At 54.9% G+C, this 144,179-nt stretch overlaps 6 protein-coding genes across 8 annotated transcripts in view; 5 read left to right on the forward strand and 1 right to left on the reverse strand.

Annotated features, from left to right (window-relative positions):
• Positions 1-14,943: 14,943 nt before the first annotated feature.
• Positions 14,944-22,194, forward strand: LOC133341478 (free fatty acid receptor 3-like). The gene is made up of 2 exons (XM_061550149.1): positions 14,944-15,106; positions 19,926-22,194. The coding sequence occupies exon 2, from the start codon at positions 19,932-19,934 to the stop codon at positions 20,877-20,879; it is 948 nt and encodes a 315-aa protein (XP_061406133.1). The 5' UTR covers positions 14,944-15,106; positions 19,926-19,931; the 3' UTR covers positions 20,880-22,194.
• Positions 22,195-22,262: 68 nt separating this feature from the next.
• LOC133341482 (protein FAM177A1-like) lies at positions 22,263-44,010 on the forward strand. 3 transcript variants are annotated; one of them, XM_061550155.1, is made up of 5 exons: positions 22,263-23,077; positions 40,050-40,235; positions 40,637-40,703; positions 42,272-42,369; positions 42,673-44,010. In XM_061550155.1, exons 1-5 carry the CDS (start codon positions 23,072-23,074, stop codon positions 42,838-42,840), a joined length of 525 nt encoding a protein of 174 aa, XP_061406139.1. In that variant the 5' UTR covers positions 22,263-23,071; the 3' UTR covers positions 42,841-44,010. The 3 variants fall into 3 exon arrangements, with proteins under 3 accessions (XP_061406139.1, XP_061406138.1, XP_061406137.1); XM_061550154.1 differs by lacking the exon at positions 22,263-23,077 and adding an exon at positions 38,582-38,812 and having other exon boundaries at positions 42,676-44,010; XM_061550153.1 differs by lacking the exon at positions 22,263-23,077 and adding an exon at positions 38,592-38,812.
• On the reverse strand, positions 43,078-55,301 carry LOC133341467 (dynein regulatory complex subunit 5-like). Its single transcript, XM_061550127.1, is given in 5 exon segments — positions 43,078-44,563; positions 45,081-46,096; positions 49,459-49,652; positions 55,253-55,278; positions 55,281-55,301. Coding segments are annotated over 5 exon segments (1,428 nt in total). The 3' UTR covers positions 43,078-44,392.
• A 19,987-nt stretch (positions 55,302-75,288) lies between these two features.
• RGS22 (regulator of G protein signaling 22) lies at positions 75,289-96,942 on the forward strand. The gene is made up of 18 exons (XM_061549649.1): positions 75,289-75,333; positions 77,133-77,219; positions 77,935-78,134; positions 79,581-79,867; positions 81,824-81,941; positions 82,864-83,056; positions 83,464-83,666; positions 83,961-84,006; positions 84,192-84,334; positions 84,644-84,743; positions 85,987-86,144; positions 87,129-87,292; positions 87,679-87,853; positions 88,733-88,798; positions 92,382-93,345; positions 93,860-94,046; positions 94,735-94,898; positions 96,318-96,942. Exons 1-18 carry the CDS (start codon positions 75,289-75,291, stop codon positions 96,357-96,359), a joined length of 3,342 nt encoding a protein of 1,113 aa, XP_061405633.1. The 3' UTR covers positions 96,360-96,942.
• A 1,233-nt stretch (positions 96,943-98,175) lies between these two features.
• On the forward strand, positions 98,176-103,806 carry LOC133341475 (insulin-like growth factor-binding protein complex acid labile subunit). Its single transcript, XM_061550145.1, has 3 exons — positions 98,176-98,904; positions 100,558-101,259; positions 102,442-103,806. The coding sequence occupies exons 1-3, from the start codon at positions 98,691-98,693 to the stop codon at positions 102,621-102,623; spliced, it is 1,098 nt and encodes a 365-aa protein (XP_061406129.1). The 5' UTR covers positions 98,176-98,690; the 3' UTR covers positions 102,624-103,806.
• A 13,550-nt stretch (positions 103,807-117,356) lies between these two features.
• The window catches only part of LOC133341465 (WD repeat-containing protein 26-like), a 33,425-nt gene continuing 6,602 nt past the window's right edge, over positions 117,357-144,179 (forward strand). Inside the window, exons 1-8 of the mRNA XM_061550125.1 lie at positions 117,357-118,202; positions 119,601-119,700; positions 120,519-120,575; positions 121,315-121,451; positions 121,738-121,835; positions 123,276-123,432; positions 140,426-140,564; positions 141,948-142,088. Coding sequence (XP_061406109.1) covers positions 118,030-118,202; positions 119,601-119,700; positions 120,519-120,575; positions 121,315-121,451; positions 121,738-121,835; positions 123,276-123,432; positions 140,426-140,564; positions 141,948-142,088 — 1,002 coding nt within the window. The 5' untranslated portion in view covers positions 117,357-118,029. The remainder of the gene's footprint in view (positions 118,203-119,600; positions 119,701-120,518; positions 120,576-121,314; positions 121,452-121,737; positions 121,836-123,275; positions 123,433-140,425; positions 140,565-141,947; positions 142,089-144,179) is intronic.

Raw genomic sequence — 144,179 nt, forward strand, 5'->3', positions numbered from 1 at the left:
TCCTCCACTGGCTTCCCTCCATCACCAGCAGGGTCAGCTACAACATCTCCTCCCTCCACTCCCTCCCCCACTGACTAACCACCATCACCAACAGGGTCAGCTACAACATCTCCTCCCTCCACTCCCTCCCCCACTGGCTTCCCTCCATCACCAGCAGGGTCAGCTACATCATCTCCTGCCTCCACTCCTTCCCCCACTGGCTTCCCACCATCACCAGCAGGATCAGCTACATCATCTCCTGCCTCCACTCCCTCCTCCACTCGCTTCCCACCATCACCAGCAGGGTCAGCTACATCATCTCCTGCCTCCACTCCCTCCCCCACTGGCTTCCCACCATCACCAGCAGGATCAGCTACATCATCTCCTGCCTCCACTCCCTCCTCCACTCGCTTCCCACCATCACCAGCAGGGTCAGCTACATCATCTCCTGCCTCCACTCCCTCCCCCACTCGCTTCCCACTATCACCAGCAGGATCAGCTACAACATCTCCTGCCTCCACTCCCTCCTCCACTCGCTTCCCACCATCACCAGCAGGGTCAGCTACATCATCTCCTGCCTCCACTCCCTCCCCCACTGGCTTCCCACCATCACCAGCAGGGTCAGCTATATCATCTCCTGCCTCCACTCCCTCCTCCACTCGCTTCCCATCATCACCAGCAGGATCAGCTACAACATCTCCTGCCTCCACTCCCTCCTCCACTCGCTTCCCACCATCACCAGCAGGGTCAGCTACATCATCTCCTGCCTCCACTCCCTCCCCCACTGGCTTCCCACCATCACCAGCAGGGTCAGCTATATCATCTCCTGCCTCCACTCCCTCCTCCACTCGCTTCCCTCCATCACCAGCAGAGCCAGCTACAACATCTCCTGCCTCCACTCCCTCCCCCACTCGCTTCCCTCCATCACCAGCAGGGCCAGCTACATCATCTCCTGCCTCCACTCCCTCCCCCACTGGCTTCCCACCATCACCAACAGGGCCAGCTACAACATCTCCTGCCTCCACTCCCTCCCCCACTCGCTTCCCTCCATCACCAGCAGAGCCAGCTATAACATCTCCTGCCTCCACTCCCTCCCCCACTCGCTTCCCACCATCTCCAGCAGGGCCAGCTACATCATCTCCTGCCTCCACTCCCTCCCCCACTCGCTTCCCTCCATCACCAGCAGGGTCAGCTACAACATCTCCTGCCTCCACTCCCTCCTCCACTCGCTTCCCACCATCACCAGCAGGGTCAGCTACATCATCTCCTGCCTCCACTCCCTCCCCCACTGGCTTCCCACCATCACCAGCAGGATCAGCTACATCATCTCCTGCCTCCACTCCCTCCTCCACTCGCTTTCCACCATCACCAGCAGGGTCAGCTACAACATTTCCTGCCTCCACTTCCTCCTCCACTGGCTTCCCACCATCACCAGCAGGGTCAGCTACATCATCTCCTGCCTCCACTCCCTCCCCCACTGGCTTCCCACCATCACCAGCAGGATCAGCTACATCATCTCCTGCCTCCACTCCCTCCTCCACTCGCTTCCCACCATCACCAGCAGGGTCAGCTACAACATCTCCTGCCTCCACTTCCTCCTCCACTGGCTTCCCTCCATCACCAGCAGGGTCAGCTACAACATCTCCTGCCTCCACTCCCTCCCCCACTGACTAACCACCATCACCAACAGGGTCAGCTACAACATCTCCTCCCTCCACTCCCTCCCCCACTGGCTTCCCTCCATCACCAGCAGGGTCAGCTACATCATCTCCTGCCTCCACTCCCTCCCCCACTGGCTTCCCACCATCACCAGCAGGATCAGCTACATCATCTCCTGCCTCCACTCCCTCCTCCACTCGCTTCCCACCATCACCAGCAGGGTCAGCTACATCATCTCCTGCCTCCACTCCCTCCCCCACTGGCTTCCCACCATCACCAGCAGGATCAGCTACATCATCTCCTGCCTCCACTCCCTCCTCCACTCGCTTCCCACCATCACCAGCAGGGTCAGCTACATCATCTCCTGCCTCCACTCCCTCCCCCACTGGCTTCCCACCATCACCAGCAGGGTCAGCTATATCATCTCCTGCCTCCACTCCCTCCCCCACTCGCTTCCCATCATCACCAGCAGGGTCAGCTACATCATCTCCTGCCTCCACTCCCTCCCCCACTCGCTTCCCTCCATCACCAGCAGGGCCAGCTACATCATATCCTGCCTCCACTCCCTCCCCCACTGGCTTCCCACCATCACCAACAGGGCCAGCTACAACATCTCCTGCCTCCACTCCCTCCCCCACTCGCTTCCCTCCATCACCAGCAGAGCCAGCTACAACATCTCCTGCCTCCACTCCCTCCCCCACTGGCTTCCCACCATCTCCAGCAGGGCCAGCTACATCATCTCCTGCCTCCACTCCCTCCTCCACTCGCTTCCCACCATCACCAGCAGGGTCAGCTACAACATCTCCTGCCTCCACTTCCTCCTCCACTGGCTTCCCTCCATCACCAGCAGGGTCAGCTACAACATCTCCTGCCTCCACTCCCTCCCCCACTGACTAACCACCATCACCAACAGGGTCAGCTACAACATCTCCTCCCTCCACTCCCTCCCCCACTGGCTTCCCTCCATCACCAGCAGGGTCAGCTACATCATCTCCTGCCTCCACTCCCTCCCCCACTGGCTTCCCACCATCACCAGCAGGATCAGCTACATCATCTCCTGCCTCCACTCCCTCCTCCACTCGCTTCCCACCATCACCAGCAGGGTCAGCTACATCATCTCCTGCCTCCACTCCCTCCCCCACTGGCTTCCCACCATCACCAGCAGGATCAGCTACATCATCTCCTGCCTCCACTCCCTCCTCCACTCGCTTCCCACCATCACCAGCAGGGTCAGCTACATCATCTCCTGCCTCCACTCCCTCCCCCACTCGCTTCCCACTATCACCAGCAGGATCAGCTACAACATCTCCTGCCTCCACTCCCTCCTCCACTCGCTTCCCACCATCACCAGCAGGGTCAGCTACATCATCTCCTGCCTCCACTCCCTCCCCCACTGGCTTCCCACCATCACCAGCAGGGTCAGCTATATCATCTCCTGCCTCCACTCCCTCCTCCACTCGCTTCCCATCATCACCAGCAGGATCAGCTACAACATCTCCTGCCTCCACTCCCTCCTCCACTCGCTTCCCACCATCACCAGCAGGGTCAGCTACATCATCTCCTGCCTCCACTCCCTCCCCCACTGGCTTCCTACCATCACCAGCAGGGTCAGCTATATCATCTCCTGCCTCCACTCCCTCCTCCACTCGCTTCCCTCCATCACCAGCAGAGCCAGCTACAACATCTCCTGCCTCCACTCCCTCCCCCACTCGCTTCCCTCCATCACCAGCAGGGCCAGCTACATCATCTCCTGCCTCCACTCCCTCCCCCACTGGCTTCCCACCATCACCAACAGGGCCAGCTACAACATCTCCTGCCTCCACTCCCTCCCCCACTCGCTTCCCTCCATCACCAGCAGAGCCAGCTATAACATCTCCTGCCTCCACTCCCTCCCCCACTCGCTTCCCACCATCTCCAGCAGGGCCAGCTACATCATCTCCTGCCTCCACTCCCTCCTCCACTCGCTTCCCACCATCACCAGCAGGGCCAGCTACATCATCCCCTGTCTCCACTCCCTCCTCCACTGGCTTCCCACCATCACCAGCACGGTCAGCTACATCATCCCCTGTCTCCACTCCCTCCTCCACTCGCTTCCCACCATCACCAGCAGGGTCAGCTACAACATATCCTGCCTCCACTCCCTCCTCCACTGGCTTCCCTCCATCACCAGCAGGGCCAGCTACAACATCTCCTGCCTCCACTCTCTCCCCCACTCGCTTCCCTCCATCACCAGCAGGGCCAGCTACAACATCTCCTGCCTCCACTCCCTCCCCCACTCGCTTCCCACCATCACCAGCAGGGTCAGCTACAAGATCTCCTGCCTCCATTCCCTCCTCCACTCGCTTCGCACCATCACCAGCAGGGTCAACTACATCATCTCCTGCCTCCACTCCCTCCCCCACTCGCTTCCCTCCATCACCAGCAGGGTCAGCTACAACATCTCCTGCCTCCACTCCCTCCTCCACTCGCTTCTCACCATCACCAGCAGGGTCAGCTACAACATCTCCTCCCTCCACTCCCTCCCCCACTGGCTTCCCTCCATCACCAGCAGGGTCAGCTACATCATCTCCTGCCTCCACTCCCTCCCCCACTGGCTTCCCACCATCACCAGCAGGATCAGCTACATCATCTCCTGCCTCCACTCCCTCCTCCACTCGCTTTCCACCATCACCAGCAGGGTCAGCTACAACATCTCCTGCCTCCACTTCCTCCTCCACTGGCTTCCCACCATCACCAGCAGGGTCAGCTACATCATCTCCTGCCTCCACTCCCTCCCCCACTCGCTTCCCACCATCACCAGCAGGGTCAGCTATAACATCTCCTGCCTCCACTCCCTCCCCCACTCGCTTCCCTCCATCACCAGCAGGGCCAGCTACATCATCTCCTGCCTCCACTCCCTCCCCCACTGGCTTCCCACCATCACCAACAGGGCCAGCTACAACATCTCCTGCCTCCACTCCCTCCCCCACTCGCTTCCCTCCATCACCAGCAGAGCCAGCTACAACATCTCCTGCCTCCACTCCCTCCCCCACTCGCTTCCCACCATCTCCAGCAGGGCCAGCTACATCATCTCCTGCCTCCACTCCCTCCTCCACTCGCTTCCCACCATCACCAGCAGGGTCAGCTACAACATCTCCTGCCTCCACTTCCTCCTCCACTGGCTTCCCTCCATCACCAGCAGGGTCAGCTACAACATCTCCTCCCTCCACTCCCTCCCCCACTGACTAACCACCATCACCAACAGGGTCAGCTACAACATCTCCTCCCTCCACTCCCTCCCCCACTGGCTTCCCTCCATCACCAGCAGGGTCAGCTACATCATCTCCTGCCTCCACTCCCTCCCCCACTGGCTTCCCACCATCACCAGCAGGATCAGCTACATCATCTCCTGCCTCCACTCCCTCCTCCACTCGCTTCCCACCATCACCAGCAGGGTCAGCTACATCATCTCCTGCCTCCACTCCCTCCCCCACTGGCTTCCCACCATCACCAGCAGGATCAGCTACATCATCTCCTGCCTCCACTCCCTCCTCCACTCGCTTCCCACCATCACCAGCAGGGTCAGCTACATCATCTCCTGCCTCCACTCCCTCCCCCACTCGCTTCCCACTATCACCAGCAGGATCAGCTACAACATCTCCTGCCTCCACTCCCTCCTCCACTCGCTTCCCACCATCACCAGCAGGGTCAGCTACATCATCTCCTGCCTCCACTCCCTCCCCCACTGGCTTCCCACCATCACCAGCAGGGTCAGCTATATCATCTCCTGCCTCCACTCCCTCCTCCACTCGCTTCCCATCATCACCAGCAGGATCAGCTACAACATCTCCTGCCTCCACTCCCTCCTCCACTCGCTTCCCACCATCACCAGCAGGGTCAGCTACATCATCTCCTGCCTCCACTCCCTCCCCCACTGGCTTCCCACCATCACCAGCAGGGTCAGCTATATCATCTCCTGCCTCCACTCCCTCCTCCACTCGCTTCCCTCCATCACCAGCAGAGCCAGCTACAACATCTCCTGCCTCCACTCCCTCCCCCACTCGCTTCCCTCCATCACCAGCAGGGCCAGCTACATCATCTCCTGCCTCCACTCCCTCCCCCACTGGCTTCCCACCATCACCAACAGGGCCAGCTACAACATCTCCTGCCTCCACTCCCTCCCCCACTCGCTTCCCTCCATCACCAGCAGAGCCAGCTATAACATCTCCTGCCTCCACTCCCTCCCCCACTCGCTTCCCACCATCTCCAGCAGGGCCAGCTACATCATCTCCTGCCTCCACTCCCTCCCCCACTCGCTTCCCTCCATCACCAGCAGGGTCAGCTACAACATCTCCTGCCTCCACTCCCTCCTCCACTCGCTTCCCACCATCACCAGCAGGGTCAGCTACATCATCTCCTGCCTCCACTCCCTCCCCCACTGGCTTCCCACCATCACCAGCAGGATCAGCTACATCATCTCCTGCCTCCACTCCCTCCTCCACTCGCTTTCCACCATCACCAGCAGGGTCAGCTACAACATTTCCTGCCTCCACTTCCTCCTCCACTGGCTTCCCACCATCACCAGCAGGGTCAGCTACATCATCTCCTGCCTCCACTCCCTCCCCCACTGGCTTCCCACCATCACCAGCAGGATCAGCTACATCATCTCCTGCCTCCACTCCCTCCTCCACTCGCTTCCCACCATCACCAGCAGGGTCAGCTACAACATCTCCTGCCTCCACTTCCTCCTCCACTGGCTTCCCTCCATCACCAGCAGGGTCAGCTACAACATCTCCTGCCTCCACTCCCTCCCCCACTGACTAACCACCATCACCAACAGGGTCAGCTACAACATCTCCTCCCTCCACTCCCTCCCCCACTGGCTTCCCTCCATCACCAGCAGGGTCAGCTACATCATCTCCTGCCTCCACTCCCTCCCCCACTGGCTTCCCACCATCACCAGCAGGATCAGCTACATCATCTCCTGCCTCCACTCCCTCCTCCACTCGCTTCCCACCATCACCAGCAGGGTCAGCTACATCATCTCCTGCCTCCACTCCCTCCCCCACTGGCTTCCCACCATCACCAGCAGGATCAGCTACATCATCTCCTGCCTCCACTCCCTCCTCCACTCGCTTCCCACCATCATCAGCAGGGTCAGCTACATCATCTCCTGCCTCCACTCCCTCCCCCACTGGCTTCCCACCATCACCAGCAGGGTCAGCTATATCATCTCCTGCCTCCACTCCCTCCCCCACTCGCTTCCCATCATCACCAGCAGGGTCAGCTACATCATCTCCTGCCTCCACTCCCTCCCCCACTCGCTTCCCTCCATCACCAGCAGGGCCAGCTACATCATATCCTGCCTCCACTCCCTCCCCCACTGGCTTCCCACCATCACCAACAGGGCCAGCTACAACATCTCCTGCCTCCACTCCCTCCCCCACTCGCTTCCCTCCATCACCAGCAGAGCCAGCTACAACATCTCCTGCCTCCACTCCCTCCCCCACTCGCTTCCCACCATCTCCAGCAGGGCCAGCTACATCATCTCCTGCCTCCACTCCCTCCTCCACTCGCTTCCCACCATCACCAGCAGGGTCAGCTACAACATCTCCTGCCTCCACTTCCTCCTCCACTGGCTTCCCTCCATCACCAGCAGGGTCAGCTACAACATCTCCTGCCTCCACTCCCTCCCCCACTGACTAACCACCATCACCAACAGGGTCAGCTACAACATCTCCTCCCTCCACTCCCTCCCCCACTGGCTTCCCTCCATCACCAGCAGGGTCAGCTACATCATCTCCTGCCTCCACTCCCTCCCCCACTGGCTTCCCACCATCACCAGCAGGATCAGCTACATCATCTCCTGCCTCCACTCCCTCCTCCACTCGCTTCCCACCATCACCAGCAGGGTCAGCTACATCATCTCCTGCCTCCACTCCCTCCCCCACTGGCTTCCCACCATCACCAGCAGGATCAGCTACATCATCTCCTGCCTCCACTCCCTCCTCCACTCGCTTCCCACCATCACCAGCAGGGTCAGCTACATCATCTCCTGCCTCCACTCCCTCCCCCACTCGCTTCCCACTATCACCAGCAGGATCAGCTACAACATCTCCTGCCTCCACTCCCTCCTCCACTCGCTTCCCACCATCACCAGCAGGGTCAGCTACATCATCTCCTGCCTCCACTCCCTCCCCCACTGGCTTCCCACCATCACCAGCAGGGTCAGCTATATCATCTCCTGCCTCCACTCCCTCCTCCACTCGCTTCCCATCATCACCAGCAGGATCAGCTACAACATCTCCTGCCTCCACTCCCTCCTCCACTCGCTTCCCACCATCACCAGCAGGGTCAGCTACATCATCTCCTGCCTCCACTCCCTCCCCCACTGGCTTCCCACCATCACCAGCAGGGTCAGCTATATCATCTCCTGCCTCCACTCCCTCCTCCACTCGCTTCCCTCCATCACCAGCAGAGCCAGCTACAACATCTCCTGCCTCCACTCCCTCCCCCACTCGCTTCCCTCCATCACCAGCAGGGCCAGCTACATCATCTCCTGCCTCCACTCCCTCCCCCACTGGCTTCCCACCATCACCAACAGGGCCAGCTACAACATCTCCTGCCTCCACTCCCTCCCCCACTCGCTTCCCTCCATCACCAGCAGAGCCAGCTATAACATCTCCTGCCTCCACTCCCTCCCCCACTCGCTTCCCACCATCTCCAGCAGGGCCAGCTACATCATCTCCTGCCTCCACTCCCTCCTCCACTCGCTTCCCACCATCACCAGCAGGGCCAGCTACATCATCCCATGTCTCCACTCCCTCCTCCACTGGCTTCCCACCATCACCAGCACGGTCAGCTACATCATCCCCTGTCTCCACTCCCTCCTCCACTCGCTTCCCACCATCACCAGCAGGGTCAGCTACAACATATCCTGCCTCCACTCCCTCCTCCACTGGCTTCCCTCCATCACCAGCAGGGCCAGCTACAACATCTCCTGCCTCCACTCTCTCCCCCACTCGCTTCCCTCCATCACCAGCAGGGCCAGCTACAACATCTCCTGCCTCCACTCCCTCCCCCACTCGCTTCCCACCATCACCAGCAGGGTCAGCTACAAGATCTCCTGCCTCCATTCCCTCCTCCACTGGCTTCCCTCCATCACCAGCAGGGCCAGCTACATCATCTCCTGCCTCCACTCCCTCCCCCACTCGCTTCCCACCATCACCAGCAGGATCAGCTACAACATCTCCTGCCTCCACTCCCTCCCCCACTGGCTTCCCACCATCACCAGCAGGGCCAGCTACAACATCTCCTGCCTCCACTCCCTCCTCCACTCGCTTCCCACCATCACCAGCAGGGCCAGCTACAACATCTCCTGCCTCCACTCCCTCCTCCACTCGCTTCCCACCATCACCAGCAGGGCCAGCTACAACATCTCCTGCCTCCACTCCCTCCCCCACTCGCTTCCCACCATCACCAGCAGGGCCAGCTACAACATCTCCTGCCTCCACTCCCTCCCCCACTCGCTTCCCACCATCACCAGCAGGGCCAGCTACAACATCTCCTGCTACTTGTGCCACCACTGCGCCTTTCCTCTCGGTCGTCCCCCGTATCTCTCAGCTCTCCTGTCGCTCTGCACGACGGCTCACGGTGGAAGTCTCCACAGCAGAAGCAGCGAGATTCACAACCTCCTCCTCCTGCTGCTCTCGACAGCGAGCAGCAGGCCCTGGACACTGCCGGGCATCGTCTCTCCGTGGCAGCCCCCGCCGTGTGATTACGCGGCCATCATCATCATCACCCCGCCACTGCTGCTGCTGCACATTCACAGCAGCAGCAGCAGAAGCGGCGTTTAACCGGCTCCGACTTTCGAGCTACCTTGAGCTGAGCTCCACACCTCGGAGTCAAGGGCATTTATGTCGTGGATATGTTGAGCGTTACGGATTGGATTATTATGATGATTACAATGACCTGTATAGGGTGCCTCGTGGCACGCACGCTTCATAATGACCCCGTCAGAGTCGCGAATGCAACGCTTCCGCATTCGCTGCGTTGAACCGTGGGGGTCAAGGCCAGGGGATAAAGGCACGTGTTGGGATGAGGGTCGTGGCCGGTGGGAGGGGTTCGGGTTAGAGTCCAGGGTTATGGTCAAGGTTACGGGTGGATGGAGGGGTTAAGGTGATAGATGGAGGGGGATGATCTGGATATCAGGATATGGCTGGGGAGAAGGGGTCTGTTTATTGGAGAGAGGAGGGGGTTGGGGCTATGGCTGGGGGGGGGGGGAGGAAGCTGTGGTCAGAATGATCGCTATGGGGGCGGGGACGTGGATCAGGGTCTGGGATTTGTCCTTCGAGATAAAAATGTCACGTGGCATGGACGCGGCGTGAAGTGTAAATGAGCGCGATAAGAGCGATGTTTGTGTCCACAGTGTGTCCGTGCGCGCGCGAATGTGCAGTGTGTTTTGTCTTCGCGTGTACAGCCGCGTGCATCTGTACGTGACAGAGCGGTGGTGTTCGTGGTCGCAAAGAACCCGGCGACCCGCATCCAATTCCCGCTCACGACCAATGACAGTGGCGAATATTTGCGCCGATCATTAGGCCACGCCTGGGTCGACTCAGCCTTAAATGAGTAACCTGGTGCGGTGTGTAGACGTGGTGTTGGCCAGCCCCTCGTGTGCCGGGCCGCACTCGTCCCCCAGCAGCCCCGGCGAGGCGACACGAGGGATCGAGCGCAGTGCGCGCGCACGATTTCCCAAACGACCACTCCATCACGAGTTTCTCTCCCACTCTCCCCCACACTCTCTACCGCACTCTCTCATACTCCCACTCTTTGCTATTTTCTCATACTCGCCCACTCTCTCACTATCCCCGACTTTCTCTCCAAAATATTCTACCCTCCCCTACTTCCTCCCCTCCTCTTCAACTCTCCCCTACTTTCTCCAGCTCTCCCGAACTCTCCCCAACTCGCACTTTCCTCTACTGCCTCCACTCTGCCACCCACAGTCTCAGTTTCTCAACTCCCTCACTGACTCCCCCACAACTCCGCACCCCTCCCCCCACGCACCCCTCCCCCCACGCTCCCCTCCCCCCACGCCCCCCTCCCCCCACGCTCCCCTCCCCCCACGCTCCCCTCCCCCCACGCTCCCCACCCCCACGCTCCCCTCCCCCCACGCTCCCCCCCCACGCTCCCCACCCCCACGCCCCCCTCCCCCCACGCTCCCCACCCCCACGCTCCCCACCCCCCACGCTCCCCTCCCCCCACGCTCCCCTCCCCCCACGCTCCCCTCCCCCCACGCTCCCCACCCCCCACGCTCCCCTCCCCCCACGCTCCCCTCCCCCCACGCTCCCCTCCCCCCACGCTCCCCTCCCCCACCCTCCCCTCCCCCCACGCCCCCCCACCCTCCCCTCCCCCCACGCTCCCCTCCCCCCACCCTCCCCTCCCCCCACGCTCCCCTCCCCCCACTCTCCCCTCCCCCCACGCTCCCCTCCCCCCACGCTCCCCACCCCCCACGCTCCCCACCCCCCACGCTCCCCTCCACTCACGCTCCCCTCCCCCCACGCTCCCCTCCCCCCACGCTCCCCTCCCCCCACGCTCCCCTCCCACCACGCTCCCCTCCCCCCACGCTCCCCACCCCCCACGCCCCCCTCCACCCACGCCCCCCACCCCCCACGCCGCCCACCCCCACGCTCCCCTCCCCCCACGCTCCCCTCCCCCCACGCTCCCCTCCCCCCACGCTCCCCTCCCCCCACGCTCCCCTCCCCCCACGCTCCCCTCCCCCCACGCTCCCCTCCCCCCACGCTCCCCACCCCCCACGCTCCCCTCCCCCCACGCTCCCCTCCCCCCACGCTCCCCACCCCCCACGCTCCCCACCCCCCACGCTCCCCTCCACCCACGCTCCCCACCCCCCACGCTCCCCTCCCCCCCACGCTCCCCTCCCCCCACGCTCCCCACCCCCCACGCTCCCCACCCCCCACGCTCCCCACCCCCCACGCTCCCCTCCACTCACGCTCCCCTCCCCCCACGCTCCCCTCCCCCCACGCTCCCCTCCCCCCACGCTCCCCTCCCACCACGCTCCCCTCCCCCCACGCCCCCCTCCACCCACGCTCCCCACCCCCCACGCTGCCCACCCCCACGCTCCCCACCCCCACGCTCCCCTCCCCCCACGCTCCCCTCCCCCCACGCTCCCCTCCCCCCACGCTCCCCTTCCCCCACGCTCCCCTCCCCCCACGCTCCCCTCCCCCCACGCCCCCCTCCACCCACGCTCCCCACCCCCCACGCTCCCCTCCCCCCACGCTCCCCTCCACCCACGCTCCCCTCCACCCACGCTCCCCCTCCCCCCACGCTCCCCTCCCCCCACGCTCCCCTCCACCCACGCTCCCCCTCCACCCACGCTCCCCTCCCCCCACGCTCCCCTCCCCCCACGCTCCCCTCCCCCCACGCTCCCCACCCCCCACGCTCCCCACCCCCCACGCTCCCCTCCCCCCACGCTCCCCACCCCCCACGCTCCCCACCCCCCACGCTCCCCTCCCCCCACGCTCCCCACCCCCCACGCTCCCCACCCCCCACGCTCCCCTCCCCCCACGCTCCCCACCCCCCACGCTCCCCACCCCCCACGCTCCCCACCCCCCACGCTCCCCACCCCCCACGCTCCCATCCATCCACACTCCCACAGCCCCTGGGGGGGGGGGGCGTGTGTCCGTGTGTCCGGTGAGGCCAGCGCGAGTCAGCGTCGTGTTTCCGGGCGCCGCTCTCACGAAGGCGCGGGCATTGTCACGTGTAAACACAGTCATTAATAATGATCATCGAGACACAAAGGCGGCCGGGCGTGGTAAATATATATTTGTGGCGCAGTACTGAACAAAATTAGCGTACAATGAATGCACTCGCATATACACGCTAAGATCGCATAAGACAAAAATCCCCCGTATAGCCTTAACGGACTTTTTGGGGCAAATGCTGTTCGAGAGCACCTCTGAATGTCGTCACGGCACACGAGGGGTGGGTGGTCAGAACCACGCTCGGCCGCCTTTGTCTTCCAAGTGGTGATTTTTTACATATCACTCTCGGTACTTATTTCAGGCTGAGTAAACATTTGGGAGGCCCGGGACTGGTTCATATAATCGTCATTGGTGTTGGCCGTGAGCGGGAATCTAACTCATATTTTCCGGGTTCATAGCCCACGCGCTCACCGCTGCACTACCGCGTTGCGCACGAGAACAACAGCTGACATTCGCTACGAAGTGGCGGTAAGACCAACGCAGCGCTTTGCAGGCTAAGTGCACCTTGAGGCCACGCCAAGTGTCGAATGCCCGCTGACTGGTCACAGGACAGACCCAGATGCCATGGGTTGACTGAGATGACTGGCCGATGCACTACCTGTCCATAATAGAGGGGGGATTGGGTGGATTTGGATCGTGTAAGTATAAATGTGTCGTTAACCCTGCCACCACCCGACACAGCCAGTAAGTCAGGTTGGTCACGTTCATGAAACACGCCAGTCGGTGACTAGTTCAGCACACCGGTGTGTTGGAGAGTAGACCACGGGTGCTCCCCACTTTGCCAACTTGCTGCGTTCTAATCCGCCCGGCGCTCTGCTCGTTGCTGTGAGCGTTGCTCCTCTGCCCTCCGCTGTTGTTGGAGTGCGGCCGTCTCCCAACCACTGCCCCCAGTAGCAGCGTCCTTCACGAGCCTCCTCCACCGAGGTCGATCTCGACACGTGGCGGCGAGTGGCAAGCGACCACGGAGCTCCACGTCCTTCCGTGGCAGCAGGAGCCCCGTCTCTGCGCACACAGCGCGCAGGGCGGAGCTGAGCCAAGGGCCGTGGACTTCCCTGCTGGGGTGAGGGGGTCGGGGTTGCGATCCGGCTTAGGGGGTGCACAAACTCGGGGCAGGATTCAAGGGATTAGGGCACGGGGATTGTGGAGGCAATGCTGCTCGTTGCCCGCAGATGCCCTTTCGCTGCCCGCGGAGAAGGGCAGGACACCCAGCCCCCTGTTCCGACTCCACCCCCCCACCCTTCCTACCGTGCCCCTCCCTCCCCGCCCATATCTGGTGTCATTGAAAGTGAATGATCCCCACCCTCCATGATTTATTAATCGCAAATATTTTGACGCCTCCGCACTGAAACAAGGCGATCGAGCCGCGCACACGGAGGGGTCACTGCGTTCCCGCCCCCCCCCCCGTTGAAGACGTTACCCTCCACCCACTACCGTGTACCCCCCCCCCCCGCCCCCCAATTCAGAGGCAGCTCCTCGAGGTGGTGGCTAGGGGGGGGGGCACTCACAGTGCATGTTAGGGAGTTCATCGCTGGCAGTGAAGTCGTTACATATCGCCATCGCTCCCTTACTTCTGCCAAATCGTGTCGCACATTCCGTGCGTGACTCCCAAAATCTGATTTTAGTCTCATCCCACTCATGGCTTGCAGGGGTGGGGGGGGGGAGAGGTGGGGGCGGGGGGCACACGAGGGGTGGGACTCGACTCCATGACGCCACTTTGACAAATCGACTAATTGAGCCATCACCAGTATCACCACCATCGGTGTAATCGCACCCGAGCCCCGGCGGGTGACCCATTGCTGGAGGAATAACCACGGCACCGGGGACCTCACGGCACCAGGGACCCCACGGCACCGGGGATCCCACGGCACCGGGGACCCCACGGCACACGGGTCCTAGGGGAGTTGGTGGGAGCTGGGATTGCAGGTGAGTGACGCGTCCCGGGCCTGGCTCAGCCGCTCCGCGTGAGCCACAAGTGCCTGCCTGCTGTGCGTCGCCCTTCGCCACCCCGTGCGTGTGTCCACCACGGGGGCTCTCTGTGTCCGCCCGTGCAGCGCGTGGAAGCGAGGCTTGCAAACTGGGACAGCAGCAGCTGGGCTCGCATTAGCAGCGGCAGCAGGGCGGTGTCAGTCGTGCGTGAGAGGTGAGACTGTCGCGACTGTAACGACTGCACGGACTGGAGTGACTGCAGAACGCGTATCGATCCCATACATTCGCAGTGGCAGCTGAGTTCTGAATGAACAAGATTGGGGGGCATCCCCCTCGCCCCCACTACTATGACCCCGCAAACTCTGAACCACCTCCCACCGCTGTGGCCCCCTCTCCCCCCTAGCCCCCACCTCCTCCCAGAGGCTTCGCCTCCACTCTGGAGGTCGCACGCATTGAATGACCCCGCCCCTCAACCCCCCTACCCCCTCCCCTCGGTACCCCCACGCACAGCAGAGACATTGCAGAATCAACAACAGCAGCGGAGGCGGCGGTCACAGCGATATATCTGTAATAGTTGTGGCAGTGGTATAGGTTTGGCACTTGTGGTTGGGCCAGTAGTAGTTGTGGGAGTGGTGGAGTTGTGGGAGTGGTGGAGTTGTGGAAGTGGTGGAGTTGTGGGAGTGGTGGAGTTATGGCAGCAGTAGCGTTGGCTGGAGTAACATCAGTACTACCACCGAATCACACTCTATGCATCTGATCTTGGAAGCTAAGCAGCGTTGAGCCTGGTTCGTACTGTGTGTGAATGGTGCCTGGTTCGTGTTGTGTGTGAATGGAGCCTGGTTCGTGTTGTGTGTGAATGGAACCTGGTTCGTGTTGGGTGTGAATGGAACCTGGTTCGTGTTGTGTGTGATGGAGCCTGGTTCGTGTTGTGTGTGAATGGAGCCTGGTTCGTGTTGTGTGTGAATGGAACCTGGTTCGTGTTGGGTGTGAAGGAGCCTGGTTCGTGCTGTGTGTGAATGGAGCCTGGTTCGTGTTGTGTGTGATGGAGCCTGGTTCGTGTTGTGTGAATGGAGCCTGGTTCGTGTTGTGTGTGAATGGAACCTGGTTCGTGTTGGGTGTGAAGGAGCCTGGTTCGTGCTGTGTGTGAATGGTGCCTGGTTCGTGTTGTGTGTGAATGGAGCCTGGTTCGTGTTGTGTGTGAATGGAACCTGGTTCGTGTTGGGTGTGAAGGAGCCTGGTTCGTGTTGTGTGTGATGGAGCCTGGTTCGTGCTGTGTGTGATGGAGCCTGGTTCGTGCTGTGTGTGATTGAGCCTGGTTCGTGTTGTGTGTGAAGGAGCCTGGTTCGTGCTGTGTATGATGGAGCCTGGTTCGTGTTGTGTGTGATTGAGCCTGGTTCGTGTTGTGTGTGAAGGAGCCTGGTTCGTGCTGTGTGTGATGGAGCCTGGTTCGTGCTGTGTGTGAAGGAGCCTGGTTCGTGCTGTGAGTGAAGGAGCCTGGTTCGTGTTGTGTGTGAAGGAGCCTGGTTCGTGCTGTGTGTGAAGGAGCCTGGTTCGTGTTGTGTGTGATGGAGCCTGGTTCGTGCTGTGTGTGAAGGAGCCTGGTTCGTGCTGTGTGTGAAGGAGCCTGGTTCGTGCTGTGTGTGATTGAGCCTGGTTCGTGCTGTGAGTGAAGGAGCCTGGTTCGTGTTGTGTGTGAAGGAGCCTGGTTCGTGCTGTGTGTGAAGGAGCCTGGTTCGTGTTGTGTGTGATGGAGCCTGGTTCGTGCTGTGTGTGAAGGAGCCTGGTTCGTGCTGTGTGTGAAGGAGCCTGGTTCGTGTTGTGTGTGATGGAGCCTGGTTCGTGTTGTGTGTGAAGGAGCCTGGTTCGTGCTGTGTGTGAAGGAGCCTGGTTCGTGTTGTGTGTGAAGGAGCCTGGTTCGTGTTGTGTGTGATTGAGCCTGGTTCGTGTTGTGTGTGAAGGAGCCTGGTTCGTGTTGTGTGTGAAGGAGCCTGGTTCGTGCTGTGTGTGATGGAGCCTGGTTCGTGTTGTGTGTGAAGGAGCCTGGTTCGTGCTGTGTGTGATGGAGCCTGGTTCGTGTTGTGTGTGAATGGAGCCTGGTTCGTGTTGTGTGTGATGGAGCCTGGTTCGTGTTGTGTGTGATGGAGCCTGGTTCGTGTTGTGTGTGATGGAGCCTGGTTCGTGTTGTGTGTGAAGGAGCCTGGTTCGTGTTGTGTGTGATGGAGCCTGGTTCGTATTGTGTGTGAAGGAGCCTGGTTCGTGTTGTGTGTGAAGGAGCCTGGTTCGTATTGTGTGTGAAGGAGCCTGGTTCGTGTTGTGTGTGAAGGAGCCTGGTTCGTGCTGTGTGTGAAGGAGCCTGGTTCGTGTTGTGTGTGAAGGAGCCTGGTTAGTGCTGTGTGTGAAGGAGCCTGGTTCGTGTTGTGTGTGATGGAGCCTGGTTCGTGTTGTGTGTGAAGGAGCCTGGTTCGTGTTGTGTGTGAAGGAGCCTGGTTCGTGTTGTGTGTGATGGAGCCTGGTTCGTGTTGTGTGTGATGGAGCCTGGTTCGTGTTGTGTGTGAAGGAGCCTGGTTCGTGCTGTGTGTGAAGGAGCCTGGTTCGTGCTGTGTGTGAAGGAGCCTGGTTCGTGCTGTGTGTGAAGGAGCCTGGTTCGTGTTGTGTGTGAAGGAGCCTGGTTCGTGTTGTGTGTGATGGAGCCTGGTTCGTGCTGTGTGTGAAGGAGCCTGGTTCGTGCTGTGTGTGAAGGAGCCTGGTTCGTGCTGTGTGTGAAGGAGCCTGGTTCGTGTTGTGTGTGAAGGAGCCTGGTTCGTGTTGTGTGTGATGGAGCCTGGTTCGTGTTGTGTGTGATGGAGCCTGGTTCGTGTTGTGTGTGAAGGAGCCTGGTTCGTGTTGTGTGTGATGGAGCCTGGTTCGTGCTGTGTGTGAAGGAGCCTGGTTCGTGTTGTGTGTGAAGGAGCCTGGTTCGTGTTGTGTGTGATGGAGCCTGGTTCGTGCTGTGTGTAAATGGAGCCTGGTTCGTGTTGTGTGTGATGGAGCCTGGTTCGTGCTGTGTGTGAATGGAGCCTGGTTAGTGCTGTGTGTGATGGAGCCTGGTTCGTGTTGTGTGTGATGGAGCCTGGTTCGTGCTGTGTGTGATTGAGCCTGGTTAGTGCTGTGTGTGATGGAGCCTGGTTCGTGTTGTGTGTGAAGGAGCCTGGTTCGTGTTGTGTGTGATGGAGCCTGGTCCGTGTTGTGTGTGATGGAGCCTGGTTCGTGTTGTGTGTGAAGGAGCCTGGTTCGTGTTGTGTGTGATGGAGCCTGGTTCGTGCTGTGTGTGAATGGAGCCTGGTTCGTGTTGTGTGTGATGGAGCCTGGTTCGTGTTGTGTGTGAAGGAGCCTGGTTCGTGTTGTGTGTGATTGAGCCTGGTTCGTGTTGTGTGTGATGGAGCCTGGTTCGTGTTGTGTGTGAAGGAGCCTGGTTCGTGTTGTGTGTGAAGGAGCCTGGTTCGTGCTGTGTGTGAAGGAGCCTGGTTCGTGCTGTGTGTGAAGGAGCCTGGTTCGTGTTGTGTGTGAAGGAGCCTGGTTCGTGCTGTGTGTGAAGGAGCCTGGTTCGTGTTGTGTGTGATGGAGCCTGGTTCGTGCTGTGTGTGATGGAGCCTGGTTCGTGTTGTGTGTGAAGGAGCCTGGTTCGTGCTGTGTGTGATGGAGCCTGGTTCGTGTTGTGTGTGATGGAGCCTGGTTCGTGCTGTGTGTGAATGGAGTCTGGTTCGTGCTGTGTGTGAAGGAGCCTGGTTCGTGTTGTGTGTGATGGAGCCTGGTTAGTGCTGTGTGTGAAGGAGCCTGGTTCGTGTTGTGTGTGATGGAGCCTGGTTCGTGCTGTGTGTGAATGGAGCCTGGTTCGTGTTTTGTGTGATGGAGCCTGGTTAGTGTTGTGTGTGATGGAGCCTGGTTCGTGTTGTGTGTGATGGAGCCTGGTTCGTGTTGTGTGTGATTGAGCCTGGTTTGTGTTGTGTGTGATGGAGCCTGGTTCGTGCAGTGTGTGAAGGAGCCTGGTTCGTGTTGTGTGTGATGGAGCCTGGTTCGTGCTGTGTGTGAAGGAGCCTGGTTCGTGCTGTGTGTGAAGGAGCCTGGTTCGTGTTGTGTGTGATGGAGCCTGGTTCGTGTTGTGTGTGATTGAGCCTGGTTCGTGTTGTGTGTGATGGAGCCTGGTTCGTGCTGTGTGTGAATGAGCCTGGTTCGTGCTGTGTGTGAATGAGCCTGGTTCGTGCTGTGTGTGAAGGAGCCTGGTTCGTGTTGTGTGTGATGGAGCCTGGTTCGTGTTGTGTGTGATTGAGCCTGGTTCGTGTTGTGTGTGATGGAGCCTGGTTCGTGCTGTGTGTGAATGAGCCTGGTTCGTGTTGTGTGTGAATGAGCCTGGTTCGTGCTGTGTGTGAAGGAGCCTGGTTCGTGCTGTGTGTGAAGGAGCCTGGTTCGTGCTGCGTGTCAGTGAGACACTGCACTGCAAGATTACTCAAAGATGGAACCATAGCAATGGATTATTTAATCCATATATGCGGAACTTTGAGGGTATGACCACGTCGCAGTAGAATTAGCAGCAGGAGTTTATGCTGAGTATTATCCGAAGTAGTATCATCACAAGGAGCTAATGCGGAGTCGTATATGTGTAGTATATCCGCAGTAGTTTCAGCAGTAGTATATGTGCAGCAGGATTCAGAGTAGTAGCATCAGCAGGAGTATATGTGTGCTGTCGTAGTATCAGCGGTACTATATGTGCAGTAGTATCAGCAGTAGTATCAGCAGGGGTGTAGTGTGTGTAGTAGTATTAGGAGCAGCAGTAATTAGAGCAGGCAGGCGGGGTCTCGGTGTCACGGGAGGTGCCGCACCCTGTGGTTCCCATGCGTTTCCTTTCCGACAAAAACAATTTAAGAGTCATCATCATTATCGTGTTCCCGTCATCACCATCATCATCATCTTCGTGGGTTCTTGCTCATTTTAGCATCATCTTGGCAAACTCGCGCAGGTGAGTTGCGAAGGCGTGAAGGTGACGTGTGGGCAAAGGGGTAGAAATGAAGGTGTAGGGGAGGTGTGCAGGTAGGTGTGCAGGTAGGTGAGCGGTTGTTGATGGAGTTATGGAGATGTGAGGTGTGGTAAATGTCTGCCCGTGAATGTGTTTGGCTGAAGGTGGAGTGACTGTGTCCATGTGATTGATTGAAGGTGTACAGGTGAACGTGTGCAGGCAAAGGTGTTGTAGGTGACGTGAAGGTTGGTGAATGATTTATCAAGGTGTGTAGGTGACAGTGTCGTGCAGCAGTGTACAATACGCATGGTGATGAAAATATCCAGGTGAGTGCGCAATGAAGGTGTGCAGGTGAGAAGGTGAATCATTGATGTGGTGTGAAGGTGGACACGTGAGTTCACGACCAAGGTGTACAAGTGAATACGCAGCGAATGTGTAAAGGTGTGCGGGTGAATGTGGTGCACGCAAGCAGGTCAGCGCGCGTTGAAGACGCGGCGCAGATGAACGTGCTATGAAGGCGAGCGCTTGCAGGTGCATGCGGGTGCGCGACCTGAAGTGGTGCGGGCGTTGTCGGCGCGCAGCTGAGACCGCGTGCGCGCCGTGCCGCCCCGCAGGGGGCCATGTCCCGCGCGGATCTGAGCGCGGTCCCCGCCTTCTTCTCCATCTCCATCCTGACGCTCGCCGTTCCGCTCAACCTCGCGTCGCTCGGGCTGCTGTGCGCACACGGCCGCCGGCGCCGCTCCCCCACGGCGCTCTTCATGATCAACCTCGCGACCTCTGACCTCCTCTTCCTGCTCAGCCTCGCCTTCCTCGTGCCCTACTACCTGAGCGGCCACACCTGGTGCCTCGGCCGCGTCATGTGCCACGTGGTGACCACGGCGCTCTTCACCACCACCTACACGAGCACGCTGCTCCTCACGGCCATCGCCGCCGACCGCTACGTGGCCATCGTCCACCCGTTCCAGGCCAAGGCGTGGCGCAGGGAAGGCTACGCGGGCTTGGCCTGCGCGGCCATCTGGGTGGCCACCTCCAGTCACCTGGGGGTCCTCAACGTCGTGGACTTCCTGGACGTCGGCGGCGGCGGCCGCAACGACACCAACGGCACGGCGGGGGCGACCTGCTACGAGTCGTTCAGCGACAGGGACTTGCGCTTCGTGTCCTCCTACCGCCTCTACGTGGCGATCGTCTTCTTCTTCCTCCCGCTGCTCGTCACCGCGTTCTGCTACGCGAGTGTCATCAGGAGCCTCTCGAAGCAGGCAGCCGAGCGACGCGGCTCCGCACAACGGTCGCGCTCCGTGCGGCTCGTTGCTGCCACCATGGCGGTCTTCTTGCTCTGCTTCGCGCCCTTCAACGTGAGCCACGTCATCGGCTTTGCCAGGACCGAGAACATCTGGTGGCGCCACGTCTCCCTCATCCTCAACTCCCTCAACTGCTGCCTCGACCCCCTCATCTACTATTTCGGCGCGTCCAGGGGATCCGGAAGCTCGGGCGGTGGTACCAGGAAGGGGGCGAACAAGGGGGTGAACGGCCCCCCCAGGATTCGTGAGGAGTCCCAGAGTGCCGTGTGAGGAGCAAGGACCCCCGTGGGGTAGGGTGGTGTGGGGACCTCAACGATGAGGCCATGCCAGGACCCAATGGGGTCCGAGTCACTGCGACCTCCGCCCCCCCCCTCCCTCTGCGAGAATGCATCGGAGCCATGGCTCCTCCGATTAGCACGGTTGGCTACGTACGGTGTGAAAGAAGTCCAACATACATACATGGCTGGGAGATGTGAAAACCTCTGCACTGATGAGTAGCGCTGCAGACAGGAGCCCCAAGCCTAAACCTCTAACCCGAACTACAAGCCCAACCTAAAACTTTTAGACCTAACTACAACAACGCTAACCATATTGCTCTGACATTAACTAGAATCTCATTACTATTAACCTCTAACCCTGAATTAACCTTATCTTTTAATCCCATAATACTAACCCAAAACTAATGCTGACTCGAAGCCACTATCCCTAATCTCAATCTCAACTCTAACACTAATCTTTTCTTAACTCGAACCCCCGAACCCCAACCCTCTCATTATCTCTAACTCTATTACAATTTATTCATGAATTTAACCTATATTCTTGGCTAGCGCATACACGCAGACTTTGAATGAGTGTAAGGAGCCTCCTGCTGGTGCCAGGGACCTCGAGTGTAGTACTTGAAGTCCAGCTGATCGTGCAATGGGCCTAGTTGGCCAGAGGTCATGGGATTGGCTGAAAAGTTTGAAAAGGGGCACCCGTGAGGAGGGGGGAGGGGAAATTAATGGGTCAGAGAAGGTTCGAGGACACGGTGGGGATGGAAGCGGGTAGAAGGGGCAGAGAGGGGGTCACCAGAGGGCCGTTGGTGTTCGCCCGAGAAGTCTCCGCAAAGCGCGTTGGACTCTTCTACATCTGGTAGCAGCGGTGGGATGTCGCCTTCACTCCGCCAAGCGTGAACATTCCGTTGGGAGACTGGGAGGAGGACGGAGCCGCGGTTACGTCGGGCGGCTCGGGACGAGCCACGACAGGAGACGGGGAGCCAATCTGTCCTCTGCGGACCAGTGCCGCCGTTGTCGGGAAGTTCGCCACCAGTCCGCCGAAGCAGCTGTGCCAAGCGCTACGCCCGCGATGAACAGACCGAGGTGCGAGGCTCCGCCTCGAGTAGGAGAGGAACTTGACAGTTACGGAGCTGCTCGCTACGCTGCTGCAGTAGCAGCGGTCGGTAACAGAGCCCGCACCACCCGCAACACACTGAGTTACAGCAGCTGCCACTGGTAAAAAGTGCCATCAAGGTGGGGCAATCGACGTTGGCCACCCTGTCGCCTAGACGAGCCGACCCCGCCACTGCAGTTGTCTCACCGGCCGCCAACCACAGGGGGAGGGGGGGAGGTGCGGTGTGGGGGGGAATGTCACAACCGACCGGCGGCAACCAGGAGCCAAACCAGAGCAGGGCCAAACCGACCTGCGGGAACCACCCAAGTGGGCCAGGGGCGGTGGGAGATGACGCTGAGGCCACCGGGTCGCTTTGGCCCTGCAGATAGGTTCCCAGCTACGGGTGGTGATTGGAAGTACCTCTTGAAGCGGCGTACACCGTTCTGGACTGGACTGGAGGAAGCACTAAAAACTCTGGAGATGCACAACCCCCGTCTGGCATGGTTCAAGGACTCCAGGACTGCCAGCCCCACGGAATGACTCCGAGTCAGCCTTGGCGTACTGCAGGACACTGTTGGTGTTGGGTGGAGGCGCCGTTCCACGCTTGGCCCAGGTGGCGCGAGGTTCATTGGTGGTGGAGCGGCGCTTTATCTTCGCCCGACGGGCGAGCGTTGTGCTGCCGGTAACGTAAAAAGCTCTACGCGCCTCCACGTGGGATCCTAGGAATATTCAAGCACACGCAGAGGTGAGTAATGGGGCCGGCCTTGGTGCTGGCGCAGGTAATGGAGGGTGCCGACGGGCTGGCGGAAGCAACAACGGTGACAGGGACAAGGGCGGCGCCAAACGGCGACATCGCTGCAAGATGTCGTAGCGTCGATCCATGTGCTGCCAATAGCACACAAGTTTTTTAGCGGGCAACAACCACGCCATTGGACTGACCGAGACCCTGCTGCAACAACTCGCCCTCACACCATCACGACCTGCCACCGCCATGGCCAGTAGGGCCGCATTGCAAGAGAGTGCCGCATTGCAAGAGAGTGCCGGAGCGAACAAGCTGCGACCCCCGACGTGCTCCTCACCTTGACGCCGACACGATGCAGGCGAGTGGCGGCGTCCTGGACCTCCCGGGCAAACTTCTCACCCACGTCATCACCGCCCCAATTCACCTCGCACACTGTGACATCCGTTGGCGTCGCTATTACCCCTCGGGCGTTATAAAATAAACTCCCTTCGACCTCTTTGCCACTCCGTTCTACCTCGGAGCCTGTCCCACGGCCTGACTCGGCAGTGGCGTCAACCGGCGAGACGAGTGGTTGGGCTGCAACATCGGGGATGTCGGTTTCGCTCGGGTCGGTGGCGGCCGTAGAAGTGCGCGTTTTGATTGGCACGGGTGCTCCAGCCGCCATCATGTTCACTCGTAAGTTTCACATGTTGCCCGAGGAATTTCGCCAGTTGTACCCGATAGGGGTACATTTGATAGCGGCAAGTGGGGGTAGCATGGGGATATTGGGACAGGTGAGAGCTCCGGTGTGTATTGGTGAATTGTCGATCATTCTAGTGTCCAACATGCTTCCCGTTCCTGGATTGTTGGGTACAGATCTCTGGTGTGGTATGCCCATAAAAAATACCACAGAGTACGTGTGGAGACCCCTTTGGGGAAACACCTCTACTTAAGAGCAGAAGGTGCCGATGCCCCTCTATGCGGACTCTGGTCAGCGACTCCGTGACCATTCCTCCCGCAGCCCAGATGTCGGTCCTACTACGTGACCGCAACCCCCTTGTTAGCACTCGAGCGGATGCCTATCCCGGTCTCGCCAACATCTCTGGTCACAGAGTGGCGCTCGTTGGCAGGGGCGGACACAGTTTTGTTGAACAGCAGTTTGTTGCACAAGTTCTGAACACGTCAGACAGAGCTACGAGCATGCCGGTGGGGGCCTACGTAGGACTCCTGCCCACCCTGGAATGCCAGGGCGACTTTGCGCCGATAGGATCAGGAGAACGTCCCTCAGGAGATATTGACGACTCATGGGTGAACGCTGTCTCAATGGAACATTTAAATGTGTCAGCCGATCAGGCTAAGAAACTCCGAACGTTACTAGAGAAATGTGCCAATGTCTTTAGTAAAAACAAAGGAGGTGCGGCACCTCTTCATCAGAATTCTTACAGGACGAGCCCAGTTGATAGAGATAAATGTGTTGCAACCGGTGCAGGAAATGCGGCAAAAGTTATTTCACCGTCAAACACGATGCAGTCATTCTGGTCAAGACGTCAGACGGCTCGCTGCTTTCCTGCGTGGATTTCCACCGCATTGACAAGGCCGCCTTACCACCCCCGCATGTAGACGACTCCTTGGATGATTTAGCGGGAGCTAATTCTTTAAGCACCGCCAATATTTTGTTGGGTTTTTCACAAGTGCCCCTTGACACCGAGTCCCGCCATAAAACTGAATTGCAAACTGCATTGAGGACTCCATAAGGGATGACAAAGTTTAACTGCTTTCAGATGGTTCTTCGGACGGTGCCGGCAGCTTTCTATCTTATGGAATGGAGTTCGTGGGCCTTCATTGGGACACATGCCTCACGATGGCGAGATGTTAACGACCTCACCTTGTTTACAGGAGACCGTGGGTTTGATCCCCACCCTGTATATTTGGAGTTTGCAAGTTCTCTCCGTGGTTGCGTGGATTTTTTTTCCAGGTCCTCCGGTTTTTCTCTCCACATTTAGATTCAAATATGCGTTTAGAGTATTTGGCTGCTATCAATTTCCACGTGATAAGTCACTTCGTTGAGCTATCATTTGTGGCCAGGTTGCTTCTGAAAAAGAGCTATATCGCTCAGTGGGCCTTGCCTGGAGGAAAAAACAGGGGGAAACATTCAAATTGCAAACATACAGGCTTCAGGGTCGGGATCGAACCCACGACCTCCTGTATGCCAGGTGAAGTAGTTAACATCTCGCCACAGCGGCACGATGCTAACTACCTCGCCTGGAAAAGTAACAAGGTTTCAACGGTCCGTGTCTAATTATCGCCGGTTTGTGGCGAACTTCGCTACAAACCTTTTCATGCCCTGACATGTTAAATATGAGGGTGCTTTTGGAGGTCTAACTGAAGAGACAGCCTTACCTACAGCGATGCTCGTTGTTGATGATGGCACCTCCCTTTTCACGTTATCTTGACTTTGCCCTCCCATTCAGCCTGGACACGGACGTCGGTGATGTTGGGATTGTAGCCGTGCATTCACAGACGCAGCAGGACCAGGAGATGGGCATCACGTATGGCAGCAGGCACCGGTTATTGCCAGCAGAACAGCGCTGTGCTGTATTACCGCTGCGAGCTGCTGGCTGTTGTTCACTTCGTTTAACAGTTACGACCCTACCTGCAGGGCCATACATTCACAATGCGCACTGACCACACTGCACCACAATGCTCATTATGAATTGATCAACCATCAGGCCATCTGGCCAAATGGTTTGAACACCTGCAAGAAGATGCTTTTATGGTCGTACACAGGAAAGGTGCACGGCACGCTCATGCTGATGCTCTGCACCTCCGATTAGCACGGTTGGCTATGTACGGTGTGAAAGAAGTGCAACATACATACGGACCGTCTATCCCCACCTGTGCCTTGTACATGCATCACGGGTGCACACACAATGCAAAGACAATCTCCCAAAACGAGGCTGCAGCGGTCGTTCCCGTTTACGCGCTGCCAGGTGACGTGATTGCGACTTCAGGCTAATTCGGGCGGCAGACTGGTAGCGGCTGCATGTAGAGGAAAACTCCTTGCAGCCGCAACGCAGCTCAGTCCGCTAGTGCCGATTCGGGGTCATCGGAAAGCCAGCCATATGTTTTGTGGAATGACCTCTACTGATTCGTTGGGATGTGTCCACCCAGCGTCGCTGCTTAGTGGGAACCGACTCCACTACGCCAGAAGCTATCCGTCGACATACATGCTCACCAGCGTATGCACCTCGGAGGACGTAAGATGACATCTGCCTTGCAGGGTCGTTATTTTTGACCGCGTTTGACTGCGGATGTACATCGATGGGGTCGACCCGTGTGCCAGGATTGTACCTGCCACAAACAAGCAAACGGCAGCCACACGACCACCACGACGATCCATCGCAGTGTCAGGAAGGGTGAACAGTTTCGTAGCTACGGGCTTGTTGGGGCCTTTTGCCAAGACACAAAGTGGAAATCGATTCTTGCTCGTGGGGGTCGAATGCTGCATTGACTGGCCGATGGCTTGGCCTCTTGCGGGACCCGACTGCTCAGTCCAACGGGCACGTCAGAGACGAGGGCCCTCCGCAAAGGCTGTGAATGAACCCGGCGCAAGCACGCGGTCTGTTCTCCTGTCACGCGTGTTTCTATAATGCGGATGCGAATTGGATGAAACGCGATTGAGTGAACAGAACTACGTCACGCAAGTCGGAATAAGCGGTTGTGCGGCTGCCTCAGCGTAGCTACACACAAGACGGGATGCTGCTGGATGCTTCTAGAAGCTACCCACGCGCCTCGGTGTTTGTTCAGCCTGCTTATGCATCTCGCGTGTTATCGCGGACTGTGTTTTACCTTCATATTATATATTATAACGCGATTTTCCATAACGCGGTGTTCTTCAGGAACACAACCACCGTGTCACAGGAGAACAGATTGTGTGTTCCTCGCAATTACTCTAAGATGCTTGTGAGATGCTAAGGACTTAAAAGGTGCATGCGAAGAACGCAGACTGAAACCTTAACACTTTCCGGCAGTTTTGACGGCATACAGACTAACCCCTCCACAATGACTCTGTTCGGATTTTTCACCCTTATTCTGAGTGCATGGCCACAACTTTATCCCACCTATTGAAGCACAGCTGGCAGACATCCCGGCCTGAGCCGATACACGGTGGACGTCCTTTCGTCACTCTCGAGCATACTCACCCATGGCTCGTGAGGCTGGCCTGGCCACCTCTCGTGGATGCACTGGTGGCTCACGAACAAATTCGATTTGAGTGGTGAGACACTCTATACCTTCGAAATTTGGCGAACCTGGCGTGGATCCACTGGCCACAGGTCCCATTGAGCACATCGGCTAAGCAAGGCCCAGTGACATTCGTTGCAATTGGGATGCAATTGGGACGACTTGGGTTTGTTTAGCCTTCTCAAGCCAGTCACGAATGCATCACCACGTCTCATACCATCCACACCAATTAATCCCGCCTCACAGTATCTGCCAGCGTCTTGGGTGCTACCCACTCTACAAGTGGTGTCCACAGGTCCGCCTGCCTCGTGCACCGGTATACCCTCGCCAGGCTCGATGCACCAGTATACCCTCGGCAGGCTCCATGCACCGGTATACCCTCGGCAGGCTCGCCGGCGGCAACTTTCGTGGCGACTTCGGAACAAGCCACTGGCATCTCGCCGTGCCCGCTGTGCTTGTCCTGTGAGTGGGCATGAGACTAACTCAGGCAACTGCCACTAAGCCTTCGACAATTGTGGTGGTCGTGAGAATGCGATTGTGCACTCGTGGTTCGATGCATTGGCATTTTCTGCTGTCTATAAATTGCAATATTAAAGTCGGCAAGATGTTTTGGTTAGTTGAACGTGGCAATTGCACCATATATAGTAAATATTTTGTTAAGAATGTGAAAACTGTAAATTTTGATTCCACGCTTATATTTGACAGGGTGCACGGGGTTAATGGTTTGCACGCTGTGTCGTTCTCGTTGCGTTCTTGTTAAGATTGGCACATTTTAATAACTTTAGCCAAGGATATGGGGAGGCAATCCTCATTATTAATGAATGTAACCAAGGTTTTTTGGCTCGCGTATACTGAACATGCAGCTATTGAATAAGCAGAAGGAGCCTCCCGTATGTTTGCCTTTCCGTGGTGCCAGGTTCGAGAACACGGGGGGTGGGGGCGGAGGCGGATAACAGAGACGGGTCGTTGGTGTCCTCTCTATGCGTGACCTCTCTATGCGTGACCTCTCTATGCGTGACCTCTCTATGCGTGACCTCTCTATGCGTGACCTCTCTATGCGTGACCTCTCTATGCGTGACCTCTCTATGCGTGACCTCTCTATGCGTGACCTCTCTATGCGTGACCTCTCTATGCGTGACCTCTCTATGCGTGACCTCTCTATGCGTGACCTCTCTATGCGTGACCTCTCTATGCGTGACCTCTCTATGCGTGACCTCTCTATGCGTGACCTCTCTATGCGTGACCTCTCTATGCGTGACCTCTCTATGCGTGACCTCTCTATGCGTGACCTCTCTATGCGTGACCTCTCTATGCGTGACCTCTCTATGCGTGACCTCTCTATGCGTGACCTCTCTATGCGTGACCTACGTCGTTTCGTGTAAATAAATAAAGGTCCACCCGAGAAGTCTCCCACAAACACCCTGGACTCGTCTACGCTTGCGCTAACCCTAAGGTCACCCCTAACCCCTAACCCCTCACCCCTCACATTATCGCGAATGCTCCCCTTGTGGGGGAGACACCTGATCCCCTTGTCGACTTGTCCCACCCCCCACAACTTCACCACTTAGCCCCCACGTGGCCGTGTGTGAGCTGTGCATGTGTGGCGTGTTGGTTGTGTGCTCCATTCATTGGAGGCTTTTGTAAATCCACCGCTGGATGATGTCCTCCATACGCCAGGGCGGCCGTGGGGGATTTTTCGACAATTCTTCACTACGCTGGTCAATTAGGGTTGTTAAAATCAAGGTGGGGAGGAGGGGGGTTGGCGGTCTACATTCACCACGAATGTTAGCGGTCTTCCGGCATTGTAGTCAGGTCGCCGGGTTAATAGCGCGACCGGGCGACCACTGCCCCCTCTCTTATGTCTATAGTGTGTCAATATTGTGCGTGCGCTGTGCGTGTCTGTGCTATGTGTGTTTAGCGTGTGGGTGTGCATAGTGCGTGCGTGCGCCATGTAAGTGCTGCGTGTGTCTGCTAAGCGCGAGTTTCTTATTTACCGTGTGACCAGCTGAGAGCCCAGCGAGACTAAACACACATCTGCCTCTCTTGCAGGAGACACTGGGGTTTCAAGAGCAAACACAGGGGCAGGGGCAACATGAGATACGATATGGAATAACGTATAACGGGCGCGGCGAGTGCTTGTGCAACCACCGCAAATGCAGCAGCGGCGACATCAACAAATCATTCGAGGTCGATTTTTCTTGGGGCGACACCGGCAGCACAGCAACATGTCTAGAGCCACGTGGCTGGAGAAGTTTTGCATGTACATGCCAATCACGGTGGGCAGCGGTGGGCAGCAGAGGGCAGGACAAGCAAAGCCATTGAGCTATAAATGCACCGATGCTTGCATTGGATATGTACCGTTCGGGGTACAAATCTCTGGTCCCGACACTGGTGAGACAAGGCCATATAGAGAAGGCTGTCTGGTGTAGGTCAATGTTGGCATGTTTTGCCACAAGTACGCGTGGTTAATGCAGACTTGATTATTTGCTAAAAGGTGTCCATTTGGTGTTTGAACATCTTAACACCTGTTGTATGTGTCAGGAAGGGCAAAACCGGTTCTTATTTTTTCATATTTAGATTTTGTTACACGGATGGTCCCGTTCAGCCAGTTGCCCGGTGATGTTACAAGGGAGTTGAAGTGGTGTGTGAGCAACAGCAGCAGCAACGAAAATAAGAACACAAACACTCTCATTGCAGAGGACAGGGGCCTGAAGGAATATCACACAACCGACAAACGAGACGTGTTTAACGGTCGCAAACGAAACACGCGAATTTAAAGAAAAAAAAGTGCAAAAATAATTGACAAGAAGGACTATAAAAAAATGTTAGGTGCAAGGAAGCTCTTTGTGTGCTGGTCTAACAGCTCTTTGTGTGCTGGTCTAACAGCTCTTTGTGTGCTGGTCTAACAGCTCTTTGTGTGCTGGTCTAACAGCTCTTTGTGTGTTGGTCTAACAGCTCTTTGTGTGTTGGTCTAACAGCTCTTTGTGTGCTGGTCTAACAGCTCTTTGTGTGTTGGTCTAACAGCTCTTTGTGTGCTGGTCTAACAGCTCTTTGTGTGCTGGTCTAACAGCTCTTTGTGTGCTGGTCTAACAGCTCTTTGTGTGCTGGTCTAACAGCTCTTTGTGTGCTGGTCTAACAGCTCTTTGTGTGTTGGTCTAACAGCTCAGCTCTTTGTGTGTTGGTCTAACAGCTCTTTGTGTGTTGGTCTAACAGCTCTTTGTGTGTTGGTCTAACAGCTCTTTGTGTGCTGGTCTAACAGCTCTTTGTGTGTTGGTCTAACAGCTCAGCTCTTTGTGTGTTGGTCTAACAGCTCTTTGTGTGTTGGTCTAACAGCTCTTTGTGTGTTGGTCTAACAGCTCTTTGTGTGCTGGTCTAGCAGCTCTTTGTGTGTTGGTCTAACAGCTCTTTGTGTGCTGGTCTAACAGCTCTTTGTGTGTTGGTCTAACAGCTCTTTGTGTGCTGGTCTAACAGCTCTTTGTGTGCTGGTCTAACAGCTCTTTGTGTGCTGGTCTAACAGCTCTTTGTGTGCTGGTCTAGCAGCTCTTTGTGTGCTGGTCTAACAGCTCTTTGTGTGCTGGTCTAACAGCTCTTTGTGTGTTGGTCTAACAGCTCTTTGTGTGTTGGTCTAACAGCTCTTTGTGTGCTGGTCTAACAGCTCTTTGTGTGCTGGTCTAACAGCTCTTTGTGTGCTGGTCTAACAGCTCTTTGTGTGTTGGTCTAACAGCTCTTTGTGTGCTGGTCTAACAGCTCTTTGTGTGCTGGTCTAACAGCTCTTTGTGTGCTGGTCTAGCAGCTCTTTGTGTGCTGGTCTAACAGCTCTTTGTGTGCTGGTCTAACAGCTCTTTGTGTGTTGGTCTAACAGCTCTTTGTGTGCTGGTCTAGCAGCTCTTTGTGTGTTGGTCTAACAGCTCTTTGTGTGCTGGTCTAGCAGCTCTTTGTGTGTTGGTCTAACAGCTCTTTGTGTGTTGGTCTAACAGCTCTTTGTGTGTTGGTCTAACAGCTCTTTGTGTGCTGGTCTAGCAGCTCTTTGTGTGTTGGTCTAACAGCTCAGCTCTTTGTGTGCTGGTCTAACAGCTCTTTGTGTGTTGGTCTAACAGCTCTTTGTGTGTTGGTCTAACAGCTCTTTGTGTGTTGGTCTAACAGCTCTTTGTGTGCTGGTCTAACAGCTCTTTGTGTGTTGGTCTAACAGCTCAGCTCTTTGTGTGTTGGTCTAACAGCTCTTTGTGTGCTGGTCTAACAACTCTTTGTGTGCTGGTCTAGCAGCTCTTTGTGTGCTGGTCTAACAGCTCTTTGTGTGCTGGTCTAACAGCTCTTTGTGTGCTGGTCTAACAGCTCTTTGTGTGCTGGTCTAACAGCTCTTTGTGTGCTGGTCTAACAGCTCTTCGTGTGCTGGTCTAACAGCGACATGAACACACGTGGATCGTAGAAAAGCCTGCAAGCACGTGGGAGCAAGGGGCGCCAGCAACATGTAGGCACGGGTTGCAAGTATGCTATGTTTTGGGGGGTCTAATTAAGAGATAAAGAGGGGGAGTGAAGGGAGGGAACCAAGCTGTAGATGGAAGACACGTGGAGTTCAGAAACGTGGAGCAGCAACGTGAAACTATGTTTTAACGAAGTTTTAATGAATTGTTTTTTTTATTAGGAAGAATGAGGCACTTCTGGGACTATGGGAAGGAGTTGGACTAAGTGGTCCGTGAGGTGATTGGCGGATTAAAGAGCACCTTGAGGATGACGGTCTGGACAGGTTGCATTGATGAGTTCTGTAGGGGACGTCAGGGGCATAACGGAGTGGAGCAGAGTGGTATAACGGAGTGGAGCAGAGTGGTATAACGGAGTGGAGCAGAGTGGTATAACGGAACGAGACGTTTTAAAGTACATTTAGAAGCGAGGCGGGAGCTGGTGTCACTATGTTCGTTGAACTTATTTCGCACAGCACGTAGCCAACCATGACAATCGGATTGTGCGGGGAAAGGACAACAAACTAAACACAAAAAACAGCTTTAAAGAAATTAGTTTTTGATCTAGATTTAAAAGTGCATAGCTCCAGTGGCTTCATAATAACGGAAGAGAGTTCCAGACAGCCGCAGAAGCAGTAATAGAATGTGGGCAGGAGCAATCAATTAATCAAGTCTGTTTTCTACGGCACTATTTCGTGCAAAGGATGCAATTCAAAGTGCTGTACAGGTAAAATAAAACATTGTTAAAAGACTAAATCACAAGAACAATAAAAGCAATTTCCAGACAAAAAAAATTGCATGATAATAAATTGCTAGCGAAGGCATAATTAAAAAAGTAACACTATAAATTATGTTTAAAAAAAATACGTTTTTAGATTTTACTTAAACTTGCTTAATGATTGCGAAGCCCTCAGGTCCCGTGGCAGGCTGCTGCACAGGCGAGGCCCATGCGCACTGAAGGCCGCTTCTCGTGAGTTGTGGTCCTGGCCCTTGGGACGACTAAAATACCGGACCCAGAGGATCTGCGGGATCTTGTTGGTTAATATATTAAAAGCATAGAAAACATGTATGCTGGTGCCAACGATTAAAAAACTAATAAAATAATGTTATAAATAAATTCTATGACTAACTGGCAGCCAGTGCAAGGACCGTAGAATGGGTGTCACGTGGTGGGTGCTCTTTCTGGTTTTCGTCAGCACAGGTGCTTCTGCATTCTGAATAAGTTGTAGGTTACATGTTTAATTTTTTGGAAGACCGGAAAAGAGAGCATTGCAGTAGTCAAGTCTGGTAATAAAAGCATGCATCAGTCTCAGTAGTAAACCGAGAGAGAAAACGCCGTACCTTAGCTATATTTCTTAGATGATAAAATGCCATTTTGGTGATATATCTGATGTGGGCTTCAAAGTTCAAATCCGGATCAAACCAAACGCCTACGTTTTTAATCTGCAGTTTAGCTTTTCAGTCAGCGAGCAAACTTTTGTGAGCAGTTCATCTCTTTGGGATTATGCTCCAATTGCCAAGATCTCTGTTTCGTCTTTGTTAAGTGCCAGTAAATTCAGTGACATCCACATTTTAATATCATCAATGCTCTTCATCAGGTTCTCTATGGGGCTTACATCATTCGGAGATACTGAAATGTATAGCTGTGTATCATCAGCATAGCAATGGCAATCAATCTCATGTTTCCTGAAGATATCGCCCAGTGGTAGCATATAGAGACTGAATGTAACAGGTCCCAGAATGGAGCCTTGTGGAACACTGCATGTAATTTATGTCTTGAAGGACGACAGATCACCTATGGATACAATTGCTCTCTGCCGGTCAAATAGCTCTTAAACCAATTTGCAACTGTACCGGAGAGGCCGGCCCATCTCTGTAGTCTATCAAAAAGAATATCGTGATCAACCGTGTCAAACGCTACGCTGAGTTCCAAAAGCACAAGGACAGAACATTTTTCGTCATCCGTGTTCAATCTTAGGTCATTAACAACCTCAAAAAGTGTTGTTTCAGTGCTATCTTGAGCACGAAAACAGGACTGAAATTTTTCAAATATACTGTTTGCATTTAAGAAATCAAAGTTATTTGAGGCCTAAGTTTTTCAGAATTTTACTAAAAAACGGAAGGTTGGAAATAGGCCTGAAATGATTGCGTATCAGTGGATGCATATTACTTTTCTTAGGAATGGGTTTTACCATGGTGGTCTTACGTATTTTGGGAAAGATACCTGTTGCTAGGGATTGAATTATAATTGCAAGCAATTCCTCAGCCACGCAACTGTAAACCATTTGGAAAAAGGTCAGAATCGTATCGAGTGAGCAGGTTGAAGACTTGCGGTTCATTACTTCTTGCCTTAGCATCTCCGAGTTAGACAAAGTAAAGGAACTCATTGTTTTTTCATGTAGTGCGTGGGGGCACTGGAGCAATGACTGAACATAACATGTTTAACTCGGCTTATACCATTTCTAAGTGAAGTTATCTTTTCTCTGAAGAATGCCACCAACTCTTCACATTTGGCAACGGTGATGTGATCAGAGTAGTGTTTAGGGGCCAGATTAATCAGGCAATCAATTGTTGCCAAAAGTACTTGTGGGTTGTTTTGATAGTGTTCAACCAACTTTTAAACAATGAGACCGTCGACCATTGCTAATTGCATTATTAAATTTGGTGAGATGACCCCTCCGAATATGGTAGTCGACAAGTAATTTGTTTTTTTCCATTTACTTCCCGCCTTTCTAGAGATCCTCTTAAGTATAAGAATGTCCTCATTGCTCCCCGGTGTGTTTTTTTTGCTTAATATTTCTTCATTTAGCTCGTACTAGCATATCAATGGTAGCTGTTAATTTAGTATAGAGATTATCAAGTAGATAAACAGCGGATGGGGGTAGTGTGTAAGTATTGGTATAATGTTGATGTATGACATTTTCAGTGACTTCAGATGTAAGATAATGCTTCTTAACCACACGCTCCAAATTACAGTTTTATGGACACCAATGCTGAGAAAAAGACACAATAATGATCTGAAAGAGCTACATGGGAAACAAAGGTTACATTAATTGTAGGGCCTCGAGTGATGACCAGGTCCAAAATATGCCCAAGTTTGTGAGTGGGACAACCGACATGTCGTGTAAAGTCCATTGAACTTAAAAGCTCCATAAAATATTGTGCTTTTGAATCAGTAATATTGTCCACGTGCAGATTGAAGTCACAGATTATATTATAGTTTGTAGTGATAATAGAAAGCAATTCTGAAAATTCGTCAAAGAATGCAGGGCATTGTTTCGGAGGCCTATATATGGTAATAGCAAGTAGAGGGGTATCACATTTTAATTAAAGTATGGTGCTCAAACGAGCTGAAATCGCCAAAACAAATTTTCCTGTAACTTAGTGTTACTAATAATCGCAGCCGTACCCCCACCCTTTTTTTCCTTTCTTGAATGAATTTGCAAAACTGTAGTAAGGAGGTGAAGCTTCAATCAACACAGCGGGTTGGTTACTATTTAGCCAGGTTTCTGTTAAAACATGCAATAGAGTTGTTATCGGTGATTATTTCATTTATAACAAACTAGCGGGAAGTAACCGGCATTGCTCGGGTCTTAAAATATTTCAAAACTACTCTTAAAAATCTAACAGCAGTGCGTACTGACTGTGGTGGTACCTGCTATCACTACAGCAGTGCATACCGACTGTGGCGGTACATGCTATCACTACAGTAGTACATGCTGACTCTATAGCAGTATTTATCGACTCTATAACACAAAGTAATCACTTGACAGAGTGGCGTGGTGAGGCCTAATCCCATGCAGAGCCTCCGGCCTCGCCTAGATTGTCCAGCCGGCCGAGGTGAAACCTTGGCAGGCTGGGGCTGGGCTGCTACCCCTGACTCCCCCCCCCCAGGCACGATATCCCCGGCCGCTCTGCAGTAATATCTACGGCCTATAGTGGTAGCATGTACCGACTGTATAATAGTAATAACTGCACGCATTGGGGTGGAGGGGACATGAGACAGTGAAGAATTTACCTGAGCGTTTAGTGTATTTTAAGGGATTTTTTACGCGAAAGAAAATGTCCCCCTCACTCCTACCGAAGGCGTGCAACTTGGCATGGGCCGTCCTCCCCACCAAAGGCACGTGAGTTGGTATGGTCGTGCACACATCATAAATACATAAATGGAAGCACACACAAATAGCACTAAATTGAATTAAACTAATTTAAAGTTGACGGATGTGAAAAAGGAATAGCGCTTGCTCACCGCAGGGCTTACGGCGTGGTACCTGGCTATTTTTTTTTACGTCAACCCCACCGTTGGAGAGCCAAGCGCGTGACCACACACAAACCCTGCCACAAACAAACCCCACCACAAACCCACACACACAACCTGCCACAAACCCACACACAACTTTCGACTTTTATATAGATAGATGATTTATTGTTAAGTGAACAAAAATTTTAGTGTTAAGTGGCTCTTAAGGCTCTTTGGTGGGTCAACTATTAGTGGAATGTAGGCTAAATTGCTGAAATTGACACCACCAGAGGATAGTTAAAAATGTCTGTCTTCTATAACTTGATGTGGGTTTTACCTGATAGATTAGTATTGGGACCTCAAATAAACCATATGTGAATTAAGAGAATGTGAGGCTTGGCATAGACAAGTTGAGAGAAACCTGTCGCCTTTGCAACCACGTTGGCGGCGACGATGGTGGGGAAAGTCGCGTGCAATAACTACTTCAACGATAGTATAGTAGGTCGCACCATGAATTTGACGCGATAGTGGACAGCTGCGCAGCGCCATCAAGAAAGCTCTAGTGACAATCCGGATCACACGGGGACCCGGATTAGGGTGAACGCTGATAAGGCGCGAATATCTCCCGTGCAGTCCTTTTGTTGGCAGTCAAAGCGTATCGTAAATGCGTGGCATTTGGAAGGTGGTGGTGACCTGGCAGGATGGACGTCGTGCAAGAAGACCACAGCCTGAACCTCTACTAACTGGCAGGAGACCCATACCAGCAGCGTTGTATTGAACTCCATGTGCTGAACTCGGCAGCCCAGTAGGCCCCCCCCCACCAAGCCAAACTCGAAGCCTGCAGGAAAAGCATTGCTAGCGATTAGATGCTCATGGTTGAAGGCCCCAACGCGCGGCATTGCCCAGGGCGGAACCCGCCGGCCAGGCAGGCCCCCCGCCGAGCCAGCCCTGATGCCCGCAGGAACTGTAGAGTGAATGATTAGACGCCCTTGGCAAAAGGCGCCGATGGGAGGCACCATAGGCAATCCCTCCCGTCAAGGTCGCCTTAATGACGCAAGCGAGTAGCAGGCGGCACGACCGCAGCACGGCGCCCATCGTCGATAGATCGTTGAGAGGCTCTTGGTAGAAGGCCTCACTTGGCGGCACCGTAAGCAGCTCCCTCGTATCCATTCCGCATCGCAGAGCGGCATGACTGAGGAGCTGGCGGTGCGAACTAAGATCGTTGAGAAGCCTTTGTTAGAAGGCCTCACCTGGCAGCACCATAAGCAGCTCCCTCGTATGGAATCCCCATCGCAGAGCGGCGCGATCGAGGAGCCGGCGGTGCAACTGAAGCAGGAGCGGGGAGCAGCGAGGCCGACGGCTTCAATGGGCCGGCGGATGAGAGCGGCAGGCGGCTAATTGCAGGGGCCGTCGCCGGAGTCGAGGTGGAACACTGTTTTTGTATAGGAATCTAATTTAGTTTTTTTTATTCTTGGCCATGAGGTCAATGTGGGTCTTGAAAGGCAGATTCAAGTCCAGGATAATGCCAGGATATATGAAGTTGTTCAGAGCCACAATGTGGGAGGGGGGCGTGGCCCGTGTCCCCCCAATGATCTGATCGAAATCCCTAATTTCGATCGGATCATTGGGGTTTAGTAATAAATCGACATTTTGCGACCCCCACTGCCACTGTGTACCCCCACTGCCACTGTGTAGCATATTATTACGTGCCAGGGTCTCTATGAGATGATAGGACAATAGGCTGAGTCCATAATTGGCAATAAGTAACGGCAAAGCAGTTATAAGTAACTCACAGAATTGTGCGCCATCACACAACGCGGTTCAAATTCGACCTTCGATCCTTACTTACTAACAACTCCTATCATTTTTCATTGCTGGAGGGGTTACCCTCTACCTGAAAATCCTGGCTCCGCCTTTGACAATGTGCATAAGTGACGAGACGGGTGCGAAGCAGCTAGAGACTAACATGGATTGGGTATATTTTTTTGCGTTGAGGACCAGTTTGACAGCATTAAGTTGAAGTTGATTAAAGTCCTGTTGTAGGTGCTGTAGCAACTCATCCACGTTGTACAATACTGGACTGTACTTCTGCGCTCCCCGCCTTGCACCCATGCTGACAAGGCGCGGTGAAGTGTGCTCATAGAGGCCCCCAACAGTAGATTGACGGGCTGCCACTTGGCACGCAGGTAAGGTAGACTAACTTGACGTCGTCGTATTGATTTAAATGTAAGCCATTGTATGTGTCCCTGCGTACTAATGGTGGAAGGTAGCCAATGCGGTACGGGACGATGTGGTAGCTGAGTGGACTTGCCGATGACCGGTACCAGCGGTGTCAAGATCGGTGACTGGCGGAGGAGGTTCGTGAAGGACGCTGCTGGGCAGTTGGAGGCAGTGGCCCATCGAACGGAGGAGCGACGCTCACAACAACGAGCGGAGTGCCGCCGGGCGGATAAAACACGGCAAGTTGGCACAGTCGGTGCATCGGTAACAACCCATGGCCTCAAGGTGCATCTAGCCTGGCACAAGTGCCGTGAGTTACACGGCAGACCCAGCTACGACTGCAGGTCGCGTGGGAGGGCTCGTGTACAAAGACCGCCCCCCGTAGCCTAAACAGACTGCAGGGGCAAGTGCTGTTCGCGAGCACCTATGAAGGCCGGCACGGCACACGAGGGGGTGGGTGGCCAGCACCATGCACGACCGCCTTTGTCTCCCACAGTGGCGATGCTTACACACCGTAACAAGTACTCATTTGAGGCTGAGTCGACCCAGGGTAGACCGGGACCGATTCAAATAATGTTGTGACAAACCTTACTAACGACACATTCATATATTTACGCGATCTAACCCCCTCAAAAAAACCTATATGATGAATGATAGTGGTCGCAAAAGCCTACACGTGTTCAGCTCAAGTAATTATCATCACCGGGGTTGGTGGCCGTGAGCGGGAATGGAACTCGGGCCGCCGGGTTCGTAGCGCAGCGCCCTGACCGTTGCGCCACCGCTCCCCCTCGCCCGCCCTCACGTGACCACGCACGTGACCACCACGCGAACCTCGCCAGCCAGGCCGTGGGCAGCCGCAGCTCGCCTTCCTTTCCGCCTTCCGTGACCCCCCTTCCCTGCGCCCATGGCGGCGTTAGCGGTGGAGATGGCGGCCCCGGGGCTCACGCAGAGCCAGGTAATAGCGAGGCCGCGAGAGCGACATGATTCACCCGGGGAGATTGTGCGACGAGTCGAGGCGGGGGGGGGGGGACCGATCTTGGCCTAGAGGCTCTGCCAGGGGGAGGCGCGCAAACCTCGGCGTGGGAGCAGGCGAGCGGCGCGCCTCGGCGGGTTCCGGGTGTGGTCGCCGCGGCTTTCGGGAGGTTGTGGCGGTAGCGGTGGGGTTGACGGTGGTGGTGGTGGTGGTGACAGGTGGTGGTGGTGGTTGTGACAGGTGGTGGTGGTGGTTGTGACAGGTGGTGGTGGTGATGATCCCGTTTCACTGTTGTGGATGATGCCGATGGTGTGTTTACCGTGATAGTGGTAATGACGCTGCTTTGTATTGACTCTGACGTGATGCTGCATGCAGTGTAGTGCGAGTGATGGTGTGTTCGCTGTGGTTGCTGGTCTGTTTACTTTAGTCATTAAGTAATGTCAACTTGTAACGCGCTGCACAGTGTTCGCTCTCGAAGCGAGAACGACGAATCGGCGCGAGGAACCACACATCGGGAAGGGAGCCACGTGTTGAATCCGGCCCCAACAATTGTCCACGTTCTGCGGTCCTCTATTAAAGTGTTATCGGCCAATTAACGAGTGATTGTTCATGTAGAAGGAACCTGGAGCACCTGCAGAAAGACCCATGGATGCGAGGGGGCAACGCTCTATCCCGTACGGATGGAGCAGGTGGAGTCCACATTTCCTGTACCGCCTTCTCTCAAGCCAGGGGCTATGACACCTCGGCGCCCACGGGAAGCGAGTTTAACAGCGTTTGTGTGATCCGTCAACCCTCCCCTCCTCCACAGTGCTGGATTACAGGCGTGTGCCACTACCACCTGGTACTGCGATGGTGTGTTAATTGTGGTGCGAATGATGGAGATGATTGTGTGTTCATTGTGGTGTGCTGATTTTTATTCACTGTCATTACCGATTCTCGTGTGTTATCACTGTTGGTGTGAAGGAGAAGACAGTGGTATGTTCAGCTGTGTTGTGGTTGAAACGCTTCTGTTTTTTTGCCCTGTATTGTATTTAATTGATGTCTGGATTGCATGTTTTCATTATTAATTTATTGTAAATTATTGTCAGTTTTATCGCTTATTTAGTACACCTTTGTTGTATTTGATAAGTACGTGCAATACCAAATGAAGATTGATTTATTGTGGCTGATTTTGAGTTGTGGCTGACGATGTGATCTGCGTGGACTTCCGCTGGCACAGCCAAAACTGCACATGGAGGCCGTGGACCTGGGCGAGTCTGGGGCCAGCGACGAGAAGAAGAAGCGGCGTGAGCGTGTGCCACGGCGCATCATCCACTTTGCGAGCGGAGAGACGATGGAGGAGTACAGCACGGACGACGAGGAGGAGGAGGAGATCTCCAAACAGCTCGCCGCCCCCACCGATCCCGTAAGCCACAGCAGCAGGGGAAACCACCGCCGGCTTTGAGCAACAATTGGTTTGGGGACTCAAGGGGCTCCGTAATAGGTCGGGCATAACAAGGATAGGGGTAAGGGGGGGACAAAATAGGGTTGGGTTATAGAAAGGATTATGGCTATTTCCTTCTGCATTTTAATAGCGGTGGTATTTTGCACTACGGGGCATTCAGGGCACCTATAAGGTATTAATTGGTGTAGAGTAATGCTTGCAGTAACTGGATGACAGGTGGTGACTGATTAGTGATGTGTGGTGGACCAATCGTCTGATTGACACTGCCTGCCAATACTCATAGACATCATTGAGTGTTATTGTGCAAAGGGATCTTGACGGATGTGTCTGTTTCTGCACTCCCTTCCACGGTGCTGCTGAAGGCAAAGTTGACGTGGGGCCCCTACCTCTGGTTTTATCTTTTCAAAACTGGAACAGGAACACTCGCTGGTAAGGCTCCTCTTATTGTAAGACACAACCCAAAACAAATATGATGCCCTTTTTGTTGCCATAAAAGCCTCAAGGAACCTAAAGCTTCTACATCATGACTTAAAGCTTTCGTGACTGCAGGAATTCATACTATTTGGGTCTTTCGGTTAAGTCACATAGATAGAAAAATTAAAATAAATCACGACGTTTCGATCGCAACACAAGCAATCGTCTTCAGGTGAAAAAATACAGCAGGCGAACTGCTGAGGCAGGAGAAATATATATTTCTCAGAGTATGTTTTTTGTTTGCATTCTGACCACAACATTGTGGTTAATGCAGACATGATTCCTTGTAAAAGGTTTCAGTTTGGTGTTTTAACATCTTAACACCTGTTTTGTTGCCAGAAAAAAGGGGAAAAACCTATTATCGAACGTAAAGCTGTTTCTTAGAGGATCTTATGCTCGGATGTTTAGCTAGCTATATTAATGCGTATTTTGTATGTGAAGAGAATACAAAATACCTCGGGATAACTCGTACACGTGTGGGAGCATAAATGTACAGTTCAACAATGTATTTTGCTACACAGCAAAAGGAGTAACAGCAAAATTTAACAACATATACATAAGCAAGCAAATTAGCCACAAAACCAAGCTGATCATCTTAAAAACATACGTTTTCGGCACAGCTTTGTATGCCTGCGAAACTTTGACACTAAAAAAGATTGAGAGGGACAAAATACCGGCATTTTAAATGTACTCCGGGGCATTCAGGAGGATACGACATCTTAGTTGGGCACAAAGAGTGACGAACGTACATGTAGGATAAAGGTTGAGTATAACAGAAAAGTTGATGCAAGTGGTAATGAGAATGAAACCGAGCTTGTTTGGCACATATGCAGGATGGAGAACGATGGGAAAATAAAAACTTTAATGATGGGAATGATGGAGGGAACAGGAAGAAGAGGAAGACCTTGTAGGGAATTGCTGGATGACATAAGAGATTGGTGCCGGAGAGGTGTGGCATAGCCTCAGCGTGTTGCCACAGGATAGAGGGAAGTGGAAACAAGTGACACACATTGCTTTCTGCCCATGGAGTTTGATGATGATGATGATGACAGAGCCCTAATTCTATGCTGCCCACTGTTGCCCATCAGCTTATAATGCCTTTTATGCGTGGTGATTGCCCACCCATCCCTGCTTTACTTCATAGATCAGGCACTTTCTAAGGAATTTAATCAAAAGATAATATGAACAGCTTTTGTCGATACTGAGTTTATCCCAGGCTGTCTTTGCACATTGAGAGAAAAACACAAAATAAAATGTACAGTCAACAACATAGTACTCCACTGACATCATTGTAACCTCATTGTGTAATTATTAGAGGAGTCTACTTGTCCATAACATTGAAATATATTTTTTCTCATTCACAAAGTTTCTACAATAACCTAGATCATACACCCCAAGTTTACATTCACAACATTATACCTTTTAGTATTTTGAGTTCCAATAGAATAAATGTACGCATAATGTCACTTGCAGTGATAGCCGACTTCTAAATAACAATATGAAAATCTTGTAACCGTCTGCAGTGTGCGACTTTGTCGGGGAGAAACTCGCTGACCTTTTCGGGATCACCACCGCAAAGTACCAGTACGCCATCGACGAATACAACAGGAGCAAGGAGGAGGTGCCTTCACGTGCACATGCACACAACACAACTTCACGAATAATCTGTAGAGGACTGTGTGGCTCAACATGGAGGAGAAAAAGCTTGCCATATTTTATACATCTGCTACTGAGAAGTTGCTTTTGGCAGGACACGTTGTTAGAATGGATGTTGGCCACGATAAATGGAACCATGAATGAGCTCGTGTGCAGGAGCTCGGTGGATTGGTGCAGTGCAGGACTGGGACGGATGGGAATGGCTTGGGGAGGCCTTCACCCAGTAGTGGATTAATCACCGCTGATGATGATGATGACTGCCCCCCAGGAGGAGGAGGAGGAGATGGAGGACCGCCTCTCTGAGGAGGCCCAGCGTCGCCTCGACGAGCGGAGCCAGCACACCGAGACGCAGCAGCCTTCCCCATCCGTGGGCGGCCAGGCCTCCCCCTGTGCGGATAACGGGGGGCCCGAGCCGACGTGCGTGGCCATGGTGTGAGAAGCCCCTCACGCCCCGCGTATCACAATTACACCGTGACCACTGCTGTACCTGTTGGGGTGGGTCCCGTGCCTTATTTCTATACATTTGTACATTGAGCTATTTATTTTGATTTTAATTGGAGGCTAGAGTGCAATGGCAGGAATACAGTAAAGACTATGACACCACACACTCCAACATACATCGTAGACGGTGGCACGACAGCTTCAGTTTGACAAGCATGAGGTGAGCAGAGTCTTACGAATAGTGGGGCCGCCTCACGTTGAATAGCTTTCTTTAAATTGCCTTTTTTTTTTACACATCCAATCTGTTGCACAGTGTTTATTAGACATGTAACGATTCACCAATGTTGATTAAAACTGATCCCAATGGTCACAAGACGACTAAATAATATGTAAATGTTACCTTTGGACTCCCTACTCAGGTCCACTCAAGAACTTACTTTTTTACTCTGCCTGTAACTGACCGCATATTTCTCTCTCCGCAATAGGCCCACTGTCACTGTATGGGCGTCGTAAGGTGTGGTTGCATTTAGACACAATATGAAGCAATGTTTTATTGCATAATTGGTTGGCACAAATGAGACTGAACAAACGAGAGAGTAAAATAAGAGTACAAACAGGACAAAAACATTCTAAATTCTTTAATCAAATTATGACCGCCAAATCTTGCCAATTGCTCTTAACTGCGGCGAGTGAGAAGGTGAATCGTTACTTGCCGTAGTTAATCTTTTATTCTCGAGGTGATTATCTGAGTTGGTGCGTGGTAATTAATGTCTGCATGTGCGTCTTTCTGGTGAGGCGTTGGAGGCCTGTACTTTACTGCTCCGTAAACAGCTAGGCATACATTTATTCAGCAATGCAGGTGGTGGATCGCTATAGGAAGGCCCGCGATATGGCTACGCGCCACTCGGTTTGCCCACGATGGCACCGCATCTAGCATTTGTAAGTGAATGGCAGCAAACTTGTTGGTGGTAAATTGGCACGGCTGGATGTACGATGGTGAAACCTGGACTTCTCCACGCAAGGCATGATTGTGTACTGGTTGCACATATTCGGGCGGAATGCGAGTGGTCGTAAAATGTGTAGGCGACGTAGATATAAGTGATAAATGCAGAATGGGGTTTTGTTTACTCTGATCCAGTATTTATGAATAAATGTATCGTATATATCACAGCGTCGTTGTGGAAATTTACACGTGGTTCGCTCACTTGGGCGCTACAAGCCTGGGGAATCAATTCCATTCCCAGCCACGGATCACATCAGAGGCGAGCTCACCTTTTCTGGTTCCCCTCACCTACCCGCACTCACTACTATGAGGAAGTATGGTCAAACAACCTTGATGACAGACACAGCTTGGGGTGGCCATCATCCAGCAATTAATTGAGAAGCAGGTGTAATTTATTATGGAAATTCGAAACGACATGAAACGAAAATGCACCCTACGAAAATCTGGCAGAGCAATTAGCGCGACGAAGACGTCTTACTATCGGAGTGCCCTTGAGGCGGTGGGTGCCAGCGGTGGTGCTGGTGCCTGAGGCCAGCTCGCGTGCTTAGGCGCCAGCGCGCTCCGTCGTGCCGTGGCGGTGCGCGTGCTCTCGGTTCTGCTTGAGGATCTTGCTGATGTGGTACTCGCTGTCATGCCCGGCTTCCGCCAGCCGCAGGTCGAGCTCTGTCAGCGTGCGGTTGTGGCTCATCCCCTCCTGCAGCTGCTTTCCTCCGTCCTGTGGCAAGAGAGCGATCATCACCAGAGGCCATGCGTGTGGTTGCCAATGAAGAAGGTTTAGCATGCTCCAGGAAGAATTAGGTGCAAATCCACACACTGGGTGTCCAGGAATAAGTCGGAAACAACGTGAACTTTTTATAAGTTGTCACTTTTTTACATTTCTCAAAACTGAATTGTTTCTCTTTTACAGCCACTACTGGCATCTTGTCCTGTGACATGCACTCTGTTCTACACTCGCGTCTTGTTTATGAGTACATCATTGGATGGAAGTTGACGCCCGTAGATTATTTCGACTTAAAATTAATTGTTCTAAAATCATTTATTTCAGAATATAAAGGACAAGCACACGTTCATCCTTTATTGTGAGAAGAATAAGTTTCCGTGGAAGGAGATGCATATGTGTTCGATTGATTTTTACAAAGTTTTTTTTATCGATGGCACTTGACCAAATTTTTTTTTTAATCGGACACCCAGCATGAGTAGTCGAGTCATGAGCAATGAGTATCGGGACTCACGTTCCCCAAGCGATTGCAGGAGAGGTCGATGGTGTGCAGGCTCGTGTTTAGCGCTACGGCGTGAGCGAGCGCCGTTGCCGTGGGCTCCGACATCTCATTTCCCCCCAGGTACAGCTCCACGACCGAGGAATTGCACTGTAGCGCACGGCCCAACGCCTGCCCAGCCTCGTCCCCGAGGCGGTTGAGGCGGAGGTTGAGCACTCGCAGCGTCGCGTTCCGGGAAATGGCATGCGCCAGCGCCTGCCCACCGTGCCCGCCGACCCTGTTGTCGCACAGGTTGAGCGCCGTCAGCCGGCTGCGGTTGAGCAGCTTGCCCAGCGCCCTGGCGCCGCGGTCCCCGACGAGGTTGTGCGACAGGTCGAGCACCAGCAGCGAGGGGTGGTCGAGCAGCTGCCGCACGAGCGCGCGCACCGCCTCGTCGCCCACGCGGCTGCGGTGCAGCCTCAGCACCCGCAGCGTGCGGCAGCTCTTGACGGCGCGCGCCAGCGACTCGCAGTCGCGCCCCGTGAACTCGAACAGGCTCCACTCGAAGTTCATGCCGCAGCTCCTCACGCCGTAGGCGACGTGCAGCTCCTCGAGGTGCGGCAGCTGCCCCGCGATGGAGCCGAAGTCGAAGTGGTCGACGCTGGGGCCCTCGGCACCGTCGTCGCTGCCCGCGTCGGACGAGTCGTCGGCTGCCGGCGCCGCTTCCCTGATGGGTGGGAGGAGCTGTCCCACGTCGAGGCAGCGCACGAAGGGGCCGCAGGCCGCCGCGGCCTCCCGCACGACGCTGGGATCTGTCGTGTCCGGGACGTAGAGCTCGATGAGGGCCTGCAGGTGCCGCTCCAGGAACATGCGCTTCCAGCTGTTACCGTGGCTCAGGACGTCGCCCACGACCCTGTTGGCCTGGCAGCGGCGGCGCCAGTAGCCCTCGTCGCCGACGAGGGCGGCCGCGAGGGTGAGGGGCAGCTGCGTGGAGATCCGCGCCAGCACAGCGGTACGATGCTTGGGCAGCAGCGCATCCAGCACCGGGTGGTCTGTGGGTGACAGGGAGACGACCAGGATCGTGGGAGAGGTAATGAGCGAAAGGACATGAGAGAGGGGTAGTCGGAGATTAAGAATGGGAGAATGAAAGATCGAGTGAGTAAGCAGGAAACGTGGTGTGGTGTATTGATCTGCACCCCGGTCACCATTTTAAAATCCACGTCTGTTCTCAATAGGTTCTTAGTAATCACAGTATTTTTCAGCCTTTGCACTGCTAGATGCAGGCCGACCCATGCTGAACGGGTAATTGGGCTTATTGGACCAAGCTTGTCAGTCCATGTTAGTGAAGATGGAGGTCAAACATGGGAGCATTGAAAGTACAGAACATGTATTTTTCTGTAATTCCCTCTGATTTCAAAAGCATAGCAATGCGGGTTACCCAGTTATAATAAATAGCTGTTGAGCATGAGAGGGAGACACCTTAGAGACTCAGGAATCGAGACGTGTTCACAAAATGTGCAACCATTGACCTCCGTGCCACGTTTTATACCATTGGCCATGAGGTCCTTGAGAGATTATAACACCAGATGGGATTTCTGGTGCTACCGTGCAGTGGTTTTGCTCTTGGAGAAATGCATGCACTTTGTCATAATGGATTACTTTAAATCTCAATCGCACCTGTTCATTAGGGTGTTCCACAAGGATCTGTACTTGGTCCCTCACGTTTCAATGCCCCACATGGCTCCTTTGGGCATTCTGCTACAACATGTGGGCTTATCTTAACACTGGTATGCTGATGAAGTGCACATTTACGTCCAGTACGGCTCTTGACTCTGCGATGGCAGTTTCTGTACTGTCTGCGGCATTAAAATTCGTCACAACTTATTTGACCAAATGCCGACAAAATCGAGGCCATATTCGTTGGCTCCCCTCCGCAGTTATATATAATTGGTTTGCAACATTTGTCACCGGATGGTCACGATGTCTGCCCATTATAGGTCAGAAATCTTGGTGGTCAGTTTGACCAGTCCCTGTCCTTTAATTCCTGCCACCTAATGACTTTGAGAGGCTGGTCCAGGAGTGCATGTTCCCCTGACTTGATTGCTGCCACGCATTACTGTTTGGGATTCCGAGTAAGGTACTGGGTAGGACTCCAGCTTGTTCAGAATGCAGCTGCTGGAGCGCGTGTGCGCACGCCGTTTTGTGAGCACATCGCACACCCGCTCTCCTGTCCTTTGCACTGGCTGGCTACCAGTTAAGTACTGGGTGGACTATCACCTGCAAGCCTCACAATACTTGCAGCAACTGATCCATGTTTATACTCCAACCAGCTTTGCTACCCGGCTTCGCCCGGGACTTGGATTCACCACGCCCGGCCGCCTTTGTCCCCCCAGTGGCGATATTCACACCACAGCAGTTACTCGTTTGAGGCTGAGTCGACCTAGGGGAGGCCCAGGACCGGTTCAAATAATCGTCACCGGTGGTGGCCGTGAGCGGGAATCGAACTCGGGTTGCCGGGTTCGTAGCGCGGCGCGCTACCCACGACACTACAATGCGTGACGCTTCCACATGCGCGGGTCACGTGACAGATGTGACGTCCCCCCCCCCCCCCCCCAAAAAAAAACACAAAAGTGTATTTTTATAATTTTTGCATGGTGTACAGTCTGGAAAGTACCCACATGGCACATTTCAAGTTTGTTGCATGTCGGGAAGTAGCTAAACATGTTGAACAGACACACATACTCACAACTTGGCCTTGTATATAGATGGAGATGGAGACAAGGCCCCTTCGGATCACCTTCTAAGTACTCCACTGTCAAGGCTCATTTCCTGGGGTGCAACTTTCAGTATATGGAACAATTTGCCTTTGGTAACGAGACAGTCGTTAGAACTATTTAAGTCTGTCTTGAAAACTCACCTCTTTAAATTGCCCTTTACCTCGTAGCTCTAGCCGTTTACTCTGGTTCTGTTTCTTTCCTGCTTTCCATACACGGTGCATTAGGAGCTATGGATGAAATTCGCGTTACAAATGTAAATATTCCCACACCCGGCACACCACTTTCAGTATACCGATCGCTATGGTTGTGGTGACGAGTGACATGCCGTCTACTACTGAAAAATTAAGCATCGGGTAGAAAGACAAAGATCCACCTTGCAGATGGAACAGATTGTTTGGGCAAGCGCTGTTAGCGAGCACCGAGGGGGCGGGTGGCCAGCGCCAGGCCCGGCCGCCTTTGTCTCCCCACGGCGATGTTTACACATCACAGCAGGTACTCATTTGAGGCTGAGTCGACCAGGGGGAGGCCCAGGACCAGTTCAGATAATTGTCACTATTGATGGCTGTGAACAGGAATCGAACTCGGGTGGCCGGGTTCGTAGGGCAGCACGCTAAATACCACTCCGCTACCTCCCCACACTACTACCTCGGCCACCATTACCACGAACGCCACCATTAACAACGGCGCATGGTAACACCTCCATTTACACAAAGTCCATCACTATCAGCTCCCTCCACAACCACGACCACTGCTACCAAAAACAAATACCTCCGTGTAGCCCGAGACCGTTGGAGCAAGTGATGTTAGCCATCACTACCACCAACACGACAACCTGCACTACCACCACAACCATCACTATTACCGCCATCTCTGCTACCTCAATAACCTCGATCACTACATCTACCACTATTACCGCTGATCCCACTTCCATAACCACCGCCGCCACTACCTCCACTTCCATGACCACCACCACCATCATCATCTTCTGTTGCGTGTAGTCGCTTGAAGATGTTTCTTGTTCATGTTTTTGTTGCAGTTGCACCCGAGTCAAGAGCCGCATGGCTCACAGGGTTATCATCTTCTCCACATATATATAAAAGGCAAAGTTGTGATTATGTGTGTCTGTTAAAAATGTTTAGCTACTTCCCGACATGCAACAAACTGCAAATTTGCCATGTCGGTACTTTCCAGACTGTACACCATGCTAAAATTATTAAAATACACTTTTGTGGGTTTTTTGGGGGGGGGGAGCTCAATAATGCAGATTTTTTTTGCACGGCAAATGAGCTGTGACGTCACATCTGTCACGTGACCCGCACACGTGGAAGCGTAACGCGTTGTAGTGTCGTTGGGTAGCGCGCTGCGCTACGAACCCGGCGACCCGAGTTCGATTCCCGCTCGCGGCCACCACCGGTGACGATTTCAACCGCTCTTGGGCCCTCTCCTAGGTCGACTCAGCCTCAAACGAGTAACTGCTGTGGTGTGTGAACATCGCCACCGGGGAGACAAAGGCGGCCGGGCGTGGTGGATCCAAGTCCCGGGCGAAGCCGGGTAGTACAGCTCGTACCTAATCAATGCAACTGAAATCACGACGAGCCGAGCGGCAACCCCCCCCCCCCCCCCACAACGGCACGCACGCTCGAAGTTGCTGACGATGGCGTCGAGGCTGAGGTGGGCGAGTCGCGGCACCGTAGCCAGGTTCCACTCGGGGTCCTCGGCCACGATGCGGCGCGTGGCGCGGGGGTGGGACGCGGCGGGGTTCGCTCCACGCCCGGGGGCTGCCGGGGGGACCCTGGGCTCCGTCACCCCTGCGGACGTCGTCATCGTCTCCCTGTGCGGCGGGGTAGAGGGGAGGGGGGGGGGGCACGTGAGTCATCGAGTGTGTTCATACCTGGGGTGCCGCGTTGTGTTTCACGCACTGCGCTATGCACCTGCCGTGCAGAGTTCGATTCTTGGCCGTGGCTCGCATGAGTGGCGAGTTGTCACCTGGGATCAGTCCTGGCCACTGCCTTCACCAAGCCGAATATGACCAGCGCGGTGTAGTATGGCTAAATAATAATTAGCCATACTTCACCACGCTGGTCAGTGCACGTTTCAAGGCGAGGAGCACAGGACGGCAGCACTATTGCTCTCTGCTCCCCACAACTCTGTACTGTTTGTCTATGCCGAGATCAATAATCTCGCTCAGCGACGGGCCTCCATAGAACCCAATGTGTAGTGTATAGTGTAGTGTATAGTAGTGTATAGTAGTGTAGTGTATAGTGTAGTGTATAGTAGTGTATAGTAGTGTAGTGTATAGTAGTGTAGTGCATAGTAGTGTATAGTGTAGTGTATAGTAGTGTATAGTGTAGTGTATAGTAGTGTAGTGCATAGTAGTGTATAGTGTAGTGTATAGTAGTGTAGTGTATTGTATAGTAGTGTAGTGTATAGTAGTGTAGTGTATAGTGTATTGTAGTGCCTCCATAGAGCCCAATGTGTTTTCGCTTACCGACCATTCCCCTGTTAACGACGGGCTGTTATAGGTACAGCAAATATTAACGCATCGATTAACCACGTTTCTTTTAATATTACGTATTTAGGTGGTATCTTCGTGAATTGTATAGCCATTAAATTTCGATTTAAAGCTTTCGTGACTGCAGGGATTTCATATTCTTGGTCGTATGAATTGTATTGTTTTATTTTTATTATTTTATTATTTCTCTTCTACGTGACTTTACCGAAAGAACCAAGAATATGTATATCTATTGTTTAAACGTAAACAAGTACGTTTTTCGGGTGAAACGGGGTCAACTTTCGATGCTTTCGGATCGAGTTGAGTCTTTAACGTGCATTTCCTATTCCTCGCTTAACAACCGCTTTCGTGGAACACATTCCCGTCGTTAAGAGGGGCTCTCTATACACGGCGGTGAGTGATGGTGAGTGATGTACACGGTGATGGTGAGTGGTGAGTGGTGGTGAGTGATGTATACGGTGATGGTGAGTGGTGGTGAGTGATGGTGAGTGATGTACACGGTGATGGTGAGTGGTGGTGAGTGATGTACACGGTGATGGTGAGTGGTGGTGAGTGATGGTGAGTGATGTACACGGTGATGGTGAGTGGTGGTGAGTGGTGGTGAGTGATGGTGAGTGATGATGAGTGATGTACACGGTGGTGGTGAGTGATGGTGAGTGGTGGTGAATTGGTGTGAGTGGTGGTGAGTGGTGGTGAGTGGTGGTGAGTGGTGGTGAGTTGTGTTGAGTGGTGGTGAGTGATGGTGAGTGGTGGTGAGTTGGTGTGAGTGGTGGTGAGTGGTGGTGAGTGGTGGTGAGTTGTGTTGAGTGGTGGTGAGTTGTGTTGAGTGGTGGTGAGTGATGGTGAGTGGTGGTGAGTTGGTGTGAGTGGTGGTGAGTGGTGGTGAGTGGTGGTGAGTTGGTGTGAGTGATGGTGAGTTGGTGTGAGTGGTGGTGAGTGATGGTGAGTGGTGGTGAGTGTTGGTGAGTGGTGGTATGTGGTGGTGAGTGATGGTGAGTGGTGGTGTGTGGTGGTGAGTGGTGGTGAGTGATGGTGTGTGATGGTGAGTGGTGGTGAGTGGTGGTCTGTGATGGTGAGTGATGGTGTGTGATGGTGAGTGATGGTGAGTGATGGTGAGTGGTGGTGAGTGATGGTATGTGATGGTGAGTGGTGGTGATTGGCGGTGAGTGGTGGTGAGTGGTGGTGAGTGGTGAGTGGTGGTGAGTGATGTACACGATGGTGAGTGGTGGTGAGTGGTGGTGAGTGGTGAGCGGTGGTGAGCGGTGGTGAGTGATGGTAAGTGGTGGTGAGTGATGGTAAGTGGTGGTGAGTGATGGTGAGTGGTGGTGAGTGATGGTGAGTGGTGGTGAGTTGGTGTGAGTGGTGGTGAGTGGTGGTGAGTGATGGTGAGTGGTGGTGAGTTGGTGTGAGTGGTGGTGAGTGGTGTTGAGTGATGGTGACTGGTGGTGAGTGATGGTGAGTGGTGGTGAGTTGGTGTGAGTGGTGGTGAGTGGTGGTGAGTGGTGGTAAGTGATGGTGAGTTGGTGTGAGTGGTGGTGGTGAGTGGTGGTGAGTGGTGGTGGTGAGTGGTGGTGAGTGGTGGTGAATGGTGAGTGGTAGGGAGTGGTGGTGAGTGGTGAGTGGTGGTGAGTGATGGTGAGTTGGTGTGAGTGGTGGTGGTGAGTGGTGGTGAGTGGTGGTGGTGAGTGGTGGTGAGTGGTGGTGAATGGTGAGTGGTAGTGAGTGGTGGTGAGTGGTGGTAAGTGATGGTGAGTTGGTGTGAGTGGTGTTGGTGAGTGGTGGTGAGTGGTGGTGGTGAGTGGTGGTGAATGGTGAGTGGTAGTGAGTGGTGGTGAGTGGTGAGTGGTGGTGAGTGGTGAGTGGTGGTGAGTGGTGGTGAGTGGTGAGTGGTGGTGAGTGGTGGTGAGTGGTGGTGAGTGATGATGGTGAGTGGTGAGTGGTGGTGAGTGATGGTGGTGAGTGGTGAGTGGTGGTGAGTGGTGGTGAGTGGTGAGTGGTGGTGAGTGGTGAGTGGTGGTGAGTGGTGGTGGTGAGTGGTGGTGAGTGGTGAGTGATGGTGAGTGGTGGTGAGTGGTGGTGAGTGGTGAGTGGTGGTGAGTGGTGGTGAGTGATGGTGGTGAGTGGTGAGTGGTGGTGAGTGGTGAGTGGTGGTGAGTGGTGAGTGGTGATGAGTGGTGGTGAGTGATGGTGAGTGGTGGTGGTGAGTGGTGAGTGGTGGTGAGTGGTGATGAGTGGTGGTGAGTGATGGTGAGTGATGGTGAGTGGTGGTGAGTGGTGGTGGTGATGGTGAGTGATGGTGAGTGATGGTGGTGAGTGGTGGTGAGTGGTGGTGGTGAGTGATGGTGAGTGATGGTGGTGAGTGGTGGTGAGTGGTGGTGAGTGGTGAGTGATGGTGGTGAGTGGTGGTGAGTGATGGTGAGTGGTGGTGAGTGGTGGTGGTGAGTGGTGGTGAGTGGTGGTGAGTGGTGAGTGATGGTGAGTGATGGTGAGTGGTGGTGAGTGATGGTGAGTGGTGGTGTGTAATGGTGTGTGATGGTGAGTGGTGAGTGGTGGTGAGTGATGGTGAGTGATGGTGGTGAGTGGTGGTGAGTGGTGGTGAGTGATGGTGAGTGATGGTGGTGAGTGGTGGTGAGTGATGGTGAGTGGTGGTGGTGAGTGGTGGTGAGTGGTGGTGAGTGGTGGTGAGTGATGGTGAGTGATGGTGAGTGGTGGTGAGTGATGGTGAGTGGTGGTGAGTGATGGTGAGTGATGGTGAGTGGTGGTGAGTGGTGGTGAGTGATGGTGAGTGGTGGTGAGTGATGGTGAGTGGTGGTGTGTGATGGTGTGTGATGGTGAGTGGTGAGTGGTGGTGAGTGATGGTGAGTGATGGTGGTGAGTGGTGGTGAGTGGTGGTGAGTGATGGTGGTGAGTGGTGGTGAGTGGTTAGTGGTGGTGAGTGATGGTGTGTGATGGTGAGTGGTGAGTGGTGGTGAGTGGTGGTGAGTGATGATGGTGAGTGGTGGTGGTGAGTGGTGAGTGGTGGTGAGTGATGGTGAGTGATGGTGGTGAGTGGTGGTGAGTGGTGGTGGTGAGTGGTGAGTGGTGGTGAGTGATGGTGAGTGGTGGTGGTGAGTGGTGAGTGGTGGTGAGTGATGGTGAGTGATGGTGGTGAGTGGTGGTGAGTGGTGGTGGTGAGTGGTGAGTGGTGGTGAGTGATGGTGAGTGGTGGTGGTGAGTGGTGAGTGGTGGTGAGTGATGGTGAGTGATGGTGGTGAGTGGTGGTGAGTGGTGGTGGTGAGTGGTGAGTGGTGGTGAGTGATGGTGAGTGGTGGTGGTGAGTGATGGTGAGTGATGGTGGTGAGTGGTGGTGAGTGGTGGTGGTGAGTGGTGAGTGGTGGTGAGTGATGGTGAGTGGTGGTGGTGAGTGATGGTGAGTGATGGTGAGTGGTGGTGAGTGATGGTGAGTGGTGGTGAGTGAGTGGTGAGTGATGGTGAGTGATGGTGAGTGGTGGTGAGTGGTGAGTGGTGGTGAGTGGTGGAGTGGTGAGTGGTGAGTGGTGGTGAGTGGTGGTGAGTGGTGAGTGGTGAGTGGTGGTGAGTGGTGAGTGGTGGGAGTGGTGTGGTGGTGAGTGGTGAGTGATGGTGAGTGGTGAGTGGTGAGTGGTGAGTGGGTGAGTGGTGGTGAGTGGTGGTGAGTGGTGAGTGGTGGTGAGGTGGTGAGTGGTGGTGAGTGGTGGTGAGTGAGGTGAGTGGTGGTGAGTGGATGGTGAGTGGTGGTGAGTGGTGGTGAGTGATGGTGAGTGGTGGTGAGTGGTGGTGAGTGGTGGTGAGTGGTGGTGAGTGATGGTGAGTGGTGGTGAGTGGTGGTGAGTGATGGTGAGTGGTGGTGAGTGGTGGTGAGTGGTGGTGAGTGGTGGTGAGTGATGGTGAGTGGTGGTGAGTGAGTGGTGAGTGGTGGTGAGTGGTGGTGAGTATGGTGAGTGGTGGTGAGTGATGGTGAGTGGTGGTGAGTGGTGGAGTGAGTGGTGGGTGAGTGGTGAGTGGTGGTGAGTGATGGTGAGTGGTGGTGAGTGGTGGTGAGTGTGGTGGTGAGTGGTGGTGAGTGGTGGTGAGTGGTGGTGAGTGGTGAGTGGTGGTGAGTGATGGTGGTGAGTGGTGGTGAGTGGTGGTGGTGAGTGGTGAGTGGTGGTGAGTGATGGTGAGTGGTGGTGGTGAGTGAGGTGAGTGATGGTGGTGAGTGGTGGTGAGTGGTGGTGGTGAGTGGTGAGTGGTGGTGAGTGATGGTGAGTGGTGGTGGTGAGTGATGGTGAGTGATGGTGAGTGGTGGTGAGTGATGGTGAGTGGTGGTGAGTGATGGTGAGTGGTGGTGAGTGGTGGTGAGTGGTGAGTGGTGGTGAGTGGTGAGTGGTGGTGAGTGGTGGTGAGTGGTGAGTGGGTGAGTGGTGGTGAGTGGTGAGTGGTGAGTGGTGGTGAGTGGTGAGTGGTGGTGAGTGGTGAGTGGTGGTGAGTGGTGAGTGGTGGTGAGTGGTGAGTGATGGTGAGTGGTGGTGAGTGGTGAGTGGTGAGTGGAGGTGAGTGGTGGTGAGTGGTGGTGAGTGGTGAGTGGTGGTGAGTGGTGGTGAGTGGTGGTGAGTGGTGGTGAGTGATGGTGAGTGGTGGTGAGTGATGGTGAGTGGTGGTGAGTGGTGGTGAGTGGTGGTGAGTGGTGGTGAGTGATGGTGAGTGGTGGTGAGTGAGTGGTGGTGAGTGGTGGTGAGTGGTGGTGAGTGGTAGTGAGTGATGGTGAGTGGTGGTGAGTGGTGGTGAGTGGTGGTGAGTGGTGAGTGGTAGTGAGTGGTGGTGAGTGATGGTGAGTGATGGTGAGTGGTGGTGGTGAGTGGTGGTGAGTGATGGTGAGTGATGGTGAGTGGTGGTGAGTGGTGAGTGATTTTCACGTGAACCTCTCCGGGTGAAGTCTCCGCTGCGACTGAGCGCGTCCCTCGTCTCCATGGCGACGACCTCTGCCTGACCCCGCCGCGAGCGGAAGCCGCGGTGGTCAAAACCGCGATTCGTAATTCACTCGCCGGTCTCTTATACGGCCACGGATGAGGGCCATTGCTCGAAACGTCGCCTTATTATATACAATATACAAGGGTTCCTCTACTTACGAACGGGGCGAGGTTCCAGAGGTCTGTTCGTAAGTTAAACTGATCTACCGTAGATTACAAACACGTATACGGCATGTACAACTACAAGTTGAACAATATCCTACAGATGTAGATGCCGCTGGTTCTTCACATTCTACAGATGTAGATGCCACTGGTTCTTCATGTCCTGCAGATGTAGATGCCGCTGGTTCTTCATGTCCTGCAAATGTAGATGCCGCTGGTTCTTCATGTCCTGCAGATGTAGATGCCACTGGTTCTTCATGTCCTGCAGATGTAGATGCCACTGGTTCTTCACATTCTACAGATGTAGATGCCACTGGTTCTTCATGTCCTGCAGATGTAGATGCCGCTGGTTCTTCATGTCCTGCAGATGTAGATGCCGCTGGTTCTTCACATTCTACAGATGTAGATGCCACTGGTTCTTCATGTCCTGCAGATGTAGATGCCGCTGGTTCTTCATGTCCTGCAGATGTAGATGCCGCTGGTTCTTCATGTCCTGCAGATGTAGATGCCACTGGTTCTTCATGTCCTGCAGATGTAGATGCCACTGGTTCTTCATGTCCTGCAGATGTAGATGCCGCTGGTTCTTCATGTCCTGCAGATGTAGATGCCGCTGGTTCTTCATGTCCTGCAGATGTAGATGCCGCTGGTTCTTCATGTCCTGCAGATGTAGATGCCACTGGTTCTTCATGTCCTGCAGATGTAGATGCCACTGGTTCTTCATGTCCTGCAGATGTAGATGCCGCTGGTTCTTCATGTCCTGCAGATGTAGATGCCACTGATTCTTCATGTCCTGCAGATGTAGATGCCACTGGTTCTTCATGTCCTGCAGATGTAGATGCCACTGGTTCTTCATGTCCTGCAGATGTAGATGCCACTGGTTCTTCATGTCCTGCAGATGTAGATGCCACTGGTTCTTCATGTCCTGCAGATGTAGATGCCACTGGTTCTTCATGTCCTGCAGATGTAGATGCCACTGGTTCTTCATGTCCTGCAGATGTAGATGCCACTGGTTCTTCATGTCCTGCAGATGTAGATGCCACTGGTTCTTCACATTCTACAGATGTAGATGCCACTGGTTCTTCACGTTCTACAAATGTAGATGCCACTGGTTCTTCACATTCTACAGATGTAGATACCACTGGTTCTTCACATTCTACAGATGTAGATGCCACTGGTTTTTCACATTCTACAGATGTAGATGCCACTGGTTCTTCACATTCTGCAGATGTAGATGCCACTGGTTCTTCACATTCTACAGATGTAGATGCCACTGGTTCTTCACATTCTGCAGATGTAGATGCCACTGGTTCTTCACATTCTACAGATGTAGATGCCACTGGCTCTTCACGCTCTGCAGATGTAGATGCCACTGGTTCTTCAAATTCTACAGATGTAGATGCCACTGGCTCTTCATGTCCTGCAGATGTAGATGCCACTGGTTCTTCACATTCTACAGATGTAGATGCCACTGGCTCTTCACGCTCTGCAGATGTAGATGCCACTGGTTCTTCACATTCTACAGATGTAGATGCCACTGGCTCTCCATGTCCTGCAGATGTAGATACCACTGGCTCTTCACGTTCTACAGATGTAGATGCCACTGGCTCTTCATGTCCTGCAGATGTAGATGCCGCTGGTTCTTCACATTCTACAGATGTAGATGCCACTGGCTCTTCATGTCCTGCAGATGTAGATGCCGCTGGTTCTTCACATTCTACAGATGTAGATGCCGCTGGTTCTTCACATTCTACAGATGTAGATGCCGCTGGTTCTTCACATTCTACAGATGTAGATGCCGCTGGTTCTTCACATTCTACAGATGTAGATGCCGCTGGTTCTTCACATTCTACAGATGTAGATGCCGCTGGTTCTTCACATTCTACAGATGTAGATGCCGCTGATTCTTCACATTCTGCAGATGTAGATGCCACTGGTTCTTCATGTCCTGCAGATGTAGATGCCGCTGGTTCTTCATGTCCTGCAGATGTAGATGCCGCTGGTTCTTCATGTCCTGCAGATGTAGATGCCACTGGTTCTTCATGTCCTGCAGATGTAGATGCCACTGGTTTTTCATGTCCTGCAGATGTAGATGCCGCTGGTTCTTCATGTCCTGCAGATGTAGATGCCGCTGGTTCTTCATGTCCTGCAGATGTAGATGCCGCTGGTTCTTCATGTCCTGCAGATGTAGATGCCACTGGTTCTTCATGTCCTGCAGATGTAGATGCCACTGGTTCTTCATGTCCTGCAGATGTAGATGCCGCTGGTTCTTCATGTCCTGCAGATGTAGATGCCGCTGGTTCTTCATGTCCTGCAGATGTAGATGCCACTGGTTCTTCATGTCCTGCAGATGTAGATGCCACTGGTTCTTCATGTCCTGCAGATGTAGATGCCACTGGTTCTTCATGTCCTGCAGATGTAGATGCCACTGGTTCTTCATGTCCTGCAGATGTAGATGCCACTGGTTCTTCATGTCCTGCAGATGTAGATGCCACTGGTTCTTCATGTCCTGCAGATGTAGATGCCACTGGTTCTTCATGTCCTGCAGATGTAGATGCCACTGGTTCTTCATGTCCTGCAGATGTAGATGCCACTGGTTCTTCATGTCCTGCAGATGTAGATGCCACTGGTTCTTCACATTTTACAGATGTAGATGCCACTGGTTCTTCACGTTCTACAGATGTAGATGCCACTGGTTCTTCACATTCTACAGATGTAGATACCACTGGTTCTTCACATTCTACAGATGTAGATGCCACTGGTTCTTCACATTCTACAGATGTAGATGCCACTGGTTCTTCACATTCTGCAGATGTAGATGCCACTGGTTCTTCACATTCTACAGATGTAGATGCCACTGGTTCTTCACATTCTGCAGATGTAGATGCCACTGGTTCTTCACATTCTACAGATGTAGATGCCACTGGCTCTTCACGCTCTGCAGATGTAGATGCCACTGGTTCTTCACATTCTACAGATGTAGATGCCACTGGCTCTTCATGTCCTGCAGATGTAGATGCCACTGGTTCTTCACATTCTACAGATGTAGATGCCACTGGCTCGTCACGCTCTGCAGATGTAGATGCTACTGGTTCTTCACATTCTACAGATGTAGATGCCACTGGCTCTCCATGTCCTGCAGATGTAGATACCACTGGCTCTTCACGTTCTACAGATGTAGATGCCACTGGCTCTTCATGTCCTGCAGATGTAGATGCCGCTGGTTCTTCACATTCTACAGATGTAGATGCCACTGGCTCTTCATGTCCTGCAGATGTAGATGCCGCTGGTTCTTCACATTCTACAGATGTAGATGCCGCTGGTTCTTCACGTTCTACAGATGTAGATGCCGCTGGTTCTTCACATTCTACAGATGTAGATGCCGCTGGTTCTTCACATTCTACAGATGTAGATGCCGCTGGTTCTTCACATTCTACAGATGTAGATGCCGCTGGTTCTTCATGTCCTGCAGATGTAGATGCCACTGGTTCTTCATGTCCTGCAGATGTAGATGCCGCTGGTTCTTCATGTCCTGCAGATGTAGATGCCGCTGGTTCTTCATGTCCTGCAGATGTAGATGCCACTGGTTCTTCATGTCCTGCAGATGTAGATGCCACTGGTTCTTCATGTCCTGCAGATGTAGATGCCACTGGTTCTTCATGTCCTGCAGATGTAGATGCCACTGGTTCTTCATGTCCTGCAGATGTAGATGCCACTGGTTCTTCATGTCCTGCAGATGTAGATGCCACTGGTTCTTCATGTCCTGCAGATGTAGATGCCACTGGTTCTTCATGTCCTGCAGATGTAGATGCCACTGGTTCTTCATGTCCTGCAGATGTAGATGCCACTGGTTCTTCACATTTTACAGATGTAGATGCCACTGGTTCTTCACGTTCTACAGATGTAGATGCCACTGGTTCTTCACATTCTACAGATGTAGATACCACTGGTTCTTCACATTCTACAGATGTAGATGCCACTGGTTCTTCACATTCTACAGATGTAGATGCCACTGGTTCTTCACATTCTGCAGATGTAGATGCCACTGGTTCTTCACATTCTACAAATGTAGATGCCACTGGTTCTTCACATTCTGCAGATGTAGATGCCACTGGTTCTTCACATTCTACAGATGTAGATGCCACTGGCTCTTCACGCTCTGCAGATGTAGATGCCACTGGTTCTTCACATTCTACAGATGTAGATGCCACTGGCTCTTCATGTCCTGCAGATGTAGATGCCACTGGTTCTTCACATTCTACAGATGTAGATGCCACTGGCTCGTCACGCTCTGCAGATGTAGATGCTACTGGTTCTTCACATTCTACAGATGTAGATGCCACTGGCTCTCCATGTCCTGCAGATGTAGATACCACTGGCTCTTCACGTTCTACAGATGTAGATGCCACTGGCTCTTCATGTCCTGCAGATGTAGATGCCGCTGGTTCTTCACATTCTACAGATGTAGATGCCACTGGCTCTTCATGTCCTGCAGATGTAGATGCCGCTGGTTCTTCACATTCTACAGATGTAGATGCCGCTGGTTCTTCACATTCTACAGATGTAGATGCCGCTGGTTCTTCACATTCTACAGATGTAGATGCCGCTGGTTCTTCACATTCTACAGATGTAGATGCCGCTGGTTCTTCACATTCTACAGATGTAGATGCCGCTGGTTCTTCACATTCTACAGATGTAGATGCCACTGGTTCTTCACATTCTACAGATGTAGATGCCACTGGCTCTTCACGCTCTGCAGATGTAGATGCCACTGGTTCTTCACATTCTACAGATGTAGATGCCACTGGCTCTCCATGTCCTGCAGATGTAGATACCACTGGCTCTTCACGTTCTACAGATGTAGATGCCACTGGATCTTCATGTCCTGCAGATGTAGATGCCGCTGGTTCTTCACATTCTACAGATGTAGATGCCACTGGCTCTTCATGTCCTGCAGATGTAGATGCCGCTGGTTCTTCACATTCTACAGATGTAGATGCCGCTGGTTCTTCACATTCTACAGATGTAGATGCCGCTGGTTCTTCACATTCTACAGATGTAGATGCCGCTGGTTCTTCACATTGTACAGATGTAGATGCCGCTGGTTCTTCACATTCTACAGATGTAGATGCCGCTGGTTCTTCACATTCTACAGATCTAGATGCCGCTGGTTCTTCACATTCTACAGATGTAGATGCCGCTGGTTCTTCACATTCTGCAGATGTAGATACCACTGGTTCTTCACATTCTACAGATGTAGATGCCGCTGGTTCTTCACATTCTGCAGATGTAGATACCACTGGTTCTTCACATTCTACAGATGTAGATGCCGCTGGTTCTTCACATTCTACAGATGTAGATGCCGCTGGTTCTTCACATTCTACAGATGTAGATGCCGCTGGCTCTTCACATTCTGCAGATGTAGATGCCACTGGTTCTTCACATTCTACAGATGTAGATGCCACTGGTTCTTCACGTTCTGCAGATGTAGATGCCACTGGTTCTTCACATTCTACAGATGTAGATGCCACTGGTTCTTCACATTCTACAGATGTAGATGCCACTGGTTCTTCACATTCTACAGATGTAGATGCCACTGGTTCTTCACATTCTACAGATGTAGATGCCACTGGTTCTTCACATTCTACAGATGTAGATGCCGCTCGTTCTTCACATTCTGCAGATGTAGATGCCGCTGGTTCTTCACATTCTGCAGATGTAGATGCCACTGGTTCTTCATGTCCTGCAGATGTAGATGCCACTGGTTCTTCACATTCTACAGTTGTAGATGCCACTGGCTCGTCACGCTCTGCAGATGTAGATGCTACTGGTTCTTCACGGTCTACAGATGTAGATGCCACTGGCTCTCCATGTCCTGCAGATGTAGATACCACTGGCTCTTCACGTTCTACAGATGTAGATGCCACTGGCTCTTCATGTCCTGCAGATGTAGATGCCGCTGGTTCTTCACATTCTACAGATGTAGATGCCACTGGCTCTTCATGTCCTGCAGATGTAGATGCCGCTGGTTCTTCACATTCTACAGATGTAGATGCCGCTGGTTCTTCACATTCTACAGATGTAGATGCCGCTGGTTCTTCACATTCTACAGATGTAGATGCCGCTGGTTCTTCACATTCTACAGATGTAGATGCCGCTGGTTCTTCACATTCTACAGATGTAGATGCCGCTGGTTCTTCACATTCTACAGATGTAGATGCCACTGGTTCTTCACATTCTACAGATGTAGATGCCACTGGCTCTTCACGCTCTGCAGATGTAGATGCCACTGGTTCTTCACATTCTACAGATGTAGATGCCACTGGCTCTCCATGTCCTGCAGATGTAGATACCACTGGCTCTTCACGTTCTACAGATGTAGATGCCACTGGATCTTCATGTCTTGCAGATGTAGATGCCGCTGGTTCTTCACATTCTACAGATGTAGATGCCACTGGCTCTTCATGTCCTGCAGATGTAGATGCCGCTGGTTCTTCACATTCTACAGATGTAGATGCCGCTGGTTCTTCACATTCTACAGATGTAGATGCCGCTGGTTCTTCACATTCTACAGATGTAGATGCCGCTGGTTCTTCACATTGTACAGATGTAGATGCCGCTGGTTCTTCACATTCTACAGATGTAGATGCCGCTGGTTCTTCACATTCTACAGATCTAGATGCCGCTGGTTCTTCACATTCTACAGATGTAGATGCCGCTGGTTCTTCACATTCTGCAGATGTAGATACCACTGGTTCTTCACATTCTACAGATGTAGATGCCGCTGGTTCTTCACATTCTGCAGATGTAGATACCACTGGTTCTTCACATTCTACAGATGTAGATGCCGCTGGTTCTTCACATTCTACAGATGTAGATGCCGCTGGTTCTTCACATTCTACAGATGTAGATGCCGCTGGCTCTTCACATTCTGCAGATGTAGATGCCACTGGTTCTTCACATTCTACAGATGTAGATGCCACTGGTTCTTCACGTTCTGCAGATGTAGATGCCACTGGTTCTTCACATTCTACAGATGTAGATGCCACTGGTTCTTCACATTCTACAGATGTAGATGCCACTGGTTCTTCACATTCTACAGATGTAGATGCCACTGGTTCTTCACATTCTACAGATGTAGATGCCACTGGTTCTTCACATTCTACAGATGTAGATGCCGCTCGTTCTTCACATTCTGCAGATGTAGATGCCGCTGGTTCTTCACATTCTGCAGATGTAGATGCCACTGGTTCTTCACATTCTACAGATGTAGATGCCGCTGGTTCTTCACATTCTACAGATGTAGATGCCGCTGGTTCTTCACATTCTACAGATGTAGATGCCGCTGGTTCTTCACATTCTACAGATGTAGATGCCGCTGGTTCTTCACATTCTACAGATGTAGATGCCGCTGGTTCTTCACATTCTGCAGATGTAGATACCACTGGTTCTTCACATTCTACAGATGTAGATTCCGCTGGTTCTTCACATTCTGCAGATGTAGATACCACTGGTTCTTCACATTCTACAGATGTAGATGCCGCTGGTTCTTCACATTCAACAGATGTAGATGCCGCTGGTTCTTCACATTCTGCAGATGTAGATGCCACTGGTTCTTCACATTCTACAGATGTAGATGCCACTGGTTCTTCACGTTCTGCAGATGTAGATGCCACTGGTTCTTCACATTCTACAGATGTAGATGCCACTGGTTCTTCACATTCTACAGATGTAGATGCCACTGGTTCTTCACATTCTACAGATGTAGATGCCACTGGTTCTTCACATTCTACAGATGTAGATGCCACTGGTTCTTCACATTCTACAGATGTAGATGCCACTGGTTCTTCACATTCTGCAGATGTAGATGCCACTGGTTCTTCACATTCTACAGATGTAGATGCCACTGGTTCTTCACATTCTACAGATGTAGATGCCACTGGTTCTTCACATTCTGCAGATGTAGATGCCACTGGTTCTTCACATTCTACAGATGTAGATGCCGCTGGTTCTTCACATTCTGCAGATGTAGATGCCACTGGTTCTTCACATTCTGCAGATGTAGATGCCACTGGTTCTTCACATTCTGCAGATGTAGATGCCACTGGTTCTTCACATTCTACAGATGTAGATGCCGCTGGTTCTTCACATTCTGCAGATGTAGATGCCACTGGTTCTTCACATTCTGCAGATGTAGATGCCACTGGTTCTTCACATTCTACAGATGTAGATGCCACTGGTTCTTCACGTTCTGCAGATGTAGATGCCACTGGTTCTTCACATTCTACAGATGTAGATACCACTGGTTCTTCACATTCTACAGATGTAGATGCCACTGGTTCTTCACATTCTGCAGATGTAGATGCCACTGGTTTTTTGCGTGCTGCAGATGTAGATGCCACTGGTTCTTCACATTCTACAGATGTAGATGCCACTGGTTCTTCACATTCTACAGATGTAGATGCCACTGGTTCTTCACATTCTACAGATGTAGATGCCACTGGTTCTTCACGTTCTGCAGATGTAGATGCCACTGGTTCTTCACATTCTACAGATGTAGATGCCACTGGTTCTTCACGTTCTGCAGATGTAGATGCCGCTGGTTCTTCACATTCTACAGATGTAGATACCGCTGGTTCTTCACATTCTACAGATGTAGATGCCACTGGTTCTTCACGTTCTGCAGATGTAGATGCCGCTGGTTCTTCACATTCTACAGATGTAGATGCCACTGGTTCTTCACATTCTACAGATGTAGATGCCGCTGGTTCTTCACATTCTACAGATGTAGATGCCGCTGGTTCTTCACATTCTACAGATGTAGATGCCGCTGGTTCTTCACATTCTACAGATGTAGATGCCGCTGGTTCTTCACATTCTACAGATGTAGATGCCACTGGGCGGGTCGTGGAGGTCATTCACAGGAAGCGCACCACGCTGCTGGCTGCCTTCTGCTGCCCATCGCGAGTTGACGGTGCTGCCCACCACGAGTTGACGGTGCTGCCCATCACGAGTTGACGGTGCTGCCCACCGCGAGTTGACGGTGCTGCCCATCACGAGTTGACGGTGCTGCTCACCACGAGTTGACGGTGCTGCCCATCACGAGTCGACGGTGCTTCCCACCGCGAGTTGACGGTGCTGCCCACCGCGAGTTGACGGTGCTGCCCACCGCGAGTTGACGGTGCTGCCCACCGCGAGTTGACGGTGCTGCCCACCACGAGTTGACGGTGCTGCCCATCACGAGTTGACGGTGCTGCCCACCACGAGTTGACGGTGCTGCCCACCGCGAGTTGACGGTGCTGCCCACCGCAAGTTGACGGTGCTGCCCATCGCGAGTTGACGGTGCTGCCCATCGCGAGTTGACGGTGCTGCCCACCGCGAGTTGACGGTGCTGCCCACCGCGAGTTGACGGTGCTGCCCATCGCGAGTTGACGGTGCTGCCCACTACGAGTTGACGGTGCTGCCCACCGCGAGTTGACGGTGCTGCCCACCGCGAGTTGACGGTGCTGCCCATCGCGAGTTGACGGTGCTGCCCATCGCGAGTTGACGGTGCTGCCCACCGCGAGTTGACGGTGCTGCCCACCGCGAGTTGACGGTGCTGCCCATCGCGAGTTGACGGTGCTGCCCATCACGAGTTGACGGTGCTGCCCATCACGAGTTGACGGTGCTGCCCACCGCGAGTTGACGGTGCTGCCCACCGCGAGTTGACGGTGCTGCCCACCACGAGTTGACGGTGCTGCCCACCACGAGTTGACGGTGCTGCCCATCGCGAGTTGACGGTGCTGCCCATCGCGAGTTGACGGTGCTGCCCATCACGAGTTGACGGTGCTGCCCACCACGAGTTGACGGTGCTGCCCACCACGAGTTGACGGTGCTGCCCACCGCGAGTTGACGGTGCTGCCCACCGCGAGTTGACGGTGCTGCCCACCGCGAGTTGACGATGCTGCCCATCGCGAGTTGACGGTGCTGCCCATCGCGAGTTGACGGTGCTGCTCATCACGAGTTGACGGTGCTGCCCACCGCGAGTTGACGGTGCTGCCCACCGCGAGTTGACGATGCTGCCCATCGCGAGTTGACGGTGCTGCCCATCACGAGTTGACGGTGCTGCCCACCACGAGTTGACGGTGCTGCCCACCGCGAGTTGACGGTGCTGCCCACCACGAGTTGACGGTGCTGCCCATCGCGAGTTGACGGTGCTGCCCATCGCGAGTTGACGGTGCTGCCCATCACGAGTTGACGGTGCTGCCCATCGCGAGTTGACGGTGCTGCCCATCGCGAGTTGACGGTGCTGCCCATCGCGAGTTGACGGTGCTGCCCATCACGAGTTGACGGTGCTGCCCATCGCGAGTTGACGGTGCTGCCCATCGCGAGTTGACGGTGCTGCCCATCGCGAGTTGACGGTGCTGCCCATCGCGAGTTGACGGTGCTGCCCATCGCGAGTTGACGGTGCTGCCCATCGCGAGTTGACGGTGCTGCCCACCGCGAGTTGACGGTGCTGCCCATCGCGAGTTGACGGTGCTGCCCACCACGAGTTGACGGTGCTGCCCATCGCGAGTTGACGGTGCTGCCCACCGCGAGTTGACGGTGCTGCCCATCGCGAGTTGACGGTGCTGCCCATCACGAGTTGACGGTGCTGCCCATCACGAGTTGACGGTGCTGCCCATCACGAGTTGACGGTGCTGCCCATCACGAGTTGACGGTGCTGCCCATCACGAGTTGACGGTGCTGCCCATCACGAGTTGACGGTGCTGCCCATCACGAGTTGACGGTGCTTGTAATGGCCGTGGTGAAAACCGTCCCCAGGTGGCACCGAAGTGCGTTGGCCCAGGTGAGGCGCGTTCTGTTAGGGCAGGTGAGCTGTGATTTCCAGTGACTGGTGTGTTCACGTGAGCTGCGAGTTAAAAGTAAATGTTGAGGGTGCGTCTTATAATCCGGTAGGTGCGTGTACGTGACCAGATTTGTGTCGCTTCTTTGACACCGGGCACAAGTCAGGGGCGCTTCTGACTTCCCGGAGCGTCTGAGAATGTGGACATTGCGGCAGTAGAAGTAATGCAGTTTGGAACCACCAAGAGATGAGAACCAACCACCTCGTGAAGTCCCCACGAGACGCGGGTCAATGCACAAGCGGTGCCCTGGGTCGAGTCGTACAGATGAAACCGACACGTCAATCACACGAGCCAACAAAAATACCGACATTGCACGGGTAAGTTCAGGTACGCTTCATCCCAGGTCACCTTCGAGCCAGGTAAGCTGCTAGCCGGGTAAGCGGTGACATGGCGTGGTGGCGTGGCTCAATCGGCCGCTCGTTGGAACGGTTCGAATTCGACAGGCCGTCCCAGATTATACAGGGTGTTTTAAAATGATCGACTCGATTTAAAATCGCTATATCTCTGCAACCATGAACCGCCCATGAATTAAACCAGGGGTCCTCAAACTACGGCCCGCGGGCCACATGCGGCCCGCCGAGGACATTTATCCGGCCCATGGTCACTAATTGGGCTGTGCTGGTGGGCACTCATTGGGCTGCGGTGGCGAGCACTGATTGAGCTGCGGCGGTGGGCACTCATTATGCCCACCGCACTGCAATCTGTGAACAAAACTGGAGGTGTAATTAACTTTTTAATGGCACCCGCACCAGTGTGAGCCTGGGGTAAAAGCGGAGTTCCCCCAATCAGACTGCATTGATGGGCAGTGCAGTCTGTATGTCTCTGTGTGGGCAAAGTTATTGCTGGTATATTGTTTTTGTAGCGCTGTATATATATAGGTATTTTACTAATAGCAATTTTGACTCCCTAGGAAACAATGATGTCAAGAAAGAGAAAAATTGACTCGGAGTGTAGGATATTCAAAGAACAGTGGACTTATGATTACTTTTTCATGCAGTACAAGGAAAGAGCTGTGTGTCTGATATGCCAGAATATAGTGTCTGTGTTCAAAGAATACAATTTACGTCGACACTATGAAACTCAACATAAAGATAAATATGATTGTTTGGTCGGAGAAGTGAGAAAAGATAAAATATTCAAACTGAAAAATACATTAACAACTCAGAAAAATACTTTTGTGAAGCAGAAGCAGCTAAATATTTCATCACTGCGAGCAAGTTTTCAAGTTGCCAAGCTAATAGCGTGCACTGGCAGACCATTCGTGGAGGGAGAATTTGTTAAAGAATGCCTTCTTTCTGTTGCCAAAGAGATGTGTCCAGAGAAGGCCGATTTATTTAGTACAGTGAGTCTTTCAGGACCGACAATTACACGGAGGATTGAAGAAATGGAAGACAATTTGCATCAGCATTTGCAAAACTCCACAAATTTTTTTTCCTATTTTTCCTTGGCACTCGACGAAAGCAATGATGTTCGTGATTCTGCACAACTTCTCATTTTTATTCGTGGGACGAATGACTATTTCGAAGTCACAGAAGAGTTTTCTGCACTACAAAGCATCAAAGGAACAACTACAGGAGAGGATATCTATGAAAAGGTTTGCCAAACTGTGCATGGTTTGGAGCTGAACTGGGCTCAACTAGCCAGTGTGACAACTGATGGTGCTCCTAGCATGGTGGGGTCTAAGAAAGGAGTAATTGCTCGCATTAACCAAGAGATGGACAAACATAACCATTCTCATCCAATAGCTATACACTGCCTCATCCACCAACAAGCGCTGTGTAGTAAATCACTGAAGTGGGACTCTGTTATGAAAATTGTGGTATCTTGTGTTAACTTCATTAGAGCTCATGCACTAAACCACAGAGAATTTCAGGAATTTCTGTCTGAGCTAAATGTTGACTATGAAGATGTTTTGTACTACACAGAAGTCCGTTGGCTGAGTCGAGGGAGAGTTTTGAAACGTTTCTATGACTTACTTCCACAGATTACAGCTTTTCTGCTTTCAAAAAACAAAGAAGTACCAGAGCTCAATGATGCAGAATGGAAATGGCACCTTGCCTTTCTGACAGATGTAACAGAGCTACTCAACAGTTTCAATTTCAAGGAAAGGGGAAGCTCATCTGTGATATGCAATCACATGTCAAAGCATTTGAAGTAAAATTAGGCCTTCTCATCAAACAAGTGAAGGAGGAAAACTTCTGCCATCTCCCCACAACTCAAAATCTGTCAGCGGAAAAACCATTGGTTGCATTCCCAAACAAAACATGTGTGGATTAACTGGAAAAATTGCAAAAGGAGTTCCAATTTAGATTTAAAGAGCTTCATCTCCATGAACAGGACATACAGCTTTTCCGTAACCCATTTTCTATTGACATTGAAAATGTGGATACAATTTACCAAATGGAACTGGCTGAACTGCAGAATTGTGACTCTCTGAAAGACGCATTCAAGTCAAGCAGCCTTCATAATTTCTATGCATCTCTCCCCTCTGAGACATATCCTCATCTCAGGAACCATGCACTCAAAATGGCAACCATCTTTGGCAGCACTGATGTCTGTGAACAGACTTTTTCCAGAATGAAACATTTGAAATCTCCAACCAGATCTAGACTAACGGATGCACACTTGCATCACTTGTTACGACTAGCAGTGACAAATATGGAACCGGACATTGACCATCTCATTAGCCAAAAGCAGGCCCATATTTCCCATTGAAATACTGGCAAGTTTGTTGATTTAACTTTACTTGTTCTTCATTTTACATATTGTATTTGTTCTCGTTTTGTTTCTTCACTTCAAAATAAGATATATGCAGTGTGCATAGGAATTTGTTCATAGTTTTTTTAACTATAGTCCGGCCCTCCAATGGTCTGAGGGACAGTGAACTGGCCCCCTGTTTAAAAAGTTTGAGGACCCCTGAATTAAACGCTTAGCACTTGAAAGGGCGGGGCATAGAGAGGGCGGGGCAGAGAGGGCGGGGCATAGGGAGGGCGGGGCATAGAGTTTCAAATGATTACCGCGAGATGCCTCTCCCCGCGCACAAACAGCCCCGAGCCTCAGTCATTCGCAAGACCCAGTGCCTCAACGTTGGAGAGGTCGCACGGGACCCCAAGACTTGGCGCTACACTCTTGGCCCCCAAGATCCCCAGACATCATCACACCCTGCGACTTTTTCTTGTGGGGAGACGTCAAAGACCGTGTTGTTTTTGTGCCACCATTAGCGACTAATCTGGATGACCTCAAAAACAGAATCACGGCAGCGGTGACTTCAGTGGAAGAAGACACTTTGAGAGGCGTTTGGGACGAATTCAACGATCGTCTCGATGTTGTCCCTACAGCAGGTGGAGGGCACATAGAGCATTTATAAAATGGTTAGCAAAACTTGATAGCTCATTAAACCGTTTGTAACGTTTTGTGTAATTGTAACGTGTTGCCATCGTGAAATATACTGCTTTGACATTGGGTCTATCGTTTTGAAACAACCTCTACTGTTCGTGTTGTAATTACAGTATACCAATAAACATCCACCTGCTTCGCGGTGTATGTAAGTATGTAGGTTGAACTTCGTTCGCACCGTACGTAGCCAATCGATTATCATAAGCAGCAGACTACATTGATGACCTTTAAGTAATGAATGGTGTATAACAGTACCATGATAGACAAACATCGCAAACGGTAGACAACATGTTGCAACGCTTACCTCGCCCAATATCCTGGATGTGAGATCACACGTTGCAATAATGCACGCTATACATATCAAGTTGAAGCACTGGACCATGTGAAATTAAGTCGAGGGCCGTGTGGAATGAAGTGGCCGGCCATGCGGATGTTACTGTAGAGGTGTTGGATACTCTATTGGGTAACCTGCGGGTCCACTGTGTATCAGAGGGGCAATGCAGAGTTACCGCTCTGGGACCAACGGCCGGGGTCAGGGAGAGGTGAGAGCGGATCGTAAACACAGGTTCCCGCCAGACCAACGGCCAGGGGTCAGATGAGGTAAAAGAGGATCGAAACGACGGATTGTAAAGAACCAATCAGAGGGTCCCACGAGGGAGCGTGTGATTGGATAAGGACCGTCACACACGGGTATAAAAGGGCGAGCGCGGGGAGCCCGGGCTGAAGAAGCTAGGACCCTGGACCAAGCCTTCCGGCTCTTGTAAGAGCTCAGGCTCAGTGTTCCAGCGGTCAAGAGTAGAACAGGGTCCTCGCAGGCAGGACCCTGGCTCCCCAGCCTTCCAGCTCTTCTAAGAGCTGAGGCTCTGCGCGACCAGTGGTCAGGGGACCCACCGAGCCAGCGGTGGGTGAAGCTAGCCTCCCCTAGGTCCCAGCCGGAGGACGCTAGGGTAGCGGGTAGACTGGGAATAGTCCCCGCCAGTTAGGAGGCTGTACCTCCCTAGGCAAGCAGCCACACCCGTGTGTAGGTCCTTAGGCTACGGGTGAGGGAACCGTATATCCTTCCGTGTGTGTAGGGACTGTGTCGAACGAAAGACAATAAACCAGTGTGTGCCTTAAAGGAGTTTATTCATCTGTTATTTACAGCACTACATTACTATAGATCCAGCAGCATCATTCGAACGAGAGTGGGCCATCGTGTGCCGGCGTCACGGTCCAACTTTTTCCAAACGACACCGCAAGTTACTTAATTGCGTGACGTTTTCATCAGTAAGCAAGCGGATATAATGAGGAAAAGCTGTTATTCCAGGTGTGCGTACCTGTCAACCCTTTATCAGTGCCCTACCTTATTCAGACCAATTCAGAACTTATTGGTCACCCCGTGCCCTTATAAATCTCAACGTCCACCCTACAGAGTCCCATCACACGGAATAAACACAAACAAATAGACAACATTTAGTTTTGCCCGTATTGAAAAGGCTGTACGCCGTATGGACCTGAAAACTAAAATTCTCTTTACACGAATACGGGGTAAGCCCATGGGTTGACAGGTGCGGGTGTGTGGACGGGGGTGGTGGCTACGGGCGTTGCTTCCTGTAATTTATCACTGTGGAGGCGGGACGTGGATTGCACAAAGGTTGTGAAACTCCCTTCCCGAGGGCTTCGAGGTGTCATACAGTGGCTCGCCAGGAGACGGCAGTACGGGGATAGAGTGTTTCCAGGTGTGAGTGTGTGCTCTCTATGAACCCAGGTGTGTGTTCTATGAGACCAGGTGTGTGTGTGCTCTATAAGACCAGGTGTGTGTGTGTGCAATATGATACCAGTTGTGTTAGTGTGTGTTCTATGAACCCAGGTGTGTGTGTGTGTGTGCTCTATGAACCCATGCAGGTGTATGAGTGCTCTATAAGCCCAGGTGTGTGTGTTCTCTATAATACCAGGTGTGTGTGAGTGCTCTATCAACCCAGGTGAGTGTGTGTTCTATGAGCCCAGGTGTGTGGGTCATCTATAAGACCAGGTGTGTGAGTGCTCTATAAGACCCAGGTGTGTGTGTGCTCTATGAACCCAGGTGTGTGGGTCATCTATAAGACCAGGTGTGTGTGTGCTCTATGAACCCAGGTGTGAGTGTCCTCTATAAGACCAGGTGTGTGAGTGTGTGTGTTCTATGAACCCAGGTGTGAGTGTTCTATGAGCCCAGGTGTGTGTTTGTGCTCTATGAGTGTAAACTTCTTGCGTAAGCGAGTTCCGCCGGTGCGGAGGGGGCACAGAGACGTGCCCCGCGGGACGGGGTCCGGGGCCCCGGGGGTACGGGGGGGAGGGGCTCACGGGGCGTGAAGGGCCCGGCTCAGACAGAGGTGCAGTCCGCTCAGCCCGGCGCGCCGACGACATGGGTGGTGAGTGGTGCGGTACGAGTCTTCAGCGGTCACCATCATCATCAACACCATGGACATCACCACCAGTATTATTATTATTATATCTCACATCTATCATCATCCACCATTCACATTGCGGCTACCACTGTCTTCATTAACATCACCACCGTCATCATGGTGATCGTGATCAGAGTCATTATTATCATCACTCATTGTCACCCCTTGTATTCCCCATCCTCATCATCAACACTGCAATCACCATCACCACCCCTATCATCGGCCTCCATCCTCATCAAGACTACGATCACCACCACCACCACCCCTATCATCGTCCTTCACCCTCATTGTCAACACCACAATCACCATCACGTGTGACGTCATCGTGCGGTGTCTGGCTGAGAGAGTGGGCCCCGTGTCCTTCGTGCTACCGCGACCCACGTCGACGCTTTACACGCGAGCACCACGCTCATCAGGAGGCACAGGGAACCCAACAGAGAGGCTGTTCGGAACAAAGTTGTCTCTTGGGAACGGCTGGTGCTGTTCGGAACAAAGTTGTCTCTTGGGAACGGCTGGTGCTGTTCGGAACAAAGTTGTCTCTTGGGAATGGCTGGTGCTGTTCGGAACAAAGTTGTCTCTTCCGAACGGCTGGTGCTGTTCGGAACAACGTTGTCTCTTCCGAACGGCTGGTGCTGTTCGGAACAAAGTTGTCTCTTGGGAACGGCTGGTGCTGTTCGGAACAAAGTTGTCTCTTCCGAACGGCTGGTGCTGTTCGGAACAACGTTGTCTCTTGGGAACGGCTGGTGCTGTTCGGAACAAAGTTGTCTCTTCCGAACGGCTGGTGCTGTTCGGAACAACTTTGTCTTCCGAACGGCTGGTGCTGTTCGGAATAAAGTTCTCTCTTCCGAACAGCTGGTGCTGTTCGGAACAAAGTTGTCTCTTCCGAACGGCTGGTGCTGTTCGGAACAACTTTGTCTTCCGAACGGCTGGTGCTGTTCGGAACAACGTTGTCTCTTCCGAACGGCGGGTGCTGTTCGGAACAACCGTCTCTCTTCGCAACAGTAGCGGGCGGGTGCTGTTCATGCTTGGTGCGGTGGCAGAGCGGTGGAGGTTGTGCGCATCTCTCTCTCAACAGCGCGCGCTCTGATGTTCATAACACTCACGTTCACGCCAGGCTGCGGCTGCGCGCCGTACCGCGTTGAGCGTTGTGTGTACACGCCGCGCGTGTGCGCTCTCCTCGTGTACACGCCGCGTGAACACGCAAGGTGGTGCCAATTTTACGCACGCGTTCTCTCTTTCGAAGTGTCTCTCTCCCCATGCGTCTCTCCCCCCCTAACGTCTCTCCGTCTTTAACTCCATTTCACCCTTTTCGTCTCACTTCGCTTCTCGTGGTGTGTCTATCTCCTGCCGTGTCTCTATCTCCATCCCCCTGCGTGTATGTCTATGCGTCTCCGCGTCTCTGTGTCCGCGTGTCTCCGTGCCTCTGGCTGTCTTTCTGTCACTTAGCACTGAGCATTCTTTGTCCTCCGCCCAGCGTGTGTACTCTGTGTGCGCCGAGTACACGGCACTCGGCGCCGTGTTTGTAGAGGGAACGTGCCCGGACAGGCCACATCTGCCCTCGCGCGACCAACGGCCCTCCCCCTGCGTTACGAGCGGGGGACCCGCGGACCCAGGGGTCCAACACGGGGGGCCGGGGAGCAGGGGTCCCTGCGCCTCGGGGGTTTAGTGACCCCGAGACGAGTCACTTCGATATTGCTGCGTGAGGATGCTTCCCCGAAACGTCTAGTTGCGTGTGCAAGGTCTGCGTGGTCGCTCATGGGAGAGCGGACCAAGGCTCTGGCGTCAATGCAGACCCTTAGGATCGGAGATTTCGGGTCTGGGATGTCAAATTGTGTACAACCTAGAATCTAGGACATTTCAACAGGGGGTTGGATCTAAGAACTTAAATATAGAATCCGATATCGATCTTCTGAGATCTGGGATGCGAGATTTGACGTACAGGACCTGCAATTCTTAAAGCTGGGATCTGATATCTGGAATCCATGTTCATGAATTTGGGAAACAGATAACATCGGCTGGATTCTAGCGAGGGTAGACTCTGGATCTGTGAACTGGGACCTGCCACTAAGGCCCTGGGGCTCAGCGCTGTGTCGAGCCCAAGGGATTGTCTGGGGGGGGGGGGGGGGGTAGGAGTGGGTGGGGGTGCGGCGTGGGGCGAGGGCCAGCTGACTCAGTGCACTCCACGGTTTAAGAGGCGCTAGGGTTGTTGTTATTGGCGTGAATTGGAGGTGTTAGAGGTTATTTAGAGAGTGCAGGAGACCCGCGTTTATGGTCATTGAGGCATAGTTGTGATTCCTGTGTGCGCTGCGTACGTCTGTCTCGGTCGTGTGTAAAATGTGCGCGTGTATGTATCTATGTTGATATGTGTATCTGTTTGTGTGTATTTATGTTTATATGTGTATCTGTGAGGGCAAATTAGTTAAAAACACAGCAAGTTGGCACGTGGCCTCGAAGTGCACATAGCATGGCACAAGCGCCGTGGTGACGTCATCGCCACTGAGTGGCTAATGGCGGTTGTTATAATTCCACATGTACATGAATCAATCGAGCGGCAATGTCTTTTTATCAGCTGCGTAACTCTGTGTGGAAGCTACCTGACATGTATGTATGTACGTTGAACATCTTTCGCACGTCGCTCCATACAAAGCTGCGAGTCTTCTCGGCCACAGTTATGCCCTCCATTCTCTATGTTTGCGTCACGTGGAACCCTCTAAAGGGACATCTGCGCCGGTTTGAAACATTCAGGCGATCCTGCCTACAATCCGTCCTGGCCTTACCCAGACTTTCTTGCTTGAGTTCACAGATCCTTGACGGATCTGGACATATTCTCATCGGTGAGCTTCTCCAGAATGCAAGGCTGCGGTGGCTGGGCCATATAGCCCGCATGTCCAGCCACCGCATGCCCAGCCACCGCATGCCCAGCCACCGCATGCCCAGCCACCGCATGCCCAGCCACCGCATGCCCAGCCACCGCATGCCCAGCCACCGCATGCCCCGCCACCGCATGCCCAGGCACCGCATGCCCAGCCACCGCATGCCCCGCCACCGCATGCCCAGCCACCGCATGCCCAGCCACCGCATGCCCCGCCACCGCATGCCCAGGCACCGCATGCCCAGCCACCGCATGCCCAAGCAGCTTCTGTTCGGTCGGACAGAGGAGGCCAAGCGGGTGGGCAAGGGGCTTGGGAAGAGATGGACCGATGCGGTATAGAATGCTGTGGCGCCTATTGGACTTGCCCTTGACTGGTACCAGCAGTGTCAATATCGGCCTCTGTGGAGTAGGCTCGTGAAGGATGCTGCTAGGGAGTTGGAGGCAGTCCCCTTCCAGCAACAACGGAGGGCAGAGGAGCAATGCTCGCAACAATGAGCAGAGCGACGGGTTGGCTAAAGTGCAGAGAGTTGGAACAGTGGGGAGCACAGCTGGTGCATCTGTGAGTCTTATCAGTCATTCAATCCATGTGTGTTACATGTGCGTGGCCTCAAATCGCACCTAGAATGGCACAAGCGCTATGGTGACGACACCGCCACTTATGTATGTGTATCTCTATGTATGTGTATCTATATGTATGTGTATCTATATGTATGTGTATCTATATGTATATCTATGTGTATGTGTATCTATATGTATGTGTATCTATATGTATGTGTATCTATATGTATGTGTATCTATATGTATGTGTACCTATATGTATGTGTATCTATATGTATGTGTATCTATATGTATGTGTCTATATGTATGTGTATCTATATGTATGTGCATCTATATGTATGTGTATCTATATGTATGTGTATCTATATGTATGTGTATCTATATGTATGTGTATATGTACGTAAAAATGTGTCTCTGTGTGTATCTCTGTGTGTGTATCTGTTGTGGGGAGCAGTGGCGCTGTGGTTAGCACAGTGCGCTTCACACCCGGTGACCCAAGTTCGATTCCCGCTCACAACCAATAACAGGGGTGAACAATTGAACCGGTCCTGGCCCTCCCCTGGGTCGATTCTGCGATGTTTAAAAATCAGCATCATTGGGGAGACAAAGGCCACGGGGCGTGGTGCTGGCCACCCACCACGCGCCATCATGTGCCGTGCGGGCCTTCATAGTTCATAGGCGCTACTCGCTTAAAGCACTTGCCCCAACAGTCTGCTAAGACGATACGGGGGGGGGGGGTGTTTGCCTCTGCGTGTGTATCCGTGTGCGTGGTAACGTGCAGCGTCGAGGAGGAAGGGTGCTGGCGCGCACGTGCTCAGCACGCAGCCGCGTCCTTGGCAGCGCAGGGCGCGGTCAATATTGACTCTGGCCTCAGGAATTCAGCACCGAGGAGAGGGGGGGGCACGGGTGGGGGGGGGGATGAAGAGGGGGGGGTCTCGAGAGGTAAGGGGGGGGGGGCACGGGCTGTGTCTGCAGAAGCTCCCAAAAATCTGAGCCCCCCCCCCCCAATTGAACGAAGGCCGATTGACGGGTGGCTGAATTGTTGCGACATGGGGCGTTCCGCTTGAGCCTACACCGCGGCGTGTGTGTGTGTAGGTACACGGCGTGTGTGTGTGTACACGGCGTGTGTGTGTGTGTAGGTACACGGCGTGTGTGTGTGTACACGGCGTGTGTGTGTGTGTACACGGCGTGTGTGTGTGTGTGTGTAGGTACACGGCGTGTGTGTGTGTACACGGCGTGTGTGTGTGTGTACACGGCGTGTGTGTGTGTACACGGCGTGTGTGTGTGTGTACACGGCGTGTGTGTGTGTACACGGCGTGTGTGTGTGTGTGTAGGTACACGGCGTGTGTGTGTGTACACTAGTGTGTGTGTGTACACTAGTGTGTGTGTGTGTACACGGCGTGTGTGTGTACACGGCGTGTGTGTGTACACGGCGTGTGTGTACACGGCGTGTGTGTGTGTGTGTACGTCACCGTGTCTTCTCCCCCCGTGTCCCCATGTTTGCGTGTCTCATTTGCCCGCGGCCCCGTGTCCCAGAGGCTGACGCAGGGACCGAGGCCCTGGAGGAGCTCTTGACCTTTGACGACCTCTTCCTCGACTACTTCAACCACTACCTGGCCCTGCCCGTGAGTATTCTCGCCACCCCCGGGGGGGGGAGGGGGGTTCAACCTCAACCGTGCCGCCGCAGCTCTTTGGGCCCAGGGCTCCACCGCCTGTAGGGTCGTGTGAGGCCCGCGAAATCATTTGGTCTCTGGCCCTGCCAAGGCAACCGCAGGCGGGACTAGAAATTCAATAAATCTCGGAGCAAACCTGGAAAAGCAGTTGCGAGTAGCAACATCATCAATACCAGCGAACATCACACGCCTCGCCAAAGAGAAGCAGTTCCAGCCCATCACATTAGGGGCGAGTTAATTAAATGTTTGACCAAATATAACGGGCTAATTTTTAAGTTGATAATTTTGTATGGCCCGCGAATGATGTTCTAAATATCCAAATGGCCCAAGGCAGTAAAAAGGTTCCCCACCCCTGGCTGACAGCCACGCGGAACATTATTCTACAGCTCTACGCTGCCCCTGCCCTGCGGAGTGAAGCCAACCGAGCCACTCCGAGTCGTCACGACTGGTGGCCCAAGTCCGACAATTTCCTGGGTAAAAGCGCCGGCTCGCCGCTGTGCCATATGTCAGCTTTGTCTTCCCATTGCGGCCCACGGGCCCTGGCTCAGTAGCACCGGCAGCACCCTGGATAGCGATCCCACCGTCCTGGCCCCCGTCACTGGAATGTGGAATGTCCTGCCCATGAGGATCTGTGCGGTGACGCGCTTGCCCGCCCTCACGTCCGCAGGCCTTCCCGCTGCGACTCAGGTATGACCGTCTCACGGGCTCCCTGGAGGAGGCGGGGGAGGAGGAGGATGGGGAGGAGGAGCAGGAGGGGGCAGCGGATGAAGGGGGCCCGGCCCCGACCCCCCCGTACGGCGCCACCGAGGCACAGAGGGGCCGCATTCTCGCCTGGCTCCAGTCCCAGCGGCTCCCGCTCTTCCTGCGGTCAGCGGCCGCACCGCGGGGTCACGGGGTCACGGGGTCGCAGCGTCGCTCTGTACGCGGCAGCGGGATCTGCACGCTCCGCGTCGCTCGCTTGAATGCCCCCGGCATGCCCCCCCCTCCCCTCCTCCTCTCCAACGCTTCAGCGCCCAGCTGAGGGTTCTCTTCTTGAGCGTCGGGGACCTCCTGGCGACAGCTGTCCCCGTCGTCAGCTTTACTGAGCGACCATCATGCTCAACAGGTGCTATAGGCTGCCGCGTGGCCACGTCGTCAAGAGAGGGCGGCACAGCAAACGGCATCGTCCGTGCCATACTCCGCAAGGTGGGGAGGTATGGTCAAATAACCTCCACGAACCACACAGGCATGGGTGGGCAGGCCGTCATCCAGCAGTGGATTGACGTCGCGGCCGTGCACGTCGATCGCTGACAGGCCGTAGCGCGCGGAGCGTCCACGCGGTGTCCAGCGTAGCTCCTCGTCTCCCTCCATCCTCGCGCCTCGCGCCGCCACTCGGCAATCTCAACGGCGCGTGCGGCACCGGCGGTGGTGGCTGGGCACGTGACCTGCAGTCCAGCACTCTGGAGGCAGCGAGGGTTGGTGGATGACATACATGACGATGTCTGGTGCGACGCCCGGACTTGCCGGCAGGGTGCAGTACAGCCAAGTGTGGACTGATAGCAGCTGTCCCTTCGGTATGATGGGATAGAGTGTTTCCCCCTCGCGTGCGTGGGCTTTCCCCATGCATAGATATTCACGAATTGACTGAAAACACCTTACTATATAGAAAACTGCAGAGCAATTGTTGGCACCGGCTTACCACCTGGCAGCCTTCCGGTTTGGTCTGTGGTGCCTCAGCGATTGTGAGATGCAATTTGCACGAACGGTGACACTAAAATGAATAATTACTTTATTTTGCCTGGCGCATCACCGTCGTTGTTTATCCTCTGCCCCGCACGGCTCCGAAGCGTTGGAGATGTGTGAATGAGGTGTCAGGAATGTGTGAATGAGGTGTGAGGAGGTGTGTGAATGAGGCACCCATCGCTTCGCGCGGCGTGGCAGCTCCGCGAGTGGTCCCTAACACCCTTCGCTTGCCCTCGAGAAGTCCCCCTGAGTCTCAAGACTCGTCAACAGGAGGGTGCCGCTACATGGCGCCTGTTTGGAACATGGATTCCACCGTGAATGAGAGGTCGCCAAATGACAGCCCCCCCTCCCACTCTCACTCCAGAGGCCCCCTCTGCACCCCCCCCCCCGAGGCCTTGGCCAAAATGCCCCCCCTTTCCCTGTGGTTCGAATGATCCCCAAACGCCCCCCTTGTGTGAGGCGCCTCCCCCCCCTCCCCCTCCTCCCCACTCACAACTCGGATTCTAGATTTAGGTTCTTAGATCCAACCCCCTGTTGAAATGCCCCCCCCTCCTCCACCCCCCCCCCACTCCCCCCCCCCCCCCCCCCCAGGTCACGGCTGTGGCTCGAGTTCCGCCTGGGGACGCTGCTGTTGAGGCGCGTGGATGAGCGTCGCGAGGGGGGGCGCGGGGGGGTGCGCGGCTTCAGCCGCCAGTCGGAGGCGGCCTCTAGCCTGGGCTCCCGCCCCCCCTCGCTGGGCCCGGGGCCCCGCGCCTCCTCCTCGTCGCCCTCACGCCCCTCGTCCCCCCCGGCGTCGTCCCCGTCGGGGCGCGGAGGGAGGGGGACGGGGAGGGGGCCGCGGCTCCCCAGCCGAGCGCGCAGCCTTCCCGACAACTTTGGTATTAGGGGCGGGGGGGAGAAGGGGCGGGGGGGGAGAAGGGGCGGGGGGGAGAGGGGCGGGGGGGGAGAAGGGGCGGGGGGGGAGAAGGGGCGGGGGGGAGAAAGGGCGGGGGGGAGAAGGGGCGGGGGGGAGAAGGGGCGGGGGGGAGAAGGGGCGGGGGGGAGAAGGGGCGGGGGGGAGAAGGGGCGGGGGGGAGAAGGGGCGGGGGGGAGAAGGGGCGGGGGGGAGAAGGGGCGGGGGGGAGAAGGGGCGGGGGGGAGAAGGGGCGGGGGGGAGAAGGGGCGGGGGGGAGAAGGGGCGGGGGGGAGAAGGGGCGGGGGGGGAGAAGGGGCGGGGGGGAGAAGGGGCGGGGGGAGAAGGGCGGGGGAGAAGGGGCGGGGGGGAGAAGGGGCGGGGGGGAGAAGGGGCGGGGGGAGAAGGGGCGGGGGGGAGAAGGGGCGGGGGGGAGAAGGGGCGGGGGGGAGAAGGGGCGGGGGGGAGAAGGGGCGGGGGGGAGAAGGGGCGGGGGGGAGAAGGGGCGGGGGGGAGAAGGGGCGGGGGGGAGAAGGGGCGGGGGGGAGAAGGGGCGGGGGGGAGAAGGGGCGGGGGGAGAAGGGGGGGGGGAAGAAGGGGCGGGGGGAGAAGGGGCGGGGGGAGAAGGGGCGGGGGGGAGAAGGGGCGGGGGGGAGAAGGGGCGGGGGGGAGAAGGGGCGGGGGGGAGAAGGGGCGGGGGGGAGAAGGGGCGGGGGGGAGAAGGGGCGGGGGGGAGAAGGGGCGGGGGGGGAGAAGGGGCGGGGGGAGAAGGGGCGGGGGAGAAGGGGGGGGGGAGAAGGGGGGGGGGAGAAGGGGCGGGGGGGAGAAGGGGCGGGGGGGAGAAGGGGGGGGGGAGAAGGGGGGGGGGGAGAAGGGGGGGGGGAGAAGGGGCGGGGGGAGAAGGGGCGGGGGGGAGAAGGGCGGGGGGGGAGAAGGGGGGGGGGGAGAAGGGGGGGGGAGAAGGGGCGGGGGGAGAAGGGGGGGGGGAGAAGGGGGGGGGGGAGAAGGGGCGGGGGGGATAAGGGGGGGGGGAGAAGGGGGGGGGGGAGAAGGGGGGGGGGAGAAGGGGCGGGGGGGGAGAAGGGGGGGGGGGGGGGGAGAAGGGGCGGGGGGGAGAAGGGGCGGGGGGGGAGAAGGGGCGGGGGGGGAGAAGGGGCGGGGGGGGAGAAGGGGCGGGGGGGGAGAAGGGGCGGGGGGGGAGAAGGGGCGGGGGGGGAGAAGGGGCGGGGGGGGAGAAGGGGCGGGGGGGGAGAAGGGGCGGGGGGGGAGAAGGGGGGGGGGAGAAGGGGGGGGGGGAGAAGGGGCGGGGGGGGGAGAAGGGGCGGGGGGGAGAAGGGGGGGTGAGCGAGGTGCGGTGAGGTGGTGTGGTGAGTGGTGGTGAGGTGATGGTGAGTGGTGGCGAGTGGATGGTGAACGATGGTGAGGTAATGGTGAGTGATGGTGAGGTGAGTGGTGGCGAGGTAATGGTGATTGATGGTCAGGTGAGGGGTGGCGAGGTGATGGTGATTGATGGTAAAGTGAGTGGTGGCGAGGTGATGGTGAGGTGAGTGGTGGCGAGGTAATGGTGAGTGATGGTGAGGTGAGTGGTGGCGAGGTGAGGTGAGTGGTGGTGAGGTGAGTGGTGGCGAGGTGAGGTGAGTGGTGGTGAGGTGATGGTGAGTGATGGTGAGGGGATGGTGAGTGATGGTGAGGTGAGTGGTGGCGAGGTGATGGTGAGTGATGGTGAGGTGAGTGGTGGCGAGGTGAGGTGAGTGGTGGTGAGGTGATGGTGAGTGATGGTGAGGTGAGTGGTGGCGAGGTAATGGTGAGTGATGGTGAGGTGAGCGATGGTGAGGTAATGGTGAGTGATGGTGAGGTGAGCGGTGGCGAGGGGATGGTGAGTGATGGTGAGGTGAGGCGCGCACAGCCCCCTCTCACCGCACTGCCCCTGTTCTCCCTGTAGGGCGCGGGGGGAGCTCGCACCTGGGCTGGGGGGACGATGGGGTCACGGCCGCTCACCTGACCGAGTGGAGGGATCAGCTGCTCGCCCCGCGGGAGGAGACTCCGGCCCCCGACTCCACGTGAGCAACATCGAGGGGGGGGGGCTCACACAGGTAACGACGAATGACACAGCGCAGTAACTCTACAGGTGAGGGTCCAGGTGAGGGTGCAGGTGATGATGCAGGTGAAGGGGCAGATGAGCGTGCAGGTAAAGATACAGGTGAGGGTGCAGGTGAAGTTGCAGGTAAAGGTGAGGTGAGGGTGCAGGTGAGGGTGCAAGTCAAGGTGCAGGTGAGGGTGCAGGTGAGGGTGCAGGTGAAAGTGCAGGTGAGGGTGCAGGTGAGGGTGCAGGTGAGGGTGAAGGTGAGGGTGCAGGTGAGAGTGCAGGTGAGGGTGAAGGTGAGGGTGAAGGTGAGAGTGCAGGTGAGGGTGCAGGTGAGGGTGCAGGTGAGGGTGCAGGTGAGAGTGAAGGTGAGGGTGCAGGTGAGGTTGAGGTGAGGGTGCAGGTGAGAGTGAAGGTGAGGGTGCAGGTGAGGGTAAGGGTGCAGGTGAGGGTGAGGTGAGGGTGCAGGTGAGAGTGAAGGTGAGGGTGCAGGTGAGGGTACAGGTGAGGGTACAGGTGAGGGTACAGGTGAGGGTACAGGTGAGGGTACAGGTGAGGGTACAGGTGAGGGTACAGGTGAGGGTACAGGTGAGGGTACAGGTGAGGGTGCAGGTGAGGGTGCAGGTGAGGGTGCAGGTGAGAGTGCAGGTGAGAATGCAGGTGAGGGTGCAGGTGAGAGTGCAGGTGAGAGTGAAGGTGAGGGTTCAGGTGAGGGTGAAGGTGAGGGTGCAGGTGAGGGTGAGGTGAGGGTGGAAGTGAAGGTACAGGTAAAGGTGAGGGTGCAGGTGAGGGTGCAGTTGAGGGTGCAGGTGAGCTTGTCTGGGAAGGTGAGCCCCACACGTGGCTCCACTCGGCAGCAGAGAGAGCCTGACGCGGGTGCTCCGTGCACTTCCACGCAGGCGCGGCTACGTCGGGGAGGGAGGGGGGCTCTGGCCCCCCACGAGAGGGGCCCCCCCGGAGGGGCCGTGTCTCACCGTGCTGCTCTTCGAAGGGGGCGGCGAGGACGAGGGGGAGGGGTGGAGGCAGGGGGAGGGGGCGGCCCCCGTGCACGACGTCACCTTGCAGGAGGTCAAGGAGCGCACCTTGGGCACGGTGAGGTCACGGGGCGATGGTGAGGTCACAAATGAATGCACTCATTCATTTGTTCGTTCAGTCACTCTTTCATTCATCCACTCGTTCGTCCATCCTTACAGCCAATTGTTAACTTGGTCATCAATTCATCTATTCATGAATTCATTCACTCAGGCATTCATTGATCAAGTTATTCAATTACCTTTTTCACTCACCCACTACATGTTTTAATTAATTAATTTACCCAATCATTAATTAATTAATCCATTTATTAAGCAGTTACGTCCCTCAGTCTTTCACCCATTCATAAATTCACCCACACATCCATTCACACCCCTAATGGCAGGAAGTGAGTGTGCTTCTCACCCACGTGACTGGGCCCTGCCACAGTAACGTGGAATGGCACACGGCGCTCCCATCCCCTGCAGAAGCGCGGCATGGATCAGTTCCAGCGCTTCCTGGAGGCCACGCCGGGGCGGCACCTCCTGCAGTTCTGGCTCCAGAGCGAGGAGCTCAACCAGTGCCTGGACGTGGAGCCCGAGGCCGACGGTGACAACGGGGGGAGTGGGGGGCTCGGGGAAGGGCCGTGGGGGGCCCGCAGAGCACGGCAGCTGCACGCCCAACTCTACAGGTGAGACTCCACACGTGACGGTGATGACGTTGATGATGATGACGATGCTTTCTAGGACTCTTCCACAGGGTGGTGGGGATGGGATGAGATCAGCTCGGGTGCGGGAGAGCTCGCCGGACCGCGGCAGCTTGCGGTGGCTTGCAGAGGCCTTTAGCCAGCAGCGGGTAGGTCGTGAATGATGATGCTGATGATCGGGGGTCGAGTGAGGATTTTCCTTGGGATGGGAGAAACAGTGGCTGACCCTTGACCCTACCCCATCTCTCCCCCCCCCCACGCCCCCCTCGTCCCACGCAGGGACCTGCAGGACTCGCACAAGTTCCACGTCGCCCCGGACGCGCAGGTACTCCACCCCGGGGAGGGGCGGGGGCCCTCGGACGGGGACCGTTGAGACCCCACCGTGGCACGGACGACGAGGGGGAGTTGCTAAATCAAGGGGGTGCGCGGTCAGGGAAGGGGTAGGGGCCAGGACCGCATCACTGACTCCCCCCCCCCCCCCCCCCCGACGTCCGCCGTGGGTCCCCGCAGGCCCAGCTGGCGGCGTGTGGAGGCCGGGGCGCCTGGCCCGGGCTGCCCCTCCTGGCGGGGGCCCAGTACGCGGCGCTGCGCCGCCTGCGTGTCTACTGGGTGCCACGCTTCCTCGTGCACCGCGAGCGGAGACGACTCCTGGGGTCAGGGCCCACGCCCCTTCCTCCTCATTCCTTCTTCCTACCCCCCCCCCCCCACGTTGCTTACAATTCCCCCTGACCCACGTGTCCCCTTGGCCCCATCTGTACCCCGATGTCCCCGTGTTCACCTCTTGCCGTGTCTCGTGACCTCATGAGCCAAGGAACACTCAGGAATTCTGATTTGCCAGTGTCTCACCGATGCAACATTTGCCCCTGCGTCTCTGTGCTCAATGTCTCTGTGTCCCCGTGTCCCTGTGTGCCCATGTTCACACGTCCCCACTGAACAAAGATGCGACCCCGGTGTCGTTCCAGGTTGAGGCCGGACACGCGACCTTGTGGCCCCGGTGACCTCTGGCCTCAAGTCCCCCACATCCCCCTGCCTGACCCCGACCCCGCCCCACGAATCCCCCATGTAAGCGGTCCCCCGGGGTCCCCCCTGGACTCCCACCCCCCTCCACTTTGGGTCCAGGGGTCAGAGTACATGAGTGCGCCAATCACGCACGTGCGTGACTTCACGTGTCTGTGCACGAGTGAGTCAACGTGTGTATGTGGTGTAGCGGTTAGCGCTGCACTACGAACCTGGCGACCCGAGTTCGATTCCCGCTCACGATTAGCTGAACTGGTCCTGGGTCTTGCCTAGGTCGACTCAGCCTCAATGAGTATCTGGTGCAGTGTGTAAACATCGTCACTGGGGAGACAAAGGCGGCCGGGCGTGGTGTTGGCCACCCACCCCCTCGTGTGCTGTATCGGCCTTTATAGGTGCTCACTAACAGCACTTGCCCCAACAGTCTGTAAATGCTATACGGGGGATCTTTTTCTTTGTGTTTGCACTCGTGAGTCTGTGTTCCGGTGAGTCTGTGTACTAGTGAGTCTGAGTACGAATGAGTCTGTGTACCAGTGAGTCTGTGTACTAGTGAGTCTGTGTACTAGTGAGTCTGTAGTGAGTCTGTGTACCAGTGAGTCTGTGTACCAGTGAATCTGAGTACCAGTGAGTCTGTGTACCAGTGAGTCTATGTACTAGTGAGTCTGTAGTGAGTCTGTGTACTAATGAGTCTGTAGTGAGTCTGTGTACCAGTGAGTCTGTGTACTAGTGAGTCTGTGTACTAATGAGTCTGTGTACTAGTGAGTCTGTAGTGAGTCTGTGTACTAATGAATCTGTGTACTAGTGAGTCTGTGTACTAGTGAGTCTGTGTACCAGTGAGTCTGTGTACTAGTGAGTCTGTGTACTAGTGAGTCTGTGTACCAGTGAGTCTGTGTACTAATGAGTCTGTGTACTAATAAGTCTGTGTACCAGTGAGTCTGTAGTGAGTCTGTGTACTAGTGAGTCTGTGTACTAGTGAGTCTGTGTACTAATGAGTCTGTGTACCAGTGAGTCTGTGTACTAGTGAGTCTGTGTACTAATGAGTCTGTGTACTAATGAGTCTGTGTACCAGTGAGTCTGTGTACTAGTGAGTCTGTGTACCAGTGAGTCTGTGTACTAATGAGTCTGTGTACTAATGAGTCTGTGTACCAGTGAGTCTGTAGTGAGTCTGTGTACTAGTGAGTCTGTGTACTAGTGAGTCTGTGTACCAGTGAGTCTGTGTACCAGTGAGTCTGAGTACTAGTGAGTCTGTGTATTAGTGAGTCTGTGTACTAATGAGTCGCCCCGCGTGCAGGGCAGCTCTCCGGGCGCCATGGACGGCCGCGTTGGCTCCGCTCGCTTCGTCTCCGCCTCCCCCTCCGCGCCAGCCCCCCCCCACCTCGCCGAGCCTTTCCTGCTCGTGCTGCGCATGGACCCCGAGGCGGGGGGTCCCTTCCTGTACTACCTGGCCGAGTGAGGGAGGGAGCACGGGGGGATCGGGCTCACCTGTGCCACAGCCCACGGACACAGCTGCGTGGCTCCTGCCATCCTAATGGGCCACTCGTTTCAGCCGGGCACTGGCGGCTACGATGCACGTGGCCTGTAATTTAGCGCTAAAGGTGGCGAGGGTTGGTGGATCACCGCGCGAATGTTGCAAAACTCCTTTCCCGTGGGCATCGAGGAGGAGCCATATCCTCGCTCTGTCGTTGAAATGCTGTTCAGCAAAAAATGTGGACTTAGCTTCTTCTCTCTGTATGGGATAGAGTGTTTCCCCCTTGCATGCGTGGGTTTTGTCCGGTTGCTCCGGCCGATAAAACACCTTAATGTATAGAGGACTGCAGAGCTTGGTAATAAAAATTGGCACCAATTTGTTGGCAAAGCAGTCACCACGTGACTCGTCTGTGGTTCCTCTGAGCGCCTCTGAGTCGTCCTCTCTCTTTGAGAGATGAGCTGATTACTATTAATCAGCACGTCCACCTGTACCTACATCTGCAGCCAGTGGGGTAGCTATCGAGTGTGCAGGCAGCGCAACTGCACCCCAGGGATCATGGGCTGGAGTGGCCCAGACACTGCGACTAGCACCGAGCACTCCAAATTAAGTTGACTTCTCGCAATGGCTGCGCCTGTTGGTCACGTGCTATATTCCAGTCCACCGGTGACCCGGAACATATTCAGTGGGAGTTTAACCCCTCCCTCCACTTACACCTTCATCCACGATTCCACCTCCAGCTGACATGCTAGTGGACAGGTTAACTCAAAATATGTATTTATACTGGAGGAATCCGATGAGCTATAAAGCTCTTTTTCACAGATGTCCAGGAGTTTCACAGATGTCCAGTAGACCTCATTCGTGGACAGGTCACAGACAGACACACTGGTGGAGAGGAAGGATTGTGCACAGGTAGACTCACCTGCACGCCGTCCTGTCCGCTGTGGCGTGTTGGCGTGGGTGCCCAGGTGGGAGGACCGATCCATGCTGCACCGGCTCCTGCTGTGGCTGGAGGTGGCGCGGCTCGCCGAGGGGGCGGCCCCTGGGCCCTGGGAGCGGCCCAGGGTCAGCGCCCTGGCGGCCTGGGACATCTACAACACCTACCTGGCTCCCAACGCGCCCTGCAGCACAGGTGCGCCCCGCGCCACGTGCCTATTAACTCGACCGGGTTACGTGCGTTTCCACGTCTCCCCATGTTTCCACGTCTCTGTTTCCTCACGTCCCAATGTGTGCCCCTATCTCTATGCCCCAATGTCGCCACGTCTCCATGTCTCTCTGTCTCCCTATCCCCATGTCCCCGTAATCTCATGTCTCTCCATCTCGCTGTTCCCATGTTACCGTGTCCCCGTGTCACCACACCCCTGCTCCATGCAGAGGGAGTTACCCGGCTGGGGCACGAGAAAACCCAGGAAATGGGACGTCTCTAATCTTAATAGGAGCCCGCTAACGCAACTTGCGCTCGCGTCAAGACTCTTAAGAGTGCATGCGGCATGGACCTCCCGTGTCTCTGCGGCCTAGGCTGTGAGCCGTGGGACCAGGCATTGGTATCTGCACTGCGGGGGGCCTTGCAGGCCGGGCGGGGCGACGAGACCGTGGACCTGGGCATGTTTGAGGGGGCCCTGAACGAGGCCACGCGCAGCCTGAGCCAGGCCTGGGTCGAGTTCTACCGTCTGGACATCCACACGTTCCTCCAGTGAGTGCCACGTGACGCGGCGCCTCCATGTGCACGGAGAGATGGTGCTCAGCCTCGAGCGGACATCAACGCTCACTCGAGACTTAACCCTCTACCAAACCGTAGCAATGACCCGAACCCTCACCCTAGACATGAACCCTAGAATTGACCATAAAAACTACTGTCTTTGACAATGAACTTAACTCTAGACCAGACCCTAGCCCTCGATATGACTCTATCTCTGACTACATTTGACCCGAAATCTCAACTACCCTAGACCTAATAATAGACCTTGACCACAACCCGATCCATGAACATAACTCTAACCCCATCCTTGACCCTGACCCAAACACTAACCCTGATCCTAGACCTCATCCTAACTCGAACCATAAGCCGAGCTATGACCTTGGTCCAAACCCCACCTCTTGCTGATCTTCACAGTGGCTGCTTGAGCCACATTGCAGGTGGTGATGGCGCCACACACACAGCCACGCGATGGAGGATGTGATGGCAGTTGTGTGAATGTGTGTGTGGATGTGCTTGCCACAAATAAACCACAATATCTTACTGATCTCGTCAGGAGCATAAACCATCACGTGAACTCCGGTCATCCTCGCAGTGGCGGCTTTTGGCTAGCCATCAAAGACGGTCACTGCATCATGCGCTTTCAGATGCTCTTCTGCGGCCGTCTGGAATGCTCTTCCTTCTGATATTAGGATGCGACTGGAGCTATGCACTTATAAATCTAAATTGAAAACTAATTTATTTATAAATGCTTTTTGTGTTTAGTTTGCTGTCCATCCCCCGCACCTCCGAGTAGCACGGTTGACTATGTACGGTGCATAAGAAGTTCAACATAGGTACAACATACATATACATACATGTGGATGTGCGGTGCAGGTTTTGCGCGGACCTGGGGGACTCCTACGAGGTTCTCTCCGACTCGGAACCCGGCCGCTCCAACAGGTGAGGTCACGGTGCGAGGTGAGGTCACGGTGAAGGTGACGGTGTGTGTTGATGTTTTCAATTAATACCATGAACTAGCCTTTTGCCCATCCTAGGACGGAAGCTGTAATATTTACGATTTTTTTAGCAGAGTTTCATTGCATCTTGTGTAAATTTAATGGCAGTGAATATTGCACGAAAGAATGTTATCAAACACTTAACTGCATTTCACTGTAGCACTGTATTAATGGGAGTGAATCTTGCACAAAACGATGTCATCAAACACTTCACTGGATTTCACTGTAGTATTGTATTAATAGCAGTAATGCTTGCACAAACTATGTCATAAAACACCTCACTTCATGTCACTGTAGCACTGTATTTAACTGACCTTCAGTTAGCCTTTTGCCTGTCCTAGGACAGAAGCTGTAATATTAAAGATGTACATTCACGTTTTCTTGTGTGTTTGTAATTTTTTTTAGGAATTGTTGCACGTAAATACATTTTTCTTAACTTAAAAAATGAAACCGTCGGTATACGATATTTTGTGTGAATCTCTTGTACAGTGATTCTTGCACAAAACTACGTCATAAAACACCTCACTTCTGCATTTAAAACTCACCTTCAATTAGTTCCAAATCACTGCTCTGATACGTTATTTTATTTTGCTTTCGCTCGCTGGGGTTGTAATCAATTTGAATTCGATACAATGTCTGGAAAATCACAGAGAAATGTATATATTTGATCATAATTTAGAAGCAAAAATTAGACTTACCTTTTGTTTCAAGTGCTGAAGAAATAAATAAAGACACCAAATACACTTTGTTGCTGAGGAGAATTATTTATTTGATTAACTTTAAGTAAAGAAACGTCTCATTTAAAGCGAATTGGTGTAAAAAATTTGTATTGCTTATGATAGTAGTGACGGGGGGGGGGGGCTCTTTTGCAGTGACGTCACGTACGGATGTAGCACTGTGCTGCGTAGATGTATTTTTGACCGTCACTTTCTGTAAAGCGACTTCTTCCGCGTGAGTGTAAAAATACAGCCGCTCATGATTATTTTATTATTAATGACGGGTGGGGGGGGTGCGGCATGTGGAGTGACGTCACGTGCGTTACACACATTTCTGGGCTATTATAGTAGTAATGCTCATTTAGCTTTCTGCTCACCGTGCTCCAGTCGAAATGTAATCATGCGCACGCACGGATGGTGGAGGGCATCTACACGTGCGGCTGCTTGCGACGCTGTCCAAACAGCGCTCCGAGCGGCCGTTGGGACAAAAATCGTTTGCAAACGGTCGTTTCTACCGTGATTTGTATCTCCAAAGGTTTGGACACTAAGCCCTCCGAAAGTTTTGTCCGGCTTTCTCTCGCGCGAGTCCCTAATCGCGACAAACTATGGACCATAAACTAAACCACTGGAGTCTGCCCTCCGTCAATGCAGGAGGAACAGCAGAACTACACAAACTCTCTCTCCCTGCTGAAGCCCTCTCATCGTGGCCAACAGACCTCCACAGTGACTTCTAATTCCCGCACATGTCGTTGCTGCCATCATGTGCAAGGATAAAATAGCAGCGTGACCTCAGCAGAGAAATTCGTTTGTATCGGCTCATCCTCATGATAGTTCTTCTTGGTTCTTTCGGTAAAGTCACGTAGAAGGGAAGTAATAAAATAATAAAAATAAAACATAATAAAACAATTCTCACGACGTTTCGGCCACAACGCAAGCAGCCGTCCTCAGGTGAAAACCAGGTCCGTCGAGGCGACAGAGTCTGAATGAAACAGCACACGGGCTTAGAGCATATTTATAAGCTGGGCGCATTGACAAAGGAATTTGCATATCAACAGGAATTTAGCATATTTATGGGAAATGCAGGAATGTAATTAGTACTGCATATGCATGTGCATTATGCAGGATTAACAGCATCAAAGGGAGCTGCAGTTACTGCTGCTGCAGCAGTTGCTGCTGCTGCTGCAGTTTCTGCTGCTGCTGCAGTTGCTGCTGCTGCTGCACTTGCTGCTGCTGCTGCACTTGCTGCTGCTGCTGCACTTGCTGCTGCTGCTGCACTTGCTGCTGCTGCTGCACTTGCTGCCTTATCCATTTTAATATAACACTATATATTATTATATTGGCTCCAACCATCAAGAAGGATCCTGTTGAGGAGCCTTTCAAGACCATCACCTTACCCTACATTGCTGGGGTCACAAAAAAGATCTCCAAAATCCTGATTAAACACAAGATCCAGGTCCGATTCAACACAGTACATAAAATCCGTGATCTGGTCCCGTCTGTAAAAGATGTGGTTCCAGACATACAGTACCCTGGCGTCTACAAACTAAGTTGCCTCTGTGGTAGCAGTTACATTGGAGAAACCAAACGACATGTCTCGGACCGCATCCGTGAACATAAGGCAGACCTGAAACACGGTAGGACAAACACCTCAGCCGTGGCAGATCACTGTTACAATTCAGTGGGCTCACATGACATTGACTTCTCCAAGACAGAGGTTCTCTGCAAGCCATCTGGCTATCATGAGAGATTCGTTCATGAGACGATCCACATATACAAACACAGAGACAATTTCAACCGAGAAGATGGATTCTGGCTTAGCAATCATTGGAAGGACGTAATAAACCATTTCGGATCTTAACTGATTGTGTTCACGTTAACGGTGACTTTCAGACCGCGTTCCACTCACTGGCATGGTGCAGTGTGCAGAGTAATGTATGGTGTCGTAATTGTACAGTAAACATATAGCAGTATGATACACATTAGGGTGGGTAGAATAATATATAGTGTTATATTAAAATGGATAAGGCAGCAAGTGCAGCAGCAGCAGCAAGTGCAGCAGCAGCAGCAAGTGCAGCAGCAGCAGCAAGTGCAGCAGCAGCAGCAACTGCAGCAGCAGCAGAAACTGCAGCAGCAGCAGCAACTGCTGCAGCAGCAGTAACTTCAGCTCCCTTTGATGCTGTTAATCCTGCATAATGCACATGCATATGCAGTACTAATTACATTCCTGCATTTCCCATAAATATGCTAAATTCCTGTTGATATGCAAATTCCTTTGTCAATGCGCCCAGCTTATAAATATGCTCTAAGCCCGTGTGCTGTTTCATTCAGACTCTGTCGCCTCGACGGACCTGGTTTTCACCTGAGGACGGCTGCTTGCGTTGTGGCCGAAACGTCGTGAGAATTGTTTTATTATGTTTTATTTTTATTATTTTATTACTTCCCTTCTACGTGACTTTACCGAAAGAACCAAGAAGATGAATCCCTGCAGTCACGAAAGCTTTAAATCGAAACTCATGATAGTTACCATGACCGCCCTCTCCCCACCCACCGCACGTTACAGGCAGATTAAACAAATGTAGAAACGCTTTCACCCTAAGCGCAAATAAAAAGTCAATCACCCCAACGTCTCTGTATGTATGTTGAACTTCTGTCGCACCATACGTAGCCAACGGTCCTAATCGTAGGCCATCACAAGCGCGACTGAATCTCTACCATGGTCATTGCACCGATGATTGATTCACCTGTGTGCATCCACGATCCCCATTGCGCTCCCCTGCCCCCCCTCCCCCCTCCCCTCCTCCCTGTCATCAGGAGCAGCGCCAGGAGGAGTGCAGAGGGGACCTCGGGCCCCAGCCGGGTCCGCGGGCGACGCGGGCGAACCCGGCCTCGCCCGCGACCTCCGCGCGAGGCCGGCGCCGCGGAGGAGAGCGGCGTCCACTTCGATCTGAAGGCGCTGGTGGAGGCCGACGCCGTGCCGCACCTGCGGGCTGTGCTGCACAACAAGATGATGCGCGCGGCCTTCGGGAGGTTCTTGAAGGAGACGGAGCCGGCCACGCTACGGCACTGCCTGGGAATGCTGTCGGCGCTCTGGGACCACCTGGCGGCCCGGGGAGCGCGGGCGAGGCGCTGCGCCCTGACCGCCCTGACCGAGACGTACCTCTCGCCGGCCTCGCGCGCCGTCGTGCCTCTGTCCGACGAGCTGCTGGGCGCGCTGCAGGCCGAGTGCGACCGATCCGGCGCCGCTGGTCTCACGGACGCCACGGCGTCCCGGGCCGCCGATGCCCTCGGCGGGATCCTGTGGCCATCGCTGAGCTCCTTCTGGGCCGGGATGAGCTCGGAGCTCAAGCGCCGCGGCGGCGGCGGTGGCGGCGGTGGTGGCGGGGTGGGTTTGGAGGACCCCGAGGCCTGGGATGGCCTCATCCGTGGGGCGGCCTCCATGCTGCTGGCCAGGAGGTGGAGGGCGCGGGCAGGGCCCCTGGGAGGCCGGGCAGCACGGGCCGACCCGAGCGCGGCCGACAAGGCGGCGTTCCGCACTGCGCTGGCGCAAGCCGCAGAGGGTGGCCTCACGCCGGAGCTGCTCGGCTTCCTGCAGCGCCTGCAAGAGCTTGGGGCCGAGGCCGGGCGGCCCCGCGCCGAACGAGACCTCCTCTTCTACCTCGAGGTGCAGAAGTTCAAGAACGCACACCACGCCGACCCCGACCACGTCCTTCTGCGCAAGAAGATTCGCATCATCCTCGACTGCTTCATCAAATCTCGCCTCGAGCCCACGCTTCAGGTGGGGGGGCATGGGGGATCGGGGGGTGGGAGAAGCAGGAGTATCAGGATGTCGTGAGGGCAACTCAAGATCTCTCATCCTTGGGTGATCCCACAACCCCATGAGCCAATCTGGGCGATTTCGCAGAGTAAGAAAGCTCTAGACTGTGTAGTGTCACGTTGACGGTGCAAAGAGGTGGGTGGGTAGCGCAGATGAGGCAGGGAAGAGGCCTCCGGAGCGCGTCTGCGGGGGACGAGGTGTTGATGATTTGTCTGCATGGGTTTGAGCTGCTGCAACTGGCACCTGATGCTCCGAGTCGCACCTGGGGATCGGTGAAATGCTGACATCAGGATGGGCGAGATCCTCTTTATTGCTGCGCTCCCTGCCTTCCGAGTCATGTCAAGACTCTGCTGGCCCTCTAGTGGGGGGTCTTCAGCCGGCGGTGATGCGAACGAGCAATTGCGAGGCTGCGCCTCTAGCTGTTATCCGTCGCTCATCCGGCAACTCCACCCCTAACCCTGGCGCGTGCTCCCAGGTGGACATCTCTCCGGAGCAGGCGGAGGCCGTGAGGGCGGCTGCCCAGGCGTGCCTGGCCCGGCCCGAGCAGCTGGCCCCGCGCGTGTTCGACGAGGCCCAGAATGCAGTCTTCCACGAGCTCCTGCCCTTCTGGGCGGGGTTTGCCCGCGAGGGCCGCATCCCGCACAGCGCCAGCGGCCTGCCTGGTGCGTCGCCCGCTCGCCATGACCCCCCCCCCCGCTTGTCGCTCCAGGTCCATCGAGAGCCAATGGGCGTACTGCACGGCGACCGCCAGCCGAAGTGGCTTATCACGCGGAAATGTACAGCAGCCAAATATTCTAAACGATACATGTTTCTAAATGTGGAGTGGAAAACCGGAGTATTGTGGGTTGTCAAAGGGGCAGGGCTGGGGAGGGGGGTGGTGAAAGGGCGGTGTGTGGCTGAAGTGGTCGCTCGTCGCACCCCCCGGCGTTTGGAGATTGGAGAATGAGGAAACCTGAATTTCCCCCACGGTCATGAGGCCTGGAGCTTCTTTCGCACGGTACATAGCCAACCGCGCTAATCGGAGGTGCCAACAAAGCATATGTTGTCTCTCGTTTGTGCCGTTTCGTTTTGTACAGTTTTTTGTCCGATCCATCACGCTCGACGAAACGTCGTCTGTATGTCACGTGCCGTGTAACCTGCACAAATCGTCGTTTCCTGCCCGCGTGACGCGGCACGCCACGTCACGCGATGCTTGATGAAGTGACCGCCAGCTGTCACGTGAAAGCCGTGGCCTCCAGTCTCCACTGCGGAGCAACCGCAGGCCCCGACGCGACCCACGCCGCGCTCCATCTCCCTCACCACCGCTACCTGTGCCGCCCCCCTCCCCCCCGCCGCCTGCCCACCTCGCAGAGCCACGGTTGCAGACGGTGCTCAGACAGAGGCTGGCGATGTTCCGGGATGCCGCGGCGCCGCCCACCGAGTTCCACCTGCCCAGGGCCTCGCGCTCGGCCCCACGCAACAGCCACGTGCCCTGCACATACAGCTTCTCCATGAGCAAGGGCCTCACGCTCAAGGCAAGAGGCCCGGGAAGTCCCTCACGTGCGGCCAAAAGGGGAAATGCGCCCCGGGCGATTCTCCGATGACCAGTGCTCTACAATGGGCCAGGGTTTTGTTGTTAATAATTTACTTATTTATCCAGGAGAGCCACACTGAGGCGTGATAGTCTTTTTCAGAAGGGTTTAGCAATGGGTTTTTAATTTAGCAAATTAATAATGAGTCGTGTTTATTATTCACATCAGAGGAAACCGGAGCACCTGGAGAAAACCCACGCCTTGCGTAATCTATCCCCGTACAGATGGAAACAGATTACGATTAGTCCACTTGCTGTACCGCCTTCTCCTGGCGGGTAAGGGTATGGCACCTTCTCCACACCCACCTACGGGAAGGGAGTTTTACAAAATCTAAATGCGGTGATCCACCAACCTGCGCTGCTGCCTCCACAGTGCTGGGTCACAGGTAGCCACGTGCAGCGCAGCTACAACAGGCGGCCCCACGCGGTGTCCTGTGGCCTCGGGTATCCAGCTGCTTCTGAGGGCCCTCTGTGCTGTCTGGGGTCGTGCGACTGAACCCAGTTGCGGGATGGCGCTGCGTAACACCTCGTGACGCATAGTGACTGCTGCCCACCGGGGTCCCCTGGACTTAGCTGCTGCAGGGCAATAATAGTCATAATTTCATTTTATAGAGCGCCATTCATGCAATTGCATCCCACAACGCTGCACATCAATTAGCTAGTCCCTTACACAAATGATACAAAAACGAAACTCCACTCCTTAGCAAATCTCAAACTAAAATATGAATAAATAAATAACGATAAAAAATGCACAGAACAAGAAAATTATCATGACATAGAGAAAATAAATTAAAATAAATCAATCCGTTTGGTCTCCAAACCCCAGACCACAATCCCAACATTTCGCCAGATTTAGGAGAACCTTCAATGGAATGTTTGAGACGAAATATAGGGTCAGGTGCTTCGAGATGATGAGGCATTAAAGCAAGCACCCAAGCTTGAAAATCTTCATCTGTATGCCCAGATGTTAAAGAGTCTCTATTCAGGCTTTGCGGGTCAAGATGGCACAGGTGTTGAGCATTCACGTCCAGGCGTTGATGAGGGTCTATGCGTGGTGGCAATTGAAAAATAAACCTCCCTTTGGAGTTGGAAAGGAGTTCAGTTCGGTGTCATCGGGATGGAACACGTGGACATGACCTCTTGACCTGCGATGGGTCTCGTGTGTATGTCTGAGTCGCCCACTGTAGCTCCGTAAGTCACCCACGAGTCCACCCAACGGGGAGGCCCTCCACGTGACCCCACGCACGCCCATTGGGCCCCAGTCCTGGTCGAGGGACTCCGAGACGAGCAAGGTGAGGGGACCCCCTTCACGGGGAGGGGGGGGGGGGTCACTAACAACCTCGCGTCCCCTTGCCGCCCACAGAGACCCCGCGGGAGCGAGAAGCGGACCCCGCCGGTCAGCTGAGCCGCGGGGGACGGGGAGAGGGGGGAGGGTGGGAGGTGGGGAACCTCCTCTACTACCGTCCGCGGTGGCCCCTGTGAAGGCGACTCCATCAACGAGGGATCTCGTCAAGAGGCACGCGGCGTCAGGAGCTCACGGAGTGGACGTCGATCCTCATCCGTGACTCACGACTCCACACCGGGCCTCCTCACGCGTGGGTTCATCTGGAGGTGGCAGTCGCCCCCGTGAAGAAGGAATTCCCCCCCCCCCCCATCGGTAGAGGGGCGGTCTCTGAGGGTTCATTGACAATCAGCGAAAGGCGAATGTAAATCTAACGCCACGCGCCGCCTGCGTGGGACGCGCGCTCCACACCGGCGAGCGCGGGAGGTTTGAAGCTTCGCAAATTAAACAAGAAAGACTTCAAAGTGATGGTCAGGGTGCACTGATATAGCGCTTTGGGGACGCCACAGTGACATTTAACGCGATCGTCGAATGCGGTGTCACGGGTCGAGTGCCGTGACAGTAACGACGGTGCGATCGTCAGGTTTGCCCTGCCGCGGCGTGTCGGTCATGGGGATGCGTTTGACCATACTTCACCACGTTGGACAGTTGGTGAAGAGGGCGGGGTGGGTGAGGAAGGGGGGCTGCGGGGGTAGGACCGGTTGAGATTTCGCTCGCTACTGATGTTAGCCGCGAGCGGGATTGGCTTTATTGAGCGAGAGAACACGTGGCCATTTCGTGACAAAATAAAGGAGAGACGCGCACAACACACGGGTGCAGATTTACTCACACTGACAAAGGTTCCCAGCATTGCCTTAAGAGGGGCAAGTGCTGTTAGCGAGCACCTATGAAGGCCGGCACTGCACACGAGGGGGTGGGTCGCCAGCACCACGCCCGGCGATGTTTACACATCGCACCAGCTACTCATTTGAGGCTGAGTCCACCTAGGGGAGGCCCAGCACTGGTTCAGATAATGGTCACTGATGTTGGCCGTGAGCGGGAATTGAACTCGGGTCGCCAGGTTCGTACCGCAGTGTGCTAACCACTGCACCACCGCTCCCCATACATGCGCACTCTGTCACTCCACTGCTGGATGAGGGCCTCCCCCCACCGCACGCCATGCGGGTTGTTTGTGACCAGACCGTGCGGGTGTTCACCACGCTGGTCTGTGCGGGTTACGTGAACTCAGGGGGAGCATAGAGAGAGTGTGAGAGTGTGAGCGAGTGAGAATGTGTGGGAGAGAGTGTGTGGGAGAGTGTGAACCCGAGAGAGTGTAAGAGCGAGGGTGTGTTGGAGAGTTTGAGAGCGAGAGAGTGTGGCAGGGAGAGAGAGTGTGTGAGAGAGTTTGAGAGAGAGAGTGTGTGAGAAAGTTTGAGAGAGTTTGAGAGAAAGTGTGCGGGGGCTGTGAGAGTGTGAGAGCAAGAGGGTGTAGAAGCGAGAGAGAGTTTGAGAGAGAGAGTTTGAGAGAGAGGAACGCTTCACGAATTTGCGTGAGAGAGGAGGGAGAGAGAGAGTGCGGGGGCTGTGAGAGCCGTCGCCCGGTGGTGGCGAGGCGGTGCAGGTGACGAGACGAGGCGAGCACAGCGCGCGCCTTGTGGGGGGGGGGGGGGGGGGGGGAATGTGGAGACCCCGTGCCACGTGGCGGCACTGAGAGCGCTTTCATGGCCCCCCAGCACAAACACGCGGGGGGGGGAGCGGGGTCCTGCAGGGTGAGGCGTGGCGGGTGGGGGGGTGTTAGGTAAGGGGGGGGGGGGGGCAGCGGGCACGCGGCCCGCGCAGCGCAGAGTCTATCAAGGGGGTGACTGCGTGCCGGCTCGCGGGGGAGAGACAAACACGGCCGGGAGAATGAACACTGGAGGCCGGAGACGAGGGGCCACGGCTCGGCGTGACGAGCTGCGATGTGACATCTGCTCGCGAGTCCAAACTGGGCGCGCACCGCAACTCGCACTCTCTCCTCCCTCCATCTCTCCCTCCATCTCGACTCTATCCTTCTCTTGACACCTCTCGTCTCACTCGTCCACTCTCTCCTCCCGAAGCCTCCCTCTACGCCGGGCCCTCCGTGACTTTGAACTCTTTTTTTATACATTTTGTATTCCTTTGCATCGCGCCTTGAACCCAGCGGCGCTGGGACCCAGGATCCCGTCCCTTCGGCCTCCGGTGCCGAGAGACCTGAGCTCGCCTCGGGACCCCCTTTAGAGGGACCCCCGTTGAAAGACCACCGCCACCTTGAGAAGAGCCGCGCTCCGCGGCGCCACCAGCACCACCCCCAGGTTGTATCTCCTCTCGTGGTCGCCACCGAACTTCACGGCGCTCGCAGTGACCGGGGAGAGTTCCGCTGCTCGTGCCGCACGCACCATGGCGCGGTTGATGCTGCTGCTTCCCGTGTGGGCTGCCCTGGCTGCCCTGGCGTGCGGGGCAGCGGTGCAGCAGCAGGGCCCGCTGAGCTGCCCGGCCGCCTGCAACTGCACCATGTCCACGTTCCACGCAGGCTCGGACGTGGATTGCCGCGGCCGGGACCTCGCCGCGGTGCCCGGGGACCTCCCTCCCGACTCCTGGGTCCTCAAAATGGGTCCGTCTGCGTCGTTGCGCCGACCTCGGGCCCCGTGATGGCCCCGTGATGGTCTTGTGGTGGTCTCGTGGTGGTCTCGTGGTGGTCCCGTGGTGGTCTCGTCTCTCCAGTGGCGATGTTTGCCTTGTTTGTATCGCACGCGAGCGAGTTCGGTCGGGTCTCACCGTCACCGGACGGTCGCCAATCAGATAACCATACTTCACCACGCTTGTCAATGCGTATTGGTGAAAGGGGGGCTGACCCCCATCTCCCCAGGACCGGTCCAGATATCACTCGCCACTGATATTATTATTATCCGTGGTTGGGAATTGAACTCCCTGCTGAATGGGTTCACTGCGTGTGTGCTAAACCGCTGCGCCACCGCTCCGACCAAGGTTCAGCTTATCCTACAAACTTCAGGTGAATTAGGGGCGACTCGAAAATCGCGAACGTGTTGAGTTCCCAGGCAACCCCGGTTTCATATCCAGACAGGCCGCTGGAATATCGCGCTGCCTCTAAGCGGGGCGCAGTGTCTCGGGTGTGGTTGCGTGGATTGATGGCCCCGCGAGACAAGTGCGTGGCTTTCTCGAGCCACTCAATGTCACCGCATCTTAAGCAAGACTGACCACAAACGGCGGACGTGTTTACTGTAAGAGAGAGAGAGATGCAGTCAGGAGGCAGTCAGTCATAGGCGGAGGTGGGGAAACGGGGCCTTGAGCCTGGACGTGAACAGGGGGAGGAAGTCGACAGACTGTGGCGCCAGCACAAGAGAATGAGCGACCTCCGACAAAACGAAGATTGGCTGGGGGGCTTCAACAGAAAGCCTTGGTTGCTGGGGCGGAGAGTGCGTGGAGGGGAGTAGAGTGAGATGAGAGGGGAGAGGTAGGAGAGTGCGTGGAGGGGAGTAGAGTGAGATAAGAGGGGAGAGGAAGGAGAGTGCGTGGAGAAAAGTAGAGTGAGATTAGACTCATGGCTGAATGAGAGGAATCTTGACTTAAAGCTTTCGTGACTGAAGGGATTCATACTGGTAGGAACCCACTGCTTCCACCAGCCCACAGGGGATTATTGTGTCCGTCCGTCGTGTAGGGAGGGCTGGGTGAGGAGGGAGGGGCTCGGTGGGGCAGTGAGGGTGGTGGAGGGGCTGGGTGGGGAGGGTGGGGCTTGGTGGAGAGGAGAGGGTGGGGAGGGTGGGGAGGGGCTGGGTGTAGAGGGTGTGGAGGGGCTGGGTGGGGAGGGTGGGGCTGGGTGGGGGGATGGGAGGGGTGGGGCTTGGTGGGGCGGGGCTGGTCACCCCGTGATGTCCTTATAAAACTCAACGTTTAACCTACTCACGCCGGCTTGTGCCCGCCCTCACAGTCGGGCATATTTGCGGAATACACCACGCCGCCGTTGACCCTGGCCATTGACCGAGCAACCCAACGTTCCTACCAGCTCCCTCCGCAGGAATGTGTTATTCTTGGGTCTTTCGGTAAAGTCACGTAGATAGGTAAAAATATAGATTTAATAATAAAAATGTCCTTTTCTTTGAACCTATCTAGGTGAGTTCAACCTTTGTGACAACAGACGAGGATGCGTGCGCGATGTCACCGTGTGGTGGGTGGGAGCACTTGTTGGAGGGGACTGGGGTGGTGGCTGTATTGATCTGCACTGTGTTCCCCATTCCCACACCTCAAGGTTACAACAAGGTGCAGAAGCTGAGTGCCGAGGTATTCGAAAAGATCCCTGGGGTGGAGAGCATGAACCTGGAGAACAATGGCATCTCCAGCTTCCACCTCAAGACCTTCTCCGACACCAAGAAGCTGCAGATGCTCAACCTCTACGGTAACAGCCTGAGCCAGATCCCGCCCAAGGCCTTCCAGAACCTCTACCGCCTCAAATTCCTGCTGATGGGCAAGAACCAGATCGCCTCCCTCTCATCGGACACCTTCCACGGCCTGAAGGATCTGTCCGACCTGGACATGCCTCTCAACAACCTCGCCGAGCTGCAGGGCTTCCTGTTCAAGCACGTGCCCTCCCTCAAGATTCTCGACCTGGGCTTCAACAAGATCCACAAAATCTCGCCGAAAGCGTTCGTGGGCCTTCACACCTTGGACTTCCTCAATTTGGACGGGAACCGCCTCAAGGAGGTGCCCGACGGCCTCTTCCAGCCCCTGCAGAAGCTGGAGATGCTGGTGCTGAGCAACAACGATCTGGCGAGCGTGGCGGCCGCGACCTTCGTGGGCCTGCAGGGCCTGAGGCAGCTCTACCTGAGCGGGAACCGCCTGGCCTCCGTTCCGCGCGACGCCTTCAAGCACATCCCCAAGCTCACGCATCTCACGCTCAACAACAACAAACATCTGCGCTCGCTCGACGGTGGAGCCATCTCGCGTCTCAGAGGTCCGCGCGTGAATCGCACAGCGCCCATCATCATTCATCATCACCGCCACCACCCGGGGGGGGGGGGTGTGAAAGAGATGTCCACAGCCAATCAGAATGGCACGTGACGTGGTCTGCGATTCGCAGTGCTTAATTTAAGGTGGGATAGGTGAGTGTTCGGGATAGGGTGAGTGCTTGGGATGGGTCAGGGTCAAGGTCAGAGGGTAGAGCTCGTGCTTGAGATGGGTCAAGGTCAAAGGGCATAGAGCTCGTGTCTGGGGTGGGTCAAAGGGTATAGAGCTCGTGTCTGGGGTGGGTCAGGGTCAGGAGTAGGTCTAGTGCATGCGATGCGTCAAGGACAGGGTCAGAGGTAGCCCTTGGGATGGGTCAAGGTCAGGGTCAGGGGTGTGGCTGATGTTTTCAAAAGTTCAGGGTACAGGGGTAAGTGCCGCGGGTGAAGGGATGAGAAGGGACCCCCTGCCCAATGCACAGTGCAGTTGCACCGCCTGCGCACTCAACAGCCGCTCCGCTGCGGTAGCCGCTACGACGCCAGGGTCGGGTGCAGCCGGAAGAGTCCGGGACACGCGGCGCCAGCCACATCCTCCACCTCGCCCTACTCCGTGCTCCTGATGCTCGGTGCAACATTTTGACCGTGTCGTGAGTGTTTGTCGTGCCCCTCTCACCCTACTCCACCCCAACCCCACCCACCAACTTCATACAAGGTCACGGCTACATTACTGTTACGCGAGTGGACTGTCCAGATTGCTGCCCAACTGCTTGGTTGCCTGATTATCTGATTGGCTGACGAAATGGTTTTCCAGCTTCCAAGTTGACTGGTGAGCTGTGCAGATGTCGGTTGCCTGGTGGTTTCCGAGTTGCCTGGCTAGCTGTAGCGATGTCGCCTGCAGAGTTGCATGGTTGGGCTGCGCAGATGCCAGTTGCCTGGTTACTGAGTTTCCTGGTTGTGCTGTGGAGATGTTGGTTGCCTGGTTGTATGGTTGTGCGGTTGCCTGGTTGTGCTATGTATACGTCGGTTGCCTGGTCGCCGAGTTGCCTGGATGCTAAGTTGCCTGGTTTGGCTGTGTAGACGTTGGCTGCCGAGTTGCCTGGTTGCCGAGTTGCCTGGTCGGGCAGTGTAGCGCGTGGGTTGCCGAGTTGCTGAGTTGTCTTGCCTGCCCCCGACACGCGTGTGACACGGCGCAGACCTGAGCGTGCTCTACCTGCACGGCAACCCGTGGGCGTGCGACTGCAAGCTGGCGCCGCTGGTCAAGTGGCTCAGCCGGGCCCAGGTGGAGCTCTTCCCCGAGGACTCGGGCTCCTGCTCCAGCCCCGCGGCGCTCAACGGGACCCGCCTCGACGGCGTCGCGTCCGCCAAGCTCTGCTAGAGACGACGGGAGCCTCGCGCGGGCCACCGGGGACCTTCACTAATGTGGGGGTCATCTCCGCCGTGATGGGGCGCACCCCCCTGCTGGAGGGGGGTGCAGTTCGCACGCGTGCACTGCTCTTGGGACTTAGCGGGCCTCGCGTGTCTGGGACTCGAGGATTCAGATCCCGTCCGGTCTCTGGCCCAGGGATTACATTGTTTCATGAAATATTTTCCGCAGCTTCAAAGCCCCCAACAGCATGGGGCAGGGAAACTATATATACACGTTATGGAGCTCAGCCAATGAGAGTTCCGGCTAATATTAAGCCCTAGTTTGACCTCGTGGCGGTGGTGATTACATATAGAGTCGAGCCCCAGTTATTCACTCGCTCGGGGAAGAGGTGGGGGGGGGGGGGCTGCAGCTGTTCCCCAACTATTAAACTGGGTGGGGGGGGGTGGGGGGGCAAAACCACAAGCAGGACCGGGTTCAGGTGTCTTTACCCCCCCCCCCCCATGCCCCCACACGCCTTCATCATCTCCTTACCCATACATACAAAGATCTCCCGTGCAGCATGAATCGGCTGTTGGGGGGAAAGTGCTGTTAGCGAGTCGCACCTACGAAGACCGGCACGGCGCACGAGGATTTGGGTTGGCCAGCGCCATGCCCGGCCGCCGTCGCCTTTGTTTCTCCAGTGGCGATGTTTGCACACCGCACCGGGAGTTTTTCCATAGCTGCCAACCCATAGGTTTACCCCGTATTATTGTACAGGGAAATTGAGTTTTCACGTCTATATGGCGTATAGCCGTTTCAATGCGGGCAAAAAATGCGTTGTCTATTTGTTTGCGTTTCTCCCTTGTGATGAGACTTTTTAGGATGCACGTTGAGATGTATAAGGGGCACGGGGTGACCAATAAGATCTGAATGTGTCTGTAATAAGGGAGGCCCTGATAAGGGGTTGACAGGTTTGGGTTTTGAGCTCCGGTCAAGTGCATCTTTATCCCCCCCCCCCCCCCCCCACCGCTAAAAGATCTCACCCCGCACATAACCAACTCGCCGTCCCCAACTCCTCATGTCCCACTCGTCCACCCCAAACCCCGGGTGCCAACGCCTTCAATTTCGGCCTCTCGGATGTGACCCCCCCCGCCCGCCCCCGGGGGGTTCCATGGTTCCATGGGCCGCGTTCGAGCCCTGGTCCCTGGTTCTCGAGAGCTGACGCGCGCGTGCGCACGTGTTGGAGGTGCTCGCGTGCGCACGTGTTGGAGGTGCTCGCGGGCGCGCCCGTTCGTTCGCTCATCGCTGTCGATGTTACTGCGCTTGTTTGTCCGCTGTCATCGATTAAAGCAGAGACGATGCTGACCCGTGAGCTGTCATCGATTAGAGCAGCGACGACGATGACTCGTTGATCTATCGCTGTCGTAGGGAGGCCCAGTACCGGTTAAGATATTCGTCACCGATGTTGTTACACAACACACACACGTTTACGCACAATAGCAACAACAACAACCGCCCTTCACCACTAAGTGGCAGTGCCGCCACCACGGCGCTTGTGCCAGGCTAGGTTCACACAACACCCTTCTCTTTGTCTACCTTCCTCTCGATCGCTTTCCTTCCACAAGCATCGCTTGCACCTTCTGACCCACACACACGTTTCACTGGCACCTTCTGACCCACACACACTTTTCACTGGCACCTTCTGACCCACACACACTTTTCACTTGCACCTTCTGACCCACACACACTTTTCACTTGCACCTTCTGACCCACACACACTTTTCACTTGCACCTTCTGACCCACACACACACGTTTCACTGGCACCTTCTGACCCACACACACTTTTCACTTGCACCTTCTGACCCACACACACGTTTCACTGGCACCTTCTCACCCACACACACTTTTCACTGGCACCTTCTGACCCACACACACTTTTCACTGGCACCTTCTGACCCACACACACGTTTCACTTGCACCTTCTGACCCACACACACGTTTCACTGGCACCTTCTCACCCACACACACTTTTCACTGGCACCTTCTGACCCACACACACTTTTCACTTGCACCTTCTGACCCACACACACTTTTCACTTGCACCTTCTGACCCACACACACTTTTCACTTGCACCCTCTGACCCACACACACTTGCATCACTTGCACCTTCTGACCCACACACACTTTTCACTGGCACCTTCTGACCCACACACACTTTTCACTTGCACCCTCTGACCCACACACACTTGCATCACTTGCACCTTCTGACCCACACACACTTTTCACTTGCACCTTCTGACCCACACACACTTTTCACTTGCACCTTCTGACCTACACACACTTTTCACTTGCACCTTCTGACCTACACACACGTTTCACTTGCACCTTCTGACCCACACACACTTTTCACTTGCACCTTCTGACCCACACACACTTTTCACTTGCACCTTCTGACCCACACACACTTTTCACTTGCACCTTCTGACCTACACACACGTTTCACTTGCACCTTCTGACCCACACATACTTTTCACTTGCACCTTCTGACCCACACACACTTTTCACTTGCACCTTCTGACCCACACACACTTTTCACTTGCACCTTCTGACCTACACACACGTTTCACTTGCACCTTCTGACCCACACACACTTTTCACTTGCACCTTCTGACCCACACACACTTTTCATTTGCACCTTCTGACCCACACACACGTTTCACTGGCACCTTCTGACCCACACACACTTTTCACTTGCACCTTCTGACCCACACACACGTTTCACTGGCACCTTCTCACCCACACACACTTTTCACTGGCACCTTCTGACCCACACACACTTTTCACTTGCACCTTCTGACCCACACACACGTTTCACTTGCACCTTCTGACCCACACACACGTTTCACTGGCACCTTCTCACCCACACACACTTTTCACTGGCACCTTCTGACCCACACACACTTTTCACTTGCACCTTCTGACCCACACACACTTTTCACTTGCACCTTCTGACCTACACACACGTTTCACTTGCACCTTCTGACCCACACACACTTTTCACTTGCACCTTCTGACCCACACACACTTTTCACTTGCACCTTCTGACCCACACACACTTTTCACTTGCACCTTCTGACCTACACACACGTTTCACTTGCACCTTCTGACCCACACACACGTTTCACTGGCACCTTCTCACCCACACACACTTTTCACTGGCACCTTCTGACCCACACACACTTTTCACTTGCACATTCTGACCCACACACACTTTTCACTTGCACCTTCTGACCTACACACACGTTTCACTTGCACCTTCTGACCCACACACACTTTTCACTTGCACCTTCTGACCCACACACACTTTTCACTTGCACCTTCTGACCCACACACACTTTTCACTTGCACCTTCTGACCTACACACACGTTTCACTTGCACCTTCTGACCCACACACACTTTCACTTGCACCTTCTGACCCACACACACTTTTCACTTGCACCTTCTGACCCACACACACTTTTCACTTGCACCTTCTGACCCACACACACTTTTCACTTGCACCTTCTGACCTACACACACGTTTCACTTGCACCTTCTGACCCACACACACTTTTCACTTGCACCTTCTGACCCACACACACTTTTCACTTGCACCTTCTGACCTACACACACGTTTCACTTGCACCTTCTGACCCACACACACTTTTCACTTGCACCTTCTGACCCACACACACTTTTCACTTGCACCTTCTGACCCACACACACTTTTCACTTGCACCTTCTGACCCACACACACTTTTCACTTGCACCTTCTGACCTACACACACGTTTCACTTGCACCTTCTGACCCACACACACTTTTCACTTGCACCTTCTGACCCACACACACTTTTCACTTGCACCTTCTGACCCACACACACTTTTCACTTGCACCTTCTGACCCACACACACTTTTCACTTGCACCTTCTGACCTACACACACGTTTCACTTGCACCTTCTGACCCACACACACTTTTCACTTGCACCTTCTGACCCACACACACTTTTCACTTGCACCTTCTGACCTACACACACGTTTCACATGCACCTTCTGACCCACACACACTTTTCACTTGCACCTTCTGACCCACACACACGTTTCACTGGCACCTTCTGACCCACACACACTTTTCACTTGCACCTTCTGACCCACACACACTTTTCACTGGCACCTTCTGACCTACACACACGTTTCACTTGCACCTTCTGACCCACACACACGTTTCACTGGCACCTTCTCACCCACACACACTTTTCACCGGCACCTTCTGACCCACACACACTTTTCACTGGCACCTTCTGACCTACACACACGTTTCACTTGCACCTTCTGACCCACACACACGTTTCACTGGCACCTTCTCACCCACACACACTTTTCACCGGCACCTTCTGACCCACACACACTTTTCACTGGCACCTTCTGACCCACACACACTTTTCGCTTGCACCTTCTGACCCACACACACGTTTCACTTGCACCTTCTGACCCACACACACGTTTCACTGGCACCTTCTCACCCACACACACTTTTCACTGGCACCTTCTGACCCACACACACTTTTCACTTGCACCTTCTGACCCACACACACTTTTCACTTGCACCTTCTGACCCACACACACTTTTCACTTGCACCCTCTGACCCACACACACTTGCATCACTTGCACCTTCTGACCCACACACACTTTTCACTTGCACCTTCTGACCCACACATACTTTTCACTTGCACCCTCTGACCCACACACACTTGCATCACTTGCACCTTCTGACCCACACACACTTTTCACTTGCACCTTCTGACCCACACACACTTTTCACTTGCACCTTCTGACCTACACACACTTTTCACTTGCACCTTCTGACCTACATACACGTTTCACTTGCACCTTCTGACCCACACACACGTTTCACTGGCACCTTCTCACCCACACACACTTTTCACTGGCACCTTCTGACCTACACACACGTTTCACTTGCACCTTCTGACGTACACACACTTTTCACTTGCACCTTCTGACCTACACACACGTTTCACTTGCACCTTCTGACCCACACACACTTTTCACTTGCACCTTCTGACCCACACACACTTTTCACTTGCACCTTCTGACCCACACACACTTTTCACTTGCACCTTCTGACCTACACACACGTTTCACTTGCACCTTCTGACCCACACACACTTTTCACTTGCACCTTCTGACCCACACACACTTTTCACTTGCACCTTCTGACCCACACACACTTTTCACTTGCACCTTCTGACCCACACACACTTTTCACTTGCACCTTCTGACCTACACACACGTTTCACTTGCACCTTCTGACCCACACACACTTTTCACTTGCACCTTCTGACCCACACACACTTTTCACTTGCACCTTCTGACCTACACACACGTTTCACTTGCACCTTCTGACCCACACACACTTTTCACTTGCACCTTCTGACCCACACACACTTTTCACTTGCACCTTCTGACCCACACACACTTTTCACTTGCACCTTCTGACCCACACACACTTTTCACTTGCACCTTCTGACCTACACACACGTTTCACTTGCACCTTCTGACCCACACACACTTTTCACTTGCACCTTCTGACCCACACACACTTTTCACTTGCACCTTCTGACCCACACACACTTTTCACTTGCACCTTCTGACCCACACACACTTTTCACTTGCACCTTCTGACCTACACACACGTTTCACTTGCACCTTCTGACCCACACACACTTTTCACTTGCACCTTCTGACCCACACACACTTTTCACTTGCACCTTCTGACCTACACACACGTTTCACTTGCACCTTCTGACCCACACACACTTTTCACTTGCACCTTCTGACCCACACACACGTTTCACTGGCACCTTCTGACCCACACACACTTTTCACTTGCACCTTCTGACCCACACACACTTTTCACTGGCACCTTCTGACCTACACACACGTTTCACTTGCACCTTCTGACCCACACACACGTTTCACTGGCACCTTCTCACCCACACACACTTTTCACCGGCACCTTCTGACCCACACACACTTTTCACTGGCACCTTCTGACCCACACACACTTTTCGCTTGCACCTTCTGACCCACACACACGTTTCACTTGCACCTTCTGACCCACACACACGTTTCACTGGCACCTTCTCACCCACACACACTTTTCACTGGCACCTTCTGACCCACACACACTTTTCACTTGCACCTTCTGACCCACACACACTTTTCACTCGCACCTTCTGACCCACACACACTTTTCACTTGCACCCTCTGACCCACACACACTTGCATCACTTGCACCTTCTGACCCACACACACTTTTCACTTGCACCTTCTGACCCACACACACTTTTCACTTGCACCCTCTGACCCACACACACTTGCATCACTTGCACCTTCTGACCCACACACACTTTTCACTTGCACCTTCTGACCCACACACACTTTTCACTTGCACCTTCTGACCTACACACACTTTTCACTTGCACCTTCTGACCTACACACACGTTTCACTTGCACCTTCTGACCCACACACACGTTTCACTGGCACCTTCTCACCCACACACACTTTTCACTGGCACCTTCTGACCCACACACACTTTTCACTTGCACATTCTGACCCACACACACTTTTCACTTGCACCTTCTGACCTACACACACGTTTCACTTGCACCTTCTGACCCACACACACTTTTCACTTGCACCTTCTGACCCACACACACTTTTCACTTGCACCTTCTGACCCACACACACTTTTCACTTGCACCTTCTGACCTACACACACGTTTCACTTGCACCTTCTGAACCACACACACTTTTCACTTGCACCTTCTGACCCACACACACTTTTCACTTGCACCTTCTGACCCACACACACTTTTCACTTGCACCTTCTGACCCACACACACTTTTCACTTGCACCTTCTGACCTACACACACGTTTCACTTGCACCTTCTGACCCACACACACTTTTCACTTGCACCTTCTGACCCACACACACTTTTCACTTGCACCTTCTGACCTACACACACGTTTCACTTGCACCTTCTGACCCACACACACTTTTCACTTGCACCTTCTGACCCACACACACTTTTCACTTGCACCTTCTGACCCACACACACTTTTCACTTGCACCTTCTGACCCACACACACTTTTCACTTGATCCTTCTGACCTACACACACGTTTCACTTGCACCTTCTGACCCACACACACTTTTCACTTGCACCTTCTGACCCACACACACTTTTCACTTGCACCTTCTGACCCACACACACTTTTCACTTGCACCTTCTGACCCACACACACTTTTCACTTGCACCTTCGGACCTACACACACGTTTCACTTGCACCTTCTGACCCACACACACTTTTCACTTGCACCTTCTGACCCACACACACTTTTCACTTGCACCTTCTGACCTACACACACGTTTCACTTGCACCTTCTGACCCACACACACTTTTCACTTGCACCGTCTGACCCACACACACGTTTCACTGGCACCTTCTGACCCACACACACTTTTCACTTGCACCTTCTGACCCATACACACGTTTCACTGGCACCTTCTCACCCACACACACTTTTCACTGGCACCTTCTGACCCACACACACTTTTCACTGGCACCTTCTGACCCACACACACTTTTCGCTTGCACCTTCTGACCCACACACACGTTTCACTTGCACCTTCTGACCCACACACACGTTTCACTGGCACCTTCTCACCCACACACACTTTTCACTGGCACCTTCTGACCCACACACACTTTTCACTTGCACCTTCTGACCCACACACACTTTTCACTTGCACCTTCTGACCCACACACACTTTTCACTTGCACCCTCTGACCCACACACACTTGCATCACTTGCACCTTCTGACCCACACACACTTTTCACTTGCACCTTCTGACCCACACACACTTTTCACTTGCACCCTCTGACCCACACACACTTGCATCACTTGCACCTTCTGACCCACACACACTTTTCACTTGCACCTTCTGACCCACACACACTTTTCACTTGCACCTTCTGACCTACACACACTTTTCACTTGCACCTTCTGACCTACACACACGTTTCACTTGCACCTTCTGACCCACACACACTTTTCACTTGCACCTTCTGACCCACACACACTTTTCACTTGCACCTTCTGACCCACACACACTTTTCACTTGCACCTTCTGACCTACACACACGTTTCACTTGCACCTTCTGACCCACACACACTTTTCACTTGCACCTTCTGACCCACACACACTTTTCACTTGCACCTTCTGACCCACACACACTTTTCACTTGCACCTTCTGACCTACACACACGTTTCACTTGCACCTTCTGACCCACACACACTTTTCACTTGCACCTTCTGACCCACACACACTTTTCACTTGCACCTTCTGACCCACACACACGTTTCACTGGCACCTTCTGACCCACACACACTTTTCACTTGCACCTTCTGACCCACACACACGTTTCACTGGCACCTTCTCACCCACACACACTTTTCACTGGCACCTTCTGACCCACACACACTTTTCACTTGCACCTTCTGACCCACACACACGTTTCACTTGCACCTTCTGACCCACACACACGTTTCACTGGCACCTTCTGACCCACACACACTTTTCACTGGCACCTTCTGACCCACACACACTTTTCACTTGCACCTTCTGACCCACACACACTTTTCACTTGCACCTTCTGACCTACACACACGTTTCACTTGCACCTTCTGACCCACACACACGTTTCACTGGCACCTTCTCACCCACACACACTTTTCACTGGCACCTTCTGACCCACACACACTTTTCACTTGCACCTTCTGACCCACACACACTTTTCACTTGCACCTTCTGACCTACACACACGTTTCACTTGCACCTTCTGACCCACACACACTTTTCACTTGCACCTTCTGTCCCACACACACTTTTCACTTGCACCTTCTGACCCACACACACTTTCCACTTGCACCTTCTGACCCACACACACGTTTCACTTGCACCTTCTGACCCACACACACTTTTCACTTGCACCTTCTGACCCACACACACTTTTCACTTGCACCTTCTGACCCACACACACTTTTCACTTGCACCTTCTGACCCACACACACTTTTCACTTGCACCTTCTGACCTACACACACGTTTCACTTGCACCTTCTGACCCACACACACTTTTCACTTGCACCTTCTGACCCACACACACTTTTCACTTGCACCTTCTGACCTACACACACGTTTCACTTGCACCTTCTGACCCACACACACTTTTCACTTGCACCTTCTGACCCACACACACTTTTCACTTGCACCTTCTGACCCACACACACTTTTCACTTGCACCTTCTGACCTACACACACGTTTCACTTGCACCTTCTGACCCACACACACTTTTCACTTCCACCTTCTGACCCACACACACTTTTCTCTCTCAACTTCTCTGTGATTTCTACCACCTTGAGCCCTCGTACTCCTTGGTTCTTTCGGTAAAGTCACGGAGGTGTGAAATAAAATACATCACGACGTTTCGATCGCAACACAAGCGGTCGTTCTCAGGCGGAAAAAATAGAATCCAGCAGTGGAATTACCCGAAGATCTAAATGCCACCCCGAACCCCACCCCATCCACCGCACATCCTCATCTCATATCCTCATCTCTGTGACTGCCATAGCGTGGTCCGCCCTCTTTATTGTGCCCCAGCACTCGGCCCCCTCCATACAACAGCACCGGCCTCACCACCGTCTTGTGCACGTTTCCCATCAACCAAACCTGGAAGGCAGAAGTGTACAAGACGGTGGTGATGTTCACACAACACATCCACAAAGACAAAGATCCCCCGTTTAGCCTTCACAGACTGTTGGGGCAAGTGCCGTTATCGAGCAGCACCTATGAAGGCCGGCACGGCACACGAGGGGTGGGTGGCCAGCACCACAACACACACACACGGAGGTGAGCAACGTCGGTGTTTCTCACACTCCTTGAGCACGTGGACCACTCAGCTGATGCAAACATTTCTGCGGACTACCCAGCACCCCCTGGTGGCAAAACGCGTTCACTTATCTCTCCAAACATTACTCATACACAATGACTCATTACCGGAACAATAACAAAACAATGTAAACGCAGGTATAAGTTTTTTAGGGGTGGCATTAGATCTTAGGGGGCGTCCATAAATGACGTCACGCACCTGGGGGGGGGGGTCAGACATTTGTGACTTGTGACGATTGTTGACTTGGGGGGGGGGGTTGAGAAATGTGACGTCACATAAAAATTCGCAACTTTAAATAGACAACACGTTCTACTTAATTAAATATACTTTTTAATGGTTCTCCTACAATATCAGAATGCAGCCGCACATTATATACGCACTACAATAACAATACTTTAAAGCGATTTGAAGCATGCTTTATTTGGGGGGGCAGAGCTTTGTGATGTCATATTTGAGGGGGGGGTCTGAACTTTTTGTGACGACGTGTGACGTGGGGGGGGGGGGGTCAAAACTCGTCCAAAATCGCGTGACGTCATTTATGGACGGCCCCTTAGGGTCGATTAATCAAGGTAGTTTAACCTAACTTCATTTGTGTTTAGTTTGTTATCATATTCTTTGGTTCTTTAGGTAAAGTCACGTAGATATAAAAATAATACAAATACAGTGAATACAAATAATACAAAATAATACTGTAGCCTGGTTCTTAATCGGAGTGAGTATACTGGAAGTCTATAATGTAGACTGTAGCCTTGTTCAATCTTAATTTTGGAGCTTTCGTGACTGCAGGAATTATTCTTTGGTTCTTTCGGTAAAGTCACGTATAAAGATAAAATAATAAATTAAATAATTGCATACTACGACGTTTCGATTGCAACACAAGCAATCATCATCAGGTATAAAAGAAATAGCAACAAAAATCTAACCAGAAAACTATAGACAGACATATAAGCAGACAGATATCACAAAGATACACAGAGAGAGAGAGAGAATAATTTTTCTCTGCCCCCTCCCTCTCTCCACCCCCGCCCCCTCTCTATATTTAAGGCCTCGTCACAGAGACGACCTCTCTCTTTGTGCCGATACGTGTTCTCTCTCTCTCTCTGTGTATCTTTGTGATATCTGTCTGCTTATATGTCTGTCTATAGTTTTCTGGTTAGATTTTTGTTGCTATTTCTTTTATACCTGATGATTGCTTGTGTTGCAATCGAAACGTCGTAGTATGCAATTATTTAATTTATTATTTTATCTTTATACGTGACTTTACCGAAAGAACCAAAGAATGTAGCCTGGTTATTACGTTTGGCGAGTGGACTGGTAGTCTATAATGTAGACTGTAGCCTGGTTATTAAGCTGGGTGAGTGTACTGGCAGTCTATAATGTAGACTGTAGCCTGGTTATTAACATCGGTGAGTGTACTGGCAGTCTATAATGTAGACTGTAGCCTGAAAAATATATCAAAAAACAAAAAGCCACGACATTTCGATCGCAACACAAGCGGTCGTCATCACGAAAGGGGGGGTTAGCCTCTAAAAGGCAAACTCTTTATAAAGGGTTGGAGATGGGCGTATCCCAAGTGTCTCAGCAGCACCAGCAGCAGCATGTGCGGGGCAGCTGATGCCAATGCAGGAGACAACAACGACGACGCCGGCAGTGGGTCTACAGTCTACGCCACCCAAAGGGCCGCCAAGGCAATCACCGTGCGGGTCAAGCTGCATTCCCATCACAGCCCCCAGTTTGAGGACCGTCGCGGACCCGCCAGTGTTGCTGGGACCACACTTTGAGAACCACTCTGCTGTGTCTAGATATACAGTGAGGGAAAAAAGTATTTGATCCCCTGCTGATTTTGTACGTTTGCCCACTGACAAAGAAATGATCAGTCTATAATTTTAATGGTAGGTTTATTTGAACAGTGAGAGACAGAATAAAAACAAAAAAATCCAGAAAAACGCATGTCAAAAATGTTATAAATTGATTTGCATTTTAATGAGGGAAATAAGTATTTGACCCCCTCTCAATCAGAAAGATTTCTGGCTCCCAGGTGTCTTTTATACAGGTAACGAGCTGAGATTAGGAGCACACTCTTAAAGGGAGTGCTCCTAATCTCAGCTTTGTTACCTGTATAAAAGACACCTGTCTCACAGAAGCAATCAATCAGATTCCAAACTCTCCACCATGGCCAAGACCAAAGAGCTCTCCAAGGATGTCAGGGACAAGATTGTAGACCTACACAAGGCTGGAATGGGCTACAAGACCATCGCCAAGCAGCTTGGTGAGAAGGTGACAACAGTTGGTGTGATTATTCGCAAATGGAAGAAACACAAAATAACTGTCAATCTCCCTCGGCCTGGGGCTCCATGCAAGATCTCACCTCGTGGAGTTGCAATGATCATGAGAACGGTGAGGAATCAGCCCAGAACTACACGGAAGGATCTTGTCAATGATCTCAAGGCAGCTGGGACCATAGTCACCAAGAAAACAGTTGGTAACACACTACGCCGTGAAGGACTGAAATCCTGCAGCGCCCGCAAGGTTCCCCTGCTCAAGAAAGCACATATACATGCCCGTCTGAAGTTTGCCAAGTAACATCTGAATGATTCAGAGGACAACTGGGTGAAAGTGTTGTGGTCAAATGAGACCAAAATGGAGCTCTTTGGCATTAAATCAACTCGCCGTGTTTGGAGGAGGAGGAATGCTGCCTATGACCCCAAGAACACCATCCCCACCGTCAAACATGGAGGTGGAAACATTATGCTTTGGGGGTGTATTTCTGCTAAGGGGACAGGACAACTTCAACTCATCAAAGGGTGGATTGACGGGGCCATGTACCGTCAAATCGTGGGTGAGAACCTCCTTCCCTCAGCCAGGGCATTGAAAATGGGTCGTGGATGGGTATTCCAGCATGACAATGACCCAAAACACACGGCCAAGGCAACAAAGGAGTGGCTCAAGAAGAAGCACATTAAGGTCCTGGAGTGGCCTAGTCAATCTCCAGACCTTAATCCCATAGAAAATCTGTGGAGGGAGCTGAAGGTTCGAGTTGCCAAACGTCAGCCTCGAAACCTTAATGACTTGGAGAAGATCTGCAAAGAGGAGTGGGACAAAATCCCTCCTGAAATGTGTGCAAACCTGGTGGCCAACTACAAGAAACGTCTGACCTCTGTGATTGCCAACAAGGGGTTTGCCACCAAGTACTAAGTCATGTTTTGCAGAGGAGTCAAATACTTATTTCCCTCATTAAAATGCAAATCAATTTATAACATTTTTGACATGCGTTTTTCTGGATTTTGTTGTTGTTATTCTGTCTCTCAATGTTCAAATAAACCTACCATTAACATTTTAGACTCATAATTTCTTTGTCAGTGGGCAAATGTACAAAATCAGCAGGGGATCAAATACTTTTTTTCCCTCACTGTAACACGCGTACGTACTACACACAACACGTGCACAGCGCTCAGCCACACACACACACATGTGTAGTAGTAGTAGTAACACACACCGCGTCCAGGCGCGTGCACGCGACACACTGGGAACACGCGTGGACCGAAGTATATGTTTTCAAGGGGCCCTAAATAAATAAATAAAGCACTTTTTAATTTTTACTTGCAGTCAAGCAATTGTATTTTTTCATTTGCTATACAGGCAGATAATACGACAAATCGCTAACCTTAAACACCCAGTCGTTCATAAAAGTTGAAGGTGGTATAGTACTATAGTAATAGAGCAAGTGCAGAATCACTTAACCGGAGTTGATAGCTTGATAGCATTTAGCGCGGGGCCCTTGAAAGTGCGGGGCCCGTAGCTACTACACGTGTAGCTTCTTGTGTAGCTACTACATGTGTAGCTACTACTACATGTGTAGTAGCTACTACACATGTAGTAGCTACTACATGTGTAGTAGCTACACATGTAGTAGCTACATGTGTAGCAGCTACTACACATGTGTAGTAGCTGCTACACATGTAGTAGCTACTACACATGTGTAGCTACACTAGCTACACATATGTAGTAGCTACATGTAATCAACGCGAACCTTTGCCGAGGGCACATCCTGGATGGTTGGGCGAGTGGGAGGGAGGTGGATTTCCCAGATACTCTATTGCGAGCAGCTGAGGAGCGCGGGGAACCTCCGGTGAACACTGCTGCACCACCCTGGGGGACAGACAATTGCGGATAGTATGTTTTGACACATCACATCAGCCACACGGCCATCTCAAGAGTGCATTGTTTCAGCAGCATTGATTCACCACGATCAGATTTTGGTCAAGGTTTGACATTCAATGTCTCATCAGCAGTGTCAGACTTCATTGAACCAATGTCGGTGAATTTCCAGATATAATAGGCGAGGACTGGCTTTGACGTTCAGCGTCTCATCAGCAGTGCGAGGCTTCATTGGACCAGTGCTGAGCCGCCAGCCTCGAGTCGCAGGGGGCGGCTCGCCCCGCACACGTGGGTAGCACGCGAGCATCGTCACGTGACTCACACCACCGCTTTACATTCCCCAGCACGGATAGTGGCACCCCCCCCGCCCCGCCTCCCTCACCCGTCGCTCATTGGCTCTGTCTGTCACGTGACCCCGCGTGCAGACGTCTAAACCAATGGCGAGCGGCGATTGCGCGAGGCGGCCGCGCGTGCGCACTAGGGAATGTGAAGCGAGCCGCGGGGTGTGTGGTGGGTGGGGGGGGTTCAGGGGGGGCGGCGCGCGCGGGTCCCGCCAGCTCCGCTCCGGGTGGAACTCTCTCGGCTTTCTTTGGGTCCGGGTCTCCTTGGATCCTTTCTGGCCCGGGTCTGGCTCAGAGGCTCGGTGACCGGGTCTGGCGCCGTGTTCGCTGTTGGGTTCTGCTCGGGGTTCGACTCGACTCAACGAGACTTGGTTATCGGTCTTTCACGATCCGGGTCGCGTTTGGTTCGGTCTGGGCTGTTGGTTCTCGGTGGCTTCGCACTCCCCCCACCCGCTTCTGGCCTAGGTGCGCTTCTGAATCTGCAACCTGGTTCCACTCGACGACTCTTCCCTGTGTCTGGCCCAGCGCTGGGCTCTGGGACTCGTCTGCTGGCTCTGGGTCTCGGTCTGGGCCCGGCTCTGGACTGGCACGGGTTCAGCTCTGGTTGTGTTTTAGTGGCGGCTCTGGGCTGGCTCGAGTCTCGACCTCGTCCCGAGCTGGCTCGCGTTCTGAGGCTCATCCTGGGCCGGGTCTGGCCCTGATCCCCCCCTCCTCCTCCTCCTCCCCGCCGCCCCGGGCGGGCGAGGCTCCACTCTGGCCTCGTCTTCGGACTCGGAGGACGGAGGAGCGAGGAGCGGCGCTCCGCCCCGCAAGCGGCGCAGGCGAGAGGCGGCGGCGGCGGCGGCGGCAGGGGCCATGCAGGGCCCCTGCCCCTCGGCCCTGCAGCCCGGGGCCATCAAGGGCGCGTTGGGCCCCGGGCACCCCCCGGGGGAGGGGGCCCCGAGGAGACCGCGGCCTCGCAGGATGAGCCGCACGGACGAGGACGTGATCCGTCTGGTCGGGCAGCACCTGCAGGGGCTCGGCCTCACGTGAGTCAAGGCCCCCACTCGTCCAGGGTTCGCCACCGCCAAGTGGTGGGGTGGGAGGGAGGCGCCCTGGTCAGCGGAATCCAGCAGTGGAGAAGCGGCGTCTCGCGGTGTGATTGTCGTGACAATGAGGGGGGGGGGGGCGCCTTCGTCTGGCAGTGGGTAGGACCATGGACGGTGACTGCGTAAATTACATTTCGTGTAGCGGGCACGTTCGCACACGAGGAGCAGGGCTACTGCCAAAGCAGGTCACCATATTGTGAACGGCTCTTCTGGAGCGGTGTGCGGTGTGTGTGCTCGTGAATGCCGCTGCGTGCGCAGTCCAATTAATGTTTAACCGGCTGGGCTCCCCCATAGGCTCGGAAGGGCCGCGTGGAATAGGAAGATGGGGGGCGGTGTGATAGCCTCCCTTCCACGCACACTTGTGGACAGCTCAAGTTAAACACGTTGCTGGTCGACTATAACGAGCGTGGCATCGCCAACTCTCCTTGTCCTCAGCCAAGAGGGAGCCAAAGGTGGACGTACATAAGAGAGCCACAATTGAATTGTAACAATACGGTGCTTATTTCATCCACCCTCCAGGGATGGGTTTCAGGCTGAGCTCTTGGGGGTATGTCGGATTGTTACATCGCAGGGCCATGAGAGGGACATGGCCTTTTGATGTCCCTAAACCAGCAGTGGATTGATGGTGGCTGGTGATGTTGACGAAGGGCTGAGTCAGCCCCTGACAAGGATTTGAACTCATGGCCTTGCAATTGTGCATCACAAACCAACCACTGCCACCAGATCAGCCTTGAACGCATTAAGATCCATATATAGACTTGAGCCCATAAATTCATATCATGACCCCGTAGGCCCCTTGCTCCTTGACGTGGGTCTCTCTAGCCACGTGGCCACCAACTTCAACATAGCTTCACCCCCCACCTCCCCCCACCATGGCGAATTCGCAAACTTAATGTCCTTGGCAGGTGGAGAGATCCTGGGAGAGGCTCCTGCAGTGGCCACCCGTAATGATTTAAATGTGTAACACGCAGCCACCGCTCCGTATTCGTTCACTCAAAGAGAGCGACTCGGAAGCACGAGGAACCAGACAAGTGGGAAGGCAGCAGCAGCCACCACCAAATTCACCCTAAAGCTCTGCAGTCCTCTGAATATGAAGGTGGTATCGGCCAGTTGATGATGAGTGTTCGCTTGTGGAAGGATATCGGAGCACCTTCTGGCGAGCCAGGCTGTAGCACCTCTGCTCGCACAGGAAGAGCGTTTCACATGAATTTGTGTCATCCACCAACCCTCGCCTCCTCAATGATGGATTACAGGCCACGTGCGTAGTCCCTACCGCCCGGCAGGGGAGGGGGCTGACGCTGCACGTGCCATGGTTGCCCTTCCCCCCTCCCCCCACAGACAAACGGTGCAGAGGCTCGTGGAGGAGTCTGGCTGTCGACTGGAGCACCCGGCCGCATCCAGGTTCCGGAGCCACGCGATGGACGGGGAGTGGGAAAAGGCACGGACTGCCAAATTGCACAACCAGCACGCTCGCTCGCGAGACACGGTGCACCCAACAGGCACATGGGCACACCGCACGGGGACCGCACCGCATGAGCACCGCACCGGCACCGCTCCGTATGGACACACCGCACCGCACGGACACTGCATCACACAGGCACACCGCACGGACACTGCACCGCACGGGCATGACACCACCACACAGGCACCACACACCAAACTGGATTGTGAGAGGAGCTCGCAAATTTGAACAAAAGTCCCGTAAGTGTGCTCCCACAGGAGCCAAGGCTGCATTGTCTGTTTCATGTAACCCATTGCCCAACCACTGGATGGCCAAGCAGCTTCTGTTTGGCTGGATAGAGGGTGCTAAACTGGCACAGTATGGTCTAGACAAAATATGGACTGATATCGTCCAGTAGGATGTGGAGCTGAGTGAACTTGCCGATGACTGCTGCCAGCAGTGTCAAAATCGGCGTCTGGATGAGGTTTGTGAAGAATACTACTGGGCAGTTGGAGGCAGTTTCCATCCAACTACAGCGGAGGGCAGAGGAGTGAAGCTCACAACCAGTGGGGTGCAGGGCATTTTAAACGCAGCAATATAGCACAGTGAGGAGCACAGGTGGTGCATCTGCCAGCCAACTCAGTCAGTCAACCCATAACAACCTGGGGTTGTCCCGTGGTCTCCTGCCTGCAGCAAGCCTTCCACACTTCACGTGATAGCTTCAAATTGCCCCTAGGCTAGCACAAGCACGATGGTGATGTCACCGCCAATTCGTGGTGAATAGCGGCTGTTATTGTTGCTGTGTTTTGTTTTAGGCTGAGAAGGACCTCGGTGAGTTGAAGCTGCTGATGAATTCACCAAACGGAGTTGTGGTAAGCAGGAAACTCCTTGGACTTCTACAGGGGATAAATGCAACCACATCTCAGGACTTGGGTTGGCCTTGAATAGGGGTAGCGAGTTGGCAGCATGTAAACCAGGGAGAGGACGTTCCAGACAGATGATGGGGGCGGCAGAGGAGAATGAGCGACGTCACATTGAGTGAAGGTTTACTGGGGGCTAAGATGTAAAACATTGGTTACTGCAATGGAGTGCGCGTGGAGAAAGTAGGGTGAGATGAGAGGGGAGAGGTAGGAGAGTGCGTGGAGGGGAATAGAATGAAGTGAGAGGTCAGAGAGTGTGTGGAGGGGTGAGTAGAGTGAAATCAGAGGGGAGAGGTAGGAGAGTGTGAAGGGGAGTAGAGTGAAAATAGAGGGGAGAGGTAGGAGAGTGCATGGAAGTGAGCAGAGTGAGATGAGAGGGGAAAGGTAGGAGACTGTGGATGGGGAGTAGAGTGAGGGTAGAGCTGAGAGGGAAGAGTGTGTGGAGGGGAGTAGAGTGAGATACGTAGGAAGTGTTAGGCAGGGATGGGACCACAGGATGTTTGAGATGGTGAGTGTGCGATCTTGAAATTGATACTGGGTTGGCTTGGGAGCCAGTGGAGTGTTGGGGTGACGTAATGCCGTGTCCGGTGAGACGTGTGGTGGTGTTCGTAACTCGGTGCCCTAATGCTGCCCCCACTGCTCTTCCGGCTGCCGTCCTCGATGCTGCCCCCCGTGGGTGCCATGCCCTCAGCACATGAAGTTCCTGCTGCTTGAGCAGAAGTACCTGGAGCACCTGGAGGACGGGAAACTCCTGGAAGCACTCACCGTGCTACGCCAGGACCTCACGCCACTCAAGCACAACACGGAGAGAATCCACGAGCTTAGCGGGTGGGTGGGCACCGCACGCCTTGCCAGGGGACACCGCACTTAGACCGAGTGACACAGCACACACCAAGTGACACCACACACACATACACACCAAGTGACACTGCACATACACTATGACCACGCACACACACACTGAGCGACGCCGCGCACGCTATTCATGCGGTGACTTTGTTCACGCTGATAGTGCTGTGTCGGGGTGACGTGGCCATTACCGTTGTCCACCTGGAGCAGCGCGGCCATGGTGGACGCCGCTGAGTGTCGATTGGATACCTGTGCCACTCCCCAGGTACCTGATGTGCAGCACCGCCGAGGAGCTGAGGGACAAGGCCTCCTGGGACGGCAAGGGCCCGACCTCCAGATGCCGGCTCCTGGAGAAACTGCAGGGTGAGGCCCGTCACTCTCTCGCCCAGCGTCCCCTCTCACATGGGACCCCACCTTCTCGCCCTCCTCCACCACCTTTTCTCACAAAAGTCTCCCACAGTTGATCAGCAGGTCTGGTATGGTAGGGTGAAATGTGGGTACTCCCCACCGCTCTGTCCAGCGTGGAAGAGTAGGCCAAATGACCGTCTGTATAGCGTTGATTCTCAACGCGCAGTCTGCGTACCACTGGCGCCCCGCAAGGCCATGAGAAGTGATCCTTAGAACTGTAGAAGTTTTAACACGTAGGAGGCTTTCGCGACCAATAGTTTCCATAACACAAAGGTTTTTTGGGTTAGATCACGTAAATATAAATATGTCGTTAAGCCCGCCACCACCCGACACAGCCACTTAGTAAAGTTTGTCACGTAAAGAAAACGTGCCAATTAGTTGCGAGTTCAGCACACCGGTATGTTGGAGAGTAAACCCACTACAACATTTACAATTATAGTGTAGTGTATAGTGTAGTGTATAGTCTAGTGTATAGTGTAGTGTATGTTGGAGAGTAAACCCACTACAACATTTACAATTCGAGTACCGTGACGTTTCGCTGGTGATTACAACAAACCGGCCTCATCAGGCGACAGCCAGAGTTGTAAAGACATCTTCCTGTTTCGGTCTTAAACAGGGGAGTAAAGGTGATGTCATCACTTGAGCCTCTCAGGTGTGAAGACTATGGGGGGGGGGGTGGGTTAATGTAGTCATACAGTAGATGACATTATATGACTACATTAACCGTTTAACCACACATTTATATTTACGCAATCTATCCTCAAAGAACTGTAGAGGATCGTTTATGCACTATGATGTAGAGCCATTACCCAAACTGTCGGCAATTGTATATGATTTTCTCTTTAAGGCTCCAGTGTTTTTATTACTGCATTTTTGTTGTTATTTGTGCTTGTGCACCACTGCCAGCGGAGCAGCAGTAGCAGATGAGGAATGTAACTACGATTAAGAGTCCTGTTGAGCTTGGCCAGCACTGCACACGCATGTGCGCACGATAGACGGCCGGGTGGAAGGTGGGTGTGCAGGGGGGAGCCGTGACAGCGCGCACGAACCCTACTCAACGCTGTGGCATGCGGGTGATGTCACCACCGCGCACTTGCCCGCCCACTCATCAGCCCGCCAGGCAGCCAGCAAAACTTTTTGCTCTAACAAAGAGTATGATCTAGCTGCTATTGGTGCAGGGTGGTGCGCACATTGCATCGAGGGTTGGGAGTGGTGCACCGGTTCAGGCGGGTTAGGGAACCACGGCTCTGGCGGGTATCTGGAGATCATTTCCACCAGCAGTGGCACGAGCAGGGCTGCACCACTACCTCCTGTTCCACCACCGTTCACCCCATGGTGTCCACGGGCGCTGACCGGTGTGCGTGCGGTTGTTCCCGGTGGGCGCGGCGAGCGCAGCATTCCTGCCGCCGTCGGTGATGCTGCCCCCGCGCCGCCTGCACACGCTGCTGCAGCAGGCGGTGGAACTGCAGCAGCAGCGCTGCCTCTACCATAACTCGCGCCTGCAGCTGGATCTGCCGGACGCCTGCCTGCTGCACGACCACTACTGCAGCCGGTGCGGTGCGCTGCGGGGCACACTGCGGGACACAGCACGCTGTGGGACACACCACACAGCGGGACACACCACACACTGGGACACACCACACTGTGGGACACACCACGCTGTGGGACACACCACACACTGGGACACACCACACTGTGGGACACACCACACACTGGGACACACCACACAGCGGGACACACCACACACTTGGACACACCACACTGTGGGACACACCACACACTGGGACACACCACACAGCGGGACACACCACACAGCGGGACACACCACACACTGGGACACACCACACTGTGGGACACACCACACACTGGGACACACCACACTGTGGGACACACCACACACTGGGACACACCACACAGCGGGACACACCACACACTTGGACACACCACACTGTGGGACACACCACACACTGGGACACACCACACAGCGGGACACACCACACACTGGGACACACCACACTGTGGGACACACCACGCTGTGGGACACACCACACACTGGGACACACCACACAGTGGGACACACCACACCGTGGGACACACCACACCGTGGGACACACCACACAGTGGGACACACCACACACTGGGACACACCACACAGCGGGACACACCACACAGCGGGACACACCACACACTGGGACACACCACACTGTGGGACACACCACACACTGGGACACACCACACTGTGGGACACACCACACACTGGGACACACCACACAGCGGGACACACCACACACTTGGACACACCACACTGTGGGACACACCACACACTGGGACACACCACACAGCGGGACACACCACACACTGGGACACACCACACTGTGGGACACACCACGCTGTGGGACACACCACACACTGGGACACACCACACACTGGGACACACCACACAGCGGGACACACCACACACTGGGACACACCACACACTGGGACACACCACACACTGGGACACACCACACTGTGGGACACACTACACAGTGGGACACACTACACACTGGGACACACCACACACTGGGACACACCACACTGTGGGACACACCACACTGTGGGACACACCACACAGTGGGACACACCACACAGCGGGACACACCACACAGCGGGACACACCACACTGTGGGACACACCACACAGTGGGACACACCACACTGTGGGACACACCACACAGCGGGACACACCACACTGTGGGACACACCACACAGTGGGACACACCACACAGTGGGACACACCACACTGTGGGACACACCACACAGCGGGACACACCACACTGTGGGACACACCACACTGTGGGACACACCACACTGTGGGACACACCACACAGCGGGACACACCACACAGTGGGACACACCACACTGTGGGACACACCACACAGTGGGACACACCACACAGTGGGACACACCACACAGCGGGACACACCACACTGTGGGACACACCACACAGTGGGACACACCACACAGTGGGACACACCACACCGTGGGACACACCACACTGTGGGACACACCACACAGTGGGACACACCACACAGTGGGACACACCACACTGTGGGACACACCACACTGTGGGACACACCACACAGTGGGACACACCACACAGCGGGACACACCACACTGTGGGACACACCACACTGTGGGACACACCACACCGTGGGACACACCACACTGTGGGACACACCACACAGCGGGACACACCACACTGTGGGACACACCACACTGTGGGACACACCACACAGTGGGACACACCACACAGTGGGACACACCACACAGCGGGACACACCACACTGTGGGACACACCACACTGTGGGACACACCACACAGTGGGACACACCACACAGTGGGACACATCACACTGCGGGACGTGGGACACACCACACAGTGGGACACACCACACTGTGGGACACACCACACTGTGGGACACACCGGACATACCACACAGTGGGACACACCACACTGTGGGACACACCGGACACACTACACAGTGGGACACACCACACTGTGGGACACACCACACTGCGGGACACACCACACAGTGGGACACACCACACCGTGGGACACACCACACCGTGGGACACACCACACCGTGGGACACACCACACAGTGGGACACACCACACAGTGGGACACACCACACTGTGGGACACACCACACTGTGGGACACACCACACCGTGGGACACACCACACAGTGGGACACACCACACTGTGGGACACACCACACAGTGGGACACACCACACTGTGGGACACACCACACTGTGGGACACACCACACCGTGGGACACCACACAGTGGGACACACCACACTGTGGGACACACCACACAGTGGGACACACCACACAGTGGGACACACCACACTGTGGGACACACCACACTGTGGGACACACCACACCGTGGGACACACCACACAGTGGGACACCACACAGTGGGACACACCACACAGTGGGACACACCACACAGTGGGACACACCACACTGTGGGACACACCACACTGTGGGACACACCACACCGTGGGACACACCACACCGTGGGACACCACACAGTGGGACACACCACACTGTGGGACACACCACACAGTGGGACACACCACACAGTGGGACACACCACACAGTGGGACACACCACACAGTGGGACACACCACACAGTGGGACACACCACACCGTGGGACACACCACACTGCGGGACACACCACACAGTGGGACACACCACACAGTGGGACACACCACACAGTGGGACACACCACACAGTGGGACACACCACACTGCGGGACACACCACACCGTGGGACACACCACACAGTGGGACACACCACACCGTGGGACACACCACACCGTGGGACACACCACACAGTGGGACACACCACAGCGGGACGCACCACACAGTGGGACACACCACACAGTGGGACACACCACACAGTGGGACACACCACACAGCGGGACACACCACACACTGGGACACACCACACCGTGGGACACACTACACCGTGGGACACACCACACCGTGGGACACACCACACAGTTGGACACACCACACAGTGGGACACACCACACCGTGGGACACACCACACCGTGGGACACACCACACAGCGGGACACACCACACTGTGGGACACACCACACCGTGGGACACACCACACCGTGGGACACACCACGCCGTGGGACACACCACACCGTGGGACACACCACACAGTTGGACACACCACACAGTGGGACACACCACACCGTGGGACACACCACACCGTGGGACACACCACACAGCGGGACACACCACACTGTGGGACACACCACACAGTGGGACACACCACACCGTGGGACACACCACGCCGTGGGACACACCACACCGTGGGACACACCACACCGTGGGACACACCACACAGCGGGACACACCACACCGTGGGACACACCACACAGTGGGACACACCACACTGTGGGACACACCACACCGTGGGACACACCACACCGTGGGACACACCACACCGTGGGACACACCACACTGTGGGACACACCACACTGTGGGACACACCACACAGTGGGACACACCACACAGTGGGACACACCACACAGTGGGACACACCACACAGTGGGACACACCACACTGCGGGACACACCACACAGTGGGACACACCACACAGTGGGACACACCACACAGTGGGACACACCACACAGCGGGACACACCACACAGTGGGACACACCACACCGTGGGACACACCACACCGCGGGACACACCACACTGTGGGACACACCACACAGTGGGACACACCACACCGTGGGACACACCACACCGTGGGACACACCACACAGTGGGACACACCACACAGTGGGACACACCACACAGTGGGACACACCACACAGTGGGACACACCACACTGTGGGACACACCACACTGCGGGACACACCACACATGGAACCACAGTGGGACACACCACACAGTGGGACACACCACACAGTGGGACACACCACACAGTGGGACACACCACACAGCGGGACACACCACACAGTGGGACACACCACACCGTGGGACACACCACACCGCGGGACACACCACACAGTGGGACACACCACACAGTGGGACACACCACACCGTGGGACACACCACACAGTGGGACACACCACACAGTGGGACACACCACACTGCGGGACACACCACACAGCGGGACACACCACACAGTGGGACACACCACACAGTGGGACACACCACACAGTTGGACACACCACACAGTGGGACACACCACACCGTGGGACACACCACACTGTGGGACACACCACACCGTGGGACACACCACACCGTGGGACACACCACACCGTGGGACACACCACACCGTGGGACACACCACACTGTGGGACACACCACACTGTGGGACACACCACACAGTGGGACACACCACACAGTGGGACACACCACACAGTGGGACACACCACACAGTGGGACACACCACACTGCGGGACACACCACACAGTGGGACACACCACACAGTGGGACACACCACACAGCGGGACACACCACACAGCGGGACACACCACACAGTGGGACACACCACACCGTGGGACACACCACACCGCGGGACACACCACACTGTGGGACACACCACACTGTGGGACACACCACACTGTGGGACACACCACACCGTGGGACACACCACACCGTGGGACACACCACACAGTGGGACACACCACACAGTGGGACACACCACACAGTGGGACACACCACACTGTGGGACACACCACACTGCGGGACACACCACACAGTGGGACACACCACACAGTGGGACACACCACACAGTGGGACACACCACACAGCGGGACACACCACACAGTGGGACACACCACACAGTGGGACACACCACACTGCGGGACACACCACACAGTGGGACACACCACACAGTGGGACACACCACACCGTGGGACACACCACACAGTGGGACACACCACACAGTGGGACACACCACACAGTGGGACACACCACACTGCGGGACACACCACACAGCGGGACACACCACACAGTGGGACACACCACACAGTGGGACACACCACACAGCGGGACACACCACACAGCGGGACACACCACACCGTGGGACACACCACACCGTGGGACACACCACACAGTGGGATACACCACACCGTGGGACACACCACACAGTGGGACACACCACACTGTGGGACACACCACACTGTGGGACACACCACACAGCGGGACACACCACACCGTGGGACACACCACACCGTGGGACACACCACACCGTGGGACACACCACACAGTGGGACACACCACACAGTGGGACACACCACACAGTGGGACACACCACACAGTGGGATACACCACACCGTGGGACACACCACACAGTGGGACACACCACACTGTGGGACACACCACACCGTGGGACACACCACACAGTGGGACACACCACACAGTGGGACACACCACACCGTGGGACACACCACACAGTGGGACACACACACAGTGGGACACCCACACAGCGGGACACACCACACAGCGGGACACACCACACAGTGGGACACACCACACCGTGGGACACACCACACAGTGGGACACACCACACAGTGGGACACACCACACTGCGGGACACACCACACAGCGGGACACACCACACAGTGGGACACACCACACAGTGGGACACACCACACAGCGGGACACACCACACAGCGGGACACACCACACCGTGGGACACACCACACCGTGGGACACACCACACAGTGGGATACACCACACCGTGGGACACACCACACAGTGGGACACACCACACAGTGGGACACACCACACTGTGGGACACACCACACAGCGGGACACACCACACCGTGGGACACACCACACCGTGGGACACACCACACAGTGGGACACACCACACAGTGGGACACACCACACAGTGGGATACACCACACCGTGGGACACACCACACAGTGGGACACACCACACTGTGGGACACACCACACCGTGGGACACACCACACAGTGGGACACACCACACAGTGGGACACACCACACCGTGGGACACACCACACAGTGGGACACACCACACCGTGGGACACACCACACAGCGGGACACACCACACAGCGGGACACACCACACCGTGGGACACACCACACAGTGGGACACACCACACAGCGGGACACACCACACCGTGGGACACACCACACAGTGGGACACACCACACAGTGGGACACACCACACTGTGGGACACACCACACAGCGGGACACACCACACAGCGGGACACACCACACCGTGGGACACACCACACTGTGGGACACACCACACAGCGGGACGCACCACACCGTGGGACGCACCACACCGTGGGACACACCACACCGTGGGACACACCACACAGCGGGACACACCACACCATGGGACACACCACACCGTGGGACACACCACACCGTGGGACACACCACACAGCGGGACACACCACACCGTGGGACGCACCACACCGTGGGACGCACCACACAGCGGGACACACCACACCGTGGGACACACCACACCGTGGGACACACCACACCGTGGGACACACCACACTGTGGGACACACCACACAGCGGGACACACCACACCGTGGGACACACCACACCGTGGGACACACCACACAGCGGGACACACCACACCGTGGGACACACCACGCCGTGGGACACACCACACCGTGGGACACACCACACTGTGGGACACACCACACTGTGGGACACACCACACAGCGGGACACACCACACCGTGGGACGCACCACACTGTGGGACACACCACACCGTGGGACACACCACACCGTGGGACACACCACACCGTGGGACACACCACACTGTGGGACACACCACACAGCGGGACACACCACACCGTGGGACGCACCACACTGTGGGACACACCACACCGTGGGACACACCACACAGTGGGACACACCACACCGCGGGACACACCACACCGTGGGACACACCACACTGTGGGACACACCACACCGTGGGACACACCACACAGCGGGACACACCACACCGTGGGACACACCACACTGTGGGACACACCACACAGTGGGACACACCACACAGCGGGACACACCACACCGTGGGACACACCACACAGCGGGACACACCACACCGTGGGACACACCACACTGTGGGACACACCACACAGTGGGACACACCACACAGTGGGACACACCACACAGTGGGACACACCACACCGTGGGACACACCACACCGTGGGACACACCACACCGTGGGACACACCACACTGTGGGACACACCACACTGTGGGACACACCACACTGTGGGACACACCACACTGTGGGACACACCACACAGTGGGACACACCACACCGTGGGACACACCACACCGGGGGACACACACCGTGGGACACACCACACCGTGGGACACACCACACCGTGGGACACACCACACAGTGGGACACACCACACAGTGGGACACACCACACCGTGGGACACACCACACCGTGGGACACACCACACCGTGGGACACACCACACCGTGGGACACACCACACAGTGGGACACACCACACCGTGGGACACACCACACCGTGGGACACACCACACAGTGGGACACACCACACCGTGGGACACACCACACAGTGGGACACACCACACAGTGGGACACACCACACAGTGGGACACACCACACAGTGGGACACACCACACCGTGGGACACACCACACCGTGGGACACACCACACAGTGGGACACACCACACCGTGGGACACACCACACTGTGGGACACACCACACTGTGGGACACACCACACAGTGGGACACACCACACAGTGGGACACACCACACAGTGGGACACACCACACCTCGGGACACACCACACCGTGGGACACACCACACCGTGGGACACACCACACCGTGGGACACACCACACCGTGGGACACACCACACCGTGGGACACACCACACAGTGGGACACACCACACAGTGGGACACACCACACAGTGGGACACACCACACCGTGGGACACACCACACTGTGGGACACACCACACCGTGGGACACACCACACAGTGGGACACACCACACCGTGGGACACACCACACCGTGGGACACACCACACCGTGGGACACACCACACAGTGGGACACACCACACCGTGGGACACACCACACCGTGGGACACACCACACTGTGGGACACACCACACAGTGGGACACACCACACCGTGGGACACACCACACAGCGGGACACACCACACAGCGGGACACACCACACAGCGGGACACACCACACTGTGGGACACACCACACAGTGGGACACACCACACAGTGGGACACACCACACAGTGGGACACACCACACAGTGGGACACACCACACAGTGGGACACACCACACCGTGGGACACACCACACAGTGGGACACACCACACAGTGGGACACACCACACCGTGGGACACACCTCACAGCGGGACACACCACACCGTGGGACACACCACACCGTGGGACACACCACACCGTGGGACACACCACACAGTGGGACACACCACACAGCGGGACACACCACACAGTGGGACACACCACACAGTGGGACACACCACACTGTGGGACACACCACACCGTGGGACACACCACACTGTGGGACACACCACACCGTGGGACACACCACACAGTGGGACACACCACGCCGTGGGACACACCACACAGTGGGACACACCACACCGTGGGACACACCACACCGTGGGACACACCACACCGTGGGACACACCACACAGCGGGACACACCACACAGTGGGACACACCACACAGTGGGACACACCACACCGTGGGACACACCACACCGTGGGACACACCACACTGTGGGACACACCACACTGTGGGACACACCACACTGTGGGACACACCACACAGTGGGACACACCACACCGTGGGACACACCACACCGTGGGACACACCACACCGTGGGACACACCACACCGTGGGACACACCACACAGTGGGACACACCACACAGTGGGACACACCACACCGTGGGACACACCACACCGTGGGACACACCACACCGTGGGACACACCACACAGTGGGACACACCACACCGTGGGACACACCACACCGTGGGACACACCACACCGTGGGACACACCACACAGTGGGACACACCACACCGTGGGACACACCACACCGTGGGACACACCACACTGGGACACACCACACTGTGGGACACACCACGCCGTGGGACACACCATACTGGGACACACCACACAGTGGGACACACCACACTGTGGGACACACCACACAGTGGGACACACCACACCGTGGGACACACCACACCGTGGGACACACCACACCGTGGGACACACCACGCCGTGGGACACACCACACCGTGGGACACACCACACCGTGGGACACACCACACCGTGGGACACACCACACTGTGGGACACACCACACAGTGGGACACACCACACAGTGGGACACACCACACAGTGGGACACACCACACCGTGGGACACACCACACAGTGGGACACACCACACCGTGGGACACACCACACAGCGGGACACACCACACCGTGGGACACACCACACCGTGGGACACACCACACTGTGGGACACACCACACAGCGGGACACACCACACAGTGGGACACACCACACAGTGGGACACACCACACTGTGGGACACACCACACTGTGGGACACACCACACTGTGGGACACACCACACCGTGGGACACACCACACCGTGGGACACACCACACCGTGGGACACACCACACAGTGGGACACACCACGCCGTGGGACACACCACACCGTGGGACACACCACACCGTGGGACACACCACGCCGTGGGACACACCACACCGTGGGACACACCACACAGTGGGACACACCACGCCGTGGGACACACCACACCGTGGGACACACCACACCGTGGGACACACCACGCCGTGGGACACACCACACCGTGGGACACACCACACAGTGGGACACACCACGCCGTGGGACACACCACACCGTGGGACACACCACACCGTGGGACACACCACACTGTGGGACACACCACACAGCGGGACACACCACACAGCGGGACACACCACACCGTGGGACACACCACACTGGGACACACCACACAGTGGGACACACCACACCGTGGGACACACCACACTGTGGGACACACCACACTGTGGGACACACCACGCCGTGGGACACACCACACTGGTACACACCACACAGTGGGACACACCACACTATGGGACACACCACACAGTGGGACACACCACACCGTGGGACACACCACACCGTGGGACACACCACACTGGGACACACCACACTGTGGGACACACCACGCCGTGGGACACACCACACTGGGACACACCACACAGTGGGACACACCACACTGTGGGACACACCACACAGTGGGACACACCACACTGTGGGACACACCACGCCGTGGGACACACCACACCGTGGGACACACCACACCGTGGGACACACCACACAGTGGGACACACCACACTGTGGGACACACCACACTGTGGGACACACCACACTGTGGGACACACCACACCGTGGGACACACCACACTGTGGGACACACCACACTGTGGGACACACCACACTGTGGGACACACCACACCGTGGGACACACCACACCGTGGGACACACCACACCGTGGGACACACCACACCGTGGGACACACCGCACCGTGGGACACACCGCACCGTGGGACACACCGCACCGTGGGACACACCACACAGTGGGACACACCACACAGTGGGACACACCACACCGTGGGACACACCACACTGTGGGACACACCACACTGTGGGACACACCACACTGTGGGACACACCACACCGTGGGACACACCACACCGTGGGACACACCACACCGTGGGACACACCACACTGTGGGACACACCACACAGTGGGACACACCACACCGTGGGACACACCACACCGTGGGACACACCACACAGTGGGATACACCACACTGTGGGACACACCACACCGTGGGACACACCACACCGTGGGACACACCACACCGTGGGACACACCACACAGTGGGACACACCACACTGTGGGACACACCACACTGTGGGACACACCACACAGCGGGACACACCACACCGTGGGACACACCACACCGTGGGACACACCACACCGTGGGACACACCACACAGTGGGACACACCACACAGTGGGACACACCACACAGTGGGACACACCACACAGTGGGATACACCACACCGTGGGACACACCACACAGTGGGACACACCACACTGTGGGACACACCACACCGTGGGACACACCACACAGTGGGACACCACACAGTGGGACACACCACACCGTGGGACACACCACACAGTGGGACACACCACACCGTGGGACACACCACACAGCGGGACACACCACACAGCGGGACACACCACACCGTGGGACACACCACACAGTGGGACACACCACACAGCGGGACACACCACACCGTGGGACACACCACACAGTGGGACACACCACACTGTGGGACACACCACACAGCGGGACACACCACACCGTGGGACACACCACACCGTGGGACACACCACACTGTGGGACACACCACACTGTGGGACACACCACACAGTGGGACACACCACACAGTGGGACACACCACACAGTGGGACACACCACACAGTGGGACACACCACACTGTGGGACACACCACACTGCGGGACACACCACACAGTGGGACACACCACACAGTGGGACACACCACACAGTGGGACACACCACACAGCGGGACACACCACACAGTGGGACACACCACACAGTGGGACACACCACACTGCGGGACACACCACACAGTGGGACACACCACACAGTGGGACACACCACACCGTGGGACACACCACACAGTGGGACACACCACACAGTGGGACACACCACACTGCGGGACACACCACACAGCGGGACACACCACACAGTGGGACACACCACACAGTGGGACACACCACACAGCGGGACACACCACACAGCGGGACACACCACACCGTGGGACACACCACACCGTGGGACACACCACACAGCGGGACACACCACACTGTGGGACACACCACACTGTGGGACACACCACACAGCGGGACACACCACACCGTGGGACACACCACACCGTGGGACACACCACACTGTGGGACACACCACACTGTGGGACACACCACACAGTGGGACACACCACACTGTGGGACACACCACACTGTGGGACACACCACACAGTGGGACACACCACACCGTGGGATACACCACACCGTGGGACACACCACACAGTGGGACACACCACACTGTGGGACACACCACACTGTGGGACACACCACACAGCGGGACACACCACACCGTGGGACACACCACACCGTGGGACACACCACACCGTGGGACACACCACACAGTGGGACACACCACACAGTGGGACACACCACACAGTGGGACACACCACACAGTGGGACACACCACACAGTGGGATACACCACACCGTGGGACACACCACACAGTGGGACACACCACACTGTGGGACACACCACACCGTGGGACACACCACACAGTGGGACACACCACACAGTGGGACACACCACACCGTGGGACACACCACACAGTGGGACACACCACACCGTGGGACACACCACACAGCGGGACACACCACACAGCGGGACACACCACACCGTGGGACACACCACACAGTGGGACACACCACACAGCGGGACACACCACACAGCGGGACACACCACACCGTGGGACACACCACACAGTGGGACACACCACACTGTGGGACACACCACACAGCGGGACACACCACACAGCGGGACACACCACACCGTGGGACACACCACACTGTGGGACACACCACACAGCGGGACACACCACACCGTGGGACGCACCACACTGTGGGACACACCACACCGTGGGACACACCACACAGCGGGACACACCACACCGTGGGACACACCACACCGTGGGACACACCACACCGTGGGACACACCACACAGCGGGACACACCACACCGTGGGACGCACCACACCGTGGGACGCACCACACAGCGGGACACACCACACCGTGGGACACACCACACCGTGGGACACACCACACCGTGGGACACACCACACTGTGGGACACACCACACAGCGGGACACACCACACCGTGGGACACACCACACCGTGGGACACACCACACAGCGGGACACACCACGCCGTGGGACACACCACGCCGTGGGACACACCACACCGTGGGACACACCACACTGTGGGACACACCACACAGCGGGACACACCACACCGTGGGACGCACCACACTGTGGGACACACCACACCGTGGGACACACCACACAGTGGGACACACCACACCGCGGGACACACCACACCGTGGGACACACCACACTGTGGGACACACCACACCGTGGGACACACCACACAGCGGGACACACCACACCGTGGGACACACCACACTGTGGGACACACCACACTGTGGGACACACCACACAGCGGGACACACCACACCGTGGGACACACCACACAGCGGGACACACCACACCGTGGGACACACCACACAGTGGGACACACCACACAGTGGGACACACCACACAGTGGGACACACCACACAGTGGGACACACCACACCGTGGGACACACCACACCGTGGGACACACCACACCGTGGGACACACCACACTGTGGGACACACCACACAGTGGGACACACCACACCGTGGGACACACCACACCGTGGGACACACCACACCGTGGGACACACCACACCGTGGGACACACCACACAGTGGACACACCACCCCGTGGGACACACCACACCGTGGGACACACCACACCGTGGGACACACCACACAGTGGGACACACACACCGTGGGACACACCCACCTCGGGACACACCACACTGTGGGACACACCCACACTGTGGGACACACCACACAGTGGGACACACCACACCGTGGGACACACCACACAGTGGGACACACCACACCTCGGGACACACCACACCTCGGGACACACCACACCGTGGGACACACCACACCGTGGGACACACCACACCGTGGGACAACCCACACCGTGGGACACACCACACAGTGGGACACACCACACAGTGGGACACCACCACACCGTGGACACACCACACTGTGGGACACACCACACCGTGGGACACACCACACAGTGGGACACACCACACCGTGGGACACACCACACCGTGGGACACACCACACCGTGGGAACACCACACAGTGGGACACACCACACCGTGGGACACACCACACCGTGGGACACACCACACTGTGGGACACACCACACAGTGGGACACACCACACCGTGGGACACACCACACAGCGGGACACACCACACAGCGGGACACACCACACAGCGGGACACACCACACTGTGGGACACACCACACAGTGGGACACACCACACAGTGGGACACACCACACAGTGGGACACACCACACAGTGGGACACACCACACCGTGGGACACACCACACAGTGGGACACACCACACAGTGGGACACACCACACCGTGGGACACACCTCACAGCGGGACACACCACACCGTGGGACACACCACAACGTGGGACACACCACACCGTGGGACACACCACACCGTGGGACACACCACACAGTGGGACACACCACACAGTGGGACACACCACACAGTGGGACACACCACACTGTGGGACACACCACACCGTGGGACACACCACACCGTGGGACACACCACACCGTGGGACACACCACACCGTGGGACACACTACACAGTGGGACACACCACGCCGTGGGACACACCACACAGTGGGACACACCACACCGTGGGACACACCACACCGTGGGACACACCACACCGTGGGACACACCACACAGCGGGACACACCACACTGTGGGACACACCACACAGTGGGACACACCACACAGTGGGACACACCACACAGTGGGACACACCACACAGTGGGACACACCACACCGTGGGACACACCACACTGTGGGACACACCACACTGTGGGACACACCACACTGTGGGACACACCACACAGTGGGACACACCACACCGTGGGACACACCACACTGTGGGACACACCACACCGTGGGACACACCACACCGTGGGACACACCACACTGTGGGACACACCACACAGTGGGATACACCACACTGTGGGACACACCGCACTGTGGGACACACCACACCGTGGGACACACCACACTGTGGGACACACCACACTGTGGGACACACCACACTGTGGGACACACCACACTGTGGGACACACCACACTGTGGGACACACCGCACTGTGGGACACACCACACCGTGGGACACACCACACTGTGGGACACACCACACTGTGGGACACACCACACTGTGGGACACACCACACTGTGGGACACACCACACTGTGGGACACACCACACCGTGGGACACACCACACCGTGGGACACACCACACTGTGGGACACACCACACTGTGGGACACACCACACTGTGGGACACACCACACTGTGGGACACACCACACCGTGGGACACACCACACTGTGGGACACACCACACTGTGGGACACACCACACCGTGGGACACACCGCACCGTGGGACACACCGCACTGTGGGACACACCACACAGTGGGACACACCACACAGTGGGACACACCACACCGTGGGACACACCACACCGTGGGACACACCACACCGTGGGACACACCACACCGTGGGACACACCACACTGTGGGACACACCACACCGTGGGACACACCACACCGTGGGACACACCACACCGTGGGACACACCACACCGTGGGACACACCACACTGTGGGACACACCACACTGTGGGACACACCACACAGCGGGACACACCACACCGTGGGACACACCACACCGTGGGACACACCACACCGTGGGACACACCACACCGTGGGACACACCACACAGTGGGACACACCACACCGTGGGACACACCACACTGTGGGACACACCACACTGTGGGACACACCACACTGGGACACACCACACCGTGGGACACACCACACTGTGGGACACACCACACTGTGGGACACACCACACCGTGGGACACACCACACTGCGGGACACACCACACCGTGGGACACACCACACCGTGGGACACACCACACTGTGGGACACACCACACAGCGGGACACACCACACTGTGGGACACACCACACCGTGGGACACACCACACCGTGGGACACACCACACTGTGGGACACACCACACAGCGGGACACACCACACAGCGGGACACACCACGCCGTGGGACACACCACACCGTGGGACACACCACACCGTGGGACACACCACACAGTGGGACACACCACGCCGTGGGACACACCACACCGTGGGACACACCACACCGTGGGACACACCACACAGCGGGACACACCACACAGCGGGACACACCACGCCGTGGGACACTGCCTTTGTGGGGTTGTCGAAGTCAGAGCATTGAGGCATTGGTGCTCATCTCCTGTTTATTGCCCTTAGCCAGAGGTGCAAATTTCAAATTCCTATGGCGGGGGTTAGTCTACCCCATAGGACAACCACCGTTGATACCAAATGTGGTGCTCATTTTATCAACCCCGGAGGGTGGGACGATGGCGGCGTAAACCCCAAACTCGGGTTTGATCTCGCAACCTTGCTGCAGCCACTAGCACCTCTCGGGGCTGCAGCAGAAGCAGCGTGGATCCGTTAGGAGCAACGCGTACGAATCAAACACACGCCGAGAAGATCACCCAGAGACCTCTCGCCCTCTGCACCTGTCCAACCAGCAGTGTTTCGCAAGAGTCCGACCCGTGCACCGTGACCCTCACCCAGGCCCCAACTCAGGGTCTTCGTCTCGCTCTCTCTGCTTTCTCTTTGACAGTCACTTTGGCCGTCATGAAGTCACGTGTAGATAAGCCAGGTAGAGTAGGCGGTTTTTTTTTTAATCCTTTATTTATCTTGTTGAAGACCCCGGTTGTGATCTTACTCGGGTTGTCGTCCTACACCCCCCCCTCCCACTCCCCGCCCCCCATCCTTGAGCACCATTGACCCCGCGGCCGCCACCCCGGTGCGCGTTCCTTCCCGCAGGAAGAACTTCCCGAGCCACACGCGCCAGGTGCTCACGGAGCACTGCAACGAGGTGTGGTTCTGCAAGTTCTCCAACGACGGCACGCGGCTCGCCACGGGCTCCAAGGACTCCACCGTCATCATCTGGCTGGTGGAGCAGGTGGGGGCCAGTTCTCAGTCCCCCCCCTTCCACCTTGTTGCGCTGAGGAAGTGTTTCCTGAGCGTGGCGCAGTATGGCCTGCGGGTCGCGGGTGTCTGTTAACTACCTCGCCTGGTAATTGGTTCTTTACCCTTCTATCTGGCAACAAAACTGACACCTTTTTGCAAGGAGTCATGTTTGCATAGACCGCAATACCTGCAGTCATAAATACAAACAAAAGACATAACTCTGATAATGTGCACCTTTTGGCGTCATCTGGTCCAACCCATATGAGACTAGGCTCGAAGGAAAGCTGTCTCGGGTGTGGACCAATCAACTTCAAGGACAGTGCACATTATCAGAGTTATGTCTTTTGTTTGTATTTATGACTGCAGGTATTGCGGTCTATGCAAACATGACTCCTTGCAAAAAGGTGTCAGTTTTGTTGCCAGATAGAAGGGTAAAGAACCAATTATCATATTTTTACTGGCAAATGAGGTCCCCATAGTGTAGATGCTTGCCCCGAGCTCTCATACTCTGATGGTGCATTGTCCTTGAGTTGTGCGCCTTTTGGCGTCATCTGGTCCAACCCATATGAGACTAGGCTCGAAGGAAAGCTGTCTCGGGTGTGGACCAATCAACTTCAAGGACAGTGCACATTATCAGAGTTATGTCTTTTGTTTGTTTTTATGACTGCAGGTATTGCGGTCTATGCAAACATGACTCCTTGCAAAAAGGTGTCAGTTTTGTTGCCAGATAGAAGGGTAAAGAACCAATTATCATATTTTTACTGGCAAATGAGGTCCCCATAGTACCTCGCCTGGTTTACAGGAGGTCGTGGGTTCAATCCCGACCCTGACGCCTGCTGTATATTTGGGGTTTTGTGTGTCTCTCTCTCCCCGTGGTCACGTGGGTTTTTGTACGGGTCCAGTTTTTCCCTTCACATTTAGAATCAACTTGTGTTTAAGACTATTTGGCTACAACAAATGTCTACATGATGATAAGCCACTTAGTTCAGCTATCGTTTGTGGCCAGGTCGGTTCTGAAAAAGAGGTATACAGCTCAGTGGGCCTTGCCGGGTAAAGTAAAAATTGTTCAGTGTTTAGTTTCGACTCACTCAATGATGAAAATACTAAGATAATTATTTAGGAAGGCGAATTCCGATCATAGATCCCAATGGACCGTGTAGGACAGCCGGAAATTAACAGAATCGGGGTGAACGGCCAGAACTCGGCGAGTTGAAGGAGCCGAGTTCCCCCCTATTTGTCTTTTCGTCAGTTGAAATAAGATGGGGCTTTACAGCTCAGTGGGCCTTACCTGGTCAAATAAAAAAGTAGTTTATAGTTTAGTTTAGTCTCCTCCCGCGCGCCGCCGGCGCTGAGCGGGCACGTGTGCGCGTGGCAGGAGAGCCATCAGCTCAAGGTGGCGCACACGCTGGAGGGACACACGTACGGAGTCTCCTACCTCGCATGGAGCCCGGACGACACGCACCTCATCGCCTGCGGGCCCGATGACTGCTCCGAGCTATGGCTGTGGAACACACAGGTGTGTGTGCGTGATGAGTGGTGGTGCAGTTGTGCTGCTGTGTGTGATGATGCGGTTGTGCGGTGGTGATGAGTGGTGGTGTGGTTGTGTTGTGGTGAGTGGTGGTGTGGTTGTGTTGTGGTGGTGATGAGTGGTGGTGTGGTTGTGTTGTGGTGGTGAGTGGTGGTGTGGTTGTGTTGTGGTGGTGATGAGTGGTGGTGTGGTTGTGTTGTGGTGATGAGTGGTGGTGTGGTTGTGTTGTGGTGATGAGTGGTGGTGTGGTTGTGTTGTGGTGGTGAGTGGTGGTGCGGTTGTGTTGTGGTGGTGAGTGGTGGTGCGGTTGTGTTGTGGTGGTGAGTGGTGGTGTGGTTGTGTTGTGGTGGTGAGTGGTGGTGCGGTTGTGTTGTGGTGGTGAGTGGTGGTGTGGTTGTGTTGTGGTGGTGAGTGGTGGTGCGGTTGTGTTGTGGTGGTGAGTGGTGGTGTGGTTGTGTTGTGGTGGTGAGTGGTGGTGTGGTTGTGTTGTGGTGGTGAGTGGTGGTGCGGTTGTGTTGTGGTGGTGAGTGGTGGTGCGGTTGTGTTGTGGTGGTGAGTGGTGGTGTGGTTGTGTTGTGGTGGTGAGTGGTGGTGTGGTTGTGTTGTGGTGGTGAGTGGTGGTGCGGTTGTGTTGTGGTGGTGAGTGGTGGTGTGGTTGTGGTGATGAGTGGTGGTGCGGTTGTGTTGTGGTGGTGAGTGGTGGTGTGGTTGTGTTGTGGTGGTGAGTGGTGGTGCGGTTGTGTTGTGGTGGTGAGTGGTGGTGTGGTTGTGCTGTGGTGGTGATGAGTGGTGGTGTGGTTGTGTTGTGGTGGTGGTGAGTGGTGGTGTGGTTGTGTTGTGGTGAGTGGTGGTGTGGTTGTGTTGTGGTGGTGATGAGTGGTGGTGTGGTGGTGATGAGTGGTGGTGTGGTTGTGTTGTGGTGGTGAGTGGTGGTGTGGTTGTGTTGTGGTGATGAGTGGTGGTGTGGTTGTGTTGTGGTGGTGTGGTTGTGTTGTGGTGGTGAGTGGTGGTGCGGTTGTGTTGTGGTGGTGAGTGGTGGTGTGGTTGTGTTGTGGTGGTGAGTGGTGGTGCGGTTGTGTTGTGGTGGTGAGTGGTGGTGTGGTTGTGTTGTGGTGGTGAGTGGTGGTGTGGTTGTGTTGTGGTGGTGATGAGTGGTGGTGTGGTTGTGTTGTGGTGGTGAGTGGTGGTGCGGTTGTGTTGTGGTGGTGAGTGGTGGTGCGGTTGTGTTGTGGTGGTGATGAGTGGTGGTGTGGTTGTGGTGGTGAGTGGTGGTGTGGTTGTGTTGTGGTGGTGAGTGGTGGTGTGGTTGTGTTGTGGTGGTGAGTGGTGGTGTGGTTGTGTTGTGGTGGTGATGAGTGGTGGTGTGGTTGTGGTGGTGAGTGGTGGTGTGGTTGTGTTGTGGTGGTGAGTGGTGGTGTGGTTGTGTTGTGGTGGTGAGTGGTGGTGCGGTTGTGTTGTGGTGGTGAGTGGTGGTGTGGTTGTGTTGTGGTGGTGATGAGTGGTGGTGTGGTTGTGGTGATGAGTGGTGGTGTGGTTGTGTTCTGGTGGTGAGTGGTGGTGTGGTTGTGTTGTGGTGGTGAGTGGTGGTGTGGTTGTGTTGTGGTGGTGAGTGGTGGTGTGGTTGTGTTGTGGTGGTGAGTGGTGGTGCGGTTGTGTTATGGTGGTGAGTGGTGATGTAGTTGTGCGGTAGTGATGAGTGGTGGTGTGGTTGTGTTGTGGTGGGTGGTGATGTGGTTGTGGTGATGAGTGGTGTGGTTGTGTTGTGGTGATGAGTGGTGATGTGGTTGTGGTGATGAGTGGTGATGTGGTTGTGGTGATGAGTGGTGGTGTGGTTGTTTTGTGGTGGTGAGTGGTGATGTAGTTGTGCGGTAGTGATGAGTGGTGGTGTGGTTGTGTTGTGTTGTGGTGGTATGGTTGTGAGTGGTGGTGGTGTAGTTGTGTTGTAGTGATGTGGTTGTGCAGCGGTGATGGGTGGTGATGTGGTTGTGTTGTGGTGGTGGGTGGTGGTGTGGTTGTGCTGTAGGGATGAGTGGTGGTGTGGTTGTGGTGATGAGTGGTGGTGTGGTTGTGTTGTAGGGA

Source organism: Lethenteron reissneri, chromosome 11 (genome assembly GCF_015708825.2).
Source record: "Lethenteron reissneri isolate LAM-NWPU_2019-01 chromosome 11, ASM1570882v1, whole genome shotgun sequence".
NCBI classification, from domain to species: Eukaryota; Metazoa; Chordata; class Hyperoartia; order Petromyzontiformes; family Petromyzontidae; genus Lethenteron; species Lethenteron reissneri.

What these genes read in the sequence shown, in the direction of transcription:
- LOC133341478 (XM_061550149.1), top strand. Translation starts at nt 19,932, where the DNA reads ATGTCCCGCGCGGATCTGAGCGCGGTCCCCGCCTTCTTCTCCATCTCC.
- LOC133341475 (XM_061550145.1), top strand. Translation starts at nt 98,691, where the DNA reads ATGGCGCGGTTGATGCTGCTGCTTCCCGTGTGGGCTGCCCTGGCTGCC. An exon ending in CTCCTGGGTCCTCAAAATGG is followed by an intron (nt 98,905 to 100,557) that starts GTCCGTCTGCGT and finishes CCACACCTCAAG; the next exon opens with GTTACAACAAGGTGCAGAAG. An exon ending in AGCCATCTCGCGTCTCAGAG is followed by an intron (nt 101,260 to 102,441) that starts GTCCGCGCGTGA and finishes GACACGGCGCAG; the next exon opens with ACCTGAGCGTGCTCTACCTG.
- LOC133341482 (XM_061550153.1), top strand. Translation starts at nt 38,762, where the DNA reads ATGGCGGCGTTAGCGGTGGAGATGGCGGCCCCGGGGCTCACGCAGAGC. An exon ending in TCGCCGCCCCCACCGATCCC is followed by an intron (nt 40,236 to 40,636) that starts GTAAGCCACAGC and finishes GTGCTGCTGAAG; the next exon opens with GCAAAGTTGACGTGGGGCCC. An exon ending in TGGAACAGGAACACTCGCTG is followed by an intron (nt 40,704 to 42,271) that starts GTAAGGCTCCTC and finishes AACCGTCTGCAG; the next exon opens with TGTGCGACTTTGTCGGGGAG.
- RGS22 (XM_061549649.1), top strand. Translation starts at nt 75,289, where the DNA reads ATGCCCAAGCAGCTTCTGTTCGGTCGGACAGAGGAGGCCAAGCGG. An exon ending in ACCACTACCTGGCCCTGCCC is followed by an intron (nt 77,220 to 77,934) that starts GTGAGTATTCTC and finishes TCACGTCCGCAG; the next exon opens with GCCTTCCCGCTGCGACTCAG. An exon ending in GCCTCGAGCCCACGCTTCAG is followed by an intron (nt 93,346 to 93,859) that starts GTGGGGGGGCAT and finishes GCGTGCTCCCAG; the next exon opens with GTGGACATCTCTCCGGAGCA.